Source organism: Pinus tabuliformis, chromosome 2_1 (genome assembly GCF_031772625.1).
Source record: "Pinus tabuliformis cultivar Carrire ecotype Pingquan chromosome 2_1, CPIR1, whole genome shotgun sequence".
NCBI classification, from domain to species: Eukaryota; Viridiplantae; Streptophyta; class Pinopsida; order Pinales; family Pinaceae; genus Pinus; species Pinus tabuliformis.
In genome coordinates this window covers 161,059,126-161,203,304 of record NC_142299.1, presented here as the reverse complement: position 1 = coordinate 161,203,304, position 144,179 = coordinate 161,059,126, and the positions used below count along the sequence as shown (strand labels likewise).

At 38.9% G+C, this 144,179-nt stretch overlaps 1 protein-coding gene across 1 annotated transcript; it reads left to right on the top strand.

Moving 5' to 3' along the window:
• Positions 1–32,921: 32,921 nt before the first annotated feature.
• LOC149199223 (uncharacterized protein At4g15970-like) lies at positions 32,922–97,284 on the top strand. Its single transcript, XM_089400493.1, has 4 exons — positions 32,922–33,066; positions 94,838–94,905; positions 95,079–95,468; positions 96,799–97,284. The coding sequence occupies exons 1-4, from the start codon at positions 32,922–32,924 to the stop codon at positions 97,282–97,284; spliced, it is 1,089 nt and encodes a 362-aa protein (XP_089256619.1).
• The last annotated feature ends 46,895 nt before the right edge of the window (positions 97,285–144,179 follow it).

Sequence of the window (144,179 nt, the reverse complement as noted above, 5' to 3'; positions counted from 1 at the left end):
TGCAGAAAGAATTCGAAATGTCTGTGCTTAGAGAACTGACATATTTTCTTGGATTGCAAATCCAAAAAAATGAAGGCAGTATCTTTTTGTCTCAAACCAAGTATCTCAAGCAGATCTTGAAGAAATATGGCATGGAAGATGCAAAACCAGTAAGTACCCCTATGGTTACAGGATGCAGCCTCAGTGCAAATGATGAATCAGCAGCAGTGCATCAACCAACCTATAGATCCATGATTGGAAGTCTTCTTTATTTGACAGGTACTCGACCAAACATGATGCATGCAGTGGGAATAGTTGAAGGATTCTAGGCAAATCCTAAGGAAACCTATATTTAGGCAGTAAAAAGAATTTTCAAGTGTCTTCAAGGAACTCAAAAATATGGCTTATGGTATCCTAGAGATACAGATCTCACTCTACATGCTTATACAGATGCAGATTGGGTTGGAAGCATGGATGACAGGAAGAGCACAAGTGGTGGAGCATTCTTTATGGGTTCCAGATTAGTATCTTGGTTCAGCAAGAAACAAAGTTCGATTGATTTATCTATAGCTGAAGCGGAATATGTGGCTGCTGCATCTTGTTGCACTCAACTCCTTTGAATGATGCAAACCTTGCAGGATTTTCAAATCACTTGTACACCACCTATCTCCATCTTATGTGATAATACAAGTGCAATCAACATTTCAAAGAACCCATTTATGCATTCAAAGACCAAGCACATACCTATCAAATATCATTTCCTCCGGGAACAAGTGTTGGAACAAAAGGTCAAGCTGGAGTATGTTCCCTCTAAGGAAAAAATTTCTGATATACTCACCAAACCACTGCCCAGGGAAAATTTTGAATATCTCAGAAAAAAGCTGGGTGTAGTTGATGCATCATCTTGTTGTTAAATCCTGTCTATTTCAGAGAAAAATGGGGGTACGCGAGTTGCCTAAGGAGGATCCGCGTACATACGCAGGTTTGTGCAGAGACAGTCGTGTATATGGAGGTTTGATGGATATCAGTAGGGACAGGCTCTGGTTGAAGATAATCTGGTATGGGTCTGTCAGAGACCATCTGGCACAGGTTCAGGGGGAGCGAATAAACTTGTAATGATGCATTGTTGGCATTATCTCAGAAGCTTTTGGTTCTAGTTCACAACTGTTGTTGGATTCAGGTGGAACAAATGTAGAGGGAGAACAAAAGGAAATCATGGTTGCTAATCTGAATGGTGATTGACAGATGCTGCTGCTATCAGTTATTGTGACTTTCATAAGCCTTGCTCATGTATCTCTTTTATGGTGTCAAGTTCATGTAACAAACTATTTTTGGTTCCCCACTATGCCTGGGATGAAGATGTAATGTATTTGGTTGTCATATGTAATTCTCTAATGTATCCCCACTTGGTTGGGTGGATGATCCCCACTTGGTTGGGTGATGGATGTATGTATTAAGTCTTTTTTGGTGATAGGAAGGTCTTTTATGATGTATAAGTCATCGTTCTTCTTGTAAAACATATTTTTGTAGACCTTGCTTATAGTCAGGGGGAGCATGAACAACACACTTCAGCAGAGCAAAGACTTCAGCATGTACTCAAAGGAAGCATGGACAGAGTGGTACACCTTGGAATATACAAAGGGGGAGCTCATTCAGAGATTTCATTGGGTACTCAAGGGGAGTATGGGCAACGGAAAGTATATCTAGGAAAGAGATTATCTTGGTCTGCCCTTTTCCCTTTATGACAAAGGGGGAGAGTGATTGGTTGTTGTTGCCATCAACTCCAAAGGGGGAGATTGTTGGCATTACGATACATATGTTGTACTTGATGGCAACCCACTCATCTCAGATGATAAATTATAGTGCAGCAAAGTTCACCAACTTTCATGAAGATAAAAGTTTCTTTCATGTAGAGAAAAGTTCACGCAATTTCATGAAGATAAAAGTTTCTTTCAAGTAGAGAAAAGTTCACGCACTTTCATGCAGAGAAAAGTTTCTTTCATATAGAGAAAAGTTCACGCACTTTCATGCAGAGAAAAGTTTCTTTCATATAGAGAAAAGTTCACGCACTTTCATGTAGAGAAAATTTCCTTTCATGAAAAGAAAAGTTCACGCACTTTCATGGTTGGCTCATGGTATTAGTCCGACAGTTTTTGATCCTATGGTTTTGGTCCGTGGTATTGCATCCAAAACTATTGACCCCAAGTATTGGGTTCATGGTATTGTGTTATTATGGTTTTGGACCGTGGTATTGTGAAAGGCCTAAGACTATAAAAGAGGAAGGAGATCATTTGGCAAGGCAATCAATCTGAATGAATTGGATATCTAATAAGTGCTAGATCTGAAATATTTGTGATTGGGGTTATGGTGCAGATCTGGATCTGAATGAAGGAGGAACCTTAGTGCATAAAGAAGGATAAGCTCTATTGATGGGTCATAATCTTTAAGCTTGAATAATAGTATCTTTGTATGATTTTGATCTGTTATATGAGGCGCATGCTTGATCTATAAATTTGACAATATGGGTTAATTAGTGTCTGAATATTTGAAAGAATGAATTATCCTTTATAGATCTGTACGCAAGTTCAGTGAAGTGAAAGAGCATATACACGCTGGTTCAGTGAATGAAAATGGCGAATACGCATGTTGGTCCAAACACAGGAGCATATGCACGCAGGTTTCAGGTTGTTGAAGTAGCGTATATCTTTTAAATTATGATCTAGCTGCCTCTGTTTATTGCTGCAGTATTCTGGGTTCAGAATTTGGTGTGTGGTTACTGTTACTGTGTTCTGGGTACAGCTGTCAGAGAAGTGTTTACTTGATTCAGTGCTAATTGGGGAAAAGGAGATTGTTTGATGCAGATATACTTGATGATTGATTGATGTTCATGGATCCAGTCTAAAAATTTATGAAACGAGGTCCCTGGAAGAAAGAGAAGGTTGTAGCCTTCAGTAGGCCAGCACCTACGTACTAGTATCTTGGCTAGTACAAGAGCTAAGGGGGTTGTAGCTCCCTTCCAGGAGAAGCTGGAGAACGAGAGAGGGTTGTAGCTCTCTGCAGGTTGCAGCCTGTGTACTGGTAAAGGACTGCGCCAGTACATTGTAAAAATAAGTTTCTAATTAAAAGAAGATAGAGACGAATTGCAGCAGGTGGTTTTCACCCACATTGGGTTTCCACCTTATATCTTGTGTTCTTGTGTGTGTGATAGTCTTCAGATCTGTTTTACTATCTCTGGTTACTGGTTATTTGATTCTGATACACAGATTAATAATCAACTTCTGAAAGATAAAGTAAATTATAAGTTTGCATTGTATACGCGGGTTTCCTTCTACATAGTTGCGTATATACGTGGTTTTAATTAACTGAAGTAGCGTATATTATCTGGATTTGAAAAAGGGAATATTTGACTTGATAATACTGATTCACCCCCCCTCTCAGTATTATTTCCAACAGTATCCTAGGAATGAATACCCATTGAACACTATAGAGGTTTGTTCAGTTTGTGAAGAAAATAATTCTATAGATAAGTGCCCTTCCTTACCTGGACATAAATCTATATATCAAGGGGTTGAGGGAGTCAATGAACAGATCTACGAGATAAACCAAAGAAGGCCGCTTGGACCTAGACCATACCAGCAGGGGATGCAAGGGACATCTCAGGCATACTACAACCCCAACCAAGTGCCATCCTATTAGGTCCCTATAATACTAGTGATTACCCCATTACTACTGTAGTTGTATCCCTTATTAATATTTTTGTGCCCCTGTTGTCCCGATATTGTTATTATTGTGCCCCATAGAATCCCTCTATTATTATTTTTGTGTCTTTATATTATTATTGTTAGGTCGGTTGGGTTATACTGTGACTCCTTAGACTCCTATTATAGAAACGAGGTTTGGCCATTTGAATCATCAAAGAATCATTCATTTGTGTAATGTAAACGAGGTTTTCACCTTGAAGAGGCTGAATTCTAAGGCATTCATCTATCTTTTCTATCTTTTTGTGAGCTGGTTTCACAACATTTCGTATCAGAGCTTTGGATTCTAGGGTTTCGTTGCTCCAAATAGGTCATCGTGGCATTTTCTCTATAATTTTTTTTTTTTTTTGCGATGTTTCGGAAGTGAAAAAAACCCGTTTGAGACAAAATCCCACTAAACCTCAGTTCCTAAATTCAGAGCTTTTCACGCTATATTTGGGGAGATATGATTTGCGGAAGTTGGTATTTTTGCAAATTCCTGAATTACATTCCAAACAGGTGACCAGGGGAAAATCGTCATAACTTTCTCTCTGAGAATTAGATTGAAATTTCGTAAGAAGGTAAAGAAAGAGGACAGACTTTAGTTTCTTGTATATATTTTTTAGAGCCAAAGGTTGAAACAGGGACATGTGGCACGTCATACAAGTTCGCTCTACTGAACTAGTCTATAATTAGGTCACTGTGGGAGATTTGGCATAACTCTTCCTTGGAGAAACCAATTTGGATCAGAATGGTGGCATTAGAAATAGGACACAAAGGGCTACTGTAGGTTGCAATTTTAGAACTAGATGATATACAATTATAAATATATATCAGACGCAATATCGAGCTCCTACAAGGTGAAAAAAGCTGTGTAGATTTTTTAAATTTTTGCTTAAGCTTGGTTTGAAAAATTATTTTGAAGGAATTCAAAGGGCATAGTAGAGCATTATTATCGGTAACTGATGCCTCGAGGAAAAAAAATGAAAACACCCAGTAAGCAACCTGGAAGCTCTAGCATGACTTATGATGAAGAGGAAGAAATGCAACATGATATATCAAAATTACGAGACCAAGTGCAACAAATGCCACTCGCAAAAAAAGTAACAGAATCTAAGATGGATGGTTTAAAGAAATATGTATAAGTTAATATGAATGGCGTGGAAGCTAATATGGACGATTTGAAGATAGATTTGAAGACAGGCATGGGAGATCTGAAGACAGATTTGACAAATTTTCTACAATAAATACTTACTAATGGTGAAAGGGTAGTAAAGGAAACTCATGATGCGAAAAAAAGAAATGTTTATCATGATTTCATAGACTAAAATGTTGGATCTAAGACCCACCATATTCCAAAAATCGATATGAGGAAGTTTGATGGCAAGGATCCTACAACATGGATATTACAGATGGAGCAATTTTTTGATCTCAATAATGTGCAAAACACACAAAAGGTATGTATTGAAACTTTATATTTGGAACCAAATCAGTTTGTATGGTATCAATGCCTTTGCCCTCGTAAACAAATTATCACTTGGGCAATTTTTACGGAAGAATTGACAGCACATTATGAAGGTACAAAAAGCAACACTTTTTTGAGCCAATTGATAAGTATCAAACAAAAGGGTTCAATAGTGGAGCACATTGAGGAGTTCCAAAAATTGAACATAAGGGTAAAATATATTCCAAAATGGAAAGAAAAATTGTGACAACCAGGAAACATACCACTCACAACTATAAAGATGGAAGTGTTGTTGCCCCTAGTCTTCCACAACCTATAAGGTTGACACCACAACAATTGGAAGAAAAAAGAGAAAAAGGGCTTTGTTACATTTATGATAGCAAATACACTAAAGGTCATAAGTGTGCTAAGAAGAAATTATTCTACATAGATTTTGAAGAGGAAGAATAAAAGGAGCAAGAAAGGTCAAAAGAAGAGGATATAATTCAGGAACAAAGCCTAGATAAAGAAGAAATGAATCTGACCATATCTTGTAATGCATTGGCTGGAATTAGCACTCCTCAAACCATCAAGATAGAAGGACAAATCAAGAAGAAAAAGGTAATAGTGCTGATTGATTCAGGAAGTACCCACAATTTTATTCATTGTATGATAGTAAAAGAATTGAATTTCTTCCTATATCCAGCACCAGAGTGTCAAGTGATGGTTTCAAATGGAGGAATGATAAATTGCTCTGGAAAGTGCCATAATATCAAGCTATCCATGGGAGAATATGTATTGACTAGCCCAATGTTTTCCATTCCAATGGGAGGTGTTGATGTTGTACTGGGAGTCCAATCGCTACAATCCTTGGGTACAATAGCTTTTAATTTTCAAGAACTTTTCATGAAATTTTCTGCGGAAGGAAAGGAAGTTGAATTAAGGGGTATTGCAAGGAAATCGGGAAAGATAATTATCTCTAACGTATGACAAAGCTTCTAAAAAGGGAACAAAGAATTGTAATTTCACAATTATGTTCTCTAGATGTTTCCACATCAAAATCATCTATTTCTCCAGATCTCCAAAAAGCATTGAACAATCATTCCAAGGTATTTGAGACTCCCAAAGGTCTCCCACCTATTTGTGATCATGATCATGCTATTCATTTTATTTCGGGAAGTGTTCCTCCAAACATCAGGCTGTACAGATATCCCTATGCCCAAAAGAGTGAAATTGAACGTATGGTTGCAGAAATGCTAGAGGCTGGTATAATTCAACCGTGTCAAAGTTCTTTCTCTGCTCCAGTAGTAATGGTGCACAAGAAGGATGGATCATGGCGCATGTGTCCAGATTATAGGGAGCTCAACAAGCTCACTATTAAATATATGTTTCCCATTCCTGTCATTGACGAATTACTAGATGAATTGCATGGATCAATTTACTTCACCAAGTTGGATCTTCATTCAGGATATCATCAATCAGAATGAATACTGAAGACATTCCGAAAATAGCATTTAGAACTCATGAGGGTCATTATGAATTTTTGGTCATGCCTTTTGGCCTTACCAATGCACCTTCTACATTTCAAGGTTTGATGAATTCCATTTTCAAACCCTTCCTTAGAAAATTTGTGTTAGTATTTTTTGATGATATACTAATCTACAACAAGTCTTGGAAGGATCATGTTGAACATGTTGATAGGGTGCTACAACTATTGGAGGCAAAAAAATTATATGAAAAAAGATCCAAATGTTTTTTTGGAGTACAAGAGGTGGAATATCTGGGTCATATTGTATCTCATGAAGGAGTTAAGGTAGACCCTAGCAAAATTAAAGCCATTAAGGAATGGAAAATCCACACATCCATAAAGCATTTGCGAGGATTTCTCGGGTTGACAAGGTATTATCGCAAGTTTGTTAAGAATTATGGGAGAATAGTAGCACCTCTAACAACATTATTGAAGAAAGATGTATTTTAATGGACTCCAGAAGCAACAAAGGCCTTTGAACATCTTAAAGAGGTAATGTGCCAAGCACTAGTCTTAGCTACACCGGACTTCACAAAAAACTTTATTGTACAATGTGATGCTTCAAGAAATGGAGTTGATGCTGTTTTAATGCAAGATGAAAGACCAATTGCTTTTGAAAGTCTTCCAATCAAGGGAAAGTTTTTACACAAAGCTATTTATGAGAAGGAAATGTTAGCAATACTACATGCACTTAAGAAATGGCTACCCTACCTAATGGGAAGACTCTTCAAGGTAAAAATGGATTATAATATCCTTAAATACTTTTTAGAACAAAGATTAGCCTCTGAAGAGCAACAAAAGTGGGTCACAAAGATGTTGGGTTATGACTTTGAAATCATCTACAAAAAAGGGAAGCAAAATGTGCTGGCAGATGCACTCTCAAGGAAGGATGAGGATGTGGAAGCATTGTTGTGCGCCATTTCTATTATCCAACCAGATTGGATAAACGAAGCAAGGGAGTAATGGAAGAATGATGAAGAAGTGTGGGAACTTATTCGAAAGTTACAACAAGATTCCAGTACATCTGATACATTTAGTTGGAAAAATGATTCGTTATGGTACAAATATCGCTTATACCACTGTAAGAATTCCTAGCTCAGACAAACGATTCTTATGGAATTGCATACTTCTCCCTTAGGAGGGCACTCAGGATTTTTAAAAACTTACCACAAGGTTAAGAAGGAATTTTTTTGGGATGGCCTTAAATCAAATATTCAAAATTTTGTGGCGGAATGTTTGGTTTTCCAACAAAATAAAGTTGAAACAATTAAGACCCCAGGTCTATTACGACCTTTATCCATTCCAAGCCAATGTTGGGAGGAGGTTTCAATGGATTTTATCATAGGTTTACCCAAGTCTGAGGGCAAGAGTGTCATCATGGTGGTAGTTGATAGACTTACCAAGTATGCAGACTTTTGTGCATTATCACATCCATTTAAAGTTAGTACAATTTCTACTGCATTTATGGAAACAATTCAAAAGCTACATGGAAACCCAAAGATTATTGTAAGTGACAGAGATCCCATTTTCACTGGAAATTTTTGGACAGAATTATTTTCTTGTCTTGGTACTCAGTTAGCTCATAGCTCATCTTATCATCCTCAATCTGATGGGAAAACTGAGATAGTAAACAAATGTTTGGAAGGATACCTTCGTTGCTTTGTATCTAATAAACAGACACAATGGGTCAAATGGTTGCCTTTGGCTGAATGGTGGTACAACACTTCCTTCCATACAACAACCAAAATGAACCCATTTATGGCACTTTATGGATATCAGCCACCATCCATCACATCATATTTAAGAGAAAATTCTAAGGTTCAAGTAGTGGAACATGACATTGAGCATCAACAACAAGTCCTCCAACTCTTAAAGGATAACCTCGTGTTGGTGCAGAATAGAATGAAACAACAAGCAGATCAACATTGCAGCTAAATAAGTTTTGATGTAGGTGATTGGGTGTTCCTACGGCTACAACCATATAAAAAAATGTCCCTCAAGCAAGCTAAGAAGGATAATAAATTATCACCAAAGTATGATGGTTCGTACAAGGTGTTGCAAAAGATTGGTACTATGGAATACAAATCAGAGCTTCCTACGACTTCTCGAGTGCACCCAGTTTTCCATGTTTCATGTTTAAAGAAGGTTATAAGTGACAAGCTCCCAGTTCAAACAATATTGCTAGAACATGACGAGGAAGAAAAAATTATATTGGAACCAAAATCAGTCACAGAAACAAGAACTCGATAGCTATGAAATCAATCAATTTCGGAGTATCTCATTAAGTGGAAGAACTTATCTGCTGAAGGTTCCACATTGGAAGATGAGAATTTTATACAGAGGCATCCAGAACTACTCAAGCATTGAGGACAATACTTTTTTGAAGGAGAGGGGCATGTTAGGTCCCTATAATACTAGTGATTACCCAATTACTATTGTAGTTGTATCCATTATTAATATTGTTGTGCCCCTATTGTCCCCATATTGTTATTACTGTGCCCCATAGAATCCCTCTATTGTTATTTTGTGCCTTTAAATTATTATTGTTAGGTTGGTTGGGTTATATTGTGACTCCTTAGAACCCTATATATAGAAAGGAGGTTTTGTCATTTGAATCATCAAGGAATAATTCATTTGTGTAATGTAAAGGAGGTTGCCCCCTTGAAGAGGCTGAATTCTAAGGCGTTGATCTATCTTTTCTATATTTTTGTGAGTTGGTTTCATAACACCTCCATACCTTCTTAGGGTTCCCCTGCTCATCCTTCCTTGTCCACACCACCTCCTTGGTATTTCACATCTCAATATCATGCGCAACCAGCCACTCATTCATTTCAATCCTATTCTCAGCCATAACCTCAGTGGAATGCATCTCATTAGGGGTGGAGGCCCCGATACAACTCTCTTCCCACTCTTATGCCTCCACCATCTGCCCAACCACAATCATTACCTTCTGCTCCACCAAAGCAACGCCAAATTCCTCCCCAGCCAAATCTGAACCAAAACAATAGGCAGGCTCAGCAAGTGTATAGTGGGGAACCATCATGCCCAACTTATGGTGTATAGATTCAAGAAATCAACTTGCGATCTAGGAAAGTTCTCCCAGATAGCCAGCCTCCACCCACAGAGGTTGAAGAAGATAAAGAGGAAAGTGAACCTAAAGAAAATCCACCCTTTCCTGAGAGACTATCTGCGACAGTCTAGCCTACCCCAAAAGAGACTGAACTCCTAGGAGAATTGAAACAATTATGTGTAAAGATACCACATCTCCAAGCCATAAAAGATGTTCCTATCTACAATAGGTTGATCAAAGAGAAGTGCTTTAGGCAGCCAGGAAGGCACAAGAGATATCCCCCAACCATTAATGTCATAGGACAACTGTCCGACTTGATGTTGGGGCAGGTAATCTGTCCAGAATATTTGGACCCTGGAAGCCTAGTAGTTGATGTCCACATTAATGGCACAATGATCTCGCATACCTTAATTGATCTGGGAGTTTCCATTAATGTGATGAAAAAGGACATAATGCTCAAACTCAACCTTCAAGGCTCCTTGAGGAAGACCACGATCGTACTATAGCTAGTAGATCGCTTGACCGTGACCCCTGAGGGGATTGTGGAAGAAGTGATGGTCTCCATTGATTCTTGGGAGTACCCTGTTGATTTCTTAGTTCTCTAGCTAAAGGCAAAGCGCACTGGCTATCCTCTCATTTTGGGAAGACCCTGGTTAGCTACAGCCGATGCCTACATCAGCTGTCGAGCTGGGAACATGACCATAAGGAATGGGCACATGTCCAAGTAGTTAATCCTGTTAGCACTTAGATTTTCCTTGAAGTTGTTAGAAGAAGGAAAGAGGTCCGAGGTAACCACAAACCAATCTTTTAAGTATAGAATCTAGCCAATCTCTACTCAGATAGGGCTCTCTCTTTATGATTTAGCTTTGTTTATGGGATATTAGGCTAGTTATGAAAGCTTGGGGGGTTTTGATTTTGTTTGGTGGTGGAATTTAGGAGCAGATGGATAGAACAAGGTATTTCGGGCCATTGGGCTATAGAGTCGACTGGATGATGGCTTAACTAGATCAGGTTGATTCAACAAAGAAGAATTTCACAGGGCAAGATAGCTTAACAAAAGACAAATGATAGCTCAAAATGGGTGAAATGGTCTTGAACAGGGACGAAGGGAAACTAAGAATCCTTCAACAAGGTCCAAAAGGAGGGAAAGTGGGAGCTCATTAACAAAAAGCAATTAAGTATTCTTTGTTAAATGGTCACAATGATAAACTATGAAATTAGGGAGCAGTTAAGAATTCCCTACCTATAATAGCTTGGAAGAAAACATTAAGAAAATAAATGATTTTAAGACAGAATGCAGTAAAGCTCTTTCTAAAATATAATTTTTCGTTTATCATTCAGATATGAAACACATATGAATATTTATTAAACCAAAAAACTGTAAAAACAAAAGATATAGAATACCTATTTGTTTCTCGTTTGACACAGGTATCCTATAAAGTCCTTTGCTTTATTACTTTGCTCCAGCCAGCCATACAAAAAGGTGTTCAATAACACTTCAATTCCAAAAGTAAATTGTTTATAGAAATGTCTAAGAATCCACACCCAATACTTCGAATGAGGAAATATTTATACAAATTTTTACCTCAAAATATCTCCTAACTAAGAGAGATATATACTAGGAAAACTAAATATATTTTACATGAATATAGAGATAGATGGTCTCGAATGTAGAAACAGAATGTGAACTGCTTGTTGTTGTCCCTGTTTTTGTTGAAGGAGCTGGAGGCAGGTCCTATGAGTGTGCATCTTGCTAGTAACTCTATGTTGGACATCTGGTTTTATCTTTTTACTGATACTTTTTCACCTGTATCTAATACTCTTTACCTATTCACCATTGTTCACCCTTTTTACCAGACTTTACTATGGTAGGTTTTACTTTTTAGCTCACTCTAGTCATGGTAATTTATAGGATGTCAGTCATGTTGGTCCACCAATCATCTTTTGGTATTCTTGTCCTTGTCAGTTTCCTGTAGATTTCATCTGCTTCAGTATATTTCACAAAACTGGGTTGCACTGGGAATAGGTGCTTCAATTCATGTTCAATGTAAAAAAGGTTCTCCAAACCAACATAAAGAACTTTCCCTGTGGGCAATGCCTTGATTGTAGATGAACTGGCCTAATTGTTAGCTTGCTAATATAATTTGTTGATGTAATCAATCTGTATCATAAGCTTATCTTTGATGAATAGAGGACTTGGGAGTCCTTTACTTTGTAAGATGTCAAACTTCCTGCATACTTTGACATCTTCGTCCCAGACCTTGCATCATATTTCTCTTGCTCAATACTTTCTTTATTTCGAGGATGGTAGTGGTCCTATCCTCAATTTATAATTGTTCCAACTATTACCTATTTCTACTATTCAGAAATTTGATTAATTTGATGGCTTCTTCTGGTTTTCTTCCTAGTTCTTCTCTGGTCCTTTGAACTTCTTCAAGAGCAGGTTTAACCAAATCAATTTGTTCAAAAATAATTTGAATTGATGACTAAATATCATTGATGGAATCAATGATATTGGTCCACAATATCTTCATAATGTCTGTCAAAGGCTTTTCAAATGTAAGGTCTTTCTCTAGTGCTTTAATTTGTTGGGTCAAGCCTTGTTTTTCCTCATCTCTTCTGCAAAATTGATCTTTGATACATCATATTTTTGTTCCAAAGTAGTGAATATCTCTTTCACTTTCTGCAGTTCTATGACTTGGAGTTTCATCTCCTCCATGGACTTAATCAAGTCCTCTGTACTTTGTGTTGGTGCACTTGTTTGTGATGTACCTCTTGCTTCTATGGGTGCAGTTGTTGCCAAAGGAATATTTCGTGCTAAAGCTGATGCCAATGTGGAAGGGACCGTTCCTGAAACCACTGGTACTGCAGTTTGAGGCTATGCGATCGACTCACTCTGCCTTGACTGTAATGTTTTCTCCAATTCCTACTCTATCTCTTTTAGTTTCTCATTTAGCTTAAGGACCAATTCCATAAGCTTTTCTTCATTTTTCTTCCCAATCACTTCAACAATCTGAGGGCGAATGAGTGGTGGAAATTTCAACTGCTTTCTTAGTGCAGCTATAACTTCCTTCTTTTTCTTTGTTAGGCTCTCTGTTGCCTTGATATCCTTTGGGTTATGGCCCAACTCAATAATCAAATCCTCCAATGATTTGATCCCCTTGTCTTTTTCCTGTGAGGAGGCCTTTTATAGTTGCAATTGGGCAGTATTGTTGCTCAGTGAATTTTGCAACCTATGTTCCATCATTGCCTTGCTAGTCAGTGTAAAATAAACCATCTCCCCTATTTGTTTCTGAAGCTATAACTAGTCTATGTGGTGTATGTCTTTGGCCATGACTTCAAAGTCAGTTTTGAGATAATCTGCCAAGGACTTTGGCTGCAGCACTGTGGCCTTTAGAAAGCTCATTTGCATTTTACCTTCTTTGATGTCAAAAGCTAACATCAATCTGGTTTGATTTGTAGGGGCCATGTTCAAGTATTGATCATAGGCTTAGGCCTTCAGTTGCTCATTCTTGGTCTTTATCTCCTTTAACTTTCCTTTTATGTCTATGATCTTTTCAGATGAAGATCTGAAAGGTGAAACGTCTACACTCTGTTGTCTTTCAAGCTCTTGTCTTTGTGAGCTGGAAGGTGTCCCACATGTCGGGAATGTATGTAGACTGTCTCCACCTTCTTTTCTCATGCTTTCTGTGGTTTCTTCATTGTATTCTTCATTTGAATATGGATTTAGCCTATGCCTCTTAGCACAAGGCTAGTCTGGATGCCCACTGCCAGGGGTAGCTACTTCCCAGTCTCTTTTCAAGTTCTTTTCCTCATTTAGAGGAGTTTTCACAACTGGGGGATTTCCCATATTAACTTGAGTTGGATGAGATTGTGGTGGAGGTTGTTCTTCAAAGATTTCAGGCTGCTCTAACATCTCTAGTTGTTCTGATGTTTGTGGCTATCCTGATGCTAGAATACTTGTTCCCTATTTTTGTTCCTGTGGTGGTTCTGCTAGGGGAGCACTAGTTTCCTGTGTGTGCGTTTGAGAAGTTTCTGCTATAGAGGCACTAATCTTTGGTGTTGGCCTTTGAGTAGATTCAACTGGTACTTGTTCAGAAGAGTCTAGGTCAAGTCTCTTTTCTAAATCTTTCATCACATTCTCTACCTCAACTTGATCACTATCCATCTCAACTAAAGTTCCTTCCCTCCATTCATCCATATTTGCATACTATTCTATCTCATGGATTCTATGATGGATATAGGGTGACATCTTATGTTTCATTCTCTTATCACAAATGAAACTTTGAGGATCATATGTCCAAGCAAAATCTTTTCTTGAGTTTCATTTTTGTTTTTATGATTTCTTCTGCTCTTTTCCTTGCTTCTCTATTCTTGCACACAAATGGGCCTAAGTGGTCTTTGATCCTTAATTGGCCTTTCTTCTTTGCCTTGGTGAAATGAATTTGGTCAGAGTTTAACATTTTCCCGTAATATTCTAGGGCAAACAATCTCATAGGTGCATACTTAGGAAGCGTGAAAGGAGGGAGCTCATAACCATATATTCGGATCTCATTGTGATTCTGGTACAGGTACTAGTCACCTATCTTGTATTGTTTTGATAGTTGCAAAATTTTCTTGATCTCATCACTAATACTAGGAGGAGGATTTCCTATCATCATGGTGGTCACAGGATGGAAAAACTGGTCAATGAATTCATTGTATGAACAGGGACAAGTGTATGAGTAGTGGAAGATGGAATCTAGAAAATGACTGATCTGGGATTACCTCTAGTATCATGCTTATTCACAGAGAATGGGAATTTGTCAGACTGATAGCAAAGGAAAAGGTGATATATGACTGTAAAATACTTAAATAACCTTTCATTTTCTAGTCTCATGAACTGGTCATGGATTTTCTCAGCAATGAAAGCAGCATAGTCATATTTGACAGCAGGAGGCTAACCAGGGGTAAAAATGGACATGAAAACTAGAGTCAATTCATCCACATACTCGCTAGTATTGAAAACCATTATAGTAGCAATCATATTAACAATGTTTTGGCCTATATCAGTGAGAAAACATGTTAGATAGGGAGGAGGATTTTTGGGTATGTGATCCCTATGTATGAAAGTGTGGCAAATGCGGTTGAGTTTAGAACTAGACATTTTGGTGGACTTTTCAAGCAATTCCCCAAGGGAAATGGGGGGGAGGTTTTGACCGGACCGAAACTGTAGCATTTCATTGAATTAGTCTGTAATAATTGTGAATAGAATAGTTTGATTGGGGGACATTATTGCTCTGAGGGTGGGATTATAATTAGCTTGACATTGATGGATAATGTCAGGGAAAATGTGCATAGAAGGGAGCATATACCTTGGGAGATTTGATTCCCAAAGTCCTATGGTATCAGAGCCATTCATGTAATTGTCTCGGCATTGGCAAAATACTTTCAAGGGGTTTTTATCAGATTTAAGGTCCTTTATTTGAAAATCTTTATTTGCTAAGGGCAGATAATCCAAATCTCTATGGGGAGTATTGATAGGAGGTACATTGACAGCCACGAGGGTTTCCATTTCTGGTTCTTGTGGATTCAGAGATGAAAATGGACTTTATTGAGTGAGATAGGTGAAACGGGGGTCCTAGATGTCTTTAATTTTAAGTTCAACAACTGAATTACACTGATTTTTAGGGTTTTCAACATAATCACGGAGGAAATTAAGTATTTACAGGGTTCCTGGAAGGAAACTGGTAAATACCTGTTTATGGAGTGTTTGGAAATCAAGTGCAGGCTCACTGGGTGCAAATGGTGGATTGGAGCGGAGTCAGACTACAAATTTTAGGGTGGCTGACGGTTGGAGTATGAGCTGGTCGACTTCTACATTCTGGTTGCATGCATGAGTTTTTAAAATAAGGACGAAAACTATATTAACTTTGTTTTTTATGCAAAGTCAAATATTTTGGTGAGTTTCGTGATATGGACAGGTGGTGTCAGTGGGTAGGTGACTTGATGTTTTGTCATTAGTGGGAGGCTATAAGCGGGTTTCATTGCACCGCTTTTGGAGGGTAAGTGATATTTGGGGGGAGCAGTGTGATTCCATACATCTTTCGACACGTAGCATCGGTACTGTTTGTGAAATCGCTTACCTCGCACGCTAAAGGTCAACCAAGAGGCACACGTGATATGAGAAAAAGCTGTCAGATCTAAAGGATCCGATCGGACGGTGGTCAGGGCAATGAAGTGACAGATGGATAACTGAGGGCGGTCCCGATATTAATTAAATGTTTAATCATATCGGGGGAAATTTGATTGGTTATCAAGTTTTTAATTAGTCTGAAGGACGTAATTAATCCTCATTAAATTGTGGTGGGGTCAAGTTCTTAATTAACTACAGATTAGTTAATTAATCCTGTTTATTTATTTGTTTTATGGTTATATTTAACCAAGGGGCGAGATATATAATAATTTGGGGTTTTGTATAATAATATAATACGGGCATGAGTAATTTTGTTTTTTTGGGGAATTATATAATAAAAAATCATTGGTTAGTATGGCCAAATGAATGGGAAAGCACTAAGTCCAATGTTTTCTGAAAGTATTTCATCATATAACATATTGATTAGGATAAAAGTATGAAATGGGTTTTTATGGGAATTTATTTCAATTTTCCTAAGTAAAATAGGATTTCACTTGGGAAAAGTTTTATCAAAGGAATGAGTGATCTTATGGGGGGTAATGTTGATGAAAGGGACTTAAGTACTTTAGGCATTTCCAATTATTGGGCCGAGGGTCCGGTCCCTCCAAAAGTCAGAGAAATGCTCTGAGCCCCTCTAACTTTGGCAATTACCTTTAGCACTTAGGGAATTAGTGAAGATTTTAGGGGAATGAGTAGGGAAGTTAATTATTTTGACTTTGAATGTTGATGTGCCTTTCCATGTGATACATGCCTTTGCCTAGTGATGAAAGTTAAAAGATTGAAACATTTAAACTTAACATTCACCACACATTTATTCTGCAACCATCATCTACTTACCCTACCTACTTTATCCTAGCATTTTCACTTCTTTATTAGGGTGCACTTAGACTGGAAAACCTTTATCAAACTTTCTTTTCTTTTACATAGTGATGCCTATCTAAGTCTACACTTATTACATCCAAGGGCTCATATTAAACTGTTGACATATTAAACTGTTGAGATCCTTTTTAACTCTACCTATGTACTTATTTTCGAAGTTTACATTGTTTGGTCAAATCTTTATTCTCTATTTCTAAAACATGAAATTGAAAACATGAAATAACCAAGTTTAAACTATTTGGCATAGGTAACAAGTTGCACACAATCATTATTGTACAAAGTAAAATAGTAGTGCCATTTGGTCTTACACAATTTCTTGGTCTTTTATTTTTGTTGGGGTTCATTTTCCTTCATTTTTTGACCTTTTCTTTATTCTTTTTACCCTTTGATTTTTCTTTTAGGGTATACTCTCTTTACATTTTTTTATTTTTTTTTATTTTTTGATTTTTTACAAATTTGGAAAACCTTTGCAACAAGTAAAGGTATTAACATATTTCAAAGCTAAACCAAGTCAATCATGATATATGACACCTATTGGTATAGGGGCATAACAGTGGCTCCACTTGGGGATGGATTTTCCTGGTGGAAAGTCAAGAATAGTAGATCAGTGGCCTCTGAATGACTTTGACTGTGCTTTGCAATCTTCCTTTTTCTTGTTGCTTTATATATATGTATGACAACAATACTTCTGAAGCTTGGGGCCTTCTCTTTGGGCTTCAACTCCAAAATCTTATTGTCCAATCAACACTTTGACATTACAAAATATATAATATGTACAATTAGGAACATGGTAATATTAGTAACTAGGATCAAAGTAATGCTTCAACATCCGACCATTGACTGGTCCTCCTTCCACTTCTGTACCATCTAACTCTTTAAGAAAATATGCATTGTTTCCTCTGAAAGCATAGATGATGTATGGTCCTTTCCACATGAAGTCAAACTTCCCATGTTTCCCCTTGTCCTCTCTTCTTGAATCCCATATTAATACTTTATCTCCAAGGTAGAAATCTTCTGCCTTGGTTCTTCTGTCAAATATCTTCTTGAGTTTCTCCTGCAATACTTGGGATCTTTGGTACACCTTGTTGGGTCCCTATAATACTAGTGATTACCCCATTACTATTGTAGTTATACCCCTTATTTATATTGTTGTGCCCCTATTACCCCCATATTATTATTTCTGTGCCCCATAGAATCCCTCTATTGTTATTTTTGTGGCTTTATATTATTATTGTTAGGTCGGCTAGATTATATTGTGACTCCTTAGACTCCTATATATAGAAAGGAGGTTTTGTCATTTGTATCATCCAAGAATTGTTCATTTATGTGATGTAAAGGAGGTTGCCCCCTCGAAGAGGCTGAATTCTAAGGCGTTGATCTATCTTTTCTTGAGCTGGTTTCATAACATTTGGTATCAGAGCTTTGGATTCTAGGGTTTCGCTGCTCCAAACAGGTCATCGTGGCATTTTTGCTATAACTTTTTTTCTGTGACGTTTCAGAATTCTAAAAAAAAACCCATTTGAGAAGAATTGGCGCGGAACCTTGGGTCCGCATTTCAGAGCTTTTCGCAAGATATTTTTGGAGATATGATTTGAGGAAGTTGGTCTTTTTGCAGAATCCTGGATTACATTCAAAACAGGTGACCTGGGGAAAATCATCATAACTTTCTCTCTGAGGATCGGATTGAAATTTCGTAAAAAGGTACAGAAAGAGGACGGACTGTAGTTTCTTGTGGGTATTTTTTAGATCCAAAGGTCGAAACAGTGACTCGCGGCACGTCGTACAAGTTAGCTCTACTGAACTAGTCTATAATCAAGTCACTATGGGAGATTTCGCATAACTCTTCTTTGGAGAATCCAATTTGGGTCAGACTTATGGCATTGGAAAGAGGACACAAAGAGCTACTACAGGTCACAAGTTCAGAACTAGATGACTAGAAAGTATAGAGATAAATCAGAGGCAATATCGAGCTCCTACAAAGTGAAAAAAGGTGTGTAGATTTTTTTAAATTTTTGCTTAAGCTTGGTTTGAAAATTTATTTTGAAGGAATTCAAAGGGAATAGTAGAGCATTATTATCGGTAACTGATGCCCCGAGGAAAGAAAATGCAAACATCTAGTAAGGAACCTGAAAGCTCTGATACCAAATGTTATGAAACCAGCTCAAGAAAAGATAGAAAAGATAGATCAACGCCTTAGAATTCAGCCTCTTCGAGGGGGCAACCTCCTTTACATCACATAAATGAACAATTCTTGGATGATACAAATGACAAAACCTCCTTTCTATATATAGGAGTCTAAGGAGTCACAATATAATCCAACTGACCTAACAATAATAATATAAAGCCACAAAAATAACAATAGAGGGATTCTATGGGGCACAGAAATAATAATATGGGGGTAATAGGGGCACAACAATATAAATAAGGGGTATAACTACAATAGTAATGGGGTAATCACTAGTATTATAGGGACCCAACATGGTGTACCAAATATCCCAAGTATTGCAGGAGAAACTACATGATATATCAAAATTACATGATATATCTAAATTACAAGAACAAGTGCAACAAATGTCACGCTCACAAAAGTTAACAGATGCTAAGATAAATGGCGTGGAAGCTAAGATGAATGGCATGGAATCTAAGATGGGCAGATTTGAAGACAGATTTGACTAATTTTCTACAAGAAATACTTACTAATGGTGAAAAGGTAGTAAAGGAAACTCATGATGAGAATAAAAGAAAGGTTAATCATGATTCCATAGATGCTAATGTTGGATCGAAGAATCACCACATTCCAAAAATAAATATGAGGAAGTTTGATGGCAAGGATCCCGCCACATGGATATTACAGATGGAGCAATTCTTCGATCTCAATAATGTGCAAAACACACAAAAGGTACGTATGGCAACTTTATATTTGGAACCAAATCAGTTTGTATGGTATCAATGGCTTTGTTCTCGTAAACAATTTATCACTTGGGCAATTTTTACGGAAGAATTGATAGCACATTATGAGGATACAAAAAGCAACACTTTTTTTAGCCAATTGATAAGTCTCAAACAAAAGGGTTCAATAATGGAGCACATTGAGGAGTTCCAAAAATTGAACATAAGGGTAAAAGATATTCCAGAGGAGCATAGGATTGATGTGTTCATAGGGTCTTTAAAGGATAATATCCAACATGATGTGCGCCTTTGGGAACCTGATTCATTAGAGAAGGCATTCAGGTTAGCAAGAAAAATGGAAAGCAAAATTATGGCAACTAGGAAGCATACCATTCACAACTATAAAGACGGAAGTGTTGTTGCCCATAGTCTTCCACAACCTACAAGGTTGACACCACAACAATTGGAAGAAAAAAGAGCAAAAGGGCTTTGTTACAATTGTGATAGCAAATACACAAAAGGTCATAAGTGTGCTGAGAAGAAATTATTCTACATAGATTGTGAAGAGGAAGAAGAAAAGGAGCAAGAAAGGTCAAAAGAAGAGGATATATTCCAGGAACAAAGCCTAGATGAAGAACAAATAAATCCGACCATATCTTGTAATGCATTGGCGGGAATTACCACTCCTCAAACCATCAAGATAGAAGGACAAATCAAGAAGAAAAAGGTAATAGTGTTGATTGATTCAGGAAGCACCCACAATTTTATTCATTGTAGGGTAGCAAAAGAATTGAATTGCTTCCTATATCCAGCACCAGAGTGTCAAGTGATGATTGCAAATGGAGGAACAATAAATTGTTCTGGAAAGTGCCATAATATCAAGCTATCCATGGGAGAATATGTATTGACTAGCCCAATGCTTTCCATTCCAATGGGAGGTGCTGATGTTGTACTAGGAGTCCAATGGCTACAATCCTTGGGTACAATAGCTTTTAATTTTCAAGAACTTTTCATGAAATTTTCTGTGGAAGGAAAGGAAGTTGAATTAAGGGGTATTGCAGGGAAACCAGGAAAGATAATCAGCTCTAATGGCATGACAAAGCTTCTAAAAAAGGAGCAAAGAGGTGTAATTGCACAATTATGTTCGCTAGATGTTTCCACATTGGAATCATCTATTTCTCCAGATCTCCAAAAAGTCCTGGACAATCATTCCAAGGTATTTGAGACTCCCAAAGGTCTCCCACCTATGCGTGATCATGATCATGCTATTCATCTGATTCCAGGAAGTGTTCCTCCAAACATCAGGCCGTACAGATATCCATATGTCCAAAAAAGTGAAATTGAACGTATGGTTGCAGAAATGCTAGAGGCTGGTATAATTCAACCGAGTCAAAGTTCTTTCTCAGCTCCAGTAGTATTGGTGCACAAGAAGGATGGATCATGGCGCATGTGTCCAGATTATAGGGAGCTCAACAAGCTCACTATTAAAGATAAGTTCCCCATTCCTGTCATTGATGAATTACTGGATGAATTGCATGGATCAATTTACTTCACCAAGTTGGATCTTCGTTCGGGATATCATCAAATCAGAATGAAGATTGAAGACATTCCGAAAACGGCATTTAGAACTCATGAGGGTCATTATGAATTTTTGGTCATGCCTTTTGGCCTTACCAATGCACCTTCAACATTTCAAGGTTTGATGAATTCAATTTTCAAACCATTCCTTAGAAAATTTGTGTTAGTATTTTTTGATGATATACTAATCTACAGCAAGTCTTGGAAGGATCATGTTGAACATGTTGACAAGGTGCTACAACTATTGGAGGAGAAACAATTATATGCAAAAAGATCCAAATGTTTCTTTGGAGTCCAGGAGGTGGAATATTTGGGTCATATTGTATCTCATGAAGGAGTTAAGGTAGACCCTAGCAAAATTAAAGCCATTAAGGAATGGAAAATCCCCACATCCATAAAGCATCTGCGAGGATTTCTTGGGTTGACAGGGTATTATCGCAAGTTTGTTAAGAATTATGGGAGAATAGCAGCACCTCTAACAACATTATTGAAGAAAGATTCATTTTCATGGACTCCGGAAGCAACAAAGGCCTTTAAACATCTTAAAGAGGCAATGTGCCAAGCACCGGTCTTAGCTACACCGGACTTCACAAAAACCTTTATTGTGGAATGTGATGCTTCAGGAAATGGAATTGGTGTTGTTCTAATGCAAGATGAAAGACCCATTGCTTTTGAAAGTCGTCCAATCAAGGGAAAGTTTTTAAGCAAAGCTATTTATGAGAAGGAAATGTTGGCAATACTCCATGCACTTAAGAAATGGCGACCCTACCTAATGGGAAGACACTTCAAGGTAAAAACGGATCATGATAGCCTTAAATACTTTTTAGAACAAAGATTATCCTCTGAAGAGCAACAAAAGTGGGTCACAAAGATGTTGGGTTATGACTTTGAAATCATCTACAAAAAAGGGAAGCAAAATGTGGTGGCAGATGCACTCTCAAGAAAGGATGAGGATGTGGAAGCATTGTTGTGTGCCATTTCTATTATCCAACCAGATTGGATAAACGAAGCAAGGGAGGAATGGAAGAATGACGAAGAAGTGTGGGCACTTATTCGAAAGCTACAACAAGATTCCAGTACTTCTGATACATTTAGCTGGCAAAATGATTCGTTATGGTACAAAGATCGCTTATACCTCTGTAAGAATTCCCAGCTAAAACAAAAGATTCTTATGGAATTGCACACTTCTCCCTTAGGAGGGCACTCAGGATTTTTAAAAACTTACCACAGGGTTAAGAAGGAATTTTTTTGGGATGGCCTTAAATCAGATATTCAAAAGTTTGTGGCGGAATGTTTGGTTTGCCAACAAAATAAAGTTGAAACAATTAAGACACCGGGTCTATTACAACCTTTATCCATTCCAAGCCAACGTTGGGAGGAGGTTTCAATGGATTTTATCACAGGTTTACCCAAGTCTGAGGGAAAGAGTGTCATCATGGTGGTAGTTGACAGACTTACCAAGTATGCACACTTTTGTGCATTATCACATCCATTTAAAGCCAGTACAGTTTCTACTGCATTTATGGAAACAGATCAAAAGCTACATGGAAACCCAAAGATTATTGTAAGTGACAGAGATCCCATTTTCACTGGAAATTTTTGGACAGAATTATTTTCTTGTCTTGGTACTCAGTTAGCTCATAGCTCATCTTATCATCCTCAATCTGATGGGCAAACTGAGATAGTAAACAAATGTTTGGAAGGATATCTTCGTTGCTTTGTATCTGATAAACAGACACAATGGGTCAAATGGTTGCCTCTGGCTGAATGGTGGTATAACACTTCCTTCCATACAGCAACAAAAATGACCCCATTTATGGCACTTTATGGGTACCAACCACCATCAATCACATCATATTTAAGAGAAAATTCTAAGGTTCAAGCAGTGGAACATCACATCGAACATCAACAACAAGTCCTCCAACTCTTAAAGGATAACCTCGTGTTGGCACAAAATAGAATGAAACAACAGGCAGATCAACATCGCAGTGAAAGAAGTTTTGATGTAGGTGATTGGGTATTCCTACGGCTACAACCATATAAGCAAATGTCCCTAAAGCAAGCTAAGAAGGATAATAAATTATCACCAAAGTATTATGGTCCGTACAAGGTGTTGGAAAAGATTGGTACTATGGCATACAAATTGGAGCTTCCTGCAGCTTCTCGATTGCACCCAGTTTTCCATGTTTCATGTTTAAAGAAGGTTATAGGCGACAAGCTCCCAGTTCAAAAATATTGCCAGAACTTGACGAGGAAGGAAAAATTATATTGGAACCGGAAGCAGTCACAGAAACAAGAACTCGACAGCTACGAAATCGATCAATTTCAGAGTATCTTATCAAGTGGAAGAACTTATCCGCTGAAGATTCCACATGGGAGGATGAGAATTTTATGCAGAAGTATCCAGAACTACTCAAGCGTTGAGGACAACACTTTTTTGAAGGAGAGGGGCATGTTGGGTCCCTATAATACTAGTGATTACCCCATTACTATTGTAGTTATACCCCTTATTTATATTGTTGTGCCCCTATTACCCCCATATTGTTATTTCTGTGCCCCATAGAATCCCTCTATTGTTATTTTTGTGGCTTTATATTATTATTGTTAGGTCGGCTGGATTATATTGTGACTCCTTAGACTCCTATATATAGAAAGGAGGTTTTGTCATTTGTATCATCCAAGAATTGTTCATTTATGTAATGTAAAGGAGGTTGCCCCCTTGAAGAGGCTGAATTATAAGGCGTTGATCTGTCTTTTCTATCTTTTCTTGCGCTGGTTTCATAACACACCTCCTGCCTGGTTTGCTACAAATTGATGGTCTGGTTTATCCTTCTTTGTATATCACTAGGTTCCACTTGAGCTTCTTGGAGTATTTTCATGGCAGAAACCCCTAATGATGAAGGAAAAACAGCCTCCATGCCATATACTAACTCACAGGGACTGGTTCCAATGGATATTTTTGGTTGTAAGCCTGTCTACCCACAAAGCATTGATTAATTTTTTGTTCCAAGTTTTCTTATTTTCTTCCAACAGTTTTTTGATGATATTAATTAGACTTTTGTTGGAAGATTCTACAAGTCCATTCCCTTGGGGGTAGTAGGCTGTGGAATGGCCCAGTGTGATGTGATACTTGTTACAGAAATTAATCATTTTCTTTGACTTAAAGGCTACAACATTATCAATAATGATTTTAGTGGGACAACCAAATCTGGACAAAATATTGGTCTCTAGGAAACCTGTGATAATAGTGTTATTGGCTTCTCTAGAGGGGATTGCTTCTATCCATTTAGAAAAATAGTCAATTGCAGTGAGTATCCATTTGTGTTGACCAGAAGAGGGTGGATTAATTTCTCCAATGAAGTCGAGACCCCATTGTTGAAAAGGCTTCTCGGTGGAAATACGTTTCAAGGGTAAAGGTAACAATTTTCTTTTGCCTTCCAAGATTTGGCATTTGTGGCAAGAAGTTACAAATTTCTTCACATCTACAAACAAGGTTGGCCAATAGAATCCAGCCCTTAGGATATTGTTAGTAGTTGACTTCCAATAGAGATGTCCACCATAGTCCCCTGCATGAAATTCTTGGAGAGCCTTGTTAGCTTCATATTTTAATAAAAAATTTAACAAAATTCCTTTATGATTTTTCCAAAAAAGAGTATTATCTAAGATGCAAAACTTTGAAGCTTTCATTTTCAAAAACCTGTTCTTGGTTCTAGATAACCTTGGAGGAGCCTGTAGGTTTTGAAAAACATAAATTATATCAGCATACTAGGGTGAATCTGAAAAGGCCTGGCTGATTTGTGGAGTCGCCATCTCCTACTCATTATTCAGCTCTACAATGAGATTTATGTGTAGGGCTTGACAATTAATTTCTGCCATGAGTTTAGCCAATCACTAACCTTTTATTAGCTTGGTAGTTTTATCTCTATATCATACTCTAAGAGAGTAGCTATCCATTTTCCTCTTTTACCGTCAACTCCATCCTGAGTTAAGATGTATTTGACTACTACATTAGGAACATAAGCTAATACATGAGAGTATAATATATAGACTCTAAAATTGTTGATATCTTTTACCAGTGCAAAAGCTTGTTTCTCCATTATTTTTTAATTTAATGATGCATCTCTGAGTGCTTTAATAAAAAAGGCTATAGGTTTTTCACATCCTTGATCATCCTTTTGTAGTAAAACTGCAACTATGGTGTGTTCTGATGCAAAAGAAAAAATGATAAAGTCTCTATCAAACTGCGGGCTTGTAAGGACTGGTGTTCTAGTTAAGGCCATTTTGATTTCTTCAAATGATTACTTGGCCTCTACTGTCCATTTGATACTTGAATCCATTTTTGGCATGTTATTTAATGATCTAATCAGTTCAGCTAAGTTAGAAATAAATCTCCTTAAAAAATTTATCTTCCCTAGGAAACCCTGAAGCTCTTTATTTCTTCTTGGATGGGGTATCTATAAAATAGCTTCAATCCTAGAAGGGTCAATTCGAATGCCATCCTTGGAAATGATCTGACCTAAAAGTTTACCTTCCTCCAGACCGAACAAGGACTTCTTTGGATTCAAAGAAATGCCATACTTTCTGCATTTAAAAAAGACTTGCCTGAGATGCTCTAAGTGCTATTGATCCGATTTAGAAAAAATAGTTAAATCATCTAGATATATAACAAGAAAATCATGAATTTTTTTGGCAAAGGCAATGTCCATTTCTTTTTGGAAGGTTTCTCCTGCATTCTTTAGTCCCAATGGCATTTTGATGTACATGGAAGTACCCCATGGTGTTGTAAAAGCAGTTTTCTCTTGGTCATCAGGATGAACCAAGATTTGGTTATATCCTGAAAACCCATCTAAAAGTGAAATTACAGAAGAACCCACTACCCTTTACAAAATATGATACATTTTGGGTAAAGGATAGTTACCTTTAAGAAAGACCTTGTTTACATTTCTCAAATCAACACATAACCTTATTTCCCCTGTTTTCTTCCTAGTAGGTACTAAGTTAGACACCCATTTTGGAAATCTAATAGGGGCAATAATCCCTACTTCATACATGCGTTCAATTTCTTTCTCAATTGATGGTAATAGCACAGGGTTAATTCTTTTGAGTTTTTTTTTAAAGGTCTTTTGATTTTCTTTCGGAGGTATAGTGTGCTGAATGATACAGGTGTCATAGGACTTCAAATCTTTGTAACTCCAGGCAAATACATCCTAGAATTCCCTCATAAGCTCAAGATATTTTATCTTCTGATCAGGAGGTAAGGATTTTGATAGCTTTATCAATTTGGGATTATCCTTTGTTCCTAAATTATACTCTTTGATATCTGCTTTTAATGGCTCCATTTCAGGTTTCTTGGGAATGTCATTGGAGTCAAACAAATCTTCTAGAGGAGTCAATCCTTTGGGTAAATGATTGTCCTTTAGGTTGATAACCTTTGTTTCTTCTTCAACTATTTCATCTAGGTCCCTTTGTTTTAGGCCTTGAATTTGTTTTTGTGTGAATTTTGTAGGATGAAGCATATTTATTGAATTCTCTTCTAAAATGTTAATTTCTACCTCATTTATTTGATTGGAACTAGAAATTGCATCAACATCTATGTTTATGTTAGAAAACTCTTCATCTAAAGTAAAAAAATTATTGATCTTCTTATCATTATCAAAAACCCGCCAGTTCTTAAGATTATCAGGGATGGCTGGTCTGTGCCTAATCTCAGCAATATACTGATGATTAGGTTGGAAAGGTAATTTGTAGGTGTTGGCAAACATTACTAGGCTATGGGCTTGCATTTTGTGTTTCCTAGGGACGGTTGCAAGCTGGGTTTCCAAAAAAGTGTTGAGAATTTCTATGATTGTTCCTCTATAATATCCTAGTCTAGGATCCCTGGTTGAGTAAGTTCCTTTAATCTGTTTAATTATTAGTTCTGAATCTCTTATGACAGACACCCTGATAACTCCTAATCTTTTAACAAGTTTAAGACCTAGCAAGAGAGCCTCATATTCTGCCATATTATTGGTGCATCTAAAATTTAATTTGTAGGCATGGCCTTCAGCATGATCATTTTCTAAATTGTACACCCAAATTCCTGCTCCTACTCCTAGTTTATTTACTATGCCATCAAATTCTAAATTCCAAAGGATTTCATGCTCATAATTTGTGTCTGGGGTAATGGGAACTTGTTTAACCATGGCATCTGGGTCTTCATTGTCATTTGACTTTTCTTTGCTATTTGATATTTCTTGAATATGAACAGTTGACTTTTCTTTTTCAATTCTTTTGGTTCTGCTGGTAAAACCTCTAAAGTATTTGAAGGACTGGCTTTTGCATTGTAAAGAATGAAATAATCCATATGAGAGTGTACTCAGTAGATGGGGAAATTTTGGGGTTTTTCCTAACTAATTACTACGTATTTCATCGATGTTTCTCTGTATAGTTTCTCGGGTTGTCCAAAAACTGATATAGTGGCATATGACATATCCAGTTGAAGAGATCCTTGAAGCTTAGCACCTCAGGATCTGGAAATAAACATGCCATATTTGGGTGGTATATCTGCTACCACTATGTCCATTAAAATTGTTTTTTGAGGGTATTGAACCAATGAAACACAAAATTCTTTTATCAATCCTAAACATCTCACTTGGCTAGAGTCAAAAGAAAACAAATCCTTGTATGGTCTAATGATGCCTAGGTCTAGCTTTCCAATGACAAACATCGGCATGAGATTATGAGAAGCACCAGAGTCAAACATGGCATTGTGAAGAACCTTATCATGTATGTTTAGGCTAATATAGAAGGGAGGAATTCCTCCTTCCAATGGTTTCCCATTCAATTCTAGGCCAAAGATTAATTCGGGTTGATCATCAAAAAGATTAACTGAGTCTTTAGTTCTAATAATTTTCAGTGATCTACTGATTTGAGTTCGGTAGGCATCATGTTTAGCTAATTCAGCTAATGGGACATAAATTTTTAGCTTTCCTACTTCTGTTTCCATATTAAATGGTTTTTCTATTTGGGCTTTTGGATTTCGAGCAGTAGTATTTTCTCTTTTTTTGTGTTTTCTATGTATTTTTCCTTTTCAAGATTAGAATCATGATTTGTTGATTCTCCTAGATCAACCTTTGGAGGTTCTTCCATAGTTCCCTTGGAATGAATGGAAGTTGAAGGCTATTAATTGCTTGGTGGATTATCAGAGATATCTTCAATTATGGGGTTAGAGGGGTTAGTGTTTGATCTAGAAAGAATTTGTAAAGGTTTAGTTAATGTCTTACCTTTTTTGGGCTGATTTGGCGCTGTTTTCTCGTTTGTTTTAGGAACATCAATTCTCCTACCTCTTAGATTGTATTGCTTGTGCACCTCAAAGATGGTTGTGTCATATCCCTGTCTAAAGTTGAACGATTCTCCTGATTGGGTTTGGAATTGTTTAAGTATGTGGGCCTCTTTATCATCTTGGGATAAGAAAACTTCTCCTTCATCATCAAGCCCCATCAAATTAATTTGAGTATCTTCTTCTGGGCCTTCAAAGTGAGAAGCTTCTGCATAATTTTCCTAGAAAGGGGGTCTAATATTTTGGTCAAGATCATTCTTTCCAGTGTTCTATTTTTTATTTTTCCTAAAATTAGGATTTCTCCCTGCATTAGCTTGATGACTATCCCAAGGAGATTTCCTTACAATTGTCTCCACTCTGTCTCCTAGTCTATCCATTCCTTTAATTATGGCATCTCGCTTCTATTTAAAGGGTGAGATTTCTTCTTTAATGGTATCCTCCTTTCCCTCCTGGCTTTGGCTCTTTTAGATAGCAAGTTGGCTTCAACACTCACTGTTATGCTTTACATATCTTCCAAAGTAGGGGGGTTTATTTCTCTCAGCTGGAAAGCCATATCAAAATCAAATCCATCTAGGAATTTGATTAAGGCTAACCCAGGTGGGGGTCTAATATCTAGTGGGATGGCATTATACACACTGTTGAATCTAGTGCAATAGTATTGGACAGTTTCATGGGGTCCTCTTCTTAGGTCTTCGTATTCAGATAGAATCTGAAGGGGGTTTGTTGGATGTGGAGCATGATTGTTCAGAGGTATTTGTTTCGGCCAAATGTATACCCCAGGAAGTTTGTACACCCCTCCACGCAGGGGGGACTTGTCCCCCCGCGGGGGTCTGGGGGGGCCAATCCCCCCCAGCTGGGGGGTTGGGGGCCAACGGTCCCCTAGCGGGGGTTCGAGGGCAGCGCCCCTGAAGCTAAAAATAGATGTAAAATTGCTTTGTAAAAGTATAGTAATTTCTAGTCAATTTGGGTTGTTCATTAGGCAGATGATCTAATGGTAGAACTTATGTTTAGTTTAGGGTTTTTTTCCTTAGAAGACAACCCTCTCTTCATATGAGGACATTGCATTGGGGCTGTGTAATAGATGTGTATTCTCCGAGTGAGAAACAGAGAGGTGAGATTGTGAGAGAAAAAAGAGGATATTACAACAGATTTGCTGTAGGTTGTGTCTCTTCATTTTGCTGGATAATAGAAAGGAAGGACTGGCTGTTCAGGGTGGACATAGCCCAAACTAGGTGAACCATGTATATTTGTGTCTCTCTTGTTTTATGCATTTTCTGTGTTTATATTTCTGCAATATTTTATGTGTTCCATTGCTCCGTAATATATATAATTTTCTAACAGTGTCTTTCCTTTTCCCCACCTTTTGAGGAATTGCTAGTAGAGAGTTCTTAGGCTATATATATTATTGGGTGTTAAGTCTCGAACCAGGTTTTTAACTTCCCCAGATAAACTTTGAACGAATATTCTCATTTGTACATCAGTAGTATCTATTTCATAAATTTCGAAATAATCAATCATCTTCTTGGTGTGTTGCTGGGTTGTATAGGTTCCAGTGCCATCAAAAGTAGTGATCTTACTTTGGTAGTCCTAGGGCATGGCACCTAAATTAGCCGGTAGTACCAGGGTAGCATATCTGTTGGCCATTGCTGTTGGTAATGGTGAAACAAAAGCTAGAGTTGTAGTAACAGTGGATGTTTGAGTTGTGGATGGAGAGCTGGAAGCAATGGTCAAATGTGGAGTGGTTTGAGGTTGAGAGATGTGAGGGAATGATGATGAGCTTGCAGAAAATGAAGTGAATACAGAAGCATTAGGGGTTCCTTCAATGGTAAGATCAAATTGTGGTGAGTTCTGCAAGTGTCTATCAATTGACAAATTGGCTACTTGGATTTCTAGTTCTCTGATGAACTCTGGGTCTTGGACTAGGTCTATTAATTCAGAGTCGAATGAAGTCCTAAACAAAGAGGTTCCAAAATACTCATCAAAGGGTAGGTCTTCTAGGTAAATCCACTTAACAAGACAAGATGAGGATCTGAATATGGGTCGAGGACTAGCAGAACTTTCTTGTCTTCTAATAATTTTGGGGATCAGATTGGGCTTCTCAAACACTTGTGGTGGATTGGGATCAGGATTAGCTCTAGTGTAACTAGTTCTTTCTGAAGCCAGGTTTTTAGGTTTTGTTTTTTGTTTTCCTAACAGATATCAAAACAACTTCTGTGAATTCTTTAAGATGCTTTTAGATTTAAAGTTTAAATTTTCTTAAAGATTTGTTTTGACTAAGGAATTGTTCTTCCCCAGCGGAGTCGCCACTATGTTAGCACTCAGATTTTCCTTGAAGTTGTTAGAAGAAGGAAAGGGATCCGAGGTAACGAAAAACCAATCTTTTAAGTACAGAATCTAGCCAATCTCTACTCAAAGAGGGTTCTATCTTTATGATTTAGCTTTGTTTATGGGATATTGTGCTAGTTATGAAAGCTTGGGGGGTTTTGATTTTTTTTGGTGGTGCAATTCAGGAGCAGATGGATAGAACAAGGTATTTCATGCCATTGGGCTATGGAGCCAACTAGATGATGGCTTAATTGGATCAGGTTGATTTAACAAAGGATATTTCCTAGGGCAAGATAGCTAAACAAAAGACAAATGATAGCTCAAAATGGGTGAAATGGTCTTGAACATGAAGGAAGGGCAAGTAAGAATCCTTCATCAAGGTCCAAAAGGAGGGAAAGTGGGTGCTCATTGACAAAAAGAAATTAATTATTCTTTGTTAAATGGTCACAATGATAAACTATGAAAGCGAGGAGCAGTTAAGAATTCCCTACCTATAATAGCTTGGAAGAAAACATTAAGAAAGTAAATGGTTTTAAAGATAGAATGCAGTAAAGCTCTTTCTGAAATATAATTTTTTGTTTATAATTTAGATATGAAACGCATATGAATATTTATTAAACCAGAAAACTGTAAAAACATAAGATATAGAATACTTATTTGTTTCTCCTTTGACACAGGTATCCTGTAAAAGTCCTTTTCTTTATTACTTTGTTCTAGCCAGCCATACAAAAAGGTGTTCAACAACACTTCAATTCCAAAAGTGAATTGTCTACAGAAATGTCTAAGAATCCACACCCAATACTTTGAATGAGGAAGTATTTATACAAATTGTTACATCAAAATATCTCCTAACTAAGAGAGATATATTCTAGGAAAAATAAATATCTTTTACATGAATATAGAGACAGATGGTCTTGAATGTAGAAATAGAATGTGAAATGCTTGTTGTTGTCCCTGTTTTTGTTGAAGGAGCTAGAGGCAAGTCCTATGAGTGTGCATCTTGCTGTCATGCTAGTAAATCTGTGTTGGACATCTGATTTTATCTTTTTACTGATACTCTTTCACCTGTATCTGATACTCTTTACCTGTTCACCATTGTTCACCCTTTTTACCAAACTTTACTGTGGTAAGTTTTTCTTTTTACCTCACTCTAGTCATGGTAATTTATAGGATGTCAGTCATGTTGGTCCAACAATCATCTTTTGGTATTCTTGTCCTTGTCAGCTTCCTATAGATTTCATCTGCTTCAGTATATTTCACAAAATTGGGTTGCACTGGGAATAGGTGCTTCACTTCATGTTCAATGTAAAAAAGGTTCTCCAAGCCATCATAGATAACTTTCCCTATGGGCAATGCTTTGACTGCAGATGAACTGGCCTGACTATTAGCTTGCTGATGTAATTTGTTGATGTAATCAATCTGAATCATAATTTTATCATTGATGACTAAAGGACTTGGGAGTCCTTTACTTTGTAAGATGTCAAACTTCCTCATGAACTCGTCTATATCTTCTTCCATACTTTGGCATCTTCATTCCAGACCTTGCATCAGATTTCTCTTGGTCAATAATTTCTTTATTTCGAGGATGGTAGCAGTGCTATCCTCAATTTCTAATTGTTCCAACTGTTGCCTATTTCTACTATTCAGAAAGTTGATTAATCTAATAGTTTCTTCTGGTTTTCTTCCTAGTTCTTCTCTGGTCCTTTGAACTTCTTCAGGAGCAGGTTTAACCAAATCAATTTGTTCAAAAATAATTTGAATTTATGACCAAATATCATTGATGAAATCAATGATATAGGTCCACAATATCTTCCTAATGTCTGTCAAAGGCTTTTCAAATGTAAGGTCTTTCTCCAGTGCTTTAATCTGTTGGGTCAAGTCTTTGTTTTTCCTCATCTCTTCTACAAAATTGATTTTTCATACATCATATTTTTGTTCCAAAGTAGTGAATTTCTCTTTCACTTTTTGCAATTCTGTGACTTTGAGTTTCATCTCCTCCATGGACTTAATCAAGTACTCTGTACTCTGTGTTGGTGCACCTGTCTATGATGTACCTGATGTTTCTATGGGTGCAGCTATTGAAAAAGGAATATTTCGTGCTAAAGCTGATGCCAATGTGGAAGGGACTGCTATTGAAACCACTGGTACTACAGTTTTAGGCTGTGTGGTCGACTCACTCTGCCTTGACTGTAGTGTTTTCTCCAATTCCTGCTCTATCTCTTTTAGTTGCTCATTTAGCTTAAGGACCAAGTCCATAAGCTCTTCTTCATTTTTCTTCTCAATCACTTTAGTAGTCTGAGGGTGAATGAGTGGTGGCAATTTCAACTGCTTTCTCAGTGCAGCTATATCTTCATTCTTTTTCTTTATTAGGCTCTCTGATGTCTTGATATCCTTTGGGTTATGGCCCAACTCAATAATCAACTCCTCCAATGATTTGATCTTGTTGTCTTTTGCCTGTGAGGAGGCCTTTTCTAGTTGCAATTGGGCAGTAGTGTTGCTCAGTGAATTTTGCAACTTATGTGTCATCATTGCCTTGCTAGTCAGTGTAGAATAAACCATCTCCCCTATTTGTTTATGAAGTTCTATATGGTCTATGTGGTGTATGTCTTTAGCCTTGACTTCAAAGTTAGTTTTGAGGTAATCTGCCGAGGACTTTGGTTGTAGCACTATGGGCTTTAGAAAGCTCATTTGCATTTTTCCTTCTTTGATGTCAAAAGCTGACATCAATCTGGTTTGGTTTGTAGGGGCCATCTTCAAGTATTGAGCATAGGCTTGGGCCTTCAGCTGCTCATTCTTGGTCTTTATCTCCTTGAACTTTCCTTTTATGTCTATGATCTTCTCAAATGAAGATCTGAAAGATGAAACTTCTACACTTTGTTGTCTTTCAAGCTCTTGTCTTTGTGAGCTGGAAGGTGTCCCACCTATTGGGAATGTATGTAGACTGTCTCCACCTTATTTTCTCAAGCTTTCTGTGGTTTCTTCATTGTATCCTTCCTCTAAATATGGATTTAGCCTGTGCCTCTTAGCACAAGGCTGGTCTGGATGCCCACTGGCAGGGGTAGCTACTTCCCTGTCTCTTTTCAAGTTCTTTTCCTCATTCAAAGGAGTTTGCACAACTAGGGGATTTCCCATATTAACCTGAGCTAGTTGAGATTGTGGTGGAGCTCGTTCTTCAGAGATTTCAGGCTACTCTGACACCTCTAGTTGTTCTGATGTTTTTGGCTATCTTGATGATGGAGTACTTGTTCCTTGGTTTTGTTCCTACGGTGGTTCTACTAGGGGAGCACTAGTTTCCTATGTGTGCCTTTGAGAAGTCTGTTGTAGAGGCACTAGGCTCTGGTGTTGGCCTTTGAGTAGATTCAACTGGTACCTGTTCAAAAGAGTCTAGGTCAAGTCTCTTTTCTAAATCTTTCATCGCATTATCTACCTCAACTTGATCACTATCCATCTCAACTAAAGTTCCTTCCCTCCATTAATCCATATTTGCATACTGTTCTATCTCAGGGATTCTGTGATGGATATAAGGTGACAACTTATGTTTCATTCTCCTATCACAAATGAAACTTTTAGGATCATATGTCCAAGCAAATATTTTCTTGAGTTTCATTGTTGTTTCTATGATTTCTTCTACTCTTTTTCCTGCTTCTCTATTGTTGCAAACAAATGGGCCTAAGTGGTCTTTGATCCTTAATTGGGATTTCTTCTTTGCCTTGGTGAAATGAATTTGGTCAGAGTTTAACATTTTCCTGTAATATTCCAGGGAAAACAATCTCATAGGGACATACTTAGGTAGCTTGAAAGGAGGGAGCTCATAACCATATCTTCGGACCTCAGTGTGATTCTGGTACATGTACCAGTCACCTATCTTGTATTTTTTTAACAGTTGCAAAATTTTCTTGATCTCATCACTAATCCTAGGAAGAGGATTTCCTGTCAGCATGGTGGTCACAGGATGGAAAAACTGGTCAATGAATTCATTGTATGAACAGGGACAAGTGTATGAGTAGTGGAAGATGGAAGTCAAGAAAATGATTGATTTGGGATTACCTCTGGTATCAAGCTTATTCCTACAGAATGGGAATTTTTTAGACTGATAGTAAAGGAAAAGGTGATATATGACTGTAGAATACTTAAATACCCTTTCATTTTCTAATCTCATGAAGTGGTCATGGATTTTCTCAGCAATGAAAGCAGCATAGTCATATTTGACAGTAGGAGGCTAACCAGGGGTAAAAATCGAAATGAAAACTAGAGTTAATTCATCCACATACTCACTAGTATTGAAACCCATTAAAACAACAATGATATTAACAATGTTTCGGCCTATCTCAGTGAAAAAACATGTTAGATAGGGAGGAGGATCTTTTGGTATGTGATCCCTATCTATCAAAGTGTGGAAAAGGTAGTTGAGTTCAGAACTAGACATTTTGGTGGAGTTTTCAAGCAATTCCCCAAGGGAAATGGGGGTGAGGTTTTGACCGGGTTGAAACTGTAGCATTTTATTGATTGAGTCTGCAGTAATTGTGAATAGAATAGTTTGATTATGGGACATTATTGCTCTAAGGGTGGGATTATAATTGGATTGACATTGATGGATAATGTCAGGGAAAATGTGCACAGAAGGGAGCATATACCTTGGGAGATTTGATTCCCAAAGTCCTATGGTATCAAAGCCATTCATGTAATTGTCTCGGCATTGACAAAATGATTTCAAGGGGTTTTTATCAGATTCAAGGTGCTTTATTTGAAAATATTTATTTGCTAAGGGAAGATAATCCAAATTTCTATGAGTAGTGATAGGAGGTACATTGAGGGCCACGGGGGTTTCCATTTCTGGTTCTTGTGGATTCAGAGATGAAAAGGGGTTTATTGAGTGAGATAGGTGAAACAGGGATCCTGGGAGTCTTTAATTTTAAGTTCAGCAACTGAATTACACTGAATTTTTGGGTTTTCAACGTAATCACAGAGGAAATTAAGTATTTATAGGGTTTCTGGAAGGAAACTGGTAAATACCTATTTATGGAGTGTTTGGCAATGGAGTGCAGGTTCACTGGGTGCAAATGGTGGACTGGAGTGGCATTGGATTGCAAATTTTAGGGTGGTTGATGGTTGGAGTATGAGCTGGTTGACTTCTACGTTCTGGTTGCGTGCATGAGTTTTTAAAATATGGACGAAAACTATATTAACTTTGTTTTTTATGCAAAGTCAAAGCTTTTGGTGGGTTTTGTGATATGGACAAGTGGTGTCAGCGGGGAGGCGACTTGATGTTTTGTCATTAGCGGGAGGTGGTAAGCGGGTTTCATTGCACCGCTTTTGGAGGGTAAGTGGTATTTGGGGGGAGCAGTGCGATTCCATATGTCTTTCAACATGTAGCATCAATACTATTTGTGAAACTTCTCACATTGCATGCTAAAGGTCAACTAAGAGGCCCACGCAATATGAGGGAAGCCCATCAGATCTGAAGGATCCGATCGGACGGTGGTTGGGGCAATGAAGTGACAGATGGATAACTGAGGGCATGCCCGATATTAATTAAAGGTTTAATCATATCGGGGGCAATTTGATTGGTTATTGAGTTATTAATTAGTTCGAAGGACATAATTAATCCTCATTAAATAGTGGCGGGGTCGGGTTCTTAATTAACTATAGATTAGTTAATTAATCACATTTATTTATTTGTTTTATGGTTATATTTAACCAAGGGGTAGGATATATAATAATTTGGGGTTTTGTATAATAATATAATACGGGTGTGGGTAATTTTGTTTAATTCAGGAATTATATAATAAAACATAAGTGGTTAATATGACCAAATGAATGGGAAAGCGCTATGTCCAATGTTTTCTGAAAGTTTTTCATTATATAACATATTTCTTAGGCTAAAATTATGAAAGGGGTTTTTATGGGAATTTATCTAAATTTTCCTAAGTAAAATAGGATTTCACTTAGGAAAATTTTTAACAAAGGAATGAGTGATCTTATGGGGGGGTAATGTTGATGAAAGGGGCTTAAGTACTTTAGGTATTTCCAATTATTGGGCCGAGGGTCCGGTCCCTCCAAAAGTCAGAGAAATGCTCTGAGCCCCTCTAACTTTGGCAATTACCTTTAGCACTTAGGGAATTAGTGAAGATTTTAGGGGAATGAGTAGGGAAGTTAATTATTTTGACTTTGAATGTTGATGTGCTTTTCCATGTGATACATGCTCTTTGCCTAGTGATGAAAGTTAAAAGATTGAAACATTTAAACTTAACATTCACCACACATTTATTTTGCAACCATCATCTACTTACTCTACCTACTTTATCCTAGCATTTTCACTTCTTTATTAGGGTGCACTTAGACTAGGAAACCCTTATCAAACTTTCTTTTATTTTACATAGTGATGCCTATCTAAGTCTACACTTATTACATCCAAGGGCTCAGTTAAACTGTTGATCTCCTTTTTCACTCTACCTATCTACCTATTTGCCAAGTTTACACTGTTTGGTCAGATCTTTATTCTCTATTTCTAAAACAGGAAATTGAAAACATTAAATAACCAAGTTTAAACTGTTTAGTTACCATGGATTGTGGCATAGGTAACAAGCTGCACACAATCATTATTGTACAAAGTAAAATAACAGTGGCATTTGGTCTTGCACACTTTCTTGGTCTTTTATTTTTGTTGGGGTTCATTTTCTTTCATTTTTTGACCTTTTCTTTATTCTTTTTACCCTTTGATTTTTCTTTTATGGTATACCCTCTTTAGATTTTTTAATTTTTTGATTTTTTACAAATGTGGAAAACCTTTGCAACAAGTAAAGGTATGAACATATTTCAAAGCTAAACCAAGTCAATCATGATATATGACACCTATTGGTATAGGGGCATAACAAATCCTATACTCTCCTGCCCAACCCTTGCTAGAACATGATCTACCTCTCTGGTTGGAGGAGGAAGATGAGGATGAATTCTATTCCGCACCATTTTATACATTAGAAACCGTCATGGGGGGAACCGCAAGATGAGGATGATATATGGTGAGCTCCAGTATTGTAGCAATAATGCTACAACTCCTGGGGCTTTCTTCTTTACTTTTATCAACCCAATAGTTCGTAACAAAATTGGAAGCGACGGTGCTATATGCACAAGTACTAACTTTTACTGCAGGCTGTCACTTGGTCAGCGGGCACAAGTTCGCTAGGAGTTAGAGCCAACTTCTATGAGTTCTCAGAAGAAGGTTTAACTGTGATGAAAGGAAACTAATTCTCTAGGGTCTATTCTACTTGCAGAAAGAGAATGAAAACTAAAATGGAATGCAAACCCTAGCAAACCCTAGTTTACCCACTAACTCCACTTTTTCAAGACAAGAGATGGAAACTAATGAAATGAGTGCCATTGACTACTAAAAAGGTAAATTGCATTAATTCAAGCTACTTTTGAAATGAAATGAGAAGAAATCATCTTTTTGTACTTTTGAGTATTTTTATGTGGAATTATTATGCTTGTGATTTGATTGGTTGTGACTTTGCAGAGGTTTGGTGGCAAAGGAAGATGGAGTTGGCTTTTTCAGGAGGTGAGGAAGGTGTGGAGAGGTCCTAAAAAGTCCCTAGTACCCTTCTGGAGACTTCCATTACTATCAGATTTCGAAAAATAACTCGCAGTAACTTCTACAGGAGGTTGCAGGGGATCTATGGGAGGTTCTACAGGAGGATCTACTAGAGGAGGCCGAAAGTGGTTTTTGGAGATTTCAACGTGGAAAAATGATGGGAAAGGGGAAATGAAAGCTGGATGAAGTTGTTGAGGGGTCTAGAACTTTGTCAATGAGGATTAGGAACGAAGGAGATGGTTGGATTTGTTCGAAGGGCAAGAAAGCAACTTTGTGAAAAAAATGCAGAAATTAGGGCAGATTGGCGAAATGTGGCAAATGAGTGGGAAAATATTGAGAGATGAACTGGTACATGATGTGTTAGGGAGGAATGATAAGCTAGAATGTTCTAAAAGAGAGCTTCACACTTATTTCTCAAAGTTGACCAAAGCAAGAACTGAAAAATAGAGTTTTGTCTATCTTAGCCTAATTCTGACCTAAAACTAGAAAAATGTTGAACAATACTTTATGGACAGAAAATTATGCGAGAAAACCATGGTAAATGAACGTGAAATGATCTAAGCATGTGAATCCAAACTGATATCAACTTCTCCAACTCGAAATATCACACTAGCAGTTGCATTGGAAGAGCAAAAATTATGTTTTTGGTGGCAGCAGTAGTGCCTTGACCTCAAATCATGGTCCCAAGGAGGGAGAAAGGAGATCAAGACCTACTGGTGGCCTTTTTGGATCTTTTTCTATTACTGCAACAAACTACTTAAGGAACTTGAAGCAAAAAATAATTATTCTAACCCTCAAAAGCAACCTAATTTAATAAAGCAAGATTAACCTAAACAACAGAAATTATCTTATGAATGCAAGCAAAAGCATATAAATACACAAAGGAGGTGCTGGGAACTTGGGTTAGGCCCTAACCAAAGAGCTTCATCCCTCTAGCAAATATCAGTGCTGGTTCAAAACTTGGTTCATCTTCATTTATCAAAACATAGCAGTTACATCACAAAACTGTCTTCAAAAAGAGCTCGAAAATGAGCTGAGTAAAAGGTTGCACAAAAGTGTGAAAATATACTATGAAATGGCTAACCCACTGAGGCTTGAAGCCTTATTATTTATACAAGTTGGGATTCCCAACATTCCTCCTAAACTTAAGGAACTCAGCTGCCTAGAAGTGAAGATAACAACAACCCTACTTGACTTGCTCGGCTGCCCCTTGGAATCATCAATGTGGGTCTTTGTACTTCGAGCTGTTGATGAAGAATTTGAGGAAGGGGTCATTAATGAAGAAGACACCCCTGCTATAAGTCCTCATCCCTGTTTCCTCGAGTTTGGCTATCATTTTTCTCATAAATTCTAGGTCCTTGTCCAAAATTGTCCAAAAAATATGCAATAAAAACTCATTAGACTACATGCCAAAGTGACCATCCCCATTCACTCTATTGACATAAATATATTCAAAAACATACACAAAACTATTGAGAATGGTGGATTAAATAAAAATAATAGGCAGAATGAGCTCATATAGTTACCCATTTCTAGGGCTCATCATCACCCCCCTGCTGAATGGGTTGCTCATCCTCTGAGCAACTAATCCAGTTCTTCATCTTTAATAGATTTAACAGCTTCCCTAACATCCCAAGCCTCTGATGTGATGTCTTCCTCTCTGTCATGGAAACCTACTTTCCTGTCAACTTCGTCCCATTGTTCCTATTCTTCCTCCCCCTTAACTCCTTCCAACAGTCCTAACAGTAGTGGAGGACTGAACTTAAGACCAATCCAGTTGTCTTTCAAGTTTTGCATTGAGTGTTTGTATAGGGGTACTCTCCTCATGGCCTCTCTCATTCTGCTTGGGGAGTGATACTCCCTGATCCTTAAGCTACATAGCAATGTATTCCACCTCCTCATGCATGCATGAAGGCAGTCATTGCCAAAAAATCTCTCCATATCTTGAAAATGAGCAATAGTTTGTGCTTGCTTGTCAACATAATCAGGGAGAACTTGGAGATTGGCTACAAGGTGTTCATGGGCATAGATGAGAGCCAATGGTTTTGTTGGTTCTGCCCTTATCATCAGGGGCTCACTTAGCTCTTTTTCCATTATCTTTTGAATTTCCATTGCTCTCTTTTCCTCATGGCTCATCCAGAAAGCCATAACCATGAGCTGTAAGTCTCCCAATGCAGCATTTGGATCCCATAAGTTCATGTCAGGAAGTGCCATATTGTGTAGGTAAAATTTTGCTAGCTTGGCTTTATCTTCGGCTGAACTATGATCACATAAATCCATAAACTGACCATAATCTTGAAATGGGATTGTGCCCCTCTGGGCCAATGTTTTAATCTGGAATTGGAGCCACTGGTCTTTGAGATACAGTGCATAGGATCTAGCTGGTTGTCTACACTGCAAGGCCTCCATTGCCCAGTTGGCCATGCAGGCCATCTGGGCTTCCTTTTCCTGCAACTGCTTTTTCAAAATCAACACTTCAGTTGCTGCCTGAGATTCTCTTTCTTGTTGTTGTTTCATCAGCATTTCAACATCTGTCTATGGTTCTTCTTCTTGTTGTTGTTTCTCTACTACTTCACTATCTGCTAAGGGTCCTTCTTGTTGTTGCTGCCCTTCCAAGATTGGCAGCTTGTCTCCCCCTTGAGGTTCTCGTTCCTGTAACTGCTTTTTCAACAATTCATTTTTCTCCTGTAGTTGGGCTCTTTTAATGCTCTCTCTGTGCCTTACCATGCCCAACTCCCTGCTCAACTCTCTCAACTTGTTTTCCATGTGCCCTATATCTTTGACTCCTTTAGATTTAGCAATCTGCATCCAGGTGTGGGTCTTGACCCTTTCTTTTTCTAGTTCGAAGAAAAGAGCTACTGTGAATTTTTGTGGGATGATCTTCCCACCTTCTAGAAGATTGTAATAGGAGCCTAAATTAGGTTTAGGGCTTGGCTCAGGTATTTCTTTTTCTTTACCCTCCTCTTGTGACTGTTCTTCTGCCTTCTTTTCCAATTTTTTAGTTTCTTTAAGCTTGGCCAGTGTCTCTTGTAGAGAGGTTTGTGCCTCCTGTAGGACTGCTTTGGAGTCCATCAATTTGATCCTTTCCTTCCAAGTGGAGGTCTTCAGACTCCCTCTCTCGTAGGTGATAGAGATTTTGGAGGGAGATTCCTCCCTTGCTATAGTAGGTGCATCCTCAATGGTAATGGGTTCTTTTGATGGTGGCTGGGGCTTGCCCACCTTAATCCTGGTGCTCCTCCTGGCTTTGAAATACATTGATGTCTGTCTTTTTCTTTTTCCCTTTTTCTTAGCTGGAGTACTTAATGCAACAAGCATAGGTACTGCTTCCCTTGCCAGTGTTTTAGGGGATATTTCCTCCTGCTGTTTTTCTTCTTCACACTCTGCAGTTTTTCCTGAGTCTGTTGTTTTTGCTTTTGTCTCTGCTGTCTCTGGTGGTGTCTTCTCCTTTTCTTGCTGAGTCTCTGCCTCTCCTATGGCAATATTTTTCTGACCTTTCTTTTGCTTCTTTTTCTCAGCTTCTATTCTCTTCCTCTTCTCTGCTTTTGATGTTGTTTTCTTTCCTGCCTTAGGTTCAATTATGGTTTTATCCTTTTTCTCTTCTTCTCTTTGTTTTTCCCCTTTTTCTTCTTCTATTTGAATATTTTGTGCCTCCTCATGAATTTCCTTTCATGTTCCTCTTTCTGCTCCTCCTCTTCACTATTGGAGGGACTAAGTTCATCTGTGAAATTTTTTTATGTCGTCTTCCCTGGTCATATTCTGGAAAATTTCCCAAGCTATAGGGATGGTGTATGTGTGGAGAACATCCTCCACCAATAATTTAATGAGGCCATGGTGGGCCAATTGGTCTAGAACCCCTACATTCAACTTGGTGCTACATTCTATCAAAGATTGGAGGAGGAAATATGGGAGACTGAGTTTCCTAGCTATAGGTAGGTCCATCCCATATATCAATTCATGCAATAACCTGAAGTGATAACCATAAACTATACTGAATCTCCCTTCACAAGAGATATATTTCATGATCTGGTAGCTAACTTCACTCCATGTTGGAGGTAAGCTTGTCCTTCTGACCCCATTCTTATCTTCTATAGGATGTTCATCAAGCTGAAAAATGTCTTTTTAGCAACCTCTCCTAATGGTTTTTCTTCTTTGTTCCAAGGGAGCCCAAGTGGAAAACCTGTGATTCTGCTGATAAAATTTGGTGTAAGCTCTAGGGTCAGACCTCTGAAACTGACTGTAGCATGTGTTTTGGAATGGGCTCTTAAGGACAGTAAAAATTCCTCGGTCACCTCTTCATCATAACCATGAATTCTCTCAAAGAAAGACATCCAGTTTTATTGGTGAAGAGGGCCACCACTTCAGGGTGCTCATGCAATTTGTTAGAGTTCAAAGGCTCCTTTCTCATAAAACCTCCTAGAATGGTGTTCAATCACTACTGAAAATGTTCAAGTGAGGAAGAAGGCAACAACTTTCAAAATCGGAAATAGAGGGATAGCTGAGTTTTGTTTTTTTGCTAAAACCAGAGAGGGAATTTTTCGTGTTCTTCTTTTTTCACAACATCAATTTGCAATTTTTCCCTCCCTTCAAACTATTTTCAACCTGAATTTGCTTCTCAGTTTTTGGAAAAAAATCAATACTTTGACAGAACATAGAACATATAACACTGGGTTTTTTCACAGAGTAGACAGACTTGCAAATTCGTTTTTTCACTGGCTTGGTTTCCATGGTTGCATCCCTTTTTTTTTAGGAGAACATTGGAAAGGAAAGAAAAAAACAGATTTTTGAGAGTAGAGAAGAAAATGGAGACACTGTATGGAATTCAGGAAAACACAGGAAGAATTTTAAGCTCTCTTTCCTTTCCTTTTTCAACCCAATACTTTGCTTCTAATCCACCACCTTGTATAGATGTATCACATGCAGAGTGGGTTTCCGAGCCTACTTCTTTTCAAGGTCGAATTTGAAAAAAATTCTAAATTTTTCCTCTGCAGAGCTACTCTCTGGCCTTCTTGTAGAAAGCCTCCTGTACATGGTGTTCCTGCTCCTATAGAATGCAATAGTGCTCCTGTAGAACCCGATAGGCGGGAGGGTTTTGAAAAACTGGCAGAAAACAACTAGTTCATTGTTCTGAACGTGGTAGATGAGTGTTGCAATCGAGAACTTATTAATGTAACTGAAAGAAAAAGGTGGTGGAGGCTTAGACCGCACTGTACTTAAGCTAATGGTGTAATCTGTAGTGATGAGGTGAGGTGGTCGGATGGGCACGTTATCCCCACCTAGACCGTTGGTCCTATGCCAGTGTCATTATGGTTTTTCATGTTGCCTGACCACCATCACCTCCCTTATTCTCGTTATACACTGCCACCACTACCGGTTCTGAGTTTTTTCTTCCTGAGTTGATGGGCCACACATGCTGACTGCGTATCTGAACTGCGGTTTGAATTGGATGAGGCTCATTTGAACTCCACAAGGGTGTTTTGAACTAAACGAGGGTGGCCAGTTAGCTGGTCACTGATTCTGTTTAATTGTGACCATCCCAATAGTTCATACAGTTCCTAAATAATATTCATGTAATCAAGGAATAGGTTTAGCCACTTACCTGTTAGTCTCTATTGTTTTCTGCATGTTCGGACTTTGGCACTTCATTTTCTCATTGATGCTGTTGCTGGTGCTTTGCATGCTTAGACTTTGGCTTATGTTGGTGATTTTTCAATCAGGCTCTGCTTTTTTCATGTTGCATACATCTTGGCTGCGTTGGCCCTGCCTCTGGAGTTTGTTTTTTAAAGGGATCAGCTGCTATAAGAATCCTGCATGATTTCCTGTAGCTGCTTCTCCCTCTGAAATTTCAGGCTAATGCTTGAGCAGGGGCTAAAAAGACAACTAAAGAAGGTTCTGAATGAAAGGAATAACAACTAGAAGGCATTAGGTAAGACCAAGTGAAGAACGTTGCTGCTTTATTTCTCATCATTTTTTTGTTTAAAGAATGAGAGAAACAAAATTTCTGTATTTGTCTGTGTAGGGAAAGAAAAGCAAGTGGAAGTGTGGGTGTGTAGGGATGGAATGGAGAGTTAGGTGGATGGATGGTGGCAAGGAGGTCCACAGGCCTTCTAGACAAATTTCCAGCCCTCGGATTCTTCTCTGAACTTGATTTTGGGCTTTTTGTAGTTTCTACAGGAGCCTCCTGTAGAATGCACAAAGTTTCCTGTAGGATGCAAAATTTTCAGAAAAAATGAGACCAAGGCTTGAGAAAAGACAATGGCAATGGAGGAATGAGTTATCAAGGTTGTATGCAGCATGGCCATGTGTTTTCTCTTGTGTAACCTTCCTGCAACCTGCAATGCATTAAAAAAGTTAGGTTTTTTTTTTTCTGTTTTTTTCTTTCTTTTTTTTTTCTTTTCTTTTTATGAGACAGCTAGGGCACCTCCAGGAGGTTTTCACCCTCACTACCTGCCCTGGGCGCCTCCTAGAGGTTCTCACCCAGTTATGTTTTATTCCTTTTCTATTTTTTCCTCTTTTTTTTTTTTTTTTGCCCAGGGTGTGCATGGAGTGGAGACAGGGACCTGCTCCACTACCAACACTATTTTACCTAGATTCTCAATGAATTCCTGCTTGGAAAGGGGCTTCCTATAGATCTTCAACCTACGCCCATTGACAAGCATGGGAATGGCTTCTTCATCAATGGTCCGGATCAGGACTGAACCATTGTCATTGCAATTTTCTACTGTGTATGTTCCCAGCCATCTTGTCCTCAGTTTTCCCTTGAAATCTTTATATCTTGAATCATACAGCAACACACAATCTCCTTGCTGGAATTGTTTTTCTTTGAGGTGTCTGTCATGCCATATTTTTCTTTGAAGTTGAACTACCTCTGAGTGGAGAAGGGCCTACAATCTCTGTTCATCCAATCCCTTTTGCTGAAGTAACCTTTCCTTTTCTGCATGGCTGAGATCTAGGTCTAGTTGAGCTGCCATCCTCAATGTGTTATATTCAAATTCTATTGACAGTAAAGCCTTCTTCCCATAGACCAGCTCATAGGGTATGAACCTTATGGTGGTTTTCCAGGTGGTGTTATAGGCCCAAGTGGCCTCAACCAATCGATTTGCCCCATATTTTCTACTATTGCTCACTGCCTTAGTCAAAATTCCTTCCAAAGCTCTGTTAGTGACTTCCATCTATCCATTTTCTTGCAGATGATAAGGGGTGCAAGTTCTGTTCTTAATCTTGTGATGTGTGAGTAGGTCTTCAACTAGATTGGAGGTAAACTAACTCCCTTGATTTGTGACTAACTCTCTTGGATAGCCAAGCTTGTAGAAGATATTTTCCCTCAAAAACTCAGCTACTTTTTCTTCTGTTGCTCCCTTGATTGCCTTTGTTTCTTCCCATTTTGTCGAATAATCAGTACACACAATGATGTAAGATTTCTGTTTTGAAGGAGGGTTGATAGGACCCACAAAGTCCATACCCAACTTCTCAAATGGCTCGAAAGTCACTTGAGGTTGCAGGGGCATCTCATCCCTTGGAGTAGGCTTCCCCATCCTTTGACATCGGTCACATTCGCTAATATATATCCTGATATCTTGATGAAGAGTATGCCAATAGTAACCTGCTTGCAGAATTTTGAAGGCAGTCCTTTTTGCTACAAAGTGGCCCCCACAGGGCCCATCATGACAAGTTAGGAGGATGTCAAAAAATTCCTCCTCCCTAACACATCGCCTCAAAATCTAATCTGGGCCAAGTTTAAAAAGATTGCCCCCAATCTAGGTGAATGGGGCACTTTCCTCATATCTTGCTCTTCACTTTTAAGGACAGGTGCGGTAGAAATTGTGCTGAAACCAAATAATTTGCTATATCAACAAACCATGGAGAGAGTACTGAAATGGAAAATAGGTGTTCATATGGCATTTGATCATCAACCATTCCTTCTTCACCTGCAGGTAGATCTAGTCTAGACAGAAAACCAACAACAACATTTTCCTTACCCGACTTATCAACAATGGTCAAATCAAATTGCTGCAATAAAAGTAACCATTTAATGATACAAGCATTTAAATCTAGTTTATTCATCAAATACCTAATTGCAACATGATCAGTGTGTACGAATGTTTGATAGCTAGTGATGTAGTGTCTGAACTTATTTAGGGAATGGACTACAACTATGAGATCCTTTTCGATTACAGTGTAGTTTAGTTTGGCCTTGGACATGTTTTTACTGACAAAATATATGGCATAAGTCATCTTCTCCTCAACTTGCCCTATGGCTACTCCTATTGCTTTGTTCGAGGCATCTATGTGAATGTGGAAAGGTAGGGCCCAATTTGGGCCTCTCAAAATTGGGGCAGTTACTAGCTTACCTTTCAAGGCATCCAGAGCCTCTTGACAGTTGTGAGTCGATATGAACTCAGAATCTTTTCCAAAAAGACCAAACAATGGAGAGGCTAGCTTACTAAAATCCTTAATGAATCTTCTATAATACCATGCTAAGCCTAGAAAAGTCTGAACATCTCTTACCTTTTGAGGAGGTGGGTGTTAGGATATTCCGACACATAGGAAATAGTTAAGTACAACTTGGTCTAGTATAGAGTTAGGTAAAGTGTGTTTCTTTACTATGTACATTTTGTAACTTACAATCCGACGGTCACGATATGTAGTGATCCGACGGTTCATTCTCTCCTCGGTATTATCGATACTTGATCCGTGGCTTAACACCCGATTGGTCCATGATCTCTATTTAAAGAGCGTGGAGGGTCATTTGTAGGTTATCCGTCTATGAGAGAAGCATATGTAAATTTTCATTCTTTTATTAATAAATTGCCTGAAGTGGCCACGTTGGCTCAGGCCGTGGACTATTTCCCTCTTTGATGGTTTTAACCACGTCAAAATACTGGTGTATTGATCTGTGATCTGTTTGTGAGCGGTTTCCTTTGGTGTTCTGTCTAAGGAACTTACCCTGTAAATTCCTACATGGTATCAGAGCTATTTGGGGGCCACGTCCGTTGGTGATCCAAATCTAAAGCCGATAGAACTGCATCCGACTACCGTTTCCTAGATCTACTGTTTCTAACTGCTTTCGGGCCGAGAGGACTGCTCTGTTGTGTTGGCAGCATCCGTTCCAGTGAGGAACCCCTTTCGTTTCATGCGAAAAGGTTTTTGATAGCCCTAGCTGCGTCATTTTTAATATCTGGAGGTATACAGTGTTTATTTGCAGTTTACAGTTATTTTCTCTCTATTTATTTCGGTTTTCGGTTTATTTAGCTTTTTTTATTGCCGGATCTATACCTTTCATTTCTGCGTATTCTCTTTGCCCTGCGACTCTGTTTGATCTGGGCAAATCAGAAACAGAAAGGAAGGATTTTTCTCATGCATATGCTCTTTTCCGCTGCACCTTAGTGTGATCTCAGAAAATCAGAAACATTGAGGAAAATATTTAGTTTCCGGCTAAAGCTAACTTTGAGCCGCAAGGTTCGTTTTTGAAAATATTTAGTTTCCGGCTAAAGCTAATTTCGAGCCGCAAGGTTCGTTTTTTTTTGTATGTCCATGTTGGGTTTTGTGTTTTTTGTTTTGTAGGGAAAAAGAGCTTTCTCAAAGAAAGCACGCAACCCAAAGCATCAACCCCCCCCCCCCCCCCCTATCTCTCTCTCAAAATTTTTGTATAGCTCACTTGGTGCAAAGATAATTTATGAGAGTAGAGTTCTTGGGTTCAAGTCTCCATTTTGTGGGGGTGGATTTTTCATTTCTGCACATTCCCGCACTTCGTCGGCGACTTCATCAAATTTTCTTCAAAAAGCCATAACTTCTTCATCCGGAAGCCGTTTTCAGAACCGTTTTTTTTGAAACAACCTAAGTTTTCGAGATCTTTCAATTGAAACACTTAGTTTCAACATATATAGCTTCAGTTTTTTTAAAAATGGAAAGTCCATGCCAAGTTATTCTTGACAGCACCAACTACTTCCAATGGTGGTCCTACATTGTGGATTTACTTAGAAGTAAAGGCCTTTACAGAATAGCCACAGGCCAAGAGACCAAACCGAAAGATGAAGACAAGGAAACTAAATGGGAAAATAGGAAAGACCAAGCACGTGGGTTGATAAGGATGTCTATTTCTCCAGATCTTAGATTCCATATTTCAAAACTTGATACTCCTGATGAAGCAATGAAACAGATTACTAAAGTCTTTGGAATTAAAAATGAACTTAAAGCCCATCAACTTGAAAATGAATTGCTTACATTGGACCCCAATAATTTTTCTTGCATTGAAGATTTTTTGTCCAAGTTCAAGACCCTTAGACTTCTCTTGGAAGGTGTTAAGGTTAAGAAAGAAGATAGTAGCCTTATCTACTCCATTCTTACTGAGTTGGGACCATCCTATTCTGTGTTTGTTTTCACCTTCCATTCTACAAGAGAAGCCTTCATTTCTCAAGGACAAACCTACAAGTCTCCTTCCTTTGATTCCTTTTGTGATTCTTTAATAAGAGAACAAGAAAAACTCTTACACCTTGGTCTTCTTCATCTTGGAAACTCTTCTAAGAAAGCGTTAGTCGCCCAGCAGCAACCAAATTCAAAGAATCCTAAGAAGTCGTATCCTAAAAGGAATGGTCCTAAACCAAACAAGGGTCCTAAGCAATTTTTGCCTCAAAATGAAAAATCATTTCAAAAAAATGATAAGACAAATAAAAACAAAGGGAAGAAGACTGATAGACATTGCAACTTTTGTAATCGAGATGGCCACTTAGAATCCAAATGCTTTAAGAAGATGGAAGCCTTGGAAGTAGCAATGAAGAAGCATAACATCCATTTGGAGCAATCTTCAACTTCAACTTCATCTTCAGGAATGGCACTTTCTGCATGTGGTTGTCAAGCATCTCGGTCTGGCTATGCACTAAATGTATCTTCTTCTTCTCATTCTCATGAGTGGCTCATTGATTCTGGAGCTTCTTATCACATGGCCAAAAACAAAGCCATGTTTTCTTCTTTAAATGATTGTAACACCAAAAATATATATGTTGGTGATGATAGATCTCTTAGTGTTGTAGGGACTAGAACTGTTCATCTAGACAATGGTCAGTTTAATGATGTATTATGTGTTCCAACCTTATCCTGCAACCTTCTATCTGTATATCAGATAACCCATTCAGGTGAAGGTAAAATCGTTGAATTTTCACCTCACGATGTTGTAATTAAGGACCTAAGAGATCCTAGACAGATTTTAGCTACTGGCATTGCTGATGATTCTACAAGGTTATATAAGTTTCACAACTTTGGGTCATCAAATCTTCCCTCAGTATTTGTTGCTCATAATGATGAAGTGAGAAAACTTTGGCATGAGCGATTTTGTCACTTAAACTATCACTCTCTTCAGAATCTATGTAAAGAAAATATGGTGACAGGTCTTCCAATGGTATCTTGCAGAGATGGTGTTTGTTCCGGATGTGTACTCGGAAAACATCATCGGGACAGTTTTGAAAAACGTGCCTCTTGGCACGCCTCAACCCCTTTACAGCTCGTGCATAATGATTTATGTGGTCCACTTCCAGTTGCTTCATTCTCTGGCTACAAGTATTTCTTAACTTTCATAGATGATTTCTCCAGACGCACTTGGGTATACTTCTTAAAATTCAAGAGTGAGGTATTTGACATGTTCTTGGCCTTTAAGGCCTTTGTTGAAAAACAATCTGGACATCAAATTCTTAAGCTAAGATCTTATAATGGTGGAGAATATGTTAAAAACACATTCATCAACTTTTGCACTGATAATGGAATTCAAATGCAACATACTGTTCCATATACTCCACAACAAAATGGTGTAGTTGAAAGGAAGAATCGCACCTTAAAGGAAATGGCTAATTGTATGCTGCAATCTAAAGGACTTAGTCTTAATTATTGGGCAGAAGCAATTAACTGTGAAAATTACATAATAAATCGCACTCCTACTAAGGTTTTAAAGAATATCACTCCAGAAGAAGCATGGAGCTCAATCAAACCAGATGTAAGTCACTTTCGTGTTTTTGGAAGTGAAGCATGGGCCCATATTCCAGATGAGAAACATAAAGCTTTAGAACCTAAGAGTGAAAATTGTATTTTTGTTGGATATTCTGAAGATGTCAAAGGATATATACTTATTCCACTTAAGTCCAAAAATGTTATCATTAGAAGAGATGTAAAGTTTGCTGAAAATATATCGGCCTGCGAGCCTAGTTCGGCGGATGTGCCACCTCTCCCTATCTCTTCTACTTTTGAAAATATTTCTTCTTCAGATGATGAAAGCGAGGATGAAAATCCTCCCCCACCTTCTCAGGATCCTCCTTCATCTCCTCAGCTTCCGAAATGGATCCGTGCTACTCGGGATGCAGCAATTGATCTTGCTGGTGATCCTACAGATCAACGACGTACACGTTCTCAGTTTGAGAGAGCCTCTTCTTTACTGGCTCAAGCTTCAGTGAATTATGATCCTGACACCTTTGTAGAAGCTTCAGGCCATCCAGATTGGGAAGCAACTATGAATGAAGAATATCATTCATTATTGGCAAATGATACATGGGATCTTGTTCCTCTACCAAAGGGACGAAAACTTGTTAGATGCAAATGGGTTTACAGAACCAAGTATGGACCAGATGGGAAAGTTGATAAACATAAAGCTCGTCTTGTTGCTAAGGGTTTTTCACAAGTTGAAGGAATTGACTACACTGAAACCTTCTCCCCTGTTGCCAAAATGAACTCTATCCGCCTTGTTCTTTCCCTTGCTGCCTCTTTCAAATGGGAAGTCCATCAGATGGATGTTAAATCCGCCTTCTTGCATGGGGACTTGTATGAAGAAATCTATATGGAACAACCTATTGGCTTTATACAAATAGACTCCAGCCTTGTATGTCGGCTTAAGAAATCCCTTTATGGTCTCAAGAAAGCTCCTCGAGCTTGGTATGCCAAAATGGATAACTTTCTTTTAGAATCAGGCTTTTCTAGGTGTCATTCTGACAATACTGTCTACACCAAGAAAGTGGGCAAGTCTCTTATCATTCTTGTTCTTTATGTTGATGATCTTATCCTGACTGGTAGTGATCCCAACCTTATAAAACATGTGAAGTCTAGCCTTAAAAGGAAGTTTGAAATGACAGACTTAGGACACTTACATTATTTTCTTGGTCTTCAAGTCTTGCAATCCAAGGAAGGTATTTCCCTTTCCCAGTCCAAGTACGCCTGTGATATTCTATGCCATTTTCACATGGAAGACTGTAAGCCAGCCCCTTCTCCCTTTCAATCTGGAGTCAACCTTTCAGTCACTTGTACTTCTCCTGAAGTTGATGCTACCTTATACCGTCAACTTGTAGGAAAAAATTTGTATCTAACCCATACTTGTCCTGACCTTTCCTTTGCTGTTGGCCTTGTTTCTCGGTTTATGCAAAACCCACGTGAAAGTCATTGGAAAGCAGCTAAAAGAATACTTCGTTATGTTCGAGGTACAGTTTAGTTTGGGATTCATTACAATGCCGAAGCATCTCCTCTATTGGTTGGTTTCACTGATTCTGATTAGGTTGGTGACCCTGATGATCGGAAGTCTACTGCAGGTTATGTGTTCACTCTTGGTTCAGGACCTATTACATGGGCTTGCAAGAAACAAGGTGCCATTTCTCTTTCTTTAGCAGAAGCAGAGTATCGTGGTGCTATAGAAGCTAGTAAGGAAGCCTTGTGGCTTCGTCAGATCCTGTCAGAGTTTGGCTTTCAGCAACAGCATCCGACTACACTTTGGTGTGATAATCAAAGTGCCATTCAACTATGCAAAGATCCAGTCCAACATCAGCGCAGCAAACACATTGAACTGCACATGCACTTCATAAGAAAGCTTATTCATGACCATGTTCTTAAAGTGTAATATTGTTCAACAGATGATCAAGTTGCAGACATCTTTACAAAGGCTCTCACAGAGGCGAAGTTCACTAAACTTCGATTTATGGTTGGATTTCAGGAAGTTGTGAGTAAGGGGGAATAGGCTCTAGTGCCTCCTTCCTTCTCCTATTGTGTCATATTTGTAAATCCTTCAATCCTATCCCAAGTTGTTCTTAAGGGGGGATGTTAGGATATTCCGACACATAGGAAATAGTTAAGTACAACTTGGTCTAGTATAGAGTTAGGTAAAGTGTGTTTCTTTACTATGTACATTTTGTAACTTACAATCTGACAGTTACGATATGTAGTGATCCGACGGTTCATTCTCTCCTTGGTATTATCGACACTTGATCCGTGGCTTAACACCCGATTGGTCCATGATCTCTATTTAAAGAGCATGGAGGGTCATTTGTAGGTTATCCATCTATGAGAGAAGCATATGTAAATTTTCATTCTTTTATTAATAAATTTCCTGAAGTGGCCGCATTGGCTTAGGCCATGGACTGTTTCCCTCTTTGAGGGTTTTAACCACGTCAAAATACTGGTGTATTGATCTGTGTTCTATTTGTGAGCGGTGTCCTTTGGTGTTCTATCTGAGGAACTTACCCTGTAAATTCCTATAGTGGGACCCTTTGGATGATAGAAATATTGTTGGGATCCACTTGTAATCCTTGTTGAGAAATTGTATGACCTAGCTTGGCCCCTTCAATCATCAGGAATTCACATTTTTTAGGACTAAGGGTGTTATGAAACCAGCTCAAGAAAAGATAGAAAAGATAGATCAACGCCTTAGAATTCAGCCTCTTCGAGGGGGATACCTCCTTTACATTACATAAATGAACAATTCTTGGATGATACAAATGAAAAGACCTCCTTTCTATATATAGGAGTCTAAGGGATCATAACATAATCAGAGCCGACATAACAATAATAATGTAAGGGCACAATAATAACAATAGTGGGCTTCTATGGGGAACAATAGTAACAATATGGGCACTACATGGGTACATCAATATAATAAGTGGGTTATACTAATAACAATAAGGGGTTACACTAGTAGTATAGGGGCCTAACATGCCCCTCTCCTTCAAAAAGCATTGTCCTCAACGTTTGAGTAGTTCTTGATGCTTTTGTATAAAATTCTTGTCCTCCCATGTGGAATATTCAGCGGGTAAGTTCTTCCACTTGATGAGATACTTTGAAATTGATCGATTTTGTAGCTGTCAAGTTCTTGTTTCTGTGACTGCTCCAGGTTCCAATATGATTTTTCCTTCCTCTTCAATTTCTGGCAATATTGTTTGAATTGGGATCTTTTTCAACTTTTGAATAAGTGGCCATACTTCTTCGTCCTTCTTCCATTCATCCCTTGCTTCGTTTATCCAATCTGGTTGGATAATATAAATAGCACAAAACAATGCTTCCACATCCTCATCCTTGAAGAGTCTTCCCATTCGGTAAGGTCGCCATTTTTTAAGTGCATGTAGTATTGCCAACATTTCCTTCTCATAAATAGCTTGCTTGAGATGTAGTAGTAAAAATACCCAATCACCTACATCAAAATTTTTTTCACTATGATGTTGATCTACCTGTTGTTTCATTTGATTTTGCACCGAAGTAGCATTATCCTTTAAAAGTTGGAGAACTTGTTGTTGATGCTCGATGTGATCTTTCACTGCTTGAACCTTTTTCTTCTTGATATGTCCTTCTATCTCTAGAGTTTGAGGAGTGGTAATTTCTTCCAATCCTTTACAAGATATGGTCGGATTCATTTCTTGATGATCGATGTGATCTTTCACTTCTTGAACATTTTTCTTCTTTATATGTCCTTCTATCTTGATAGTTTGAGGAGTGGTAATTTCGAACAATGAATTACAAGATATGGTTGGATTCATTTCTTCTTTCCCGATGTGATCTTTCACTTCTTGCACCTTTTTCTTCTTGATATGTCCTTCTATCTTGAGAGTTTGAGGAGTGGTAATTCTTGCCAATGCTTTACAAGATATGGTCTGATTCATTTCTTCTTTCTCTGGGGTGGGGTCTTGGCGTATATCTTCTTCTTTTGATGTTTCTTGATCCTTTTCTTCCTCTTCTTCATATTCTATGTAAAATAATTTCTTCTTAGCACACTTATGACCTTTAGTGCATTTGATATCACAATTGTAACAAAGCCCTTTTTCTCTTTTTTCTTCCAATTGTTGTGGTGTAACCCTTGTAGGTTGTGGAAGGCTAGGAGAAACAACACGTCCATCTTTAAAGTTGTGAGGGGTAGACTTACTTGTTGCCATGATTTTACTTTCAAATATGTCACAAAGCCATTTTACTCTTTCCAATTGTTGTGGTGTTGCTCTAAAGAAGGTGTTGCTCTTTGTATCCTCATAATGTGCTATCATTTCCTCCGTGAGAATTGACCACGTAACAAGTTGTTTACGAGAACAAAGCCCTTTATACCATAAAAATTGATCCAGTTCTAAATATGAAGATGCAATACATACCTTTTGTAATAGTGGTACACCATTTAAATCAAAATATCGCTCCATCTGAAGTATCCAATTTACCGAATCCTTTCCATCAAACTTCCTCATCTTGCTTTTTCTTAATTTTAGGACCTCGATCTTGAAACGACTGTAACTATGTACTTGCAGATATTTAAGTTTTGAAATTGCTACCTATAGTAGCCCTCTGTGTCCTCTTTCCAATGCCACTGGTCTGATCCAAATTGGATTCTCCAAAAACGAGTTATGCACAATCTCCCAAGATGACCTGATTATAGACCTTTCCAGAAGAGCGAACTTGTATGAAGTGCCACGTGTCAATTTTTCAACCTTTTCCTCTAAAAAATATATAGAAAAAACCTACAGTCTGTCCTCTTTATTTACCTTCTTACAAAATTTCAATCCGATGCTCAGAGAGAAGGTTATGACGATTTTCCCCGGGTCACCTGTTTTGAATGTAATTCAGGAGTCTGCAAAAAGACCAACTTCCTCAGATCATATCTCCACAAATATTGCGCGAAAAGCTCTAAAATTTGGACCCAAGGTTCAGCGCGAGTTATTCTCAAATGGTTTTTTTTGCGACTTCTGAAACGTCACAGAAAAAAAATTTATAGCGAAAATTCCACGATGACCTATTTGGAGCAGCGAAACCCTAGAATCCAAAGCTCTGATACCAAATGTTATGAAACCAGCTCAAGAAAAGATAGAAAAGATAGATCAACGCCTTAGAATTCAGTCTTTTCGAGGGGGATACCTCCTTTACATTACATAAATGAATAATTCTTGGATGATACAAATGAAAAGACCTCCTTTCTATATATAGGAGTCTAAGGGGTCATAACATAATCAGAGCCGACATAACAATAATAATGTAAGGGCACAATAATAACAATAGTGGGCTTCTATGGGGCACAATAGTAACAATATGGGCACTACATGGGTACATCAATATAATAAGTGGGTTATACTAATAACAATAAGGGGTTACACTAGTAGTATAGGGGCCTAACAGAGGGACAGGTTCATTTCGATACACTTGGCTAAAACTTTTCCCAAGTTAGTTAGAGCTTCCTGGAAGTTAGAACCATAAGGGGTAAAGTCATCCATATAGATTTCCACTGAACCATGCACCAGTTCAGCAAATATGCTCAGTACTGCTCTTTGGAAAGAGGCGGGAGCATTGCATAACCCAAAAGAAGGACCTGGTAGGAAAAAGTACCCCAAGGACAAGTGAAAGTGGTCTTATCTTGGTCTCTTGGGCTGATTTGGATCTGGTTGTACCCACTAAACCCATCTAGGTAGGAGAAGAACTTCTTCCTTGCTAGGCCATCTAACACTTGATTTATGAAAGGCAAAGGGAAATGGTCCTTCTTGGTGGCCTTGTTTAGTTCTCAATAATCTACACCAATTCTACACTTCCCATTTTTCTTTGGCACTAGCATCAAAGGAGAAACCCATTCACTGTTAGAGATGGGATAGATGAATCCCACATCCAACAAATTTTGTAGTTCTTCTTTGACAATGTCCTTAAGGGCTGGATTCATCCTCATTTGAGGTTGGCTAACCGATTTACAATCTTCTTTAATGTAAATGTGATGAGTACAGACTGAAGGGTGGACGCCCTTCATCTCCTTATAGCTCCAAGAAAAAGCATCCAAGTGATTTTTCAATAAGCTACACAGTTCTTTCTCCTGAGAGGTGGATAGGGATGAGTTGATCTTCAAGGTTTTTTCTAGGCCGAATTCCACATTCTTAACTCAGAGAGAGGTCGGATCAGCCACACAGAGATCAACTAAAGGATTAGCTTGGGTTTCTTCCACCAGCTCTTCTAATGGCAACACACTAGGGGGTGGATTTTGAATCAAGTTCTCAATAAGATCATCCTCGGTTTGTGGACCCCCCATGGTAGCCTCTATTGTACACAATGGTGTGGAATAGACTTCATGATAATCTTCCTCCTCTAACTAGATAGGTAAATCATGTTCTAGCAGAGGTTGGGTAGGAGGATAGAGTACTAGCTGTTTGGACATATGCTTGTTCTTGATTGTCATGTTCCTAGCTCGACAACTAATGTAGCCATCTACATTACCCAACCAAGGCCTTCCTAGAATGAGAGAATACCTAGTGAGATTTGCCTTTCGCTGGAGAACTAGGAAATTAGTAGGGTACTCCCAGGAATCAATGGAGGCCATCACATATTCCATAATTCCCTCAGGGGTCACAGTGGGGCAGTCTACTAACTGCAGTATTGTTGAGGTCTTTTTCAGGGAACCCTGAAGGTTGAGTTTCAGCATAGTGTCCCTGGTCATCACATTAATGGCAGCCCCTAGATCAATCAAGGTATGAGGGGTTACGGTTTCATTGATGTGGACATCGACTACAGGACGCCTAGGATCTAGATATTTCAGATAGATTACTTTCCCCAACATCAGGTTAGACAGTTGTCCTAATACATTGATAGTTGGGGCATCTCTCTTGCACCTGCCTGGATGCTTGAAGCAGTTCTCCTTGATCATCTTGTTGTATATAGGCACATCCTTTATGGCTTGGAGAAGTGGTATCTTTACAAATAACTATTTCAATTCTCCCAGAAGTTCAGTTTTTTCTGGGGTCGGTTGTGTGGTTCCAGTTAGTCTCTCAGGAAAGGGTGGAGTGAATTTTGGTTCACTTTCCTATTTTTCTTCCTCATCCTCCTTAGGAGGAGGTTGGATATCTGGGAGAACCTTCCCATATCATAGGTTAATCTCCTGAATCTCCACAACATAGGTCAGCCATGATGTTTCTCCACTATTTACCTACTGGGCCTATCTGTTGTTAGGGTTCAGGTTCGGTTGAGTAGGTATTTTGGGTTGCCTTGGTGGAGCAGGAGGTAATGGTTGTGGCTGAGTAGGTGGTGGAGGCAGAAGAGCAGGAGGAGAGTTGTACTGGGGCCTCCACCCCTGATAAGGTACATTCATTGAGGTTGTGGCGGAGCATAAAGGTGAAACGAATGAGCAACTAGAGGAGCCTGGTATTGAGGAGGATATTACCAAGGAGGGGGTGTGGACCAGGAAGGATGAGCAGGGGGGCCCCATGAAGGCATGGAAGTGGCTTGATAGAGGTTGTAATAGTTTTGGGATGTCCCTTGCATTCCATGCTGGTAAGGTCTGGGTCCATGTGGCCTCCTTTGGTTCATGAAATAGATTGGTTCAGTGGCTCCTTCAGCCCCTTGATATGCAGCTTTGATTCCGAGCAAGGAAGGGCACTAATTCATAGGATGGTCTTCTTCATAGACTAAACACACTTCTATAGAGTGTAATGGACATTCGTTCCTAGGATGCTTTCTAGTGCACCTGGGACAAAAGATGGCCAAAGCCCTCTCGGCTTCCTCTTGTTTCCTTTTGATATGTAAGGTATCCATTTGCATGGCAAGAGTCTGCCTCACCTCGCTCTTGAAATCTTCTAGCTGATTCTCAAGTTCGTTTCTAAGGGATGAACTAGATGAGGATGTACTGGCCAAAGGTTGACTTCCCCTACCTCTCTTTCTAGCTGACCTAGAATGGTTTCTAAACATAGTCTTTATGTCATCATAAGGTAGTTGGTAGATGTCTCCCCTAGCTAGCAAATGGAGGGTATCTAGAAGGTCTTCAGGGAATCCTCTGAGTAGAAACAACTTCAGAGATTCGGAGTCAAGTATGCACCTGGCCCTTTTATAACTGAGTTGAAACCTTTCTTCGTAGTCTTCTAAAGATTTCTTCCTTGGTATCCTTTGACTTACAGTAGTCCCAATATTTGTTGTTAAAGGCTTGCTGCATTTGAGCCCAAGTTGTGATACTGTTTCCAGGTAACCCCATGAACCAGCGCAAGGCTACATTCTTGAGGGTAGAAGGAAACAGTTTCAACTTCTGCTCATCCTCTGCATAGCTAGAGGTTCGACAGAGAACAAAAAATTCAAACAAGAAGGTATCAGGATCTTTAGTAGTCAATCCATGGAAGTGACGTAAGGCTGAAGGGATTATGCTTTTTATTTTTGTGTCCCCATTGGTATCTTGGATAGGAAAGGCACCTTTTATTCTTTCCCCATTTCCTCTAACGTTTCTGTTTTCAGCCATGGTCTCAGGAGGAATGGTTTCTTGCTCTTCTTCTGTTATAGGATCTTTGTATATCTCTGGAGATTCACCTATAGGCTCTTCTGAATCACTGCCACCAAAGAAGAGAGAAGGGTGACTCAGTGATGTGGTGGGGGTGTTGGGTAGTAATTTTCCTAAATTGTCTCTGTTCCTACGAGGCATGAAAGGAAATCTCTTTTTTTGGGTGATTTTGTTTTTCCTGCTTGTACTTGCAAAACTGAAATGGATTGAACAACAAATTGCAACTAACTGAAATAAACCTTGCTGAAATCAAAATTTCATAATTGAAATGAAAGTAAGAGATGACTAATCTACTTTGCTGAAATGAAATTTCAGAATTGAAATGAAAGCAGAAAATGCCTAATCTACGCTTGCTGAAATGAAATTGCAGAATTGAAATGAAAGTAGGAAATTTCTAATCTACGCTTGCTAAAATGAAATTTTAGAATTGAAATGAAAGTAGGAAATTTCTAATCTACGCTTGTTGAAATGAAATTGCAGAATTGGAATGAAACAAATAGTCTACTCTTGCTAAAATAAACTACTTAGCAAAATGTTGCAGTAGAAAATAGAAGAAAAGAAGTAATAACAAAATACTCTGACACTTCGTCAGCAACGGTGCCAAAAAGAGTGGTGAGCTCTAGTATCTCAGCAATAATGCTGCAACTCCTGGGGCTTCCTTCTTTACTTTTATCAACCCAGTAGTTCGTAACAAACTTGGAAGCGATGGTGTTGTATGCACAAGTACTAGCTCTTACTGCAGGCTATCACTTGATCAGCTGGTGCAAGTTCGCTAAGAGCTTAAGACAACTTCTATGAGTTCTCAGAAGAAGATTTAACTATGATGAAAGGAAACTAACTCTCCAGGGGCTATTCTACTTGCAAAAAGAGAATGAAAACTGAAATGGAACACAAACCCTAGCAAACCCTAATTTACCCACTAACCCTACTTTTGCAAGAAAAGAGATGGAAACTAATGAAATGAGTGCCATTGACTACTAAAAGGGTAAATTGCATTTATTCAAGATACTTCTGAAAATAAATGAGAAGAAATCATCGTTTTGTACTTTTAAGTATTTTTATGTGGAATTATTATGCTTGTGATTTGACTGGTTGTGTCAGTGCAGAGGTTTGGTGGCAAAGGAAGATGGAGTTGGCTTTTGTAGAAGGTGAGGAAGGTGTGGACAGGTCCTAAGAAGTCCCTAGTACCCTTATGGAGACTTCCATTGCGATCAGATTTTGAAAAATCACTCGCAAGAACTTTTACAGGAGGCTGTAGGGGATCTACAAGAAGTTATACAGGAGGAGGCCGAAAGTGGTTTTTGGAGATTTCAACGTGGAAAAATGATGGGAAAGGGGAAATGAAGGTTGGATGAAGGTTTTGAGGGGTCTAGAACTTTGTCAACGAGGATCAGGAACAAAGGAGATGGTTGGATTTGTTCGAAGGGCAAGAAAGCAACTTTGTGAAAAAACGCAGAAATTAGGGCAAATTGGCGAAATGTGGAAAATGAGTGGGGAAATCTTGAGAGATGAACTAGTGTAGGTTGTGTTAGGGAGGAATGATAAGCTAGAATGTTCTACAAGAGAGCTGCACACTTATTTATCAAAGCTGACCAAAGCAAGAACCGAAAAACAAAGTTTTGTCTATCTTAACCTAATTTTGACCTAAAACTAGAAAAATATCAAACAGTACTTTATGGATAGAAAATTATGCTAGAAAACCATGGTAAATGAATGTGAAATGATCTAATCATGGGATTCCAAACTGATGTCAACTTCTCCAACTCGAAATATCACACTGGCAGTTGCATTGGAAGAGCAAAAAATGTGTTTTTGGTGGCAGCAGTAGTGCCTTGACCTCAAATCATGGTCCCAAGGAGGGAGAAAGGAGATCAAGACCTGCTGGTGGCCTTTTTGGATCTTTTTTTTTTACTGCAGCAAACTACTTAAGCAACTTGAAGTAAAAAAAAACTATTCTAACCATCAAAAGAAACCTAATTTAACAAAGCAAGATTAACCTAAACAACAGAAATTATCTTATGAATGCAAGAAAAAGCATATTAATACAAAAAGGAGGTGTTGGGCACTTGGGTTGGTGTTGTGGGGAAAAATGCCTATGCAGGACGATCCTATCCACCTAAGGTGTGACAGTGCCTTAGCAACAAACGAGTACAGCTATTCTGGTTTCTTCCTTTATGAAATGTGAAAGAAGAGAGATCAATAGACTTACCGGTGTCTTCCGTTTGTCCCTCGATCGGGTCTCTCTTCTCTTTGGGAGTTCACAACTACTTGCCTTCTTGCTTGTCCAGCTTCAACGGGTTCCTGCAAGATCACAAGAGAACAACTACTTGCGACAAGAGAAGAACACTACACAAAGACAGATATTCACATTCATAACTAGTTTAGGATTAGAAATAAACTAAACATACTAATGCATTCATACATCAAAAATACATCAACATATAGGAGAAACCAAGATAGCTTTATTGATGAATAACAAGGTTCAGGAAGAGATACAACCCAGAGGGCTCCAATCCAGCATCTCCTTCCCAGCAAATGGAATTCTTATCTTTTCCCCCTTCAAAGAATTAAGCACCCAATGATTCCAATCTCAAACCAACAACAATTCTTTGCAATCACAAAATTCCAGCCTCTAGATCTCATGGAGGAGAGATCCATATATAGATGTTTGGAGAGAGGATGAGTCAGCTTGAGATCTGACTAGTGTCCTCTCCCTCTGTCAGTTCTTGAGTCCACTTGGAGGTTCTTGCTTCCACTTGGAGATTTGGAACCTCTTACTCATCACCAGTCGAATTCCCTGAGGCAAGTGTCATTTTCGAAGCTTCCTGGGTTTTGACACCTTGAGAAATGAGCCTGCCACATGTCCACTCTCGTTCAGCGCAGGTAGCCAGTGTTCCAGTTGACATTCAACGCAGGTAGCCATTGTTGGCTTTGACATTCAGCACAAACAGCTAGTGTAGCCACTGAAATGATCCTGAATTGACTTGTTTTTGAGCAGTTTCTGGTGGAGAACTTCTGTGAATTGCTGTGGTTTGTTAGCCTTGTTCCTCTAGGGGTAGGAACAACATGTTTAGGGACTTTAGATCCCTTAGATTATGGACATTTCATGCTCAATGCTGTAAGGCACAAAAATGTCTATAACAGTTGCCCCCTAAATTATGAGGCTGTTTATTGGGTGAAATGCTTTATCAGGGGGATCCGAAGTTCATCCAATGGTGAGAGGAGACCTGTAATAAGATACAATGCAATACATTATTTTTCATTCTGCTTTCATGATCTAGCTGAGGCGGGCATTCCCATGCTCAGCTTTATAAATTCATTTTTCTGTACATAGAACAGACAATCGTTTGATGGTAGACTAATAATTTTGATGAAATTATCATCCTTTGAGTAGGATGATTATCTGCTGCAATGATGTACATGTCAATGTCTTTATTTTTCCTGAATATATATCGCAGCCCGGATGGATGAAACTAGATCCGGGGTCTTCAAACTCGTTCGATCTTCACTCTAAGTACAAGTCGATCCATGTGAGAAATGTTCTGAAGTCGAACATGGAAAGACATCGCTTGATTACCGGTCAATGATGTAAACCGTTAACAAGCGCGAGAGGAATCACTGATAATGATAATGACCCTCAAGGTACTGCATTACAATTCACGTGGTGTGAATAAAGGACTTGGCGTCGAACACCGCGCAAAATCTTTCGGTCGAAGGTCATTGGTGTATACCTGTCGCCGGAAGTGAGAAACTTGCCATTGAGGCATGCAAGCTTCAAAGTACTGAAGGGGTTGTTCCTAGATCAACTTCTTGGATAATGAGCTGATGTCGACAAGAAGCGATCCGTCAAAGGAGGGCCTTAACGAATCCCACATCAGTGACATGGAACGGAGCTAATGATTTTAATGGAGGTGAAAACGATCTGTGACATATGATTCAGGGTGGCGGTCATGAAAGGATGAAGGATAATGTATGGCGGTGGATGGGACACGGTTGACTTTTCTTAATGACTTCTCTTGAACATATGGCAACACTGATGCGATGGATTGGTAGCATTACCCCAAATATGGATGGTATGGCGAGACCATGGATGTGACCGGTGAATGAAACAACCCAACCCGATTGTGGTACGGAGGAAAAGTGTCATGTTCAAGAGCGACTTGCTACCATCAAAGTTTTCTTTAGTTTCTCCCAATTTTTCCCCAGTCATTGCTGACTAGTACCTCTTTATTTTTGTCAAGCTTGAGGAGGATAACATATGCTTGTTCTATAACCTGCCCTTCGGGCAAGCCCATCGCTATGTTTTAACGAGCCTAGCAATAGTGAAACTCGTTCTCGTCTAAAGACAAGTTTGTCGCTATTTAATGATTTTAACGAGTCTAACGACAAGGACAACTCGGTCCTTTTCATTTTTAGAGAGTCTGAAAAGGTACATAAAGTTAACTCCAAAATTCCTTTTTCGTCATCTAATCCCTTAAGTCCGAAAAAGTATAAAACAATACAGAAGGGATGAGTTTTCGATAGTTTTAACGAGCTGAATAAAACAAGCGCTCGATCTTTTTGTGCAATAATCCCTCAGGTCCAAAAAGATTAAAATCTAGAGGAGGGATAGCTCTTCCTGTCCCTTTAACGAGCTGGAAGGCCAAGGACTCGACAATCTTTTCATCTTTTACGAGTCAGTTGAAAAGAGCTTAAAGAAGACTCTTCTTTTGAGGAACGAGTGATAAACAGGGTTAGCAGCTGATTCCAGGTACAAGTTGGAATTTTCCAATCACGGCAGTGTCACAAGGATGGCTAGGTGAAATCACTCTTCGCAGCTGTTCCTCAAAATGGGTAAACAATCATATGGAGGTGAACGATCGGCCAATGGAAAAGTGGAGGTGACAGTGCAAACACGACCAAGGCTTTAACGGCTGATGATATTACATTCACAGCGGTTATTTACCAGGATAGTTCATTTTTTAACGAGCTTAAATGCGGGTGGAAACATTTGCTCGATCTTACGTTTATTTTTTAACGAGCATGAATTACGTGCTAAAACTGCTCGGATCTTGCGTTTATTTTTTAACGAGCATGAACTTTGTGCTAAAACTGCTCGATTACCCAGTCATATGATAAGAGTGTCTCATCAAGATTCTATTTTTTATGGAGCTTCATCTCACTAAGCTTTGCTCTGCATCCTTTCTTTATGCAAGTTAGGAAACGGCTAACCCAAAAAACAGATAAATAACCGCTCTTTGCTTGCATTCCAAAAGGTTTGCATGTCCCCAGGTATAAAGTACGACTTCAAGGTTACCTCTACTTCTCTTCCTTCAAAACAATTGTTTTAAAGAGAGAGGCTTACCTCTTTCAGGTTACCCAAAGATTGTCTCGTTAATCTTTCAAACAAAACACTTCCTCGACAATGTCTACCGAAATAGACAAAGGTGAGTGACGATGCCCGCCAACTTACATAACTTTGACAAAATAATCTTATTCTAGAACAACCCCTCTTCCTCTACGGACGGGGTACGGACTAGTCATATTCTCCCGCGGAAACCTAATCTATACCCAAAGTTTCCCTGCCGAAGCAGACCAGGACGCATGCCCCCTAGGTTCCAGTCATATCCTCCCGGATTACTCGTGCTCATCAGGAGGACGGACCGTGGGTTGAGACACTTCTTGCGTGAATAGACCATTTAGGGATGGTACATGACTATTTGCGATGCGTGATCCGGGAAATGAAAGTTGGTCCACGAGCTTGACCATTCTTCCTTCATGCGGAAAACACATTACTCTAAAGAGTGAGGAGACTATAGCTCCCATGCAATATATATAGTCTCGTCCAAGGAGTAGGTTATAATCCAAGGGTCCTTGAACGACCATCATGTTCATCTGAACGGTCTTCCCTTTCAATGTTATGGGCACATTGGGGAGGATCCCTAAAGGTCGACTGGTTCCTTTATGAAAGCCTGATAGATTTCTCATTTCAGGCAAAAGCGCTGGCGAACCAAGCGCTTTCCAAGCAATAGAGGAAAGGATACTCACAGATTCCCCCTCATCAATGATAGTGCCAACCATTACCATTCTGTATATTTGAATGATAATTCTGAATGGTATGGTTGCTGGCAACCGGGGCCTGCCTAGTTGGTTCCAGTCAAAGGACACAACTAGGTTGCTTGGTGGTGGGACCGAATAGACGGCCGGATATCACTCTGACGAACTTCCCTCCTGCGATAAAGGAATGGGGGCATTGCCCCCTTGTTCATCAAAGTCAGTGTTAATGAAGAGAATGTGGATGGTGTCGTCTTTATTCTCCTCTGTGATGGTATCATTCGAAGATAGAGCCTCTGAAGGCAAAACCGGGTCAACTGCTGTCTCAACCTTTTGACTTTCGTCAGGCATGGATCCAGACGGTTCATCCTCAATGATAGGTGCTTCGGCTGACCACCTAGGCGGGCCAGCCGAGTTCTCAACTAGTGAAGGACTTGGCAAGAGTTTTTGATATCCAGGAGGAAGTTGCGCTCGTAAAATCGGGCGATCTTCCAGAACTCTTTTAGCCTCGTCTAAGAAGGGACACCGATGGATGGCGTGATCACCTTCACACAGTTTGCAGGGAAATCTAGATTTCCCTCTCTGTCCTGTGACTTCACTTTCACTAGTTGACGATGAGTAGTCAACATGGCTATCATAGGTTGATGCTACCGAATTGTGAAAATGGGGAGACCAGTCCCTTAGTATCTGAGGGATGCAGGGACAATCTCTGTGGAAGTGGTCTCTCTTGCATATGACACATGGCGATTTAGGCCTGGTCAGTGCTGTGTGTGGATTTTTGTCAGATGACACTTGTTTGCCCCCAGTCGCCTTTGGCTCCTTCTTCTTCTTCTCTTTCTTCTCCTTTTCCTTCTTCTCCTTAGGAACTTGGTTTTTTGTTTTACCAGTTCCGTCAAGCGAAGAGGAAGGAGGAGAGGAAGAATTAGATGAGGTAGAAGGCTGGTTGGCAACTCTGGTCTGGTCTAACTGTTGACTCGACTGTTCAGGAATGGTGGTGTTCTGAACGACATTGGTTGAAAAGAGCCAGACTGGCAGGCCAATTGTCAGTCTTGGAAGCGACAATGTGGCCATGTGGGGCGCACCAACATCTCCCCAAGAGGAGAAGGGACTAGGATTTCCACCAAGGGGAATTCTTTGGTTGGTGTGCTCCATTTTTTCAACCTAAAGATCAACGCAGGAATAAGGGTGATTGTTCCGTTTAAAATAAATTTTTTAACGACGCTTAGACACAACTTGATTTTTCAGTTTTAAAGAGTCGAGAAAAAGCTAAAGATGACTCTAGTCTCCTTCGATGTTTTAACGAGCCCGAAGTGACAAATGCTCGAATGGACTTTTTCCGTTATAGAGTCTGAAAAAGGCCAAAAGGAACTGCTCTGGAGTTCTAGGCAGAGGGTGTGCCAAACTTTTCGCAAAACCGCAGAATACTTTTTAGGGTACGGGCGGTCGATCTTCCTGAATGTTGTGTTCAGTGCATTGCGATCAGTAGGGCGGCCGACACGGCTTCCTAAGGATAAAGGTTTTATACCTATAGGGGTCTCCCAATATATACGCGACGGTACGTGGGAGCACAATCCGTACTGGCACTATCATCCCTCAGGAGGAATCACCCACCATCCACGAGATCGACAGTCACCAGGCTTAACGACGCCAGAACATGTCTCTAGCCTAGACCTCTATGTTGTGCGTTATGTTGCAAAGCGTTGTTAAGTTCATTCAATTTATTTTAGGTTGATCTTTTTAGAAGTTTGCCTTTCAAGGTTCACCACGATATGTATAATACAATTCCTAAATGCAGTCTAAAGATGATAAGCAAGCTTTATATCTTTTCAACTTTGAAAATCCTAGCTACTAAGGGAAAAGAAAGACACCATCTTTTCTCAAAGAGCAATCAACACACTCTAATGCACTTTTCCTAAATCCAACATGCAAACTATCAAATGCAAATGCACAATGCAGGTGTTTGTTTTCCGATTTCTTAGTATTGATGCCTACAAAGAAAGCTTTTTGTACAACTTTGAATTTGCTTTTAAATGACAAATACAAACAAGTTCACCTTTTCGAAATCAGAGAAGATAGAAGAGATTACAACACTTAACGATTTTCGAAATGAATACTTGTTTCGACACTTAAAAGAGACAAATTCAAACCAATAAGCAAAAGCAAATGTATAATCAATCTGCAAACAACCAATGAACTCTCTTCTAAGATCACGATCAACAGATCTGAATCAAGGGCTACAGGATGACTATTTCACTCATGCAAAGGAAAACTGTAAATGATGCCACAAACACATAAAAACACTCACAGTATTTTTGTACAAAAGGAGGCGGAATCTAAGCAGAGAAAAGTAGTTATCAGACTGGTACCTATGCTGGCTACAGGCTGCAAAAATCAGAGATCAAAACAAGGCAAAACAGAGCAGAGAACCCCAGCTGCACAAGAGCAAACTGGTTCAACGCAACCTCAACACAGGGGTTTTGACATTCAGCGCAGGTAACCTTCACGGGACCTGCGTTGAAATGCAGAATCCCTTCACTGGGTCTGCGCTGAAGGAGAAACTCTCGTTTCCCTCAAGTTCTGGGTCACAGATTGCTATTTAATCAACTGTTTCAGGCCAAATAAAAGCAACAAGCAAGGTGTAATCAAAGGGATGCTTTGAAGGGCTACTAAGATCTATCACAAGGATCATCAAATCATTTGTGAATCCATTGTTCAGATCATAGACAAGTCCAGTGATTGGATCAAAGCAGCAACTGTCTACTTTGCATCCGGGAAAGATGCAGTTCGATTGTTGCTGTCAAGTCTATGAAACAAACAATGATAGAAACACAAATAAAATGACTAAAAAAATCTCCCCAGCGGAGTCGCCAATTTGTTGTGGGGAAAAATGCCTATGCAGGACGATCCTATCCACCTAAGGTGTGACAGTGCCTTAGCAACAAACGAGTACAGCTATTCTGGTTTCTTCCTTTATGAAATGTGAAAGAAGAGAGATCAATAGACTTACCGGTGTCTTCCGTTTGTCCCTCGATCCGGTCTCTCTTCTCTTTGGGAGTTCACAGCTACTTGCCTTCTTGCTTGTCCAGCTTCAATGGGTTCCCGCAAGATCACAAGGGAACAGCTACTTGCGACAAGAGAAGAACACTACACAAAGACAGATATTCACATTCATAACTAGTTTAGGATTAGAAATAAACTAAACATACTAATGCATTCATACATCAAAAATACATCAGCATATAGGAGAAACCAAGATAGCTTTTTTGATGAATAACAAGGTTCAGGAAGAGATACAACCCAGAGGGCTCCAATCCAACATCTCCTTCCCAGCAAATGGAATTCCTATCTTTTCCCCCTTCAAAGCATTAAGCACCCAATGATTCCAATCTCAAACCAATAGCAATTCTTTGCAATCAAAAAATTCCAGCCTCTAGATCTCATGGAGGAGAGATCCATATATAGATGTTTGGAGAGAGGATGAGTCAGCTTGAGATCTGACTAGTGTCCTCTCCCTCTGTCAGTTCTTGAGTCCACTTGGAGGTTCTTGCTTCCACTTGGAGATTTGGAACCTCTTACTCATCACCAGTCGAATTCCCTGAGGCAAGTGTCATTTTAGAAGCCTCCTGGGTTTTGACACCTTGAGAAATGAGCCTGCCACATGTCCACTCTCGTTCAGCGCAGGTAGCCAGTGTTCCAGTTGACATTCAACGCAGTTAGCTAGTGTTGGCTTTGACATTCAACGCAAACAGCTAGTGTAGCCACTGAAATGATCCTGAATTGACTTGTTTTTGAGCAGTTTCTGGTGGAGAACTTCTGTGAATTGCTGTGGTTTGTTAGCCTTGTTCCTCTAGGGGTAGGAACAACATGTTTAGGGACTTTGGATCCCTTAGATTATGGACATTTCATGCTCAATGCTGTAAGGCACAAAAATGTCTATAAAAGTTGGGCCCTAACCCAAGAGCTTCAATCCTCTAGAAAAGATCAGTGCTGGTTCAAAACTTGGCTCATCTTCATTTATCAAAAAATAGCAGTTACATCACAAAACTATCTTCAAAAAGAGCTTGAAAATGAGATGAGTACAAGATTGCACAAAAGTGCGAAAATATACTATGAAATGGCTAACCCACTGAGGCTTTAAGCCTTCTTATTTATACAAGTGGTGAATCTCAAAGATCCTCCTAAACTTAAGTGACTCGACTGCCTAGAACTGAAGATAACAGTAGCCCTACTTGGCTTGCTCAGCTGCCCCTTGGAATCATCAATGTGGGCCTTTGTACTCCGAGCTGTTGATGAAGAATTCTAGGAAGGGGTCATTAACGAAGAAGACACCCCTCCTATAAGTCCTCATCCATGTTTCCTCGAGTTTGTCTATCATTTTGCTCATAAATTCTGAGTCCTTGTCCAAAATTGTCCAAAAAATCTGCAATAAACACTCATTAGACTACATAGCAAAGTGACCATCCCCATTCACTCTATTGACATAAATGTTAGAAAATTATATATTACAGAGAAATGTAACACATGGAATACTGCATAAATATAAACACAGAAAAACACATAAAACTAGAGAGACATAGATATACGTGGTTCACCCAGTTTGTGCTACGTCCACCACGAACAACTAGTCCTTCCTTTCTATTATGCATCAAAATGAAGAGACACAACCTACAGCAGATCCACTATAATATCCTCTATTTTCTATCACAGTCTCACCTCTCTGTTTCTCACTCGGAGAATACACATCTATTACATAGCCTCAATACAATTTCGTCATAAAAAGAGAGGGGTTTCCTTCTAGGGAAAAAAACCCTAAACTAAACATAAGTTCTACCATCAGATCATCCACCTAATTAAAGACATAGATTGACTAGAAATTACTATACTTTTACAAGGCAATTTTACATCTATTTTTAGCTTCGGGGGCATTGCCCCCGAAACCCCCGTTGGGGGACCACTGGCCCCTGGACCCCCCAGCCGGGGGGGGATCGCCCCCCTTGAACCCCCGGGGGGGGGCAAGTCCCCTTCGCACCCCCCCACCTGGAGGGGTGTACAAACTTCCTCGGGTATACATCCAGCTGAAACAAAGACCTCTAAATAATCATGCTCCACAAGAACAATCTCCCACTTGGAGAATGATTGTAGCAACTCCATCACCGCTTCATTTTCTGGACAATGACTCCTCTTTGGACTTGGCTATTTCTTATCTTCATCGTCATCCTTGAAGGCCAATTGAAACTGAGCATATTCTTAGTTTCTCCCTGGTTACAACTTTTGTTAGAATATCTGTAGGATTCTGGCTATTCTGTATCTTTTCCAGCTTGAACTCTCTATCTTCCAACACTGATCGTATGAAATGGTACTTGAGCTGTATGTGTTTAGTCTTGGAATGAAATGTTGAGTTATTTGCAAGATGAATGGCACTTTGGCTATCACTGTATAACGTGCCCATATCATCCTCCTTACCCAATTCACCCATAAACCTTTGTAACCAAATCTTTTCTTTACTAGCCTCTATAGCAGCAACATACTCTGCTTTTGTTGTTGAAAGTGAAACAACACTTTGGATTTTTGAAACCCAACTGATAGCTGTTCCACCTACAGTAAATATATATCCTATAGTGCTCCTCCTGTTATCTCTGTCACCTGCCATATCTGCATCAACATATCCCTGTAGAGAAATGTTTGAACCACCAAAGCATAATGCTTGATTTGTGGTACCTTTCAAATATCTGAGAATCCATTTTACTACCATCGAATGTTCCTTTCCTGGATTGTTCACGTACCTGCTTACAACTCCCACTGCATGTGCAATATCAGGCCTTGTGCAGACCACTGCATACATTAAGCTTCCAACTACTGATGCATATGGAACTTTAGACATATAATCCATGTCTTCTTGGGTTTTTGGGTACATTTCCTTACTAACTTTGAAATGGCTAGCAAAAGGTGTACTAACTGGTTTACATTGTGCATATTAAATCTTTTCAACACCTTTTGTATGTACTCATTCTGAGACAATGTTAATTTGCAATTTTTCCTGTCTCTAGTTATTCTCATACCAAGGATTTGTTTTGTAGCTCCCAAATCCTTCATTGAAAATGAATTTGCCAATTTTCTTTTGAGCACATTTATTTCCTGCATGTTAGACCCTACAAAAAGCATGTCATCTACATACAATAACAATATAATATAGCTACGATCATTTTTCTTTTTTAGATAAACACAATGATCTGGGTGACATCTAGTGTAACCTTTTTCAGACATAAACTTGTCAAATATTAGATACCACTGCCTTGGAGCCTGTTTTAAGCCATACAATCTCTTCTTCAACCCGCACACTAGTTTCTCCTTCCCTTTTACCTCATATCCTTGTGGATGCTACATATATATCTCTTCCTCCAAATCCCCATGGAGAAAGGCTGTCTTTACATCTAACTGCTCAAGATGCAAATCTTCAACTGCTACTAGACTTAAAATAGTTATGATTGAAGTCATTTTAACAACAGAAGAAAATATTTCATCAAAATAAATACCTTTCTTCTGTGCAAACCCCTTCACCACAAGTCTAGCTTTGTACCTTTGTTTTCCTCCATCTTCTTTCTTCAGCCTGTAAACCCATTTATTCTTCAATGTAGTTTTTCTTGCAGGAAACCTAACTAAGTCCCAAGTCTGGTTATGCATTAAGGAGTCCATCTCTTCTTCCATGGCTACCTCCCACTTCTTCCTGCTTTCAACCTGCATTTCTTCTTCCTAACATTCGGGTTCATCAGAATCAGTCAACAATAAATAATATAATGAAGGAGATTATTATTCAGGGGGTATACTTATCCTGGTAGATCTTCTAACACCACTTTCAGGTGTTTGGGGTGCCTGTTGCTGTTGTGGTGGTTGCTGTTGTTGTGGTTGTTGATTATTATTATTTTCAGGCACCTTTACTTTTTCAGTGATCTCATCAAGAACTATGTATTCCTTATTTTCTTTTTCCTGTTTCTTTTCCTACAACTGATTCTTATACAAGACCTTTTCATTGAATATTACATCTCTGCTCCTAATGATTTTGTGATTTTCATAATCATATAAGCAATAACCAAAATCATTAACATCATATCCAATAAAGGTACATTTCTTTGATTTTTCCTCAAGCTTTGTTCTATTTTCTTGATTCATATGGACAAAGGCCTCACAACCAAAAGGCTTTAAAAAAGAGTAGTTTACCTTTTTACCTATCCATGCTTCCTCCGGAACACCACCATCCAAGGAACTTGAAGGCCCTCTGTTTATTAGATAAATAGCAGTATCTACAGCATTTGCCCAAAATTGTAAAGGAAATCATGCATGCAATCTCATGCACCTTGCACGCTCCATGATTGTGTTGTTCATCCTTTTTGACACCATTTTCTTGTGGTGTTCTTGGAATTGTCTTCTCTCTGTGAATTCCATGGTTTCAACAATACTTATCAAATTCTTTGGTGCAATATTCACCTCCATTGTCTGATCTGAGACACTTTAATTTTTTTCTTGTCTCAATCTCAACCAAAGCTTTCCATTTCTTGAAAGTATCAAATACATCAGATTTATTCTTAATACAATAAATCCAAGTTTTTCTAGTTGCATCATCAATAAAAGTAACATAATAACGAGAGCCACTAAGAGATGATACCTGAGTAGGTCCCCATACATCTGTATGCACAAGCTCTAATTTTTCGCTCTTCTTTTCTTTCCCAACTCTGAGAAATCTAACTCTCTTCTATTTTCCATAAACGCAATTCTCACAGAAGTCCAAATCAACATTCTTCAGACCTGGCAACAAATTCCTTGAGTGAAGAATCTTCATCCCCTTCTCACTCATGTGTTTGAACCTATGATGCCATAATGTTGTATCTGCTCCTTTGGAAATTAAAGCATTAAGAGAGTTAGAAATACCATTGCATAAATACAATGTACCAACCTTTTCGCCTTTTGCTATTACCGAGGCTCCTTTGGTGACCTTCCAATCTTTATCTCTGAAAGTTGTCACACGACCTTCACTGCCTAACTGCCCTATTGAAATCAGATTTTTCTTCAGATCTGGAACATGCCTTACACCCTTTAGTAACCATTGGTTTCCATTCTACTATTTTACAAGAACCTTACCCATTCCAACAATTTTATAGGGTTTATCATCACCCAAACAGACTTTTCCAAAATCTTGTTGAACATAGTCATGAAAATATTTCTTATCAGGTGTGGCATGGAATGAGGCCCCTGAATCTACCACCCAGGAATCAGTAATATTTTCGAAAGAAAGAATCAAAGCATCTTGTAACACCTCACCTGTCACATTTTGTTCATGATTGTTTTCTTGTTGTGCATCTCCTTCTTTTCCCTTTCGAGATATACAGTCTTTCTTTAGGTGCCCTTTCTTTCCGCATTTCCAGCACACTATCCCCGTTCTAGACTTGGATCTGCCTTTCCTTGATTTACTGCAATATCCTGAGCTCTTTCCTCTTTCCATTTTTCTTCCCCTAGACTCTGCACTTAAAGCATTACCCGATGTCTCACCGAATCTTTTCCATCGCATTTCCTCACTAAGGATAGCACCGACAACATCATCAAACTTTAAATTACTAGATCTAGAAACAGAGTTACTAATGGCCATTACTAAACCATTACAACTTTCTGGCAATGAGCACAAGAATAACAGAGCTCTAACTTCATCATCAAAGTTTACCCCTACAGAACTTAACTGACTTGTAACAATATTAAAATCATTTAAATGGTCTGCAACAGATCTACCTTCCGACATCTTCATATTAAATAACCGTTTCATAAGAAATACCTTGTTTGAGGCTGAGGGTTTTTCATATAGTTTCACCAACACCTTAATCAAACCCTTTGTCATTGTTTCCTTTGAAATGTTGAAGACGACCGACACTGCAAGGCACAACCGTACTGTTCTGAGTGCCTTTCTAACGAGAAGGTTCCATTCTTCATCTGTCATACCCGTCAGCATCTTTGTTTTTTCGTCCAATGGTAGGTACATATCTTTCTGATACAGATAATCTTCCATCTGCATCTTCCACAGTGAGAAGTTTTGGATGTTAAATTTCTTGACCCTAAACTTACCATCTTTTGCCATTCCTCCCACTTGAACTAGGAACGGTTCTTTCCTGCGAGTTTATTAGCCAAATAGACCTTCGGCTCTGATACCAGTTGTTAGAAAATTATATGTTACAGAGAAATGGAACACATAGAATATTGCATAAATATAAACATAGAAAAACACATAAAACCAGAGAGACACATATATATGTGGTTCACCCAGTTTGGGCTATGTCCACCCCGAATAGCCAATCCTTCCTTTCTATTATCCAACAAAATGAAGAGACACAACCTACAACAGATCCACTGTAATATCCTCTATTTTCTATCACAGTCTCACCTCTCTGTTTCTCTCTCAGTGAATACACATCTATTACATAGCCTTAATACAATGCCCTCATACAAAGAGAGGGGTTTCCTTCTAAGGAAAAAAACCCTAAACTAAACATAAGTTCTACCATTAGATCATCCACCTAATGAATGGCACAAATTGACTAGAAATTACTATACTTTTACAAGGCAATTTTACATCTATTTTTAGCTTCAGGGGCACTGCCCCTTAAGCCCCCGCCGGGGGACCGCTGGTCCCCGGACCCCCCAACCGGGGGGGATCGGCCCCCCCCGAACCCCCACGGGGGGGACAAGTCCCCCCTGCACCCCCCTGCCTGGAGGGGTGTACAAACTTCCTGGGGTATACATCTAGCTGAAACAAAGACCTCTAAATAATCATGCTCCACAACCAACAATAAATATATTCAAAAGCATGCACAAAACTATTGAGAATGGTGGATTAAATGAAAATAATAGGAAGAATGAGCCCATATAGTTACCCATTTCTGGGGTTCATCAATATAATAAAAAATTTGATTTAGAATCCACCTCCCAGTGTATCACCATTAGAAGAAATAGTAAGAGAAACCCAAAACAACCCCTCAACTAATCTCTATGGCTGATCCTACTTCTCCCCCATCAAAAATATAGAGTTTGGCATAGAAAGGACATTGAAAATCAATCCATCCCTATCTACTTCCCAGGAGAAGGAGTTATGCAGCTTGCTGAGAAAAAATCTAGATGCCTTCGCCTGGTGTTATGAGGGAATTAAGGGAGCGCATCCTTCAGTCTGTACCCATCATATATACATCAAGGAAGATTGAAAACCAGTCAGGCAGCCTCAAAGGATGATCAATCTGACACTTAAAGATATTGTTAAGGAAGAACTACAGAAATTACTTGATGCAGGATTCATATACCCCATCTCTGACAGTGAATGGGTCTCTCCTTTGGTACTAGTGCTAAAGAAAAATGGTAAGTAGAGAATCTGTGTCGACTATTGGGAATTGAACAAAGCCACTAAAAAGGACCATTTTCCTTTACCTTTCATAGATCAAGTGTTAGATGGTCTGGATGGGAAAAAGTTTTTCTCTTTCCTAGACAGGTTTAGCGGATACAATCAAATTCAAATCAGCTCAGAAGACTAAGATACGAACACTTTCACTTGTCCTTGGGGTACCTTTACATATTAGGTCCTTCCTTTTGGTTTGTGCAATGCTCCAATCACTTTCCAAAGAGCGGTATTGAGTATATTTTTCAAACTGGTTCATGATGCAGTAGAAATACATGGATGATTTTAATCCTTATGGGTTTGACTTTCAAGAAGCTTTATCTAACCTAGGAAAAGTTCTAGAAAAGTGTATTGAGATGAACCTATCCCTCGGTCCAGAAAAATGTGAATTTTTTACGACTGAAGGGACCGTGTTAGGTCATGCAATATCTCGACAAGGACTGCAGGTGGACCCCAACAAAATTGCCATCATCCAAAGGGTCCCACCTCCTCAGAAGGTGAGAGATGTCAGAAGTTTCCTAGGCTTAGTTGGATATTACAGAAGATTCATCAAATATTTCAGCAAGCTAGCCTCTCCTTTGTTTTGCCTCTTAGGCAAAGATGTTGAGTTCATATGGTCAAAAAATTGTCAAGAAGCCTTAGATACCTTGAAGAGCAAGTTAGTGACTACCCCAGTTCTCCAAGGCCCAAACTGGGCCCTACCTTTCGAAATTCACACAGATGCCTCGAACAAAGCAATAAGAGCAGCCTTAGGACAAATTGTTGAAAAGTTACCTTATGTCATATACTTTATAAGCAAAAACTTTTCAAAGGTGGAGTTAAACTATACAGTGACCTAGAAGGAACTCCTAGCTGTCATACATTCCTTAAACAAATTCAGACATTATATCATAGGCTATCAAACCTTTGTGCACATTGATCATGCTGCAATTAGATATTTAATGAACAAACCAAATGTGAATGATAGTATTAATAGATGGTTGCTTTTAATATAATAGTTTGATTCGACCATTATTGATAAGCCTGGTAAAGAAAATGTTGTTGCTGAATTTTTGTCTAGAGTAAATTTTCCTGCAAGTGAAGAAGGAATGGTGGATGACCAAATGCCAGACGAACATTTGTTTTCTATCTCAATACTCTCTCCATGGTTTGTTGATATAGCAAACTACTTGGTTTCAGCACAGTTCCCACAACACCTGTCATCAAAAGAGAAGAGCAAGATAGTAAGGAAAAGCACCCCTTCACCTGTATTGGGGGAAATATCTTCAAAATCGGCCCAGATCAGATCTTGAGAAGATGTGTCAGGGAGGAGGAATTCTTTGACATCCTCCTGACCTGTCATGACAGGCCTTGTAGAGGTCATTTTTCAGCAAAAAGAACTGCCTTCAAAATATTGCAAGCAGGCTACTAGTGGCCCACTCTTCCTCAGGATGTGAGAAGATATACTAGCCAGTGTGATGGGTGTCAGAGCATGGAGAAACCTACTCCAAAGGATGTGATGCCCATGCAACCTCAAGTGACCTTTGAGCCATTTGAGAAGTGGGGCATGGCCTTTGCGGGTCCTATCAGCCCTCCTTCAAAGCAGAAAAAATACATCATTGTGTGCACCAGTTACTCGACAAAGTGGGCAGAAACAAAAGCAATCAAAGCAACGACAAAGGAAAAAGTAACTGAGTTTTTGAGAGAAAACATATTCTACAAGTTCGGGTATCCAAGAGAGTTGGTCACAGATCAAGGAAGTCAGTTCACTTCCAATTTGATTGAAGACCTACTCACACATCATAGAATCAAGCATAGGACTTCCACCCCTTACCATCCACAAGCCAATGGGTAGCTAGAGGTCACTAACAGAGCATTGCAAGGGATCCTGACCAAGGTAGTGAGTAGCAGCAGAAAAGACTGGGCAGATAGATTATTTGAGGCCACTTGGGCCTACAACACAACATGGAAGACCACCATAGGGTTCACAACCTATGAACTAGTCTATGGGAATAAGGCTCTGCTGTCAATATAATTTGAATTCAATACAATGAGGATGGCAGCTCAGCTGGAACTAGACCTTAGCCATGCATAAAAAGAAAGATTACTTCAGCTCAATGGATTGGATGAACACAAATTGCAGGCCCTTCTCCATATAGAGGTAGTTCAACTTCAGAGAAAGATATGGCATGCCAAAAATATCAAGGAGAAGCAATTCCAAGATGGATATTGGGCACTACTCTACGATTCAAGATACAAATATTTCAATGACAATGGTTCAGTTTTGATTAGAACCATTGATGATGAAGCCATCCCCATGCTTGTAAATGGACATTGGTTGAAATTCTACAAGAAACCCCTCTCCAAGCAAGATTTCATTGAATATTTGGATAAGACAATGATGGTAGTCGGGCATGTCTTAGCCTCCACTTCACCCACTCACTGAAGAAAAATAAAAAAAGAAATAAAAAAATAAGGACTTAAGTGAAAACCTCCATGAGGCGCTTGAGTCCTATCATTGGGTTGAAAACCTCTTCTACGGTGGCCTAGTGATGTCAAAAAAGAGAAAAAGAATAAGATCCATGGGTGAAAAACGCCCTTGGAGGTGCCCAGGGTAGACAATTAGGGTGAAAACCTCCCTGAGGTGCCTTAGTTGTTTAAGAAAAAAAAAGAGAAAAAAAAGCGAAAAAAGAAAAATGAATTTTCATTTGCATTGTAGGTTTGCAGGAGAACTACAGGAAGCAGAAGAAGGTGCCAAGGGAACCCTGACCTCCACACCAGCACCTATCCTACCTTCTCCACACTTTAATCCGTCATTTTTGGCATTTATTTCACCCCACTATGCTTCTTTTTCAAAAATTGTGTTTTCTACAAGAGGCTCTGTGTTTTCTACAGGAGGCTCCTGTAGGAATTACAAAGAGCCAGAAATGAATATAGAAGGTAGTTCGAGGGTCAGGGAAGCTTCATGAAGAACCCATAAACCCTCCTATAGTCTTCAAACCTCCTTGCCATCATTTTGAAGCCTACATCACACCCCAAGCATCATTCTTCTTCCTGTCCAAGAAAAACACAGAAAAAACAGTTTCTCAGGAAAAGAAAAAAACAAAAAATAAGAGAGGAAGCAACACCATGCACCTCACTTGAGGCCTACCTACTACCTCTCCATCTCTATCTACACCTCTAGCATCATCCTCAATGCCCCAAGCACAGAAAGAAGATGAAGTTTCAAGGGGAGAAACAACTACAGGAGCTCTTGTAGGAATTCCTGTCGCAGTTGATCCCATCAAAACCCAGCACCAACAGCAGAAGAATGCACACCTAAAGGTTGAAGAAGGCACCTGAAGCTCAGACCTAGCCAGAGAAGAACCTACACAAAACACAACCACACATTAACAAGTAGACAACATGCATAAAAAGAAATAAAGGCATGCAACAGAGAGAGAGCCACAGTAGCTCACAACAAATACATTCAGATCACAAGTAAGTAACTAACCCTCTCCTCTATTTGCATTTATGTAATTAGAAGTCATGCAAAAGCAATGACATGGTTGAGGTTGAACGAGGGAAAGGTGGCCGGTTAACTTTGCCACCTTCATCTAGTTGACTCCACTCATCTGAGATGTCACCCGCACGTGCACACAGCCAACCCAAGAAAGATGTCAAGGATATGTAGTGGAGGAGGTGTGAACTGCGATGCAATCATGAGGGATGATTATGAGGAGGGGCCATGATGAAAAGGAAGGTGGGGACCAACAGTCCAACTATGGCCAACGTATGCTTTGCCAACGCACCCCCCATCACCAGAAATATCCATAAAGGGTAATAAGTACTCCTCCCCGAGCATTCTCACCACCTCTTCCTTCATTCTCTCGTCGTAACTCAGCTACAACAGTCTCCTTGTGCCCCCACAACCTCGTAACCATCGTCCTCCATTGATCTCTCCAATATTCTTTCTCTTGGCGTTTTCTACAGCAGCACCTACAGGTTCTATAGGAGCACCTACAGGAATTCTACAGGAGGGACAGCAGGCTTCTACAGGAGGGGTAGTGAGTTGTTTTCGAAGGGAGAAAACACGAGTTTTAGCACGATTTTCGATATGAGGAGATAGGTTCCATGCATGTCCCCATTTAATATCAATATATGCAAGAAGTGGTTAAAAATTGAGGAGGAAATAAAGCCTTTAGGAGAGGAGAAAATACATCAAAAAAAAATTTGTTTATTTAAAAAAAACACAGTCTCCTTTGTTTCTCTGTTTTTTTCCAAAAGTTGTTGTCTCCATCTCCACATTTGGTTTCCCAAAAGAGTATAAACAAAATGACAGGAGGGTTTATGAAAGAGGAGCCCACTAACTCCATGAGGCTCCATGCACATCCCCAAGCAGTGGATATATTCACAAGAGCAAATTGGATAAACGTTTTTGAAAAATTCTGAGGATTTGATGAGGAGATTTCCCAAGAATTTGCCCACTCTTTGGTCCCTCACTCAAGAACACATGCCACTGTCACCTTTAGAGGCCTTTCCATGGAGATAACCCTTGTATTTATCAGTAGGGTCACTACCCTTCCTCTTGGGCTGCCTTGGAGTAAGGATGAGAAACCAATTGACCATGCTGCCAAGAAAAAATAATGAAACCCTTGTAGAGGATTAAAATGGAACTAGAAGGGCTAGCATACCATACCCTTAGGATGAGGTTAGCTATCAAATAATCAAATACATTTCCTGTGAGGGGAGGTACAAAATTGTCTATGGTTATCACTTTAGAATCCTACATGAATTAAGGTATGGCATGGACACTCCAGTACCTCAGAGGCTTAGCATCCCCTACTTCCTTTTGTAGTCCCTCATTGACTCCAACACTAAGGTTCAAGCAGGGAATTCATAGTATCTAGCTCACCATTGGTTAATCAAAATCCTAGTGGAAGAAGTCCTCCATACATTTACACTCCCTATAGCATGGGAAGTCTTTTGAAACATGACAATTGAGGATGACATAGAGGTCCTAACCTATGGTGTCTGTCCTATTGGCAATGAAGAGGAAGAGCAACAAGGGGGAAAAGGTGAAGCCACTGGTGACTTAGCATAACAAGGAAGAAAAGAGGAAGGAATTGAAATAGAGGGGGAGAAAAATAAAGAAACAGAGTAGGAAGAAACAGAGCAAACAAAGACAGATAAAGAGACAGAAGGAGGAGAAAAAGAGGAAGAAAAGGTAGAACAAGGAGAAGGCTCCCCTGAGACTCTGGAAAGGGAGGCAGCAACTGCCCTTGCTGCTCTCAGTACATCAATCAAGCCAAAGTAAAAGAAGAAAAGGCAGGACTCCATGTATTTCAGGGCTAGGAAAAGCACAAGATTTAGAACAAGAAAACCTCACTCCTCTTTAAAAGTGCCCATTACAATTGAAGATTCACTCTCTACCAAGGGGAAAGAATCCCCTTCCAAGACACCTATCACATATGAAAGGGAGACTCCTATATCTTCCACATGGAAAGAAAAGGTAATACTACAGGACCCAATGACAATCCTACAGGAGGTTTAGATAGTTCTACAGAAGACACTGTCAAAACTACAGGAGACCGAACAGCGTGAGAAAAGGATAGAAGAATAGCCAAAGGTGAAGGAGGAAGAACCAAAGATACAAGAACCTGCTCCCCAGCCTAGTTTGGCTTCCTATTACAATCTGCTTGAGGGAGGAAGGATAATCCCACAAAATTTTGCAATTCCACTATTCTTTGAATTAGAGAAAGAGAGAATAAGAACACATATGTGGATGCAAATAGCAAAATCCAAAGGAGTTAGGGATGTTGGCCATATGGAAAACAAACTCAGATAAATGGGCAGAGAGTTGAGTGCTATCATACACAAGGAAGCAATTACAAGAAGCCACCTTGAAACTGTAAATTAATTGTTAGGAGGCAGCTACAAGAGAAGGAGACTCAGCTGGCATGCATGGCCAACTTATCCATGGAGGCATTGCAATGTAGGAAACTAGCAAAATACTATGGCCTATATCTCAATGAACAATGGTTACAATTTCAGATAAATACTTTGGTACAAAGAGGCACAATGCACTTCCAAGATTACAGGAAGTTTATGGATCTGCGTGACCAAAGTACATTAGAGGATAAGGCAAAGATGGAAAAATTCTACCTACATAACATGGCCCTCACAAACATGAATGTGTGGGACCCCAATGCCAGGCTAGGGGACATGCAACTAATGGCCATGGCCTCATGGATGAAACATGAAGAGTTGAGGCAGCAGAACTAAGAAGATTGATGATAAAAGAGCAGAATGAGCCATTAATGATAAGAGTTGAGACATCAGATCCCATGGAACTCATCAACCCACACAACTTGCTTGCCAATAATCCTCAGATTGCCCCTAGATATATAAGTGATCAGGCACAAGCCATTGCACACTTTGAGGATATGCAAAGGCTACTTGGGGATGACTGTGTGCATGCATGCATGAGGAGATGGAACACCTTACCACACAGTCTGTAGATCAGGGAATATCATTCCCCCATGAGGATGAAGGAGGCATTAAGGAGAGTGCCAATGTACAAGCGCTCCATGCAGAGGCTGAAGGTCAACTGGATTGGCCTCAAACTGAGTCCCCCATTGTTGCTAGGCATGCTGAAAGGCAGAAGAGAAGAAGAAGAGTAGGAGCAGTGGGAAGAGATAGACTGGAAGGCATGATTCTATGACAAGGAATAGCATATCACATCAGAAGCTTGGGATGCTAGGGAGGCCACCGAGGCCATAAAAGATGAGGAGATGGACTAAGTTGCTCAGAGGATGACCAACACATTAAGTAGGGGGGTGATGATGAGCCTCATAAATGGGTAACTATATGGGCTCATTTTACCTCCTAACGTAGCAAACCAACCATTCTCTTAGCTTATTACATGATTTTCCAATTATATTTATGCTTATAGAGTGAGTTGAGTTAGTTATTGTGCCATGTGGTCTAATGTGTACTTAATGTAGATTATCGATGATTTTCGAAGTCAAAGTCAAGGATCCAGTGGACAAATGGCAGCAATAACTCAAAGTGGGCAGAGTAGAGGACTTATAGGAGGGAATCCCCCTCATTTATTAATCCGCACTTTGAATTCCCCTTCATTCAACTCGGAGTACAAGCAGCCAAATCATGCACTAGGAGGCAGACGAGCAAGTGAAGGATGACTGATGATTATCTCGAGTTTTGGGAGCCAAGCCTCCCTAATTTTAAGGAAGTTGTTGGTAGCTTAATTTTTATAAGTAGAGAGGCCTAGGGCCTCACTAGGGTCAGATTTTTGTTGGATTTTTTCTTATGTAAACTCTGCTCAACTTTGAGCTTATTATTTTGTGACAGTTTCATGTAATGTTGCTATTGTTTTGGAAATAAAGATGGAATCCTTTTTGAGTTAGGACTGAGTTACCTCAAAGGGCTAAAGCTCTTGGGTTAGGGCCCAATCCAAGTAGCCAAGATCCTCTTTACTTGTATCTTTATGCTTTGTTTCAATTGGTAGATCAGTTTGCTGTTAGATGTATTTCTTTTATGGTTAGAAATAGGTTTCTTTTGATGATTCAATAGTTTGCTTCCATTTGTGCTTTCTATAGCAGGTTAAGTAGTGATAAAGGAAAGATTCAAAAGGCTAGCGATAGTTCCTTGGCCTCTCTTCCTCCCTTTGGGACCATGATTTGAGAAAATACCCTCTTGCTACCCAAAAAACACAGTTTTTCCTCCTTCATAGGACTTGTAGTGTTTGCAGCTTTTTAGTAGGTTAATAGTCCAACTTTTCTTTTCTTTAGATCTTCTTCATCATGCTCACTTCCTGATTTGCAATAGTCTTCTTTCACAATTTCCTTTCCTATAGTATTTCATGGCATTTCCTTTCATAGATCATAGTTTAGACTAGTTTGATGCAAAACTCTGTTTTCCTAGATGCACTCATTTCATTGCTTGTTTGATCTTATTGGTTGACTGTCAGTCCCTTTGTAGTAGTTCTCTTCTAGTATAAGTACAACCTATCAGCCATCCCATCCTCCATCTCATCCATGCCCTACAGGTCGCCAAAGTCTCACCTCAATTCTGCCTTAGTTTCCTGCATTTTCCATAGAACGTTTTCCTCTCTCCTTGAGCAGATCCAATCCTCTTTCTCTCTCCTGGTGGTTGATGGTAGACCATAGGTGCCCTAACACCTCATTCCAACATTGATCCACCTTTTTCATCCCCTATCACGCCCTCAAAACAATGAAAACTTCTCTCAGCCTCCTCCTATAGGCCTCCTGTAGAACGTTGTTTTCCTTGTGTAGATTTCCTGTGTCCTCCTGTAGAATTTCCTATAGGCTTTCTTTTGAAGGCCAAGTGTGGGAAAAGCCTCTAGAAGGCTACCTGAGACCTCTTAGGGCCCATCCACACCATCCTACATCCTCTCAAGTGCCAAAACCGCCCTCCAACGCCATCTATTCACTGCTACACTCACACAATAAATTACATGCATGTCAAATTCACATAAAAATACATAAAAATCCAAAAATATGTTTTTTTGCTTATTTACTTTTAGAAATAGCATAGTTAGATGTTTTTTACTTCCTTGAGTAGGTAATGGTATTCCTTTCATGGTTTTCATAAGTTCTTTTTGCAAAAGTAGAATTAGTTGGTTAATTAGGGTTTACTAGGTTTGCTTTACATTTCAGTCTTTCTCCTCTTTGCAGTTAGAATAGCATCTATCTTTCTTTCCTTTCCTCACATATAGAGCTTCTTCTAGAATCCATAGAAGTTGGCTTGAGCTCCTAGTGATCTTGCGTTGGCTGACCAAGTGACAACTTGCAGTAAGAACTAGTACTTGTGCATACAACACTGATGCTTCCAAGTTTGTTACGAACTACCTGGTTGATAAGAGTAAAGTAGGCAGCCCAGGAGTTGCAACATTATTGCTACAATACTGGTGCTCACCAGGTGTATGTCGGTATTTGATTTAAACTAATTATATACTTTAAAATCTGTTGTTTCTGTTGATATGTAAATGTGGTTGAACTGATATATAAATACATATAACAGTAAATAATGCAGCAGTAAAAACAAATATAGAACAACAATATTAATTTAGATTTCACCCAAAGCTCTTGGGCTATGTCTCCGTGAGCTCTAGTCAACTCAACTAGACTCTCTGGGATTATGACAAAGTCCTTTGTACAAGCTCTTGGCTCAACTCATTTTTTTATATAGAAATGATGGGTTTAGACACCATTTTATTCCTGGCTCTTGAAGCTCTCGGCTTTCTGGCTCTCGACTCTCGCTCTGGCTCTTCGGCTCTGGCTCTAGCTCTTGACTCTGGCTCTTGACTATGGCTCTGGCTCTTCAACTATGGCTTTGGCTCTAGCTCTTCGGCTCTATCTTCTTGGCCCTCTGCAACCTTCAGCTCTATGGCTTTTCACTTGAACTTCAAGTGACCCCAAAGGCTCCCTCAACTGCTCTACGCAGTAGCTCTTTGGCTCTCTCTACTCTCTCAGATCTGCAACTAATTTTAGCATTCAACTTGCTCTCAATTGAGCTCTCTACCTCCTTTGGGTTGAGCTTCTGGCGTTTTGGATACCCCAGTCATTTCTCTATGTGCAATCATCCTTCTGTGGCTCTTTGGCTTCCCTGCGCCTTGTCTGTTTGACTGCCATTTGGCTTTGTGGCTCTGTGGTTTCAAATGCATCATTGTTTGTCAAAAACGCCCACCTGTAGCGTGCATCAATGATCAGGAGTTGTTATGAAGTGACCATGGCCGTTTCTCTGACAAGAACCCGAGAATTGGGAAAATCCCATTCCATAGAGAATTCCCAAAAAATGCATTATCGGGCATGATTTTGGGACCTAAAAATCCATCAAATCACCCCTATAACCCTCTCAGTTCTGCCATTAGGCATAGTATCACATCTCCACCATTGATCTGTGAGATCCTGAGCCATCGGCTGTGGCTCCATTTCAGGTGGCCCTTTTGTACAGGAGTTAACCACCTAATAAGGGTGGTTTTCTCTCTCCTCAGCCTATACATGTGGCAACCAATGTATGGGCTCAGGCGGAGCTGGGCCAAAACCACTTACTGCCTTTGGGTCCTCTCGAAATCCTGCTTATTTCGTGGATTTCCTTTTATATTTAAAACACATTAAAACATCATAAAAATCCCATAATAATGGCTTTAGTCGAATTTGAAATGTTTATGCAGTGGCGTTTAGAAAACCCTTTCGAGTTTGTCGCATTGAATCAGCGCATATATGTGGCCCACTCTGTTGCATGACCTCCACACAATATTGCGATATCGAAGCCGCGTATTGCATGGGCCCAGGGTTCCAATATGGCATGACTGATGACGACACCGATTGCGATCCATCGATATCAGAAATCAACATATCACACGACATGGGGTCCCACCTTTACCTTTTGGCATCACCGATTGCGATTCAATGATATCGGTGATCAACATATCGCTCAGCCTGATCCCTATGTTATATAACATGTGCCTTCCTCCGACCTGATATTTCGGGGATCGATGATCGGGGGTGGCTTTCCTTTTCCACTTAATCTGCTCTTTTGCCCTAGTCCGATGTGATTTTCTTCATAAAGCCTTTTAGGCCATTTTTTTAAAGATTTGCCTCTTTTTCCAAAGAAACTTGGCATCTTCTGCATTCGATAACTTCTGCATCCTAAGTCCATTTTAGCCCATTCAAGTTGTAGTAGATTTAGAAGAAAAAGATCTCTACAATGGGGCTATTTCCAAGAGCAGCCCACGACTTTCATTTTCCTCTAATTTACAAAGGATTTGTGCCATTTGGCACCTTTTACCTCTTATATGAAGTGTTTTATACTTAGAGGTTTATTCAGGGTGCATTTTTGGATCACTCACAGTAGCATCGTGCTTCGGGCCTATCTATCACTATAGGGTCAATTTGATTAATTAAACCATCATAAGACCAAATCAACAACTCAATTTTGGCTAGATTGATCCACTAGTTAACACAATTAATTAATGACCAGATCCATCCATTACATCAATCACCGTAATTGTGAATGTGTTCACATTATGCAGAGGTCGATTCGACATTGCTTAGACCGATCACAACAACACCATGTGCATTTACCATGGTCGAATACCAAACTCAGGAAATTTAATATGATCCCTCTTGCAAAATATTCATTAATGCATCCATGTAACGTAAGTTTTATGGAAACTAGCATTAGAAATATATAAACATGATAATAGAAGCTCTTCCTACACTAAGTTGGGTGTGCAGAAGGTGGAGAATGGAATTTCTGAAATCCATCAGACACCTAACCCTTGTTCTATGTTTATGTCTTGTTTTTCTACTTTCTTATGTAGAAGTAAGAAGATCAGGACCCATTTTCATAGTAGACTTTTGGTCTGCATCAGACACTAACACTACTTTGGTAATTTCAGATATGAAATTGATGCCTATTAATGATTTTATATTTTTTTATCTTGGGAATGAGCATGACCTTCAATCTATATGCCAATTTGTAACATAGATTTTAATTTTCTAAAGATTCATTAGTCAGATTTTTGTAACAAGTCACTAGGTTGTTTTGCTTGCTTGAGTGCAGAAGCCAGTGGAACGCCCTCTACTTAGTAGTGATGCAGACAAGCTGGAGATTTCTCTGGCGAAGGCTTCGATGCCAAACAAAATGCTGATCATGATAACAGCAAACAAAGCATGGATGGAGCCCAACGACCTCATAGACTTGTTAGTGGAGAGCTTTCTCATTGGCGAGGGAATAGAAGGTCTTCTGGACTATCTCCTCATCGTCGCGTTAGATGAGAAGGCCTTCAACCACTGCAAGGAAATACATCCCCATTGCTATGATTTAAGGACAGAAGGGGTTGATTTTTCAGGCGATAAATCTTTCATGACTGAAGATTACTTGAAGATCACTCAGAGAAAAATAGAATTCTTGAAGGATGTGGTAGAGCATGGATTCAGTTTCGTCTTCACTATAATTTTACTTCTCAAGTTTAAAACTTTACATCCCTTAGCAGATGCTAATAATAATTGGGTTGGATTAGGTTATAATGGATTTTAATGTTGGTGTATGATATTTATTGATTGATAGAGTGTATATTTTTAGAATATTTTAGAGTCTGATTGTTTGTGGTTCTTATGCTCGTCTTATATCAGTATACAATTTTTAATACACTTAAACAACCACAGATGCGTTCACCAACCATGACTTAGAGAGAGTGCTAGAATATATTATGATTACATATTATAGCCTAATTATGATAAAATGAACGCTCCATTCTAGAGAACGATGAAATGAAGAGGCATATTTAGGAGCTATTGCAAAAAGGTCACATCCGGTGAAGTTTATCGCCTTGTGGGAGCTCGATCATGTTGGTAGAGAAGAAGGATGTGACTTGGAGACTCTATATTGACTATCGGACACTGAACAAGATCATTGTCTATAAAAGGTACTCGATACCACGGATTGTGACCTTCTGGACCAACTGAAGGGGGGGAAATATTTCAGCAAGATCGACTTGAAGTCTAGATATTACCAGGTACCAATCAAATGCTTTGATGTGTGGAAGACTACCTTCAAAGCCAAGGAGGGCCTTTTTGAATGATTGGTTATGCCTTTTGTGTTTATGAATGCTCCTGCAACCTTCACGGGGATGATGGATGACATTTTGCAGCCATTCACAAACTCATTTGTAGTAGTATACTTCAATGAAATCCTGATCTTCAACTAGAGTTGGGAAGAACACCTCCACCACATCCGACAGGTTCTCCAAACACTGCGGCAACACAAGTTGTGTTCCAATTTGGAGAACTACACTTTTGGCATGACCCAGGTACATTATCTGGGATACAATATTGATGAACGGGGGGTGCATGTGGATCCATCCAAGATCGAAGTCATATGAGATTGGCTAGCCCCAACCACTCTAACAGAGCTCTGCAACATTTTGTGTTTCGCCAATTTCTACCGCAGGTTCATGTTGGGGTTCTTTGATATTACTTGGCCCTTGAATCAACTCACCAAGGGAGGAGAGAAAGAAAAATTCTTGTGGTCTTAATCTCAATAGAAGGCATTCGCAAAGATGAAACATCACATCTACTCTGCACGAGTGCTCACATTACCAGACTTGCAACAACCATTTGAGATCGAGACAGATGCCTCTAACTATGTTATTGGGGAAGTCCTTATTCAACAGGGGCATCTAGTTGCATTCACAGTGAGACACTTTTAGACAATCCAAAAGTATCTTACTTATGACACAGAGATGTATTCCATTTTGCAAGCCTGCCAACAATGGAAGCATTATATTTTGGGGATGGAAATGGTCATCCACTTATACCATCGACCCCTACAGTTCATATAGATGGAAGGGAAGTTGTAGAATGATTGTCATAAGAAGTGGCCTACATACCTGTAATAGTTCCATTTGAAGTACAAGAAGGGAAACACCAATAATGTTGCAGACTACCTCAGTCGATCATTGATAATGGTGTTAATCACCTTGCTCAACTCTTGTAGGCATGAGACTTCTGATTGGCCACTTCTCTAAAAAAGCGATCCAAAATTTGGCTACACATACCATACGCTCTTGGAGGGTCAACAAGTTTCATATTTTCACCTCGACGCTACTCTGTTATGCCACCTACGATACCTTTGTGTTCCTTCAAGTGAGCGTGCCAAGATGATTTGGGAAGCACACTATAGTCAGGCTGCTAGGCATTTCGCAGTCGAGAAAACAATGGTAGTACTACAGAAGTATTTCTATTGGTCGAAGCTTCGACAACATGTTGGGAAGTACATCAGATCCTGCACTTCCTGCACCATTTCCAAACTGACTATCAAGAATAAAGGTCCCTATACTCTGCTACTTGCCTATAGTTGACCTTGGGAATCCATCTCCATGGATTACATGTTGGGCCTTCCTTTTACTAAGCATAACAATAACTATGATTTTGTGGTCATCTGTAGTTTTTTGAAGATGGCCATTATGGCAGCCTACAAGAAGAATATCACAATAGAAGCCACTGTTAAACTCTTGTTTGAATGAACGAGTGTCGGTACACTTTGGGATTCCACAGTCTATCATCTCAGATCTGGACAATAGGTTCCTCAGTATAGTTTGGTCCAGTCTTTGGTCGATGCTAGACACCAAGCTCACTAATTCCATAGCTTTCCATCCCCAAACTGATGGCTAGACAGAGATCATCAATAGAATGATCGTACACATTCTACACATGTACAACTCAAAGCATCCACGCACATGGGATGAGAGCCTCCCCTATGTCTAGCACAGCTATAACCGGGCTCTCCACGGCTTGATTGGCGACAGGGCTTTGGATTCCAGCCACTATGTCCCATTGATGTGGCCGTACCATTTGCAACAACTCAGGAAAATTCAGATCATGTCTAGTCCAAAGTCGATAAGGAAAATAACTTCATTGAGTACATTCAACATATCCACCAAGCATTCCATGACATATTCAACAAATCCAATGCTAAGTACAAGCAGTGGAATGATCAGCATTGAGTGCCACACAAGTTTCAGGTGGTGCAACAAAGTTTGGCCACATTTGTAGAAGGAGTGCAACGCTGGGCCCCACCCAAAGATTCACCCACTTCGATATGGGTCATACACCATCACCAAGGTTGTGGGAGATAATTCTTTTGAGTTTAGCATTCCCCCATTCCTTGGCCTGCACCTAGTGTTCAATGTGGATTGCCTTCTACCATACTTTCCACCATTACTGAACACATCTGGCATTGTAGAACAACTCACACCAACATAGTTAAATCTAGGCTGAATGGAATAAGCTGCAACTGATCGAATCATGAACATGTAGATAAAGAACACTCACTAGAAGAATATCCCATTGTATTGATTTGTCAAAGCCAGCCAACTCCTACACCAAGACAAATGGCTCACTAGGGACCAAGTTCAACAGAAGTTTCCTCTTCTCATGGAGGAACTCAACACAATGGAGAGCATTGCTTCTTAAGGAGGGGGGGTTGATCCGGGTGGATATTGGTGGCCACCCACCTATTCCACTTGGACCTTCACCATTGTTCTTTCAGTTTTTTTTTTTTTTTAATTGTAGCATATTTTACTATTTTTCACATTTTTTCGGGATTTGAACTTGTGGAGCCATTTTGAGGCTCTAAAAGACATTTTTTGGAAAAATGAAATCCGATAAATTATAAGGAAATTGGGTCAGTAGTTGTAGTCCTCAGAGAGATATTTTCAATGAGGTATCATACACGTCAAACAGAGATAATATGACCAAGTTATGACCCAAGGAATTTGGTTGCCCAACTAACCCCAACTAGGCCCATAAGCTCTTGGTGTTACATCCCCTTGAGTTAGGGTTTTGGTTGTTTAGGGTTTTCTCTTATTGCTGAATAATAAAAGGTCCTTAAGCCTCATTGTGACTCAGTTAAGAGGCATGTAGACGCCACCTCTCTTTTTAGAGATAAGCTACCATTGCCTGAGCTAGTTTTATTTCCATTCTATTTGTAAGAATATTTGAGTATTTGATATTAATGAAATGAAGTGTTATTTCTGTTGCATCTCTATATTTGTGGTTATATCTGTAATTTGTTGTGTTCCTGTTTAAATCCAGATCAACTCCTCTCCCTATCTCTCTCTTCATTTGTCCTCTCCCCTTTCTTTTGTTTACCTCTATCTCTCCCTTATCACTCCCTCTATCTCTCCACCTCTCTCACTCTATGTCTTTGTTCTTCCATTCCATATATATATATATATATATATATATATATATATATATATATATATATATATATATATATATATATATATATATATATATATATATCACTCCCTCTATCTCTCCACCTCTCTCACTCTATGTTTTTGTTCTTCCATTCTATATATAGATATATATATATATATATATATATACAACAAATTTAATATTGTAATAATCCAACGTTATTAAATTTAATAATATTAATAGGAATATTAGATTTAATAATAATAATAATAATATTAATCTTTTAAGATTAATATTAGGGTTAATAATGTTTTTTTGATTGGTATTAAAAATAATTGTGTCCAGGGTATTTAGCCCATAAGCTTGCTAGAGTTGTCTTTAGTGCGACTTTTTGGAGTTTTCGATGTCCCTATCCGATGGAAAAAATTGTGATGAAATTTTGATTTGTGTTATTTAAACTAGTTTTTTTTACTGTATATATGGATTCAACACCTTGCAAAACCCCTAGGGCACTTCTATTGTGTAGGGGTTACCCATCAAATTTGTGATTTCAGTGAATTGCTGCCAGATTTTGGAGAAATTAGACCGTATTTTAGAGAAATTAGATTAGAAATTTCCAGCTGAAAAACTTCTAAAAAGTCGCACTAAAGACCACAAATATAATTAGATGTTGATTTCTAATCATATTTGATATATCTTATTTATTTACCATACCTCTTTATACCTTTTTTATATTTATTTATTTACCATACATCTTTTATAAATATGGTATTTAACCCATGGTATTTGGCCCATGGTATTAATAATAATTTGATCCACGGTATTTGGCCCCTAAACTTCACCTAAATAAAAGCTCTTTGTTGAGCTTTTGTAAATATAAAGCGATTTATGGAATAAATATAAAAAAAGGTTTTATTTCATTACCATACCTCTAATTTATTTATATTTTTATTTATTTACTAAAAAAATATTTTATTTATTTATATATCTTCTAATTTATTATATTTTTATTTATTTACCATAATAATAATTAAATTAATTTTTAATTAAATCCCATATTAAATAATGTTTAAATATTAAACATTATGTATTAACCATTTAAATTTTTACTTGAAATTTACCCTACCCCATACTTGAAATTTACCCTACCCCATACTAAAAGTAGAACTACCCCATACTAAAAGTAGAAGACGTCTAGGACCACAATTTAAACTATCGCTCAATGTAGCACCATGCTTCGGGCCTATCTATCACTATATGGTCAATTTGATTAATTAAACCATCATAAGACCAAATCAACCACTCAATTTTTGGCCAGATCGATCAACTAATTAACACAATTAGTTAATGACAAGACCCATCAATTACATCAACCACTATAATTGATCAGCTAATTAACGCAATTACATCAATCAATATAATTGTGAATGTGTTCACATTGCGCAGAGGTCGATTCGACATTTCTTAGAACGATCACAACAATACCATGTGCATCTACCATGGTCGAATACCAAACTCAGGAAATATAATATGATCCCTCTTGCAAAATATTCATTAATGCATCCATGTAACATAAGTTTTATGGAAACTAGCATTAGACATATATAAATATGATAGTAGAAGCTCTTCCCACAATAAGTCGGGTGTGCAGAAGGTGGAGAATGTGAGAATAATGTAGAAATAGAATTAGTTATGAGCAGTTGAACTGAATTAGTTGTGAGTAGTTGAACAAGAATTAGTTTGTGTGGTTAGGAATTGGTTGCACATATTTCCTATATAAGTGTGATGTAACAGAGCAAATATATTAATAAAAGTTTGTGAGTTTTCTGTTTTAATTTGGTATCAGAGCCAACACCCGCATAAATTTCTAGGATCGCTGAGATTTCCACGTTTTAGAATAAACAGATGCAAAGGAGAGAGACCTTTCTAGGACCGCGTCAAAGACAGGAAGTTCGAATCAGCCGCACACACTCCAGGAAGAAAAGAAATCTTCGAATCAGCCGCACACACTCCACAGCTTCGCAGGTGGCATAAACAAGAAACACCACTCGGCCTTCCTCACCTGCGCTCTCACCCCAGCTCAAACCCTGAGCTCTGATACCAAATTAAAACAGAAAACTCACCATAGAACCGGCCCGTTGCAGCCATCAAGAAGCTCTTGCTGCGTGGACTGAAGAACCGTCTGTCTAGAACTTTGCTGGTGTGTGTTAGTGGTAAACCCGACGTGAACGGAACACCACCAAGTCTAGTGTGAGTGCGTCCAGAACTTTGCTGGTGCTGTAGGGCTGCGTGGAGTCCCTGTCCAGAACTTTGCTGGTGCTGTAGCTGTCGAGATTTCGTTTGCTGGTGTTTGTGCAGATTCTTCGATTTGTGGTGCTGCCAGAACTTTGCTGGTGTTTTTTTGCAAGCTTACCGTGGTCATATTCTTTTTCAGTCGGCCCGGTTTTCTTTGTTTTGTTGCAAAAATCGTGTAAGTGGGTCTTGTTCAAGAGAGTGCTGGTAGTGACCACCGTCTAATTGAAGGAGCTCGGAGGGCCAAGGAGAGCAGAGAGAGGCAGTAGAAAAGGCGTTTTGTTTGAAGTGTGATAAAGCTAACTGATATGTCTATTATTTTAGACAATGATCTTTTTAATGATCATTTTCTCATGAACCCATTTGGGATTAGCAATGTTTTTGAGTCCATTGACAAAGAGTTTCATGTTGTTGAAGATCATGTCCCTGAAGAAATCACTCATGTTGTTGAGGATCGCTGTTGAAGAAATCACTGAGATTAAAACTTGCCCGGTTGTTAGAAGTTTTATTGGATCTACTTTCAAGATGACTGCTACATTGGAAGATACTACCATGGATGTTCTTCGAAGGCCGCTCATGTTCAAAGATGACTGCATTTTGGTGACTCCTTCGTTGGTTCCTCATGGAAAGTGGGGAGAACATGAATTAAATTACCTCGTTCGAGATCTTGCATTGCCTCTCAATCCAAAAGAGGTTGTTGACGTTAAGTATGTAAGTAAGGAGCAATGGAATTTCATAAGGAAACCCAAAAAGGTGAAGATGAAACTGCACCAGCAATGGAAAAGGAACAAGCATGGACCTTTTAATAACAAGGCAAAAATGAAATGTTTTGTTGTAAGCCTAGCTGAGACTTAGACCAGCAGGCAAGTTACAGTTTAAGTCGTCCTGATTAAGAATATAGTTTCTTGTATATCGTGCTATAGTATATATTTGTTATATAGTTGGCATTAAGGGGGAGTAGTAGAAAGGTATTAATTCCAACTACCCTCTGTTAATGCAGTAGCTAGATCAATCTAGAGAATCAATGTAGAGAATACAGCAGATGTTCAAAGTACAAGTTCTAGAAGTCAGTTAAGTATGGTAGAAAATCCATTTCTCGATTAAGGGAGGATGTGAGAATAATGTAGAAATAGAATTAGTTATGAGCAGTTGAACTGAATTAGTTGTGAGCAGTTGAACAAGAATTAATTTGTGTGGTTAGGAATTGGTTGCACATATTTCCTATATAAGTGTGATGTAACAGAGCAAATATATTAATAAAAGTTTGTGAGTTTTCTATTTTAATTGAGAATGGAATCTCTGAAATCCATCAAAGACCTAACCCTTGTTCTGTGTTTTTGTCTTGTTTTTCTACTTTCTTATGTAGAAGTAAGAAGATCAGGACCCATTTTCACAGCAGACTTTTGGTCTGCATCAGACACTGACACTACTTTGGTAAGTTCAGATATGAAATTGATGCCTATTAATGATTTTATATTTTTTATCCTGGGAATGAGCATGAGCTTCAATCTATATGCCAATTTGTAAGGTAGGTTTTGATTTTCTAAAGATTCATTAGTCAGATTTTTGTAACAAGTCACTAGGTTGTTTTGCTTGCTTGAGTGCAGAAGCCAGTGGAACGCCCTCTGCTCGGCGGTGATGCAGACGAGCTGGAGATTGCTCTGGCCAAGGCTTCGATGCCCAACAAAACGCTGATCATGACAGCAGCGAACAAAGCATGGATGGAGCCCAACGGCCTCATAGACTTGTTACTGGAGAGCTTTCGCATTGGCGAGGGAACAGAAGGCCTTCTGGACTATCTCCTCATCGTTGCGTTAGATGAGAAGGCCTTCAACCGCTGCAAGGAAATACATCCCCATTGCTATGATTTAAGGACAGAAGGGGTTGATTTTACAGACGAGAAATCTTTCATGACTGAGGATTACTTGAAGATCACTCGGAGAAAAATAGAATTCTTGAAGGATGTGGTAGAGCATGGATTCAGTTTCGTCTTCACTGTAAGTTTTCTTCTCTAGTTTACAACTTTACATCCCTTAACAGACGCTGATAATAATTGGGTTGGATTAGGTATAATGGAAGGATGTGGTAGAGCATGGATTCAGTTTCGTCTTCACTGTAAGTTTTCTTCTCTAGTTTACAACTTTACATCCCTTAACAGACGCTGATAATAATTGGGTTGGATTAGGTATAATGGATTTTAATGTTGGTGTATGATATTGATTGATCGATAGATAGAGTGTAGATTTTTAGAATATTTTAGAATCTGATTTTTAGAATGAATATTTTAGAATCTGATTGTTCTGGGTCTACAATTTGTAATACACTTAAACAACAGCCGATGCGTTCACCAACCCTGACTTAGAGAGAGTGCTAGTATATATTATGATTACTTCTTATAGCTTAATTATGATAAAAAAGATAAAAACTAAGAATAACTAGAGGCATGACTTAGGGGATGTGATAATATATATTTGATTATTGTAAAGAAGATAAAATCTTAAAACAACTAGACTTCACCAAAATACTGATAGATGCCTGGAAACCATGATCAGGGTTGATCCATCTTCCAAAAATCAAGGAGGGAAATTGCTGCATTTTATTTGCTCTTTAGGCTACTTCCTCTAAAAAATTGGGATTGGAAATTGAGATTAGTGATTTTGGGTATCTTTCTTGATTATAAATTCATTCAGTGCATCCCATTCGTATGGAGTATTATCTTTGCCATCTATGTAATGTCTGGTAGGAAAGTTGGGCAAAGTGATTATTATTATTTACAAATAATAAGTAAATATGTACAGTTTTACTATTATGTCTATTGCAGTTTGGGATAACAGTGTACTGAATCTCCAATCAACATAAAAGTCGATATAACCTGAACTTGTGTCTATTACAGATTCAGCTACTGAATTTATAATGCACATAAGAATACCCATCTTTACTGGGTATGATATTGTTACATAAGAATCAGTATAAGGATTCTGGGGCATGGGGCATGATATTTTACATAAGAATCAATATAAGGATTCCCAACTTTCTTGGGCATGATAATGTTCTTGATCTTCTATATAAGTTGCCATTGTTAATTGTAGATTTAAGGAATATCTTAGAATTTAATGATTAAGTAAAATCAAATAATTAACTTTAATCAGATTCCAAAATATTTCGATAATTTACAAGATACAAATTGCAACATCCAGCTAGTACAAGAATGCCAAGTTGTAACATCTGGTTAGCATATTAAATTTGGTTGTAATTAGTATATTAAAGTCTGCTGCCTTAAATTTACATATAATAACATTTTTATAAATTTTAAATAATATTGTGCAGGATGCAGATGTGCTATGGTTCCGAAGTCCATTCAGAAGGTTCTCAAGTGAGGCAGATTTCCAAATCTCTTGTGATAAATGCGACTATGGTGCTACAGATGTTAAAAACTTACCAAATACAGGTTTTACATTTGTTCGTTCCAATCAGCGAACAATCAAGCTGTACAATTTATGGTTCAACTCCACCCAGCGCTACCCTGGGAAACATGATCAAGATGTGTTCAACGAGATGAAGTTCTTAAAAGAGTTTAACGAGATCGGGCTCAATCTATTGTTTCTTGATGCAGCATACTTTAGTGGGTTCTGTGACACAAAAGCCACGTTAGAATACGTGTGCACTATGCATGCTAATTGCTGTATAGGTTTAAAAGCCAAGACTCACGACCTGAGAGCAACTCGTGAAGAGTGGATGTTATTTAGATTAGATGTTGCAAGAAGAAGTGAAATGCACTGGAGGTCTCGAGATGAATGCAGAGCGTCTTTATAACGGAAAATCATGTTGTGTTCTTCATATAAAAATCTAGTTTCTTCATCGTTCTTTCATATTCATGGCGAGATCCTTGTAAGTTGATTTCAAAGCAATTGTCATGCACTCTTATTCCTTTGCTAAACAAATTCACGTGTTTCAAAAAACTTAAAGAAATCATCGATCAAAATCCTGTGGCTAAGTGTCATTCATAGAAGATGCTCAACATACTAGACATTTTCAAATATGACCAAGTAAAATATGCAATCAAGCATTTGAAAATTTTCCTTAGATGCATAAATATTGTTATTGATGTTTAATGTATGGTTTCATGAGGTCTTGTTTTCTTTGTATCACACCAGAGATAATTGTAGGTAAAAATTTATCAAGGAAGTTAAACACCAAACATTAGGAACTTACCAGAATTGTAATGAAGGCATCAAAGTTATCCATTCATATATAGTGCAATTCAGCCTAGACCTGTAGGCTAAAGGAAAACGAGCCCAAATGAAGATTTGTTTAATTGAGTGAAACCTTGAACAACTTTGAATCAAAGCAATATGAGATGATGCTCAACTCTGTGTTATATGAGATGATGCCCATATCTGTGTTATATTGTTCTTGATTAGGCCTCGAATCACCTTGTTTCTTCCACACAATACTTCACATTATGGTCCTCTAGAACCCCAACTAGAATTCATGGCTCATTGTAGAAATGCGTGTGAGATTTTAGCTACTTACACAAGGTTACACTGGTTATGCAGGGTTTAGCTACCTATGTAAAGTTACGAGGGTGGACTAATTGTGATGGGGTGGCTCGATGGGATCCGGCATGTAAGATGTGCTTGGTGTAGGCTTGATTTGGAGCGGAATTGAGTGGGGATTGCCTATTGTGGGTGGAGTTGGAGTGGGCATGGAGTAGGGTTTTATAGGCCAATGGTGGTGGCGTGTGTGTAGTGATGGCTAGACTTGGAATTGGGTGGCCTTGATGTGCAATGGTTTGGTTTTGATTTTTTATATTTAATTTTACTACCAATATTATTTTAATTTAATATAATGGTAAATTGAATCATAATAATAATAATAAATTTCTTTAAATTTAATCAAAAGAATTTTAAATGGAAAAACTAGTTCTAATGCTTGGAACATTCTTATGTTCAATGTGGGGAAAATCATGTTGGATAAGGTCACTCCCTGGATATTCCCTCTAAGGATAAGGGTGTCAAGTCACAAAGGAAATAAATGCAAGGCTTGTACTTTAGAGAATGCATAGGGGTTAAATTATAAGAGAGCAAACTAGAGTTGGCATTAGGCTCAAAAGTGCAAGTGGTCGAATGCAATGCAATAATATGACTTAAGATTTAAGGGTCTTTGAGGTATAGGTCAAAATAAGAGCAAGGAAGAAGTATGCACTTTCAATGAGAATTCATGATAGGACTAAAGAGGACTCCCAAGCCTATGAAGAAAACTTTAGCATGGGTGCCAAGTGACAAGAAGGTACTAGCTAGAGCACGCATGATAAGGTAGGATCTACCGCACAAATTATGACACTTCTAAAACATGAGAAGGTTCTATGTCACAATTTGATGGGATCCATCCTAAGGCCAAAATTGAATAGGAAACTAATAATGCACAATGCAAGGCAGTGAACCCAACCTATATGCTAGTTTTGAGATCCAATACCTGTCACAGTGGATCAACATGAACATACCAAAGCAAGATGGCTTCAAAGTCTTGTAGACATAATTATAAACACTACGCTAGAAGTTAATACATCTAATATATAAAAATTTGATAAAATCTTGTTTTGCATAATACAAAAATTGAAAGCTCATACATTATATGTACAATATGGTACATGGGACGACACAGCCTTGTGGCTTGCAATTCTCTAGGATAAGCTCCTTATAAGTCTTAGGTCAAAGACTCCTTTGACATATAAAACACACAGTCTCTAGTTTTGGAAGAAAGTATAATCAATCAACCATCCTCATGGCTTCAAGGTAATCATACTATGAAAGCAATTTAACATCCAAGAAATCATGAGAACTAGAAGGATCAACAAGGGGAAGCAAAGGCTCCCATGCCCCCATTAGGGAAATTGCTCTGGCTTCAAGGTAATCATACTATGAAAGCAATTTAAAGTCCAAGAAATCATGAGAACTAGAAGGATCAACAAGGGGAAGAAAAGGCTCCCATGCCCCCATTAGGAAAATCACTCTATCAACTACTCGGACAAAGTCCTACGAAATGAAACATGAATTCAAATGACCCTTCTCAGAAGAAATTAAACATTGAGGATATATGATGCCACATAATTCATTCATGGCGGAGTAGAGTGTACTCGAACACTAGGAACACAAGAAGGGGTATTTTGAGTTAAAGTCGAATTACGATAGTGATTTTTAGATGCAAGTTGATGAATAGTGAGATTATTCCATTGTGAGGAAATTAGATTACTTGAAAGAGCATAGACACCAAAACATTCATGGCATAGACATAATCACGCCAAATGAGAATATTAAGAGTCCAAAGGGCCATCGAGTGCCACCACATCAACTAAGACAATCTTCATGATTACCATGCTTGATAGATTCATCATTACCCTAAGGAAGTGGAGTGCAAGGATATGCATGAGTGTTTCGATAGGAGTGATTCATTCAACACCTCCTATATCTGGTATGCACTATATTTCCTAGATTTTTTTTTTTAGGATTTTAAAAGTAGTCTTTTATTATTTTCTATGATTTCATAATATGAAAAAAAAAATATATATATATTATAAAAAGAGGGGATGGGAAAGAGTTTCTTTCATCAATTTGGTAGTAGAGCTTCTTGGTGATGTGATATAAAAAATTCTTCCTCGGCTGTTGATTTTCTTACAAAAATTTTGGACATAAAACCATATATTATAGATGGTATACAAGGAAAGAAAATGCGTTGGATATCAACAATTCAACAAGGCATAAGATTCCTAGGAATAAGCATACAAGAAATAGTAGTGGCTTTGTCAATATTGTTGCTAGACATAACAATCTTTATATCCCATTCCTTTACCATTTCAAATGCCACAATTGTGGCATTTTTGGGCACAAGGAAGCAAGATACAGAAATAAGAACACATAGTATTCATCATAGAACATGCATAAAAAAGAAGCAACTTGGCCTTTAAAGATGAAACTAAATAATAGGGTAGAAGAAAATGAGTTTGTCTCCAGTGCTCTGCATAGAGGCAACATGTTGGAAGGAGGTGAAAGGATTCGACATATGTATAATACTTCCCTCAGAGAAAATTAGAGAAGATTTAAAATACATGATCCTCCTATTCCTATAGCACACTTCTCTAAGATCATTAATTGCAATAGGCAAAAGTTGCATGCAATCAAGAGCAGCATCAGCCATGTTATTTCTCCATTGCAGATCAAGCAGATAGGCAGCAAGAAGATATGGAGAAAAAAAGAAGAAATCAAGGAGAAGTGTTTTCTAGCCTTGCGTAGCCAAGATAAAATCCCAAACAAGGGTAAATGAAAAGCTGGAAGGAATGCCTCTATCAAGAATTTTCCATTGAAGATTTAAAAGGAAAAGGAGGAAAATGTGTTGAGGGGGAGTATATCCTTTGTTTCTCCTCATTGAAGGAAGAGACTGGCCTCAAGGGAGGCAAAATAAGTTAGATGCAGGCAACGAGAATGAATAATAAAAAAGCATTGTAGGAGTAAGGAAAATGTTTCCAAAATGTTTTAAGGGGGAGCACGTATCAATATATGTTGTGTTGTAAGAGGAATGTTTCTAGGAAAGCTAGTGTCTTTTTGATCGACTAGCCCTCTAGGATTGGCATCTATCCTAGAAGCAAACAATCAAAGAAATTCAAGATTTCTTCTATTTATGATAGATAAGAAAGAGACAAAGGAACCAACCTGGATCGTCTGCTTGACTCCTTGCTCAATCTCTCTTCCCCTTGACCGAGCTTGCAACTCCTCTCCCACTTATCCCGCTTAGAGACTATCTGTTGAAACAAGGTAACAGAACACCATCAAAGCATCTTGATCTATTATATCATAAGCATTGAAGAATAAGAAATACAATAAACATGCAATGGCATTCACAAATAACAATATTCACAAATACACGATTGTATGTAGGAAAACTCAAAGAACTTTATTAAATATGAAGGGAGAATTACAACCCAGCTATCTGGTCCACCACCATCCTCCCAACATCAAAGCCCTCTTCACCTCATGAAAAGCAAGATCACACCAACAATACAATACTCTTTCTCAACCACAAACTATCAGCACTTCCTTGCAAATTACAAAATTCTGGCCTCCAAATCTCTCAAATGAGGGATCCATTTATAGATGTGTGCAAGGGTGTGAGTCATCTCTGGGTTTTTGATTAGCATCATTCCACTTGTTGTTCTTGGTTCCACTTGGAGATTTCTTGGATATCTTACTCATCCCTGGGCAAATTCAGAGAGACAAGTGTCATAAGAGAAGTTTCTAGAAGATTCCATGAGCATCCACTTAGCAAACTGCCTTGGACATTTGTCCATCCTCGCTCATCACATCCTATAGAAGGCTTGTTGGGTCCCTATAATACTAGTGATTACCCCATTACTATTGTAGTTATACCCCTTATTAATATTTTTGTGCCCCTATTACCCCCATATTGTTATTACTGTGCCCCATAGAATCCCTCTATTGTTATTTTTGTGGCTTTATATTATTATTGTTAGGTCAGCTAGATTATATTGTGACTCCTTAGACTCTTATATATAGAAAGGAGGTTTTGTCATTTGAATCATCAAAGAATTGTTCATTTATGTAATGTAAAGGAGGTTTACCCCTCGAAGAGGCTGAATTCTAAGGCGTTGATCTATCATTTCTATCTTTTCTTGAGCTGGTTTCATAACATTTGGTATCGGAGCTTTGGATTTTAGGGTTTTGCCGCTCCAAACAGGTCATCGTGGCATTTTCGCTATAACGTTTTTTCTGCGACGTTTCAGAAGTTACAAAAAAAACCCATTTGAGAAGAAATCGCGCTGAACCTAGGATCCGAATTTAAAAGCCTTTCGCGCTATATTTGCAGAGATATGATCTGAGGAAGTTGGTATTTTTGCAAACTCCTGAATTACATTCCAAACAGGTGACCTAGAGAAAATCGTCATAACTTTCTCTCTGGGGATCAGATTGAAATTGGGTAAAAAGTTACAGAAATAGGATGGACTGTAGTTTCTTGTATACATTTTTTAGATCCAAAGGTCGAAACAGTGACTCATGGCATGTCGTACAAGTTTGCTCTACTGAACTAGTCTATAATCAAGTCATTGTGGGAGATTTCGCATAACTCTTCCTTGGAGAATCCAATTTGAGTCAGACTTATGGCATTGGAAAGAGGACATAGAAGGCTACTACAGATCGTAAATTGAGAACTAGATGATTAGAAAGTAAAGAGATACATCAGAGGCAATATCGAGCTCCTACAAAGTGAAAAAAGGTGTGTAGATTTTCTTAAATTTTTTCTTAAGCTTGGTTTGAAAATTTATTTTGAAGGAATTCAAAGGGGATAATAGAGCATTATTATCAGTAACTGATGCCCCAAGGAAAGAAAATGCAAACACCTAGTAAGGAACCTGAAAGCTCTAGCATGACTCATGAAGAAGAAGAAGAAATGCTATATGATATATCAAAATTACAAGAACAAGTGCAACAAGTGTCACTTGCACAAAAAGCAACAGAATCTAAGATGGATGGTTTAAGGAAAGATGTAGAAGCTAAGAGGGATGGTTTAAAGAAAGGTGTAGAAGCTAAGATGGATTGTTTAAAGAAGGCATAAAAGCTAAAATTGATGGCATGGATGATAAGATGGAAGAATTGAAGATAAATATGAATAAGTTGCTACAAGAAATGGTCACTAAGGGTGAAAGGGTACTAAAGGAAACTCATGATGAGAACAAAAAAAAATGTTAATCATGATTCCATAGACTCTAATGTTGGATCGAAGGCTCACCATATTCCAAAAATCGATATGAGGAAGTTTGATGGCAAGGATCCCGCCACATGGATATTACAGATGGAGCAATTCTTCGATCTCAATAATGTGCAAAACACACAAAAGGTACGTATGGCAACTTTATATTTGGAACCAAATCAGTTTGTATGGTATCAATGGCTTTGCTCTCGTAAACAATTTATCACTTGGGAAATTTTTACGGAAGAATTGATAGCACATTATGAGGATACAAAAAGCAACACTTTTTAAAGCCAATTGATAAGTCTCAAACAAAAGGGTTCAATAATGGAGCACATTGAGGAGTTCCAAAAATTGAACATAAGGGTAAAAGATATTCCAGAGGAGCATAGGATTGATGTGTTCATAGGGTCTTTAAAGGATAATATCCAACATGATGTTCGCCTTTGGGAACCTGATTCATTAGAGAAGGCATTCAGGTTAGCAAGAAAAATGGAAAGCAAAATTATGGCAACCAGGAAGCATACCACTCACAACTATAAAGATGGAAGTGTTGTTGCCCCTAGTCTTCCACAACCTATAAGGTTGACACCACAACAATTGGAAGAAAAAAGAGCAAAAGGGCTTTGTTACAGTTGTGATAGCAAATACACTAAAGGTCATAAGTGTGCTGAGAAGAAATTATTCTACATAGATTGTGAAGAGGAAGAAGAAAAGGAGCAAGAAAGGTCAAAAGAAGAGGATATACTCCAGGAACAAAGCCTAGATGAAGAACAAATAAATCCGACCATATCTTGTAATGCATTGGTGGGAATTACCACTCCTCAAACCATCAAGATAGAAGGACAAATCAAGAAGAAAAAGGTAATAGTGTTGATTGATTCAGGAAGCACCCACAATTTTATTCATTGTAAGGTAGCAAAAGAATTGAATTGCTTCCTATATCCAGCACCAGAGTGTCAAGTGATGATTGCAAATGGAGGAACAATAAATTGCTCTGGAAAGTGCCATAATATCAAGCTATCCATGGGAGAATATGTATTGACTAGCCCAATGCTTTCCATTCCAATGGGAGGTGCTGATGTTGTACTAGGAGTCCAATGGCTACAATCCTTGGGTACAATAGCTTTTAATTTTCAAGAACTTTTCATCAAATTTTCTACGGAAGGAAAGGAAGTTGAATTAAGGGGTATTGCAGGGAAACCAGGAAAGATAATCAGCTCTAATGGTATGACAAAGCTTCTAAAAAAGGAGCAAAGAGGTGTAATTGCACAATTATGTTCGCTAGATGTTTCCACATCGGAATCATCTATTTCTCCAGATCTCCAAAAAGTCCTGGACAATCATTCCAAGGTATTTGAGACTCCCAAAGGTCTCCCACCTATGCGTGATCATGATCATGCTATTCATCTGATTCCAGGAAGTGTTCCTCCAAACATCAGGCCGTACAGATATCCCTATGTCCAAAAGAGTGAAATTGAACGTATGGTTGCAGAAATGCTAGAGGCTGGTATAATTCAACCGAGTCAAAGTTCTTTCTCTGCTCCAGTAGTATTGGTGCACAAGAAGGATGGATCATGGCGCATGTGTCCGGATTATAGGGAGCTCAACAAGCTCACTATTAAAGATAAGTTCCCCATTCCTGTCATTGATGAATTACTGGATGAATTGCATGGATCAATTTACTTCACCAAGTTGGATCTTCGTTCAGGATATCATCAAATCAGAATGAAGACTGAAGACATTCCGAAAACAGCATTTAGAACTCATGAGGGTCATTATGAATTTTTGGTCATGCCTTTTGGCCTTACCAATGCACCTTCAACATTTCAAGGTTTGATGAATTCAATTTTCAAACCATTCCTTAGAAAATTTGTGTTAGTATTTTTTGATGATATACTAATCTACAGCAAGTCTTGGAAGGATCATGTTGAACATGTTGACAGGGTGCTACAACTATTGGAGGAGAAACAATTATATGCAAAAAGATCCAAATGTTTCTTTGGAGTCCAGGAGGTGGAATATTTGGGTCATATTGTATCTCATGAAGGAGTTAAGGTAGACCCTAGCAAAATTAAAGCCATTAAGGAATGGAAAATCCCCACATCCATAAAGCATCTGCGAGGATTTCTTGGGTTGACAGGGTATTATCGCAAGTTTGTTAAGAATTATGGGAGAATAGCAGCACCTCTAACAACATTATTGAAGAAAGATGCATTTTCATGGACTCCGGAAGCAACAAAGGCCTTTGAACATCTTAAAGAGGCAATGTGCCAAGCACCGGTCTTAGCTACACCGGACTTCACAAAAACCTTTATTGTGGAATGTGATGCTTCAGGAAATGGAATTGGTGCTGTTCTAATGCAAGATGAAAGACCCATTGCTTTTGAAAGTCGTCCAATCAAGGGAAAGTTTTTAAGCAAAGCTATTTATGAGAAGGAAATGTTGGCAATACTCCATGCACTTAAGAAATGGCGACCCTACCTAATGGGAAGACACTTCAAGGTAAAAACGGATCATGATAGCCTTAAATACTTTTTAGAACAAAGATTATCCTCTGAAGAGCAACAAAAGTGGGTCACAAAGATGTTGGGTTATGACTTTGAAATCATCTACAAAAAAGGGAAGCAAAATGTGGTGGCAGATGCACTCTCAAGAAAGGATGAGGATGTGGAAGCATTGTTGTGCGCCATTTCTATTATCCAACCAGATTGGATAAACGAAGCAAAGGAGGAATGGAAGAATGACGAAGAAGTGTGGGCACTTATTCGAAAGTTACAACAAGATTCCAGTACGTCTGATACATTTAGCTGGCAAAATGATTCGTTATGGTACAAAGATCGCTTATACCTCTGTAAGAATTCCCAGCTAAAACAAAATATTCTTATGGAATTGCACACTTCTCCCTTAGGAGGGCACTCAGGATTTTTAAAAACTTACCACAAGGTTAAGAAGGAATTTTTTTTGGATGGCCTTAAATCAGATATTCAAAAGTTTGTGGCAGAATGTTTGGTTTTCCAACAAAATAAAGTTGAAACAATTAAGACACCGGGTCTATTACAACCTTTATCCATTCCAAGCCAACGTTGGGAGGAGGTTTCAATGGATTTTATCACAGGTTTACCCAAGTCTGAGGGAAAGAGTGTCATCATGGTGGTAGTTGACAGACTTACCAAGTATGCACACTTTTGTGCATTATCACATCCATTTAAAGCCAGTACAGTTTCTACTGCATTTATGGAAACAATTCAAAAGCTACATGGAAACCCAAAGATTATTGTAAGTGACAGAGATCCCATTTTCACTGGAAATTTTTGGACAGAATTATTTTCTTGTCTTGGTACTCAGTTAGCTCATAGCTCATCTTATCATCCTCAATCTGATGGGCAAACTGAGATAGTAAACAAATTTTTGGAAGGATATCTTCGTTGCTTTGTATCTGATAAACAGACACAATGGGTCAAATGGTTGCCTCTGGCTGAATGGTGGTATAACACTTCCTTCCATACAGCAACAAAAATGACCCCATTTATGGCACTTTATGGGTATCAACCACCATCCATCACATCATATTTAAGAGAAAATTCTAAGGTTCAGGCAGTGGAACATCACATCGAACATCAACAACAAGTCCTCCAACTCTTAAAGGATAACCTCGTGTTGGCACAGAATAGAATGAAACAATAGGTAGATCAACATCGCAGTGAAAGAAGTTTTGATGTAGGTGATTGGGTATTCCTACGGCTACAACCATATAAGAAAATGTCCCTCAAGCAAGCTAAGAAGGATAATAAATTATCACCAAAGTATTATGGTCCGTACAAGGTGTTGCAAAAGATTGGTACTATGGCATACAAATTGGAGCTTCCTGCAGCTTCTCGATTGCACCCAGTTTTCCATGTTTCATGTTTAAAGAAGGTTATAGGCGACAAGCTCCCAGTTCAAACAATATTGCCAGAACTTGACGAGGAAGGAAAAATTATATTGGAACGAGAAGCAGTCACAGAAACAAGAACTCGACAGCTACGAAATCGATCAATTTCAGAGTATCTTATCAAGTGGAAGAACTTATCCGCTAAAGATTCCACATGGGAGGATGAGAATTTTATGCAGAAGTATCTAGAACTACTCAAGCGTTGAGGACAACACTTTTTTGAAGGAGAGGGGCATGTTGGGTCCCTATAATACTAGTGATTACCCCATTACTATTGTAGTTATACCCCTTATTAATATTGTTGTGCCCCTATTGCCCCCATATTGTTATTACTGTGCCCCATAGTATCCCTCTATTGTTATTTTTGTGGCTTTATATTATTATTGTTAGGTCGGTTGGATTATATTGTGACTCCTTAGACTCCTATATATAGCAAGGCAATTTTGTCATTTGAATCATCAAAGAATTGTTCATTTATGTAATGTAAAGGAGGTTTCCCCCTCGAAGAGGCTGAATTCTAAGGCGTTGATCTATCTTTTCTATCTTTTCTTGAGTTGGTTTCATAGCAAGGCCTCATAAGTATGCATCGCACCTGGCTAGTGTAGCAGTCAATATGCATCACACAATAACAGTGGAGCAGTCAGTATGGTCTTGTTTTGGCCAGTTCTGAATGGTTTTTCAGGTGGAACGTTTGGGGAATGACGTAATTAGTTGACCATGATCCTTTAGGGTATGAAACAACACTTTTAGGGGTTAAAGAGCCCTTAGTTTATCGACATATAATATTGGGGTTGCAGTGCCCAAATATGTCTATACAATTATCCCCTAAAGCATGAAGTTGTAAATCTTTGATGTTGGGTGAAATGCTTTATCATGAGGATCCGAGGTTTTCGAAACTGAAAGGTGACCTATATAAGATATAATACAATACATCATCATCATATAATTTTCATGATCTAGTTGAGGCGAGTACTCCCATGCTCAACTTTATAAATTCATTTCATGTACATAGAAAAGATAGTCACGTGCATATGTAGATTGGTGATTCCTCAAATGTAGAGTCATCACCCCTAGTTAGGATGACCATCTGTGCAGCTTCTGTGTGCATTGATGTCTTTATATTCCTAAATATATCGCAGCTCGGATGGATGAAACTAGATCCGGGGTCCTCAATCTCGTTCAATCTTCGCTCAAAGTATAAGTCGATCCATGTGAAGATATGTTCTGAGGTTGAACATGGAAAAACATCGCCTGATTACCAGCCAATAATGTGAGTTGTTAATGGACACGAGAGGAATCACCGATAATGATGATGACCCTCAAGGTACTGCAGTACAAGTCACGTGGTGTGAATATATGATCCGATGTCGAACACCACGCAAAATATTTTGGTCAAAGTCCAGTGATGTCAACCTGTCGTCGGAAGTGAGGAACATGCCATTGAGGCATGCAAGCTTCAAAGTACTGAAAGGGTTGTTTCTAGGTCAACTTCTTGGATAATGAGCTGATGTCGACAAGAAGTGACCCATCGTAGGAGGGCCTTAATGTATCCCACATCTACGACACAAAACAAAGCAAATGATTTTCTGAATGTGAAAACAATCTAATGACACAAGGTTCAGGAATGGTGGTCATGAAAAATGGAGGGTGAAGGTGTTCCAATGGATAAGGCATTAACTGGATGGTGGCTTCTCATTTGAATGACTTCTCTTGAACATATCTGTGACACTGAGATGGATTGGTAGCGTTAACCCCAACAGATGGATGGTGCGGAATGCCAATGGTGAAATGACCGGTGAACGGAATAACCCAACCCAACTAAATTAAGGTGACAGAGTGAAAGTGTCATGTTCAAGAGCAACCTGCTATCATAAAATTCTTCAAGTTTTCTTCCCTTTTTGCCCCAGTCATTGCTGACCAGTACCTCTTTATTTTTTTCAAGCTTGACGAGGGTAACATATGCTTGTTCTATGATTTTCCCTTTGGGAAAAACTGTCGCTACATTTTAACGAGTCTAGTGACAGTGAAACTCGTTCTTGCATAGGCGGACAAGTTCGTCGCTACTGTTTTAATGAGTTTAACAACAAAGACAACTCGATCCATTTCAAGTTTAGAGAGTTTGAAAAGGGACTAAAAGGAAACTCCAGCAGTTCTTTTCCATAGCATAATCCCTTAAGTTTGAAAAAGGATAAAATAATACAAAAGAGATGACTTTTTTATCACTTTAGCGAGTCGAAAAAGACAAGTGCTCAAACTTTTTGTGAGATAATCCCTCAGGTCCAAAAAAGATTAAAATATACAGGAGGTATGGAATTTCAATTACTTTAACGAGCTAGAAAAGCCAATAGCTCAACAATCTTTTCATATTTAACGAGTCTGAAAAGAGTTTAAAGGAGACTCATTTTTTGAGGAACAAGTGGCGTTTAGGGTAGCAACTAGTTCTGGGTAAGCTTGGAACTTCTCAAAACATGGTGATGTGAAGAGATTTGCTAACAGGAGTACTCATTATAGCTGTTCCTCAAAAGGATAAAAAATCAAGTGGAAGCTTATGATTGGCAAAAAGGATGGAGGTGATAGCAGAAACACAACCAAGGCTCAAAAGGCTGATAACATGGCAATCACAAAGGTTATTTACCAAAGGTGGGTTTATTTTTTAATGAGATTGAACCATGGGGAACTATGCTCATTGGTAGGTTTATTTTTTAACAAGATTGAACCAAGTGATAACATATGCTCAGTTTTTTTTTTTTAGTTTTCCTTTCTATGTATGCTAAAAATGGAAAAACTAAAAAAACTAGAAAAGACAAAGCTAAAAGGCTAGAAAACTAAAAAGCTAAGGAACTTACTGAGGTTAGGTAGGATGTTTTCATCAGCGTTTAGACAAAACACTTCCCTTGATTTGTCCACAGTGCAGACAAAGGTGAATGGTGTGTTGGACCAATCACCTAACCTAAGAAGTTAAGAAGCTAAAAAGCTAAAAAGCTAAAAGGCTAGAAAATGAAATTGAAAAAAAAAGGTTGCATGCCCCCAACATGATGAAAAGGAGAGTCTCTTAGTAACCATATGGAAATAACTGTGGTTAAGCAGGATGGTTTTTGTCAGTGATTAGACAAAACACTTCCATGGATTCATCCACATAGTGGACAAAGGTGAATGGTGTGGGATGGCACTTACAAATCACACAACCTACAAGGAAACTTATCTTTTCAGCTGGGTTTGTCTCAAAATAGACAAGGGTGCATGCCCTCTAAGCTTCATTACATTCACCGAACTACTCCAGGCAATCAGGTGGATGGAATGAAGGTTGAAGAGACATTCTCAGCGCAAAAGGACCATTTAGGGATGATGATTGACTTGGAGATATGCTTGAACCGGGGAATGAAAGCTGGTCAATAGTGACAATTTTGCCTTCATGCAGGAAACACATCACTCGAAAGAGTGTTGAAACAATAGCTTCCATGTTATAAACATAGTCACGTCCAAGGAGTAGATTGTAATCTAACAGTCCTTGGACTACCATCACATTCAAGTGAACGGTTTTCCTTCTCAAAATTATGGGTAATTCAAGAAGGATCCCTAACGGTCGACTAGTTCCTTTGTTGAAGCCTGACAAATTCTGTATGACAGGCATAAGCGATGGTGAACCAAGTGCTTTCCAAGCAGTTGAGGAAAGGATACTCACTGATGCCCCTTCATCTATGATAGTGCCAGACACGATCATTTTGTAAACTTGTATTATGATTCGGAATGGTACATTAGAAGGAAGGTGGGATCTTGCTAGTCGATTCCAATCAAAGGAAGTGACTAGACTACTTGGAGGAGGTACTGAATAAACAATTGAATTAAACCCTTGAGTAGCGGGAACTGGAGGACTCTCTTCCTGTTGTGAAGGAACAGGTGGATTACCCCCAAGTTCATTGGACTCTGAAGTGATAAAAAGAATTTGAACGGTATTGTTCTCACTCTCTTTGGGAAGGGTATGATCTTTTGAAGGTAAAACTGGGTCGACTACCATTTCGACCTGTTGACTTTGGTCCGCTATGGACTCAGAAGATTCACTTTCAACGATAGGTGTTTCAACTGATGGTTGAGTTATGTCAGTCGGATTTTCAACTAGTAAAGGATTTGGGGAGAGCTTCCTGTATCCAAGTGGAAGTCGTTGCGGTGAAGCAAGACGGTTATGCAAGACTCCTTTCGCTTCATCCAAAAAAGGACAACGGGGAAGGGTATGATCCCCTTCACATAACTTACATGGAATTTGGATCTTTCTTTTCTGCCCATCATTACTAGTTGATGGTGTGCTATCAACATGATCACTAGAAGTTGATGACGCTGTTTGGTGCAAACGGGGGGACCATTCTCTCAAGATCCGAGTGATAGAGGGAAAAGTTCCCCTAGGGATTTTTGGGTTGAAACCCTAGCAGACTGAAAGTTATCTATTCAAAGAAACATGCATTCACACAGCCATTATGCTATTGTAAGCAAATTCTATGATAAGGGTACGTACCTTTGGTCCTACGTTTGAGAAGGCCCTTAGGGTCCAAACCCTTCTTGGAGTTCCCTTCTTCTCTTTTGTCCTGCAAAACAAGCAATTCAAAGAGCACAACAGTACATGGACAAAAACTTATAAAGAAACCATCTTCATGTTATAAAGAAAGGTAGTTAGTTATGAAATCCAAACAACCATTTACATATGAATTCTAAACATGAATATCATTAACATAAAGAAGATTCATTTCGGGAATCAAGACATGTGTTTCTTTTATTATAGACAAATAAAGTACATAAAAAGGAATATTTTCACCTGAGTCACCTTCAGCAAGCTCCAAGCAAAGCTTCCTTCCGGATCCGTTCCAGCCTCAAGCCTCTAACAAACTCCTTCCATGACTCTCTCCATGATGTCATAAATGGTGGATGAACATCAACACACAAGGAAACAAAGGTTTCCTGTACAAAATGGGGGAAGTGCAGAAGGCACAAGGGACTTCAGACCTGGTCAAGGGAAAAATCTCAGCATAATAACCTTTCTCTCTCTTCTCTCCTCCCTTAGGCCTTCCCTTTGAGGTCTTTTTATACCATCTCCAAAGTAGTTTTTTAGTTAGGAGTTGGTTGGGAACAGTTGGGCCACGGGCACTAACAGGTGATCAACAGGTAAAACCCGCGATCTCCACCCGAAAATAAGGAGTTTTATATTTTTTTAAGTGTTTTAATACATACACGCGGGTTGGATATACACAGACCCATGTATACATGCGTTTAACTCAGGGAAATGTCGCGTATAAGGGATAAAACAATGTTTTTTAAATTTTAGGACCGAGTCTGGAAGGAGGGGTTGCCCTAGGCCATGAGTACAACATCACAAACCATAAGAGTGAGATTTGGAGCTATAACAGATGCCCCCTAATATATGAGCTCAGAAGGGGTACATGATGGCCGAAATATATTATGCGAGTACATGGAAAGGAAAGCTGTCAAAAACCGAGGAGGACTTCACCAGAATTCTACCTGCCAAGCCACCAAAGGAGATTAGAAAGAAACACTGTCCGAGGCAAGCATACCCATGCTCAGAAAAAGTAAATCATGTCCGCATATCAAGTACAAGCGGATCCACTAAGTATACAAGTATAAATGACTGAAAGATACATAATGGATCATCTGATCATAATGAACAAGTACATGTTTGAATATCACATATAAGACTGTCAATGATGCTGAAAGATGCAACGGATCACTGATATCAAAGACTGATCCCAAAAGGTACCAACTGAACATGATGGAATAGGATGGTACTACACTGCAAACTCAGGTGCCAGCATATAGAATGTCGCCATGACTGGCTACAACATATAAAGTGGAGTGGTATCAACTAGTAGCAACAAGAGAAACTATCAAGTGAACCAATGAATGCTGATACAACCTGAAGTCTTCACCGACCGCCGTGGTACATTTCTACACCATGGGAATAAATGGTTTGAAGTCGACCATGTGAGAAATTGTTTGATTACCGGTCATTGATGTATACCGTTAACAAACGTGAGACTACTCACCGATAATGATAATGAGCGTCAAGGTACCCAGTACAATCTAACAAGTGTGAATAGATGAGCTTGAGTCGAACACTAGTAAGAATCTATCGATCAGGAGACAATGATGGTTTCCCACTGTCGATAGCGAAGGATCTGCCACTAATGACTGCAAACCCCAAGGTACTGCCAAACGGACTCTAGATCTTTGCCCTAGAGCAATGAGTCGGAATCGATAGGGAAAGATCCGCTAGAAGGAAGGCATTAAGGCATCCTTCATCAATCTAGCGCGAGTGTAACCCGTAGGCCAATAATGTGGAAGGAATCAGACGAAAAAGATGTAGTAACCCAACCGAAGTACGTTTCTGGCATACACAAGATGTGGCTAGCGCATGGCAGAAACCCTCTGAACCAACCAATAATGAAAGCTGACACAGAGGCGAGGTATCCACCAATAGGGTCAAATGGAAACCAAGGTACTGCACGAATCCCAATGTGTGATAATGTAAGCTGACGTCGAACACAAGGGAAACCACTCAGTCAAAGACCCATGATACTGATCGATGCTGAGCACAAGGTGACCTATCAATAATGAAAATAGGGCCAGGGTGCGGCTCTAGGCCTATCCTCAGAGAAAGATGTCGTCGTCGATAAGGACAAGACCCGCCAGCAAGAAGTCAATGGGGACCTTCTCAAACCGGCACGAGTAAAGGACCAATATAACTGATGTGATAATAGACATGACACATACAACCAGGGATGGCTGACTAAAAAATGAGTCAAGAGACACCGCAGAGAGGCCGACTCAGGCTAACTTCCCTTGAACAAAAGCACGACTCAATGTGACTATGTGGCAACATATGATGACTCTGTATAAATTCGCCATGCAGGAGGCACGAACAAACCCTCCATATGATTGGAAGAGATAACCAATTGGGGGAGAACTGACTCAATAACAAGGTTATGGCGTACCTAAGTCAAACTAAATCCCACCCATGCGGAGGAGACTTTGTTTTGAGTGCTTTGTTCAAGAGCGAGACGACTGACTCTAGCCGCCACCAATAAATGGAAATAATGTCCCCTTCCCGCTCTTTTTTGGAATATTTTTTTTTTTCTTTTTCTGTTAAGCTGGAAAAAGAATAAAAAATGCTATGGTACAGTGGAAAGAACGAGTGTCGGTGAAACAGATGATCTAGTTCTTGGGAAAGGAACGTTCCTATGCTCAATGCAGGGAGGTGAATACTGGTCAGTGACACTCAAAGGTATGTTCCTTCCACGGGTCAAGGTGTGTCAAGCTGCAGAAGTCAAAGGTATGCAAGGTTGATTTTGCAGAGGTCATGGTCAAAAGTTGGCTTAAACATGAGTCCAAGTGAAGCCGGCTCTAGGCCAAAAGGTGCAAGTGGTCAACATGCAATGCAGTAGTACAACTCAACACAAAGGAGCCTCTAGGGTATAAGGTCAGAACAAAGCGGAGAAGCTAAGAGGAATGAGTCTTCAACGCATAAGTCATGGTGGGACTACAAAGGACTCCCGAGCCTACTCAAATCGGAGTAGCATGGGAAACAAATGTCAGTGAGGTGCTAACTAGGATGCTCATGTAAAGGATGGCTCTACCATCGTGTCATGATTTAAAGAATCGGCGAGTGAAGATGGCTTACGAACCATAACACGAGGAGATCGACCCTATGGCAGATGTATCGGCAAATTGAGGCTAGTATGCATAATGCAACGAAAAAATGATGTCCCTAACCTATATGCCAGTGAGAAGACGATACCTGCCATGACGGGTCAGCAATCATGGAACCGTCTCGAACTGTCGAAAAACGTCCAAAATGTCCTGAAAAATAAACCAATCTCGACATTCCAAGCTATCAAGTTAAAAGTCACATGAGGCCAAACAAAATAAAATTTTGAAAAAATTTTGCATTTTCAAAACTTATAAAAAGCATTTTTGACTCACCATTTTTACCATTTGAGTTTGAGAGCAAAGATTTTGGAGCAAAAGGAGCAAACTTCCCATAGCCAGATTCAACCGTTCAAATTTGTCAAAAACCTCTAGGTAACTCTTATACTTAGCTTGCAATTGATTGTGACAGGTTTTAAGATTTTTGATTGATGTTTCACCGTTGAACTTTTGTCAAAAATTTCCTCGCGGCGTATACGCGGGTTGGTAATATTGAACCCGCATACACGCGGGCCCTATACGCGACTGTGTCCACAGGGATCCGCATATACGTTGCGAACCATTTTTAAACCAAAACTAACGGTTTTGAATCGATTTTTTCTCAGGATGCCTGTCACGTGGCGTGAAAGAGAGCACGCAGCGGTAGATAATGAAGTTATGAACAGTCCAGAAGCATTAGATGCACTACGGGGATGTGGTTTGCTTAAATTTTTCAAATTGCCAAATATGAAAGAAAACATGTGTCTGCTTGAGATGCTCATTGATTATTGGGACGTCGATGAGGAAGCCTTTATGATCGATCAGATGCCACTCAGGGTAGAAGTGGAGGATATCTATTTTATCACGGGCCTTTCCCGAAGGGGAGAGGTAGTACAGTCCCGGGGCAGGACACGGAGTAGCCTCTTGATAGAGGACTATGTACAGATATACTGCCCGGGACATCCCAAGAAGGTTGGGAGCCAGATTTCCATCACACATGTGGCGACTTTATCACTTACGATAATCCTATTCACCATGGCTCGAGTGAACGGATCATCCTCTCTGCATCAGGCATCACAGCAAAACATGAGCATGGCAGTTGACTGTCTCACTACTGTGTTCGACTAGTGTACTCCTCTTCTGGCCAACATGAAGAGCCAACTCACTTCTATCAGGAGGGGACAGACCAAGAATTTCGGATATGGGAGCATCTTGTGTACTTTCTTTTTCGAGAAGGTTCCCGCACTCCGCCCCAGGGTAGCAGTTTCCATCAGCACCCCACGCGATCCACGCATGGGCCGGTGGGTTGATCTGATGAAACGTCTGGGGAGTGGGGAGGTCCCAAGGACTGCCTTCGATGATGACTTCTTCACCTGGTGGGATCAGCAGATCATCACCGTGGATGACTACCCCTATGCTGGGCTGGATTTCCAAGGAGATCCTGATCTAGCGTTACCACTGAATGCAGCATGGGGCGAGATTGGTAAGATTTTTTGATTTTATGATTTTTTTAGATTTTTCAAATATAATGATGCATGTTGAAAAATATTTTTCGATGAGATTCAAATGACTAATATGATGATCATGTTCCAGACATTGGGCCAGTACGACCAGATGGATTCCCACGGCATGGACGGCGCAACCGAGGAGCCGAAGAGGCGGCTGCTGATACAGAACGGACTCTAAACAACATCCAGCGACACTTGGCGAGACTGAGCTGCCAAGTACCGATGGCCGTCATAGAGGACCTTCCTGAGGATATGCAGCGTCATGTGGATGGCATGCCACGTGACTGGGTTCGCATTTTTCGGCATGTGGCCAATGCTATAAGTACATACCTAGACGCTCATCCTGAGCCGAGGCATTAGATATGCCGGACATGATTATGGGCATTTGAGTCCCAATTTTGTATATTTTTTGGACACACATATGTACACTCGAGACGCTTTACGATATATAGATATATATACAGTTTGACTTTTTGATGCTTGATTTTATTATGATGAATGATTGATGTGCCAGTCTAATGCCTGATTAGCAATAGAATCAGCTAACCAATTATGAGATCTTGGAATGTGAAAATAATTAATATAAGTAAATGATCTTTGCAACAACCTCACCCTTAAATACTGGCGATATAAAGATGGATCCCGTACCCGATAAATGTTATTTAATTGAGACACTATCAATTGAGAATCAAGATACACTACCAACGAGTCGATCTCATGAGAGATTGCCTCGGATAATAAATTAATAACAACAGTATACTCGGCCATATTGTTTGAAGCAGGACCGATGTACATGCCTCTTGATGCCATCAATTGACCAGTTGGATAATAGAGTACCCAAGCTACGGAAGCAAGATTCCGAGTGTGCCGACTAGCACCATCGGGGAACCCAAAATAGACCAAATCATCCATCAACACCTACCACAACAGACCAAAAAGTGCTGATATCAGAAAACTCTCGACGATATATGTACAAATATACATAAAGTACAAAGAAGCCATTGCCTGGCCAAAACTAAGCAAAGTACTTCTTTAGGTAGAGCCCATTTCCGGGCTCCGCCAGTTTGTTTCCTTCAAAGCCGATTAACTCATACGACCCTTTTTCTAAAACTTGTTTAATAATGAAAGGACCATACCACATAGGCTTAAATTTTCCTACCCCCAAGGTGTCTTTATCTTGGTCATAGACCAAGACAAGGTCACCTTCAGCAAAGACTCAAGGACGGACAGACTTATCATACTGTGTTTTAACCCTTTACTTATGAGCCTCATTCACTGTGGCGGCATCTCGATGCTGCTCATCGAGGTGTTCCAAGTGAATTGGGCGCTCTTCGAGACTCGAAGTCTCAGGAAGGGGCTCAACAGCTAAATTAAGAGATGGAATTTCACATTCAACCAGAAAGATAAATTCCATCCCATAAACCAACTGAAAAGGTGTAAAACCAGTAGCCGTTTTAACGGAGGTTCGGTATGCCCAAAGAGTTGAATACAACATAATGTGCCAATTGGACCGAATTTTATCGATCGTCCATTGGAGTATCATCTTAAGAGTTTTATTGACTGCCTCAACCTATCCATTGGCCTGAGGATAATAAGGGGATGAATTCTCCTGGCGGAAACCTAATTTAAGAGCCAATTCAGACATCAGTTGATTCTTGAAATGACTGCCATGGTCAGTGACAATCTCTCTTGGGATACCAAATCTTGAGATAACCTGATTGAAAAGAAACAATGCTACCGTGTCACTATCATTCTTATAATTAGGCATGGCCTCAACCCACTTCGTAAAGTAGTACACAGCCACGATAATGTACTTGTGATTCGCCGCTGAAGGCGGATTACAAGTTGTAAAATCAATACCCCACTTAGTAAAGGGACCGATGGTGACAACGGGAAAAAGAGGAGCTGGATGCGCGCGCATCTTCCGAGTAAAAATTTGACAAGGGTGACAGCGTTTGACTGCTTCCACACAGTCTTTAAAGAGTGAAGGCCAAAAATAGCCGGCACGTAAGATGCGCTGGGTTGTAGCAAGCCCTGATAGATGACCACCACAAGCTCCACTGTGGCAGTCATTGAGCACAGACTCTGCTTCCTCTAAGGTTAAACAGTGCCGAAGGATTGAATCAACCCCTCGATGGTATAATGTGTCACCAATGATAACATAGTTTTTAGCCAGGTGACGTAATTTTCGGCGTTCATCCTTGGAGAAAGTAGAGGGAAACTTCGAAGTCTGGAGATAAACAATGATATCTCCATACCAAGGGTCGAGTGAAGAGATGAGGAATAAATGTTCGTCGGGAAAACTTTGCTCATAAATAGTATCCTCTCCACAGGGTAGCTCAGAAATCAGCTCCGTGAAAACCATGGATTTCTTAGACTTGGCAGACAAGAACTCAAGATCGAGTTCTTGCAAAATGACTATCCATCTATTATATTTTCCCCCAATCACTTGCCTACTGAGGACAAATTGAAATGGATTGATCACGGCTAAGACAAAAGTTTTGCGTAGCAGGATATAATGACGGAGCCTCTGGACAGCATGGACAGCTGCCAAGGCCAACTTCTCAACCGGAGAATAGCGAAGTTCAGGACCTATTAAGCCTCGGCTCAAATAATAAATCACATGCTCGGCGAGAGCATCGTCTTCTTGAACAAGAACCATACCAATGGTTGATTCTGCTGCAGCGAGATATAAAAGGAAGTCTCTACCATAATCTGGTGGACTCAAAAGTGGGGCAGAGACTAATTCCTTTTTCAAAGCATCAAACGACCGCTGCGCAAAGTCATCCCACACAAATGGAACTCCTTTCCGTAGCAAACGCATGAACCCTTTAGTGATCTCAGCATAGTTTTCTATAAACCGTCTTAAGAAATTAACCTTCCCTTGAAGACTTTGAAGTTGTCGAATTGAGGACGGGGGAGGCAACTGAACTATTGCCTCAACCTTGAAGGGATCAACCTGAATCCCTTCATTGGACATGATGAACCCTAACAACCGACCGGACGTAACCGCGAAAACGAACTTGTTGGGATTCAACCAGATTTTTTAAAAACGGCATCGTTCAAAAACCAATTGAAATGACTAGGATGATCAGTTCTCTTTCGAGAACGAGCAGCGAGATCATCCAAGTATGCCTCGATGACATGTTTGATGTCGTGGAAAGCATATGACATGGCCCGCTAAAAAGTGGCTCCAGCATTTTTAAGACCAAAAGGCATCTTTCTATATGCAAAGGTACCCCAGGGACATATAAAAGTTGTCTTATGTTGATCTTCAGGACGGATAGAAATTTGATTATAACCCGAAAAACCATCCATGAAGGAAAAAATTTCATTACCCGCACACTCATCAATAATCTGATCAATGAATGGCGTGGGGTAATTATCTTTCAGACAAGCCTTGTTTAGGTCCCTAAAATCGATGCATACTCGGATTGTTCCTTCCTTTTTATCCACAGGGACTGGATTAGAAACCCAATTAGTAAGAGGAACAGGGTATATAAAACCCGCCCTTAGCAGCTTCTCAACCTCAGCTTTGATAGCTACTGCTTTCCTAGGGTTAACCAGGTGAAGCCTTTGACGAACCGGTTTCGCATTTTCATACATCTTGATCTCATGTTGAACTATAGAAGGATCAATGCCAGGCATTTCTTCATAAGACCAAGCAAATACATCACGAAATTCCTTAAATAGGTCGGTGCAAATTTGAATTTCTTCAGGGGAACACTCAATTCCGATGAAGATATTCTCGATGACGTTAGGGTCCCTAGAGATGTTTATAGGTATCGTTTTTGAAATTACCGACATATTACCTTCGGCACGAAGGTGTGCTGGGGCCAAAGGGTTTGACACCGTACAAACATCACTAGTGAGGATCTCGGAGAATCTAGATTCTTCTTCTTGCAATGGAGGAAGAAAGTATGAACGATGGTGTAAGTCTTCCCAAGGTCGATCTATACCCATCATTACTTCGAGGATTGCTTCTTCAGAAGGTAAAACCGAATCTAAGTAGTCCAAGGCAGAGGTAGAATCGAGGCTCCAAGCCGGGGCCACATAACCATCTAACTCCTCTTCGGAAAAAGGAGTAGAGTGGTTGTCTGCAGAGTCTACGCTAGACTGATATCTAAGCTCAGCTGCAGATATAGGGAATTCCATTCCATTTACTTGTCCTTCAACTAATGTGGTCATAAGTGAAGGCAAGGTCCAAGGGTCTGAAAAATAATGAGTTCGGAAGAACTCTTCTCGAGGAGACTCCTTAGATGATGAAATAGCATTGATTTTAGCGAAAGGAGAGGGAAGATCAAATGTACCCATTAATGAGGAATACATCCCTACTCCTAAATTCTCAGTCGGCGGGCGAGGGTTATCCACTAAAGGGACAGTAGAGTCAGAGCTTGCTTGAGGATTGACTGGACAATAGTCCAATTGATCAACCTTAACGATTTTCCCCTCATGAGGAAAGCAAATGACATGAAACAGAGTCGAAACAACGGCATCCATCTCGTATACCCAGTTCCTTCCTAATAGGAGATTATAGTCTAGGTTAGCGTCTACGACCTCTACTTCAATATTGACGACCTTTCCCCCAACACATATAGGAAAGGCCGGGATAATCCCATGCGGCTTATGAGAATGACCATCAAATGCAGTCAAGACAATGGGTGAAGGAACAACCGAAGGTGATCCAATAGCCTTCCAGCATGACATCGACATGACGCATGTGGAAGCTCCTTCATCTATAACGGTGCGAAAAATATTGATTTTCCGGTATGTAGACTTTATTTGGAAAGCCATATGATGAGGGAGTCACTTTTTGACATTTAATATGTCAAAAGTGAGCACTAAAGAGTTATCTGGATTGACTGCTCCAATCGCGGAGAGTAAAGCACTTCTCTGAGCCGGACATGACTAGAGAACCTCTAAAGTGGACATGGTGCACGGACTCTGAGCTAGATCCTCCACAATGGAGTAATTCTGGGCGGCCCTAGCATTAGGATTAATAGTCGTGCGTTTAGCGGAACCTTTCGGTATCCGTGGCATAGTCTCGACAGGGGGTCGCTCAATATGAAGGTTAGTACTTCCGGGAACAGTCTTTTCCTTGGAAGTTTCGGCTTCACCATAATCACGTGACTGAGTAGCCACATGGACGTTAGAACCCATCATGAAAACATTTGACGATTTTTCCCCTTCCTGGTTGCCCCCTGCAGAGGTTCCAGGGTTTGAACTCGCGCCAGCAAGAAGTTGTTGCCTTTGGGGAAACGGGTTGGTTAACATAGCTTGAGAACTAGAAGTCCCTTGCTGTCCTAACAAGCGCTGAGTGTCTTCATTCTTAGGGCAGAGATGAGTTAGATGGTATCCACTGCACAACTTGCATGGAAACTTGACTTTCTTTCTCGACTCATTTCTACCACCACCGGCGTTGTTGTCGGATTTATTTGCATCAGGCTTCCCATCCTGGTTCTTTTTCTTACCTCGTCCTTTCTTTTTCCCATTGGAATTTTGATTTCCTTTGGGGTTATCAGATTGGATGGCATTAATTGAAGAAGTTTGGGAAGCGGGGGGATTAGACGATGTGACTTGGTTGTTAGAAGCAGTTTGCAAGGAAAACTGCTACAATTGATTCAACAAGTTCACTGTAGTTGTGTCTACTGACCCAACGATACCATCTGCATGCGGACCTAGCTTCAACTTAGCTACGTCAACCTTAGATCTAGGAGCATATGGAAAGTATTTTTGTAGGATCCCAGACTGAGAGTAGATCAATTCTAATTGCTGGGCCCTAAAAATGGCTTGCTCCTCAGAATAGACCCCAGACATGGAGACATCCTTGGAGATCTCGGGTTGTAAAGACTTCAAAAACCACTCGAGACGGTACTCTGGAGGGATTTCGGCTTTAATGAGCCTCTTTCTCCGTCTCCATTCCTGAATATGGTCAGAAATGTGGGTTGCCTTATCCTGACGAAAAGTGGCCAAAAGTTCAGTTCCGATATCATAGCGGACAGGCAACTGGAAATGATTTAAGAAAATATTGGCTAAGTTAGCAAAAGATGTAAAGCTACCCCCTGGCAACTCTATATACCATTTGGCCGCATTACCAGTCAAGGTGCACTGAAAGAGTCTCAACCTAATCGAGTCATCGATAAGGGAGTTAGATGAGCACCACAAATGGAATGTGGTTACATGGTCGCCTGGGTCTTCACCACTCTTCCCTTCGAATTTTGGAATGTCCGAAGGGAGATGGTTGGGACCGGAGGCCAGGCCGGATTGTACATGATTGGGTCATTTGTTAACTTAGTGAGATCTGGCAAGTTCAACGTTGCCAGAAACAGAAGCCTGGGAGGACCTTGGCGATTCCACCCAGACTGGGCAGAACTCCCAAAGTTCTGAAAAGATTGTCCTGGAATTTGGGAGGAACCAGGCTGCCCGAAGTAACTAGTAGAACCAGCTGAACCAAAAGGCAAGCCTTGTGATCCAGCAAAATTCGGAGTTTGACCAACTCCGGCTGTATAGCCTCCATAACCAGCAAAGTTTCCTCCTAAAGGATTGTAAGGAGTTGATAACCCCTGATACGGATTCCAAGCTGAAGCAAGGGGAGGAATACTTTGAAATGAACTAACCGTGGAGTACAGCCTATTCCCTTGTTGGCCGATAAATGGATTCCCAGTTCCTGCGCTACTAACCCCAGGGTTATTCCAACCTTGGAAAGGATTGCTACTTCGTCCTATAGAAGAAAAAGGCATGGATCCTACCGTCGGGTTGGAATGTGGTATATGACCACTTCCGAAAGGAAAACCCTGGAATGAAGTCGATCCGCCCATCATGGACGTAGTGGCACTAAACAGAACCGATGGAATACCCTGTGAGTGGGTGCCGAATGGGAAGAATCCAGTACCAAAAGCATTGGTTTGGGCATTTCCACTCGTGGACGGAATGGAGGTAGACCCAACTAAAGATGTGCTAGCAAAAGATCCAAACAAGGAAGCAGAGGAGATGGAAATGGTTCCTCCCCCTTGCACTGATGTTGGGGTTTGCATAGTCGTAGCACTTGTAGAAGCCATGCTTCCAGTAGTGGTCATCGATGGTAAGCGTGTAGCATAACCTAGACTTGACGATCTATGCATCGAAGCCCCAACGTATTGCAATACGTCTGGATGACTAGATGGTAGGGGAGAATTCAGAGCCGCTAATGACTCTGAGAGTTCTTCTACCTCTATGTTATTCTCTGCTTGAAATAGAACTAGAGAAAGGACTGAAGTGTCCCTCTCTTGTTCAGAAGTGCCAGGCCTTGCTTGGCCGCTAATGCCCCCGAGAGGAGGATCAATCCTCGATGCGTCAACCGGCGTGGGATGGAACCCACCGGTAGTATTGCCTCTGTGCCTTCTAGGAGAAGGTTCTAAACTTGGTGGCAAAAGACCACGAAGTCTTCGAGACCGTCTAGGAGATCAGTCAGCCACTTTGAATTTTTTGTTATGATCTAACTAAAGACTCAAAAAATTGAAAGCTAGGCCAACTAGGAGCACAGAGCACACACTATAAAGTCCCTAAAGATATAGCCAGTCAAACAACTTCCAAGTATTTCCGCTCCGGGTGATTAAGACCGAACACCAAAATACGAGAAAGTGAATTAAGGGGCCTTCCGAGGATAGTTTGGGATGATGAGGGCCCAGTCCTATCAGCGAAGGTATCAGAGGAAGTTACGCTGACCTCCTAACAACAGCCTACACCGGTGAAAGCCCCCAATCTTCGCAAGGGTGCCCTCCAGTAGTACTGTCAAGAGTGATGCAACGTCAACCTCAGGTGCCACGGGATTCCCCTCCGCAGCCACTTGTGTAGTTCCATAGGAGTAGCAACTATGGATACCAACTCGTCGCAGAAGCCAGGCGGAACAGTCGTGAGGTAAGTTCGGACAAGTAGGAGAGGGGGTATCTCTCTTCCCTGTCTTCACAGACCCTCGTGCTTAACTCCCAGATCTGGAGCTTTCCTGGTCTTCCTAACGTTATTGGATTTTCTCTCGTTATTCAGACTCCTACGTTTGATGTTTATATGGCCTTGGAGAGTTAACTCTCCACTCGCCTAATCCAAGGCCCTAAAATCCTAAACTTGTTGGTGTAACTGACTAAAACAAAAAGTTCTAGTGAATTTTAGTTAGCGCTTGATTTTATTAGGCTGTTCTTTAAGTCACAAGGTAACAGAAGTGAAACTAGTGGTGTTTTTTGACGCAAAAGAAATTAATAAAAACTTAACTACATGCACATGCACTTTTTCATTTTTCGATGAAGAGCAATTTCTATAGGGTTCAGAGGTACTTCTAATAAAAAAAAAAATCTTTTCTTTTCGTTAATTCACACTTCGCACTCACAAAAGCTAACAAAGCTATGTATGCCTAAAAGGGGATGCAAATCTATCCTAATGCAACAACTATATGTGGATGCAAGATTTAAAACTACTCTAAAAACCAAAAATGAAAGTTGCTTGCTTATCAAACTTTATCTTGCCACTTACGATGCCTAGATGGAATATGAGATGCTACCATTCATTTCGTCTAAACACTAAAAACAAGTTCTAAGACAAACATAAAGCACTTTCACTTCATAAAAGGGAACCAAATGAAAAGCAAGTTCAAGAAAGCAAAACTAAGATTTTCAAAAGATTTTCTTCAAAGTAACAAACAAAAGAGTCTTTTCAAAAAAATGCTCTCAACAACACTGAAACTTGTGATTGAAGAATAGGCAATTAAACACTTTTGCGAATCGACACCACTCAATGGATGAAAACCCAACAAAAATAAATGTGTTTGCAATCGCTCTTAACAATCAAAAGCAACAATGAAAGCTTTGGCAATGAAAACCAAAAAGATCAAAAAGACAAATTCCAAGAAAGTGTCAATCAACAACTTTCATGAAACAAAGAAGTGGATGGTCACAAAAAGCGATTTTGTCAAGCAAACAAAAAGTCACCAAAAGCAAGATTAACACAAAAATTGTGATCAATCTTCCTACCCTGCTGAAACAGAGCAGCCAAGATTCCTAGCAAGAAATCTTGCGTGCTTTAGCAAAAAATGATGATGCTTGCAATAAAAAAAAACAAGACCAATACTCCTTATAACCAGAGAGAATTCAGAACAAGATGCTCGCTGTAAAGCAAATAACTGATACTGGAAAATGATTGTTTCAGACTAACTCAAACCACCATACAAACCTTCAGAGACTAAAAAGATTTATAAATCTTGAAAATTACAATATATACGCGACTGTACTGAAGTACAGATTGCGTGTATATGCAACTGTATCTGAGGAAACCTGCGTATACGCGGGTTCACTCAAAGAAACAAGTGTATATACGCCTCTGTATCTAATAAAAACATTGTATATGAAAAACTTCAAGAAAAATAAAAAAACAAACTGAAGAAACTGGCAAAGCTTAAAGTTCAAGAACAGGCCAGACAGTAACAGCAAGCAGACAAGGCAGCTGAGCCCTAATTGGCTTGAAAAACACCCAAACTAGGAACAACAAGAGTGTTGTCCCCAGTGGAGTCGCCAATTCTGATAGAGGGAAAAGTTCCCCTAGGGCTTTTTGGGTTGAAACCCTAGCAGACTGAAAGTTATCTATTCAAAGAAACATGCATTCACACAGCCATTATGCTATTGTAAGCAAATTCTATGATAAGGGTACGTACCTTTGGTCCTACGTTTGAGAAGGCCCTTAGGGTCCAAACCCTTCTTGGAGTTCCCTTCTTCTCTTTTGTCCTGCAAAACAAACAATTCAAAGAGCACAGCAGTACATGGACAAAAACTTATAAAGAAACCATCTTCATGTTATAAAGAAAGGTAGTTAGTTATGAAATCCAAACAACCATTTACATATGAATTCTAAACATGAATATCATTAACATAAAGAAGATTCATTTCGGGAATCAAGACATGTGTTTCTTTTATTATAGACAAATAAAGTACATAAAAAGGAATATTTTCACCTGAGTCACCTTCAGCAGGCTCCAAGCAAAGCTTCCTTCCGGATCCATTCCAGCCTTAAGCCTCTAACAAACTCCTTCCATGACTCTCTCCATGATGTCATAAATGGTGGATGAACATCAACACACAAGGAAACAAAGGTTTCCTGTACAAAATGGGGGAAGTGCAGAAGGCACAAGGGACTTCAGACCTAGTCAAGGAAAAAATCTCAACATAATAACCTTTCTCTCTCTTCTCTCCTCCCTTAGGCCTTCCCTTTGAGGTCTTTTTATACCATCTCCAAAGTAGTTTTTGAGTTAGGAGTTGGTTGGGAACAGTTGGGCCACGGGCACTAACAGGTGATCAGTAGGTAAAACCCGGGATCTCCGCCCAAAAATAAGGAGTTTTATATATTTTTTAAGTGTTTTAATACATACACACGGGTTGGATATACACAGACCCACGTATACACACGTTTAACTCAGGGCAATGTCGCGTATAAGGGATAAAACACTGTTTTTTAAATTTTAGGACCGGGTCTGGAAGGAGGGGTTGCCCTAGGCCATGAGTACAACATCACAAACCATAAGAGTGAGATTTGGAGCTATAACATCGAGGAATGCACAGACATTCTTGATGAAAATGGTCTCCTCTACAAATTATGCATGGATCTCTGAGTTTGGAAAGTTTAGTGTACGGATTTCCACCAGATGCTACATGGTTGCCCCCTTGCTGAATTGGTTTCTTCTTCTTCTTCTCCTTCCCTTTCTTCTTCTTCTTAGCCACTTGGTTACTAGAATCACTATTTTCACTAAGCGAAGAGGAAGAAGGGGAGGGAGAAACAAATGAAGAAGAAGGCGAAGGGTCAACTTCAGTATCAACTGGTTGCTGATTCGATTGTTGAGGAATCACGGTATTTTGAACGACTGAGGTTGAGAATAGCCATACTGGTAGGCCAATTGTGATTCATGGAAGGTACAATGTAGCCATATACGGAGCACCAATATTTCCCCAAGAAGAAAATGGAATAGGATTCCCTTCAACATGGATTCCTTGATTGGTGGACTCCATTACCTCAACCTAAGATCAACGAAGGAATAGGGATGTTATTCCGAATTTAATAAATTTTAATGATTCTTTGACACAACTTTGCTTTTTCAATTTTTAAGAGTCGAGAAAAAGCTAAAGATGACTCTAGTCCCCTTCGATTTTTAATGAGCCTGAAGTGACAAGTTCTCAGATAGACCTTTTCTTTTAAGGAGTTGAAAAGCAACGAAAGTGACTACTCTGGAAATCTAGATAGAGGGATTACCAAACCAATCGCAAAACTGCAATATACACCTTGGTGATAAATTAAAGAGAAATTACCAAGGACTTATGTACAGCAGTCAATCTTCCTGAATGTTGTGTTCAGTGCATTGTGATCGATAGGGAAGCAAACATGGCTTCCTATGGATAAAGGATGTAAGCCTATTGTGGTCTCCAAATATATGCTCGACGGTACGGGGAGCACAAGTCCATGCTAGCACTTGTCGTATCAAAGAGGAGGAATTACCCAACCTTCGATGAAAACGATAGTTACTAGATTTTACGATGCCGAAACACATCTCTAGCCTAGACCTCTAGATGTGTTGCGTTAGGTTCCAGAGCGTTATTAGGTTCATTGAGATTTATTTTAGAGTTGATCTTGTTTAAAATTTTTTCTTTCAATGGTTCACCGCGTGATGTTGATTTGAAATTCCTAAAATTGTAATCTACAATAATAAGCAATCGTTGTTTATTTTGATCAATGAAAATCCTAGCTACTAGGGAAAGAAAATTATGATTCTTTAAAATAAAGAGCAAAGAGCACACTCTAAATGAACTTTCCTAAATCATCTTTCGCACATAAGCTAAATGCAAATGAAAATGCATGTGTTTGTTTTTCATTCCCTTAATGTGAGAAATGCCAAAAAAGAGAAATAAGTATAGATCTGAAATATTTCATTCAAAGAGACATTTCGACAATCTCTTTTTCAAAATAGAAAGGAAGATTAAATGAAAAGTTTTCAATTTTGAATAGAAAATGCTTTCGACACTTCAAATATCAACAAATCAAATCAAATACATGACAAAAATTTCAATTGACTATTCGGAGAAGGGAGACTCGACGACACTTCTCTTTTTGACACAAAACGACAGTTACGACACTTTTGTACCAAAACGACAGATCGATTTAAGAAACTTTTTGACAAAGGATTGTAAATGATGGAAAAATACACAAAAACATTTACTAATCCTAATCAATGGAGGCTGATCTATGTAATGCAAACAGGCTTCAGTAATGAGGTACTATTCATAAGCAGCAAATCAACTAAACAGAGCTGAAAGCAAGGATAAAAAACCCAAATTTCAAGGAGGGAAATAGGCTCAGTCAGTCATCGCACCTAGTTTTCACAAAAACAGGGATGAATCACACTTTTCAGGCTTGGGAGGTGTGATGCATACTAGTTGACAGTGATAGATAGTGCGATGGGCTAGGGAGCGCAACTAAGGTGGGTTTTGGCTTAAATTTGTAGCTGATTTCAGTGATTTAAACTGAGCTATGATGGACAGTAAAGAGCAACGTATAGAGGAATGATATTGGGAGGTTACTGAGCTACCACAAGGGCATCTAGAATACTTGTAAGTCAAATGTTCAATTCATAAACTAAACCGGAGATTGACTGAAGCAACATTCATCTACTATGCACTCGCATAGCAAGAGTAGTTCAAAGGCTATCTGGCTAACTTCAGGCTCCATCTATAGTTTATAAATAAAACAACAATAACAAACAATAATCTATTCGATCCCCAGTGGAGTCGCCATTTTGTTTCCGGAAAACTAGTGTCTTTTCGATTGACTAGCCCGCTAGGATTGGTAGTTATCCTAGAAAGAAACAATCAAATCAATTTGGGATTTCTTCTATGTAAGATAGATAAGAGAGAGGCAAAGGAACCAACCTGGATCTTCTACTTGACTCCTTTCTTGATCTTTCTTCCCCTTGACCGAGCTTGCAACTCCTCTCCTACTTATCCTGCTTAGAGACTATCTGTAGAAACAAAGTAACAAAACACCATCAAAGCATCTTGATCTATGATATCATAAGCATTGTAGAATCAGAGATACAATGAACATACAATGGCATTCACAAATAACGATATTCAAAAATACACGATTGTATGGAGGAAAACTCAAAGAACTTTATTAAATATGAAGGGAGAATTACAACCCAACTGTCTGATCTAGCATCATCCTCCTAGCATCAAAGCCTTCTTCACCTCATGAAAGGCAAGATCACACCAACAATACAATACTCGTTCTCAACCACAAACTATCAGCACTTCCTTGCAAATTACAAAATTCTAGCCTCTAGATCTCTCAGGTGAGGAATCCATTTATAGATGTGTGCAAGGGTGTGAGTCATCTCCGGGTTTATGATTAGTGTCATTCCACTTGTTGTTCTTGGTTCCACTTGGAGATTTCTTGGATCTCTTACTCATCCCTGGATGAATTCAAAGAGGCAAGTGTCATAAGAGAAGTTTCTAGAAGATTCCATGAGAATCCACTTAGCAAACTGCCTTCGACATTTGTCCATCCTCGCTCATCGCACCCTACAGAAGGCCTCATCAGTATGCATCGTACTTGGCTAGTGTAGCAATCAGTATGAATCACACCCTAATGGTGGAGCAGTCAGTATGGTCTTGTTTTGGCCAGTTTTGAATGGTTTTTTAGGTGGAACTTTTGGGGAATGATGTAATCAGTTGACCATGATCCTTTAGGGTATGAAACAACACATTTAGGGGTTAAAGAGCCCTTAGTTTATCGACATATAAGATTGGGATCGTAGTGCCCAAATATGTCTATAACAAGGAAGAGAATCTACAACAGAATTTTGGAATGGAAAGTGGCCTAGAGTTAAGTTAGGTCCACAAGGTCAATCCCTAAGTAGAAGCAAGAAGGCAGATGCATAGAGATCAGAAAATAGAAAATAAGAGAGCATTGGCTCAGGGGTATTTTCCCTAGTAGCAGTAGCAGGAAATAATATTTACTGTCATGAAGGGGTGATTTCTTAGGAAATGAAAGTTTGCATCTTGGGTGAAATATCCTTATTTCATTTAAGATTGTGAATTTGATTATGCATCACAATCATGTGTTCATGAACATAATTAGTACAGGATTTGCATGTCCCTTACTTGTCAATTGGTATCACTATGTCAATTGTAGCCATTGGTTCAGATGGAGTAACCTTTTATATAAATGGACATTTCTTTTTTATTTGAATCTATAAGAGTTTTCCTGGTACATTGTCCAAATTATATCAACTCTTTAGTGCAATTGATATTAGTTAAGTAGTAGTCCCCATCTGAAGAAGCATGATCTCAGGGGGAGAAGAGCTTAGCATGCTTAGGAGATGTGAGAACAATCTTTGAATTAGCAACAATTGTGAAGAGCAAGCCCAAATGCATCTCTAATGAATGGTATTTGCATGTAGCAACAATATCGTGTGCAATTTTAATAGGCATAAATTTCTTTTAAATTCATATAAAAGATGCATTGGCAGAGAGAGGATTCAACAAACAATGATATGTTGTCCAAAACTGGATGATCAATTGAAGAAGAGGTAGTATATGTTCAGGGGGAGCATATCATAAATGTTTAGTTCCTAAATCAGGATCAACAACTACAAGAAGATACAAAGACATGTTTGTACTAATGTTTGATTCTTGCAAGTGTCTCTGATCATGATGTTTGTAGCTAAGTTTGAATGGAAGCTTCAAGTGCCTCATTAGAGATATCATACTTTGTCATCCATATTGGATCATTATATTTTTTTTCATCCACCTTGATGCTTTTGAAGTGGAAAAAGTGGAGGAATCAACTCACAGGACTGTTTTTACTCTAGGACCTTGTTTGATGAAAGAGAGTTTGAAACCTTTTGAAGAATTTTGAGGCATCAAACAAAGTTTTTTGGGGATAAAACTTTGCCACTTTATCACAACACATTTTCATGTTGTTCTACACATAGACCCATTTCCAATAGTGTAAGAAGCACATACATCAAAGTCTGTATGAAAAAATTATGCCACTCAGACATTGACCTTCCTGTTTTCACACCTATAGTTCGAGAGGATGTCATGTCAGGCCCCATTATTTATGGCAAATGGTCTAGCCACATGTTTGTGATTTAAAATACTCTAAAAGAGTTTATATTGTAACTCTAGTTAAGAGTTTATGTAGTCAAACTTAACCACTAGTAGGCTATTGGGTTGTGTTAGAACTAAGCCACTAGGAGGAAGACGCATTTCATTCTTTCACAAGAATTTTGTTCCATATCTGAAAAAAGATAACCAGGAGAGATAGGAGGTAGATCAAACAGAGAGGATCTATGCACTATAACATCTCACAGGCAAAAATAATTACTTCTTTGTACCTACATCCATATTTCCAAATAGAGAAAGAGAGCGAAGCTACCTCACCTTCCAACTGGGTTTTCTCCCAAAATGGTTTCCTAGAGCATATCTTATGTCTTATGTGTGTGTGTGTGAACGTATTTTATTATTCTCTATTTTTTTCATAATTTCCATTCGCATGCATGCACTAACTATAGTTAAATTTACATATCTAAAAGTTTAATACAATTGTAATAGTGTAAAAATTCAGAATTTTAATGTATTATTATAATATTTGTTTTGATAAACTATCTAGTGGAGTATCCACCAAAATTTATGGATCAGCTTGAGAGGAAAGGTCTACAGAGAATAATTCACATTAGCAACTCGACCCCTAGTCAGTATTTGAAAGGGGAAGAAGAACTAGCTTGCATCCCTTTGTCATTGAAGTTAAAGGGGGAGATTAAGTGGTGATGACGCATGCAGAGGAGAGAAATACATTGGTGGCTCATGTAAGGATAAGTGTGGAAGTAGCATGAGGATTGGCCATCAATGTGGAAAAGTGATGAGGTGTTTCCATTTATGCCAAAGGCGGAGATTGTTGGACATATTAGCTCCCAACCTTTTAATTTCACATAGGAACACTCAACCTCTCCTCAAAAAACCACTCACACATCCAGAGCTCACAACAAAACTCTTCACATTGTTGCATTTTCCACCTTATCAAATTGAACATTTCTGAGTTTTGTTCACCTACAACACTGAGAAAAATGTAGTCTCTACTATCATTCACACTTTGCCTCCAACTTACTCTAGCATGGCTCTCTGTCTTGATATTGCATCAAATTTTTTAGCCACTATAGCTACTTTAAATCAATGAATGGGAACTTTAGTGTTTCTCTATACTGAGTATTAATTCTCAGACAACCTGCCGAATCAAAGAGCACTTCCATTAACTTTAGCTTGTACTGGAAGCATGGCACTTTGAGATGTTGGTTAGATCTTCTACACCCAACCATCTTTTCAATTTAGTTCTTTCTAGCATGCAAAGGAGTTAAGGTATGGAAAATTTTGTTTCAAGACAAGTTCCGTAATTTTCTCTTCTGCATCATGGTCCTTTAGTGTCTTGACTCGAAGTTCTCATCATTTTCAAGTTACTAAGTTGTTCAAGCCTTTAAATCTATGCCCACATTCCTTCAAGCTTGACCCTTAATTCTTTAAACAAGTGCCAACCCATTCCATGCCTGCATAAGCTTTAGTATAGTGAATAACCAATTTTAACATAGGGGATCATAACCAAAGCTACCAATTCGTTCTATGTCTGCATAATTAACTAGGGTGAATAGATAGTTTGCATAACTTCCAAATATTGAGACTTTGGTAAAAATTTGTTGACCTGTTCAATGTCATTGCACACATGTCCATAGGAGCTAAGAATATATCCCTTAGCCTTTTTCTTCATTGGAAATATCTCATAGGCCCATGGTCACAATAACATGCAAAACCATCGCATAACAAAGACTTGGGTGCACCTATTGTTATTTGACAAACTTGTCAACTGTTGGCAAAATATTTTTCTCTCAGCTCCATTACCCTGACCTAATATCCGAGTGCACCTTTATTTTCCTTTGGGGTTACGCATTCTATGGATCTTCCTGACACGACTTCCCATTAGTCTTATGCCACCTCTCTATTTCCCACCATGTCTTGATACCTAGTTAGCCTGTAGCTCCCTGTTTGTGCTCCTTTAAAACCTTTCGGGGTCCAACTTCAGGGATGATATGAAATGTGGGACAAACTAGATTTCATATTTGGATATGGTACTAGTAGCAATAATGAGAATGAGAAAAGAGAAACAAGAAAAAGAATAAGAATAAGAATAAGAAAAAGGGTTTGTTGTAGCTCCCAGAGATAGCCTTGGATTGCTTACAACACTAGTGCATGGGCACATCTAAATTGATGCGTCTCAAATGATTTACAGGAAACTGGAGACATCACTTATGTTCTATATATATATATATATATATATATATATATATATATATATATATATATATATATATATATATATATATATATATATATATATATATATATATGTATATGTATGTATACATATATATATATATATATATATATAGATATATATATATATATATATATATATATATGTATATGTATGTATATATATATATATATACATACATATACATATATATATATATATATATATCTATATATATATATATATATATATATACATACATATACATATATATATATATATATATATATATATATAGGAAATGGACTAGTTCATTTATCGAAAGAAATAAAACATGGATTTCTGGTACTTCCTCACAACATCAAATCTCAAAAATATGCATGAAAATAACAAAGGCCGAGTAATTCAAGGGCTTAAATCTTAATAATATTTTGTAGAGCATATGAGAGAGGACAAATAGAAAGAGAAGCTCGTCACATAGTGCATAAGGCTTCAAGCATTCTACACTTAACACATAGAGCTTGAAGCATTAAGGAGTTTTATGCTTATTTGAGTTACAAGCAAAAATAATGGGTGAAGGAGGGGCATAATGCTATGATTCATGTATTGCAGATTTAATGAGATGATTTCTATAACCCACATAGGTATATGCATCTACAATATTGAGACAAGTGAATCTGTGATATAATTACAGGCACTTGCATTCACATATCAATACAAATAAATCTATGAGGAAGCTTGAAACATTTATAGCATCTATAATTTGCATGAATATAGAGAGGAAAGATGAACATAAAATGAGATTTAATAGAGGGAACACATACTGAAATTCTTGAAGAGTGAATCATCAATGTTTCCATGATATTAGGAAAAAGTCTGTGTCACAAAGAAAAATACTCTGAAAATAGCATTTATTATTTTCTATAGAATTTATGAATCTGTTGTAGCAGCTACAACCACCCTTCAAAATTTTTCCTTAGCTTCGTTTTCGAGCCTCCCTGCCAAACAATAGCATGTCTTGCTTCTTCAAGTACTCAAGCTCTAGTGATTTTCTTGCAGAAAGATAGTTTGTCGATCAAACCTTGATGCATTCCCCTCTAGGGTTGTTCATCCGGACTTGGTCCAACAGCAGTCTGAGCAACTCCTTCAAGATTTTTCACAAATCTCAAGGGAAACCAACCTTCCCTCCAGAAATTCTGCAATCCTAACTAGAAGCCTGCTGGGCCCCAGAATTGTGCAATTATGCTGGGCAAGCTTTACCCAGAAAATTGTGCAATCCTTCCGAGATGGGTTGCTCAGCCCATAATTTTTGCAAATTGGGGCAACAGTCAGTTGCTCTACCCAGAAATTGTGCAAATCTTCTGAGTGGCTAGCCCAACTCCCATCCATAAATGTGCATTTTCTCCTAGAAGTGGAGAAACGTCTTGCATGTGTAGCTGAGTTGATGGTTCCCTCTGGGACTGAGAAAAACAGAATTGAATGGATGGGCTGCTTCTCCCGAGGTAGCATGCAAAGGCATCCCTTGTTTTAGGGACCTATTTTTGGTAGTTGGAGGTTACATGCAAGGATCATTTTAGAAACCTCCCACCAAGTTTTGTTTTCCCTAGATTTGTGGCATGCGTGTCACAACCTTGATTTTATAAAATCTCATCAACCGAACACTATAGAGCTCATTCCTCACATCAGACTTGTAGCTCTGACATCCCACATCACATCTAGGAGCTGTCGACACATTCAACTCAGCTGTTTTGGGGTAAGCCCACTTTCCATGTCTTTTGTTGCATTTTTGGCACTTGTTGTGTTTCGCTTCATATGAATTTTGTTTGCTTGATTTCAGTGAGTGCTTGTTGTCATTTTGATACATACTATATTTTACTAGCACCGTTTTAGTTTTCATTGCTATGTGACTATTGTCGCATGCATGAAATTGTTTTGCACAAACGGTCACCGATTCGACGACTTGCTTCACCCACATGCATGTTTATTTGTTTACTGAATCTTTCATTCAATGTTTGAATGCATGATCAATCACTTCTGCTTTCACTTAGTGTCACCATGCATTCACTTCCACGTTTGCTTTCAGTTGCCCATCGACAAGTTTGGCCAACCTTGGCTCGGACTGTGCCTTCACGAGACAACTTTGCGTAATTCGAGGAAAGAAGGCTCTGTCTTCCTCTCCAGAAATGTACATTTTTGCCTAGGCACTGTCCTCAAGCACTATTTTTCACATTTCTGAGGGACAGTGACTACTAGCCTAGAAAGTTACGTAATGCAGTCCCTAAGCTTGTAGTCTCTCCCAACTGGAATTGTGCATTGCACAATTCCAGCTGTCAACAGCCAAACTGGGCTATGCATTGTGGAGTTCCTACAGTTAGTCAGCCTCCTAGCAACCCAGACTGTGCCTTGCATAGTCTTGGCAGTCAGTCTCCCGACCTCCTAGCAGAAATTGTGCAACCTTCATGATCAGTCACATAGGTATGTTGCAACTCAGTTCTCAAGTTCATACTAGATTTTGATTGATAGATTTCTTTCCATTAGTGTTTCCATGTCTCCAGGTATCGCAAGTGCTCATTTGCCTCTCAACAGTATAGGTACAATGGTTTCCAAGAGAGAAAAGTCGAAGACACCATTTAGAGAACATTTGGGGATGCAGTAGATCAAGTGTCTATGGACTTTCCTACCCATGAAGAAATCAAGTTTTTCATATACAAGGACATCAAGATATGATGACAACAACACCACAACGAGCAGAATCATGAACAACAGCTGAAGGTAGCATACCAAATGCAACGAATGCAAGAAGGAGGTTGTTGACAACACAGAGGCGAAACAAAGTTGCAAGCTCAAGAAGATCCACTGACGATGAAAGCAACCTTGGAGACTCAGGCTATGAAGTGATGGCGTGACATGAAGATCGCACAAAGACAGAGAATGGAACAAAGAAGGAGTTGCATGTGCTAAAGAAGAAACTCAAGAAAGAATATGAAGCTGCACAGACAGGAAAATGAGTTGCACCAGGAACAGGTATAGCAAGGGGTGCAACATGCACTCATGGATGAAAGTGCGTCTGTACAAGTTATAGGTCCATCCCAATAGCTGGCATGAAGCTAACATGGTGAGCAGTGTTGTTGATCACATGCAAGGGATTCAACAACATGCATGTAATTGTGTGCACGCATGCGATCCAACCTATTCAATACACTCACCAAGGCGAAGACAAGAAGAAAGTCTAATTGGAGTTGAACATGTAGTTGACAGTTGATGTGCATGACCACCAACAAACACTAGAGGATTAGCACAGACACTATGCAACATTGTGTTTCCAGTTCGTCTGCATCCAAGAAGACCATGCACATGTTAGTAGATGAGTTGGATGGAGGAGTCATACCAATGCACTGGATGCAACAGAGGCAAGATTTCTTGTCAGTAAGATGTCACCATGGAGCACATGTACACCATCACGGATGACCAAGCTTGGCATAAGCTCACCACCTTCACCCTCACAAGCATTTCAAAGAGTTGGTCTCATCACAATGGACCGAGTGTCAGTGATGTCTTGCATGGCTTGCTCAATCCATGTTGTCTCACATGAGTACATGTGCATTGTAATGTAATGTCTTGTCAAGTGTAATTCAAGTGTCGATAGTTGGATGTAACAGTCATAGAGTGGATGAAGAGTCATGAGGGTAGTTGAACTATCACAAAGGGGAATGTCAAGGGTCACACCACCCTTTGCTATAAATATAACCTCGTAACTCATTGTAGAGGCTTTTGGTCAGCCAAGCTTCTGATAAGAATTTCTTGGAGAGAGCTTGGATAGTATTCTAATGAGCCTTGGCTTCTCCACTGTGCAGAGCTAGTACATATCTTTAGAGGATCAAGCGGATGTGACTGTAACATTCCACTATTGGAACTAGTGGTTGGACATGGATATATTGTATGACTAGAACTTACACTTCTTAATATATTAAGAGCCAACATGTTTCCTGCATATGTTGTATTGTATTCTATGTTATCTGGTTTACTCTAAATGATATATGTATTGGTTTTCTTACACATGCATGTATAGACTATTATTTATAAGTATGTATGAATATTTCTGAAATGTGATGTTGGTTTAACCATCACTTTGGATTGCTCGCTAACTTGCCTTCCATGTTGTGATGTATCTTTGCTCATGTGTTCCCTTCCAAGTTGAGTGCTATCACAAGTTTCCAAGGGGTGCACTCTCAACCCCCATGTGTTAGAACCTCTAATGCATCTTAATTGACTCACTAGAGCTATCGCACCCTTGCTATCAACGGAGTTATCTTACTTGCCTCTATGAAAAATCGAGGTCAAGGCATTACTGTATGACCCACTGCTAGGACTCCTACACCAAATGATCTGAGGTCTAATTGGGACTTCTTACCAGGGAGATCCCCTTACACGTTGGCAAGTGTAACACTGTCAACATTTTGGCGCTAGAAGGAGGGTCAGATGACAAGCTGAGTCCTCACATCTATTTTGAATCTCTACACATCTGTCATCACTAATTACTGAGTTTATTTTCTGGAGTGTATGTCCTATGGCAACGATTTCATTATCTCGCAAAAGCTCTCGGATAACTTGTCTCATAAAACATATGATGGTGTAGGCTACATAGCCTTGGTTAGGCACGTGGTCAATGTTGTAGGCTCATGCAAAAGACATGGATTCTTTGAAGAATACATGACCTATGTGTTGTTCATCTACATGCTTCGAGGGCACCCAATGCATTAGTGTGACACGTTTCCTGAAAATTCTATTCATTCTCTTGCTCATCTAATCACAAAGATAGACTGTGCTTTCAACCATTTCGACTGTGAAGAAATCAACAAAGAATTTTTCGAAATTATGAAAAGTACCCGATGAATCCGTTGAACAATTTTACACATGCTTTTGTAATATTGCATATTGATTCTGCGAAGATGATATTGATTGGTAATTTCTCGATGGGATATTTGAGTATCTTCTTTACATATCTGAAAATCCACAATTCTTGAAATCACTTGAATCCCACTCATAATCCGGTGATGGAACTGGGAAATCACGAGCAGGCACAATTGTTATCACAAGCGATTTTCTACCTTCACCTCATCAAATAGATCCACCATCACGGAGTGATGTGGGAGATCATGCACACACCTCTGTTGAACTGTCACATTCTCCCAACCCACCTATTCTCAAAATCTACGCATATTTGGGTTGCAAGCTTGTTGGTTGTCACGTGGACTCATTCCCTCAATTTCCATCCTCGTATTTTGTTGATCCTCCAGATTAAACTGTCTTGTGTTTTCCCATTTCGGACTCCTCACTTACTGTGAACGAGGATCAAGTTGTCAATAGAGTTGGTGTTATGCAGCCAACTTGCGCCATCATTCATGACGAGTGTGTGCGGGAATCTAAAGAAGAGCCCGCGGTGAAGGATGGCTCCCTTCCAGACAAGCCTCATCTGCTTCATCCTGACATCCCTTGTGATTCTACCACTGTTGATTTCCCCTGTGCAAACTCATTCTCGGATGCTTATACTTCCGATCATTCACAGGACACATCAGATTTCAGTCTATCATTACAGTGCAAAGAGGACACATCTTCCTTAGAAAATCCATCCAATCTGTCATCTATCTTTCCTGAAAACACAAAGGGTGAACATATTTTCTTCCCATCTACCCCTCTGCCCGATTCATCAAATCATGAGGATGTTGACCAACATCATTTATTTTTTGATCTCGATTGTCATGATCTATTCACTTCCTCATCTGATCACGATGTTGATTCAATCATTATTAATTTGTCTAAGGCACTGGTCTATGATGATCTATATATCAACGAAGTCAAATCCCCACATACTGTCGAGGCACTTTAGCCTGAGCTGATCGTTATGTCAGCCCTTGCTGTCCTGAGGTTGGTTTCACATCTAGTCAAGAAATTGTTGAAACACTCAAGGCTCCTCATCACTCTCTACTGTGCTTTGAAGATCAACCAAACATCTAGATTTCGCTTCCTCCACTTGAATACACGATCCCATCACTTATGCATTGGAGGAATCTTACACATCATGCAAAACATAAGTGCCCTACCTCTCTCACGTCTGCTTTCATGTCACAATCAAGAGAATTCATACACCCAACATCTACACGCAGTGTACAACAACACCATGGAAGCTTCACAGAATGAGTGTCATGAGCTTTCACTCATTTTCTTTCTATGGACGCTTTTAAAATCAGAGTGTGTTTTTCTTCACTATTACATATTTCTTATTTACTTGTTCGCACAGCTGTCTTGTTCACGAACCATACCTTCACCAACATGGGTCAACCAATGCGCTGGTGGCTTCATTAGAAGTATCACTTTACGTGAGATGACCCATGCAATGTTAGCTTAGGAGTAGGAGTATTGTTTGCATTTGAGTTGTTTGCTTGCATGCTTGTTTGCTTACTTGCTTCGTTTGTTTGTTTGTCTTCTTGCTTATTTTCTTACTTTCTTTCCTTTCTCTTTTGCTTTACTTTGCTTTGTTGTTTGTTAGTTCGATTGTTTCATTCATAGGATAGTTTCGCATGAAACCATGTATGCCTCTTGAAGAAAGCTAGGTGAAGTACAAGAGGAGAGGAGTTTGGCTCAGAAAAATCAGGTGCAGGAACTTCCAATCTCATCCCGACATTGGGTGAACTTGTTCAAGTAATTTGGTATTCTATCACCCTTCTCCATCTTTATTTTCCTGAGCTTGTCCTTCAGTGCCAGCTTCCTATGGTCACTGATGTTCTGAAAATTTCTTTCAATGCCTTCCACATTTGATATGGAGTCTCCTTACCATGGAGGTTCCAAAAAATATGATCTCAAACTCCTAGAATAATCCTTCTTTCCTTTGCAGTGCATTTTCTCCACTCTACCATATATTGAACATAAGCTATTGGAGGCTTAGGAATATATTTATCTATGAATTCCTTAAGCCCGTTGTCTTACAACACTGCCTCCATCATGTCCTTCTAATCAATATAGTTTGAAATACCCTCAAGGACAAATTCAAGTCTTAATCCGTAGAACGACATCGTGGTGGCTCTGAAGTATGATACTACAAATTCGATTTCACTTGCAAAAGGAAAACTGGTATTCTCCTCTTCTAGAGTGGTTTCTACTTTGATACCATGTAGAAATTCCTTTTAGATTGAAACTAGTAATTGTAATATGCTAAAACAATAGACTTGAATCTACTCTATTCATCAGTGGAATAATTTAAATGATCACAAAATCATGAAGCATACAATAGAAAGAATTCAATCAACAAATTACACAATGATTTCCTGGGGAAAGCTACACCTAAAAACGCTTGATATCTGTATATTGCATTAGTCATAAAATATGAGAAGATTACAATGCTTTTCTCAAGCGCAAACAACCTCTGCACTATCTCTATCTGTCTCACAACTTCCCAGACAAGCCGAGGCCAATACTTAACCAATTTTCTCCTTGCCCAGTTCCCTATTTCCTTGTGTTGTTTCCTTGGGAATTATCTCCCTACTAATTAGGGAAATTCCTCAATAAGAATTGTGCAATACTCATAGGCCTTCCTTTGACTACATGCACCACCTCTACAATTTGGATGATCATACAACTGATAGTACACTATCCCAGAATTCCAATCTCAACTAGGTCTTTCTCATATTTGACATGCATGAGTTATTTATGAGTGAATCATAATTTTACTAGTTGAAATGTAGGCAACACCACACTACTAGACCTCCCACTAGTTCCTCCAACATTTGGAACTAGTTTAGCCAATTTTAACTAAGTTAAACTGAATTACTTAATTACATCTCAAAATAAACTCAACGAGGGCTCCTATAAAGTAGGAGACACTTTAAATGACTAAATTTAGACCCTCAACTCAGATTAACTGATCCAGCAAAATCAAATTAACTTAGTTAACTAATACAAGTTGTCATGAGATGTGGAATTACAATTTTATTCCCAATTTAATTCAAGGAAAAATTTAAATTAAGATTTTCTTATTGCATTTTCAACATTATCTACCTTATTTACTATTTCTAGAAGCATTTTTTCTTTTCCTAGTATTTATTTCTTGTTATGAATTCATTGATTATCAATTTCTTTTTTATTTGTCCTTTTAATTATCATTATGCACTCTAAGTGTGACTCTTATGGGAACCTTCTTCCTTTTCTACATTAAGGTGTTTTCTATTATTGCATGCTTCGTTTTTCCTTTGTATTATCCCCCTTTCTTATCATTTTCTCATATGCATGGCACCCCATTCATATCATTCCATGGATGGAAAATCCTCCTATATGAGAAACATGCGGTCATGGATTTCATACTTAGTTGTAAAAAATGACTCATTCCCTATGAAGTAACAATATTCTTGAATTTCCAAAACATTTTAGTCCATGCAATACATGAAGCTTTGAAGTTTGAATTTCATACTTAGTTGTAAAAAATGACTCATTCCCTATGAAGTAACAATATTCTTGAATTTCCAAAATGTTTTAGTCCATGCAATACATGAAGCTTTGAAGTTTGAATTTTTAGTCGATTTGGATATTTGAAGTTAAAAATGGGTCTTCTAAAAAATATAATAAGAAATTATGATTTAACTATTATATGGGAAGGAATATTTACAACTCGCCCCTTACATTATAAATTATATTATCATTATTAAGTAAATGGAAAAAATGTTTATAAATAAAATCAATAATAATAATAAAAGCTCTTCCTTACTGGTTAAAAATAAAATTACTTTTAATTACATGAATTACTTTTAATAGAAATTGTAATATGTATAAAGTAATATTGATATGTTAAATGTCAAGTTGTTGTACCTTGAGTGGTAGGGAGGAGCTTTCCGTGGATGTAGCTACTATCGATTTCTAGTAAAAGAAAATACTCATGTAGCATCTTTTGAATATGGCCCATGTTATAAATCAAAAATTGATTTTTTAAATTGGACAATATTAAGTAAAACTAACTAGAAAAATAAATACATAACATAAGTTATATTCAAAAGTTAAATTAATACATAGATGTTATAAATCATATATTGAAATATTAGTTTATAATGAATATATAAAGTCATAATATGAACATATATTTATATAGTAGTGTAGTTATATAAATTAAATGACTACTAAAAGTCTAAGAGATAGTAACTTATGATAAGCATCAACACACTTACTTCATAATATTGTGAAGGTTAAAAAAAATCATAAAATATAATTAAGATATAATTTTATTATTAGTATTATTATTTTACTAATAATAAAATTAATTAATACATGACTTAAACATATATACATCATCCACTTTACCATGGATATTCTTAACCTGTGAAGAGGGTTTGTTAAAATATCATGGGAAAATGCCACTGTTGAACTATAATTCATTTTATATAGCATTTGTTCATATAACATTTTTTTAATTAATCAATTTAATTAAAATGACAAAAATGACATAACTACTTTTAAGATAAATCTCAGCCTTTGATTTGTTAATACTATTAAAAATATTCTAGAATATTCTATAGAAATTAAATCCCTACCATCATACTAATGACAATTATTGATAATTAAATTAAAATTCTAGAAGTCTTATTCCAAAATAAGCATGCAACATTATTAATTTGACTTTGTGAATATAGTTTATATATTTATATTCATATACTAGGTTAGCCATATAAATTAAATGGTTAGTAAACACCAATAAGCATCAATCCTTAAGAAGCATCAAAACACTTAATTCATGATACATCAAATGTTGCTTTAAAAGAAATTTTAACTTTATTTTAAATTATATTAATTATAAAAAAAATTAACATAAGTTAAAAATATATGCATTTAAAAAACATTAATCAAGATTTTTAACCATGTAAATTTACCCTCACTTTAACATGGAGATTATTACAATAGCATGGGTTAATATTGTGGTTTATGAGTATCACATGAAAAACCATAACTCACTTCATATAGCACTTGTTTATATATATTTTTTTAATTAATCAATTTAATTAAAAGAATAAAAAGAACATAACTATTGTGAACATAAACTAAATTAAATCTTTGAAAATTAAATCCTTACCATCCATCTAATAATTATTGATAACTAAATTAAAATTTTAAAAACTATATTAAAAAATATACACACTTATCAACATAATTGGTTAATAAACTAACATAAAATAATATTAATTAATTAATATTACTTAAACTAATAGAAAAATTAAAATAATATCATTTCTTTATTATATATCAATAAATAAATATTTCTTTTTCTTCACAGAAACAGTTATGGATTGTATTGATTGAATGGTCTAAATGCCAGATTTCAGATTACAATGAGAGGGAGCCAGACCCAAATAGATTCGACCACCTGAAGTGCTATGGGGCTTGTGTTTCGCTTCCAGCTCTTTTTGGGTACAACTATG

What these genes read in the sequence shown, in the direction of transcription:
- LOC149199223 (XM_089400493.1), top strand. Translation starts at nt 32,922, where the DNA reads ATGGACTTAATCAAGTACTCTGTACTCTGTGTTGGTGCACCTGTCTAT. An exon ending in CAGACACTGACACTACTTTG is followed by an intron (nt 94,906 to 95,078) that starts GTAAGTTCAGAT and finishes GCTTGAGTGCAG; the next exon opens with AAGCCAGTGGAACGCCCTCT. An exon ending in GATTCAGTTTCGTCTTCACT is followed by an intron (nt 95,469 to 96,798) that starts GTAAGTTTTCTT and finishes AATATTGTGCAG; the next exon opens with GATGCAGATGTGCTATGGTT.